This window comes from Megascapheus bottae, chromosome 6 (genome assembly GCF_031878675.1).
Source record: "Megascapheus bottae isolate mThoBot1 chromosome 6, mThoBot2.hap1, whole genome shotgun sequence".
NCBI lineage: Eukaryota > Metazoa > Chordata > Mammalia > Rodentia > Geomyidae > Megascapheus > Megascapheus bottae.
This window is the reverse complement of record NC_143514.1, coordinates 68,081,435-68,219,772: the sequence shown is the minus strand read 5'-3', so window position 1 is coordinate 68,219,772 and position 138,338 is coordinate 68,081,435. Positions and strand designations below refer to the sequence as shown.

The following is a 138,338-nucleotide window of genomic DNA, read 5'->3' as shown; positions in this document are numbered from 1 at the left end:
ACCCCTCCCACACATCAGCTGCTAATTCCCTTTTGTGTGTCATAACCTCACACTCCTTTGGTCTTCCTTCAGAGACCACATCTCCCTGCAACAAAGAAAGGTGGATGCTGGGGCCGGGAGTTTGGCCTAGTGGTAGAATGCTTGCCTAGCATGCACGAAGACCCGGGTTCAATTCCTCGGTACCACATACATAGCAAAAAGCCGGAAGTGGTGCTGAGGCTCAAGTGGTAGAGCTCTAGCCTTGAGAAAGTCCCAGGACAGTGCTCAAGCCCTGAGCTCAAGCCCAGGACTGGCAAGAAAAAAAAAAAAAAAAAGAAAGGTGGATGCTTAGGCAGAATCCAGAAGTTATTCTCATTTCCTTCCTGTTTCTTTTTTCTTTCTTGCAAAGCCTGATCACATTTGTTTTGTTTCTTTTGAGATGCTAATGATCAAATTCCTGGCCTTGTATGCTAGGCAAGTAGTCTACCACTGAGCTGTATCCCCAACCTATTACTCCATAAGTTCTTGCTTTGGGGGCTGGCACTCTACCACTTGAGCCACAGTGCCACTTCCTGTTTTCTGGTGTTAGTTGGAGATGGGAATCTCAGGGGCTTTGAATCATGATCCTCAGATTTCAGACTCCTGAGTAGCTAGGATAACAGGTGTGAGCCACCAGCATCCGGCTTTCTGTTACCTTTATGGTTTCTCTCCCGTGTGTGTGTGTGTGTGTGTGTGTGTGTGTGTGTGTGTGTGTGTGTGTGTGTGTGCCTGTATGCATGCATCTGTACACATGCCAATCCTAGGGTTTGAACTGGGTGCTGTTCTGGGTGCTAGTATTCTATCACTTGAACCACAGCTCTACCTTTGGCTTTTTGTGGTTAATTGGAGTAAAGAGTCTCATGGACTTTCCTGTCCATAGAGGATATTGTCTGTGTGTTTGTTCACTTTATTTGTGCCAGCCCTGGGGCTTGAACTCAGGGCCTGGGCACTATCCCTGAGCTTTTTGTGATCAAGGCTAACATTCTATCACTTGAGCCACAGTGCCACTTCTGGCTTTTTCTGTTTAAATGGTACTGAGGAATCAAACCCAGGGCTTCATGCAGGCGAGGCAAGGAGTCTACCACTAAGCCACATTCCCAGCCCTCCAGGCAGCCTTTCAACTGTGATCCTCACATCTCATATTCCTGAGTAGGTAGGATTACAGGCCAGGTGTGAGCAACCACCTCCAGGTATACACCATCTTCTTTAATGAAATTTAAAAATGTTGATATTTAGTTTGCTGCTTGGGTACCCAGGCAACCAAGCACAGTATTTGACAGGCCAGAAAAAAAATATATGTGCATGTGTGTGTATATGTATGTGTGATATGTGTATATATACATATATATATATGTGTGTGTGTATGTATATATACACTTTTTTGTTGTTGTTCGTGGGGCTTGAACTCTGGACCTGGGTCCTGTCCCTGAGCTCTTTAGCTCAAGGCTATCACACTACTCCTTGAGCTACAAGGCCACTTCTGCTTTTTTTTTTTTTTTCTGGTGGTTAATTGGAGTTAAGAGTCACAGACTTTCATCCTGGGCTGGCTTTGAACCCACTATCCTCAGAACTCAAGTCTCCTGAGTAGCTAGGATTACAAGCATGAGACACCACACCCAGCTGTTTTGGTTGTTTTTTTTTTTGCCAGTTCTGGGGCTTTTTTTTTTTTTTTTTTTAACCAGTCCTGGGCTTGAGCTCAGGGCCTGAGCAGTATCCTTGGACTTTCTCAAGGCTAGGGCTCTACCACTTGAGCCTCAGCATTACTTCTGGCTTTTTCTGTCTATGTGGTATCGGAAGTCAAACTCAGGAGGGCTTTGTGCATGCTAGGCAAGCACTCTGCCACTAGGCCACATTCCTGGCCCAGGAATATTCTTCCCTCCTTTTGGACAGTAAGTGAGTAGAGCTTGCCCAGATTAGTATTCACAACTAATCCCTGAACAGACTTCTACATTCTTGTCCAGACTCTCTGTCTCTCTCTCTCAAATCTGGGAGTTTGGCCTAGTGGTAGAGTGCTTGCCTAGCATGCACAAAGCCCTAGATTCGATTTCTTAATACCACATACACAGAAAAAGCTGGAAGTGTAAGGCAGGTGCGGTGGCTCACGCCTATAATCCTAGCTACTCAGGAGACTGAGATCTGAGGATTGTGGTTCAAAGCCAGCCTGGGCACTAAAGTCTGTGATACTCTTAGTTAACCACCAGAATATTGGAAGTGGCACTGTGACTGAAGGGGTGGGGTGATAGCCTTGAACTGAAGAGCTCAGGGAAAGTGCTCAGGCCCAGAGTTCAAGTCCCATGATTGGGAAAGATAAAAAGAAAGCTGGAAATGGTGCTGTGGTTCAAGTGGCAGAGCACTAGCCTTGGGCAAAAAGTGTTCAAGGACAGTACCCAGTTCCTGAGTTCAAGTCCCAGGACTGGCAAAAAAGAAAAACAAAACAAAACAAAGATCTCTCTTACTCAGTAGAAGACTGAGATGGCTTGTTCCATGAAGACTTGTGATTCCACTATTTGGGAACCTTTCCTTTTTTTATCATAGTAGGGCTGTTAGGCTTGAACTTGGGACCTCATACTTGCTAGGCTGGTAATATACCACTTGAGCAGCTGCCAGAAGCCCTTTAATTCCTCAAACAGAGCTTTAGACTCAACTTCTATGGCCATATAGTTTTCATAAAAATACTAACTTCTAGCCAGGTGCAATGGCTCACACCTGTAATCCTAGCTACTCAGGAGGCTGAGATCTGTGGATCAAGGTTCAAAGCCAGCCCAGGCACAAAAGGAACTGAGACTCTTATCTCCGATTAACCTCTAGAAAATGAGAAGTGGGGCTTGGCTCAAGAGTAGGGTGGTAGCCTTGAGCTGAAGAGCTCAGGGACAGTGCCCAGGCTGAGTTCATGCCCCACGACCCACAAAAAAAAAAAAAAGGAAAGGAAAGAAAAGGAATCCTTAGTATAGGAAGTGGTGCTATGTCTCAAGTGGTAGTGTGCTAGCCTTGAGCAAAAGAAGCTCAGGAACAGTGCCCAGGGCCTGAATTCAGGCCCCAGGACTGGGGGTGGGGGAAGAATCCTTAGTATATAAAAATCAGGGGACTCTCTCATGATCCACTTTTTCACCCTTTTCTTCCCATTCCTGGGTGGATGTGACTTTCGATTCTTTTTGCTTTTCTACTACCTTTCATCCCTGACACTGCGCTCCTAGGCTGGCTGGGACCTGCTGTCTGTACTCCATCATACCTCACTCCCAAAGATCTGTTCTTCACTCCCAGTGTGGAAGCCAGCAGGGACCACCCTTCTCCAGCTCTCTTATATCCCTGAGATTTTAGAGATGGGTACTAGGCAATAGTTCTATAATTATAACCACCTACCAATTACTGATCATCTATTATGTACTAAATACTTTTCCATATATTTCTAATTCTCAAAACTACCCAAATAACAGGTATATTTTAAATCTTCACTATGCAACTTGGGTAAAGTTCATTGGAGTTAAATAACTTAGCAAGCCACTGGTGGCTCATGACTGTAATCTTGCTCATCAAGAGGCTAAGATATGAGGATTGTGGTTCAAAGTTAGCCCCAGTAGGAAAGTCCATGAGACTTTTTACTCCAATTAACCAGCAAAAAAACTATAAGTGAAAAAGCTAAGGGAAAGCAACCAGGCCTTGAGTTCAAGTCCCAGTACTGACACATACCAAAAAATTAAATAACATGTTCAGATTTACAGAGTTCTTAGGACTTTAGAAGCAGGGATTTGTGGTCAGATTCACAGGACTTTAGAAGCAGGGATTCATGGTCAGATTCACAGAGTTCTTAGGACTTTAGAAGCAGAGATTTCAGAGATCTTCCTGGCACTGACCTCACTGTTGAGAATCTCATGGCTTTCTACTTTTTTACTCTTCTCTTGGTCAGTATCTGAGCTGTGAAGATCAAATCAGAACCTAATAGAAAAGGTATCCATCATACCATGAGCAAAACATAAAGACAGGAGATTTTGTTTTTCTTTCTGGTACTGGGGTTTGAACTTGTGCCTTTGGCTTGCTAGGTAGGTACTCTACTACTTGAGACCTACCTTGAACCCTGGACCAGAGATTTATGCAGTGAAAATTAGGATATAGTTCCATTGTTCAAAAGCTCTAGTTCTAGCTGGGCATGATAGTACATGTCTGCAATCCCAGCACTCAAGAGACTAAGTCAGGAAGACCATGAGTTCAAAGATAGCTAGTTAAGCCAGCTGGGGTGGCTCACACCTGTAATCCTAGCTATTCAAGAGGCTGAGATCTGAGGATCTCAGTTCAAAGCCAGCCCCAAAGCCAGCCCTGGGCACTAAAGACTGTGAGACTCTTATCTCCAATTAACTATTATAAAATCGGAAGTGGTGCTGTGGCTCAGGAGGTAGGGTGGTAGCCTTGAGCTGAAGAGCTCAGGGAGAAAGGCCAGGCCCAGAGTTCGAGCCTTGGGACCAACTGACAAAAAAAAAAAAAAAAAGTGAGAAGTAATCAGGAAACGACTTTGGACATCTTATAGAAAAGCCATGGGTAAAATTCCATCTACACCTTATGTAAGCACAGTAGATTACATGGGATCACATTGTGTGTGTGTGTGTGTGTGTGTGTGTGTGTGTGTGTGTGTGTGTGTGTGTGTGTGTGTGTGTGTGTGTGTGTGTAGTGGGAGGGGAATGCTAACTTCCATAGGTTCCCATCCTCCCCTGGACCAAGAATTTGATCCAGGGAGAGTTACAGTGGTCTCAGTGAGCCACTAGGTGGCACTGTGACAAGCAGTCCCTCGAAGTACTGTTAGAACATCTCAGCCCAAAGAATTAGGAGCTCACACCTGTAATCCTAGCTACTCAGGAGGCTGAAATCTGAGGATTCCTGTTTGAAGCCAACCTGACTGGGCAGAAAAATCTACCAGACTTCAATGAACACCAAAAAAGCTGCAAGTGGAGCTGTGCAAGCTGTAGAATGCTAGCCTTGAGCACAAACAGTGACAGTGCCCAGGCCCAAAGTTTAAGCCCAGGGATCAGTACCAAAAAACAGAGAAGATGGGGCCGGGAGTTTGGCCTAGAGGTTAAAGTGCTTGCCTAGCATGCATGAAAACCCGGGTTCGATTCCTCGGTACCACATACATAGAAAAAAGCCGGAAGTGGTGCTGAGGCTCAAGTGGTAGAGCTCTAGCCTTGAGAAAGTCCAAGGACAGTGCTCAGACCCTGAGCTCAAGCCCAGGACTGGCAAAAAAAAAAAAAAAAAGAGAGAAGTTAATATAGATCAGAGAGCTGTAACTTTACTTACAACAGAAACGTGAGGTCTAGAGAAGTCATACATGTTAGTTTTGTGATTAAGCTAGTCCTAGACACCAAGATCTGAGTCCTTGTATCCACTCATTAAACTTCATCTACACAGTCACAACCACTTGTGGTGTGAGCTGATTCATATTACTGATACCTTTCTGAGCTCAGTCTTCTGGGTCATAGAAGGGATGATTGATTTGTAGTCCAGATCCATGATGTCAAGATGACATGGACTATTTAACTTAAAATTTAAAATTTAAGCCCACAGTGGCTCACGCCTGTAATCCTAGCTATTCAGGAGGCTGAGATTTGAGGATCAAGGTTCAAAGCCAGCCCTGGCACAAAAGGACCTGAGACTCTTATCTCCAATAAACCTCTAGAAAATGGGAAGTGGGGCTTGGCTCAAGGGTAGGGTGGTAGTCTTAAGCTGAAGAGCTCAGAAACAAAACCCAGGCAAAAATATAAAACATTTCCAGTGCTACAAGTGGTTCTACTAATCAATACTGAATGATTTTTTTTTTTTTGCCAGTCCTGGGCTTGAGCTCAGGGCCTGAGCACTGTCCTTGGACTTTCTCAAGGCTAGAGCTCTACCACTTGAGCCTCAGCACCATTCCGGCTTTTTTTTTGTATGTATGTGGTGCTGAGGAATCGGACCTGGGTCTTTGTGCATGCTAGGCAAGTACTCTACCACTAGGCCAAACTCCCAGGCCCTGAATGATTTTTAAGAGGCTTCTACTTTTAATATACTACGAATCCTTTGTGAAACGGTATAAAATTCACTGTTAATTTTTTTAGCTATATATATATATGTGTGTGTGTGTGTGTGTGTATATATATATTTTTTTTTTTTGAGGGGGTCATGGGGCTTGAACTGGGACTGGGCGCTGTCCCTGAGCTCTTCAGCTCAAGGCTGTAGCCCTACCCTTGAGGCAAGTTCCACTTTCCATGAGCCGCTGTGCCAGCTTAGCCATAGTCTCATGGAGACTTTTCCGCCCAAGCTGGCTTCAAACCATGATACTCAGATCTCAGCCTCCTGAATAGCTAGGATTATAGGCGTGAGCCACCAGCACTTGGCTTGAGAAGCATTTTTTTTTGTCAGTTGTGGGACTTGAACTCTGGGTTTGGGTGCTGTCCCTGAGCTCTTCAGTTCAAGGCTACCATCCTACCCCTTGAATCACAGCACCACTTCTGTTTGGTTAATTGGAGTCTCACAGACTTTCATCCCGGGCTGACTTTGAACCATGATCCTTAGATCTCAGCCTCCTGAGCAGTCGTGAGCCACTTCGCCTGGCTGAGAAGTATTTTTTAATGAACCTGGGTATATTTGGTACAAATATAACAATGGATCATTTCCTTTAATAATACAAAATTACTTGGACTCTTCTGTCTGACTGATGTTAGGTTTCAAGTCTATTTTATCAAATATAAGTATGGCTACTCCTGCCTACTGTTGGGGTCCATTTGCTTGGAAGATCTTCCATCCTTCTGCCCCAAGTCTGTATTTGCCTTTGTCCGTGAGATGTGTTTCTCATAGACAACAAATGATTGGGACTTGTTTGGTGGGTGGCTACATGGGTGCATGTGCCAGTGTGCCAGTCCTGTGGCTTGAATTCAGGACCTGGGCACTGGCCCCAAGCTTTTGTGCTCAAGGCTAGCCCTTCACCACTTGAGCCACAGCTCTACTGCAAGCTTTTCTGGTAGTTAACTGGAGATCAGAGTCTCAAGGGCATTTCTGCCTAGGACTGCCTTTAAATCATCATCTTAGATTTCAGCCTCTGGTGTAGCCTAAGATTACAGGCATAAGTCATTGACACTGGCTTAGGTCTTGTTTGTTTGTTTGTGCGTTGGTCCTGGGGCTTGGACTCTGAAGCTTGGGCTGTGTCCCTGAGCTCTTCAACTCAAGGCTATCACCCTACCTCTGGGGCCTGGGTGTTGTCTGTGAGCTCTTCAGCTCAAGGCTACCACCTTACCCTTTGAGTCACAAAGCCACTTCCAGTTTTCTAGTGGTTAACTGAAGATGAGTCTCTCAGTCTGTAGTGCCCAGGCTGGCTCTTGTTTTGTTTTGTTTTGTTTTTAATTCAAGTTTCCATTCAGTGTTTTGGGTGTGTGTGCCAGGGCCAGTGTCAGTACTGAGGCTTGAACTCAGGGCCTTATACTATTAATTTAACTTGTTCTACTCAAGGCTTTGACTTGAGCCACACCTCCATTTTCATTCTATGTCTTTTGATTGGGGAGTTAAGAACATTTCCACTTAACATTAATATTGAAAGATATGTTGTATTTCCTGTCATTTTCTTGTTTTTAGAAAATACTTGCTTCTTTTCTATTTCTATTGTGCTATCGTAAAGTTTATTCTTTTCCTTCAAGTATTTTTCAGTGTTTCTTTTAGTAGTCATGAATTGCTTTAGCTTTTATTTATCATGAAAGTCTTTTATTTCTTTTTAATAATGAAGGATAGCTTTGCTGGCTCTACTAGTCTAGGTTGGTAATTACTATTTTTGTTATTGCCAGTCCTAAGGCTTGAGCTCAGGGCCTGGGCGCTGTCCCTGGGCTTCTTTTTATTTTTTTATTTTTTTGCCAATCCTGGGCTTGAGCTCAGGGCCTGAGCACTGTCCTTGGATTTTCTCAAGGCTAGAGCTCTACCACTTGAGCCTTAGCACCACTTCCAGCTTTTTTCTATGTATGTGGTACCGAGGAATTGAACCCTGGTCTTCATGCATACTAGGCAAGCACTCTACCACTAGGCCAAACTCCCGGCCTCTTTTTGTTCAAGGCAAGCATTCTACCACTGAGCCACATTCCTAGCCCAGTAATTATTTTTTCAGGGCTTAAATTTTGCCCTGCCATGTCTTCCTTGAATTAGTTGTCTCTACTTTCCATCTTGCTATGTTCCCCACAATACTTTAGCCAGGCTTTTTTTTTTTTTCTGTTACTAAGTAGAATGATGATATCCTTAAGACATAGAATTAGGTATTCAACATCAGTGTATTAATCATTGACTTTAGAAAATCCTAGTCAGGCTTGGTGGTTCATGACTGTAATCCTAGCTCCTTAGGAGACTGAGGTCTGAGAATTGAGGTTCAAAGCCAGACAGCCTAGGCACTAAAGACCAAGAGACTCTTATCTCCAATTAACAACTAGAAAATCGGAAGTGGTGCTCTGGCTCCAGGGGTAGGGCTGTAGCCTTAAGCTGAAGAGCTCTGATACAGCGCCCAGGCCCACAGTCCCAGCCCCACTACAGACAAAAAAAAATCCTTTAGACAACTCACAGAACTTTGAACAGTTTCTTTTTCCAATAAAATAAAGTACTCTTTTTTCTTTTTCTTTTCTTTTTTTTGCCAGTCTGGGCTTGAGCTCAGGGCCTGAGCACTGTCCTTGGACTTTCTCAAGGCTAGAGCTCTACCACTTGAGCCTCAGCACCACTTCTGGCTTTTTTCTATGTATGTGGTACTGAGGAATCGAACCCAGGTCTTCATGCATGCTAGGCAAGCACTCTACCACTAGGCCAACTCCTGGCCCCATAAAATACTCTTAGCACTCAGGATGAAACGCCATCTTAAACTGCATCTGTATTCAGTTAACAATTTCCTTAAAAAACATGTTTGTTAGAAAACATATATAGTAAAAGACTGTTGAGGCCAAGGTATATTTATGAGAGAGTAAAGAAGATTATGATCATTTGTCCAAAATCCAAACTACAGCTCTTTTCCCCCTTTGGTTGAGTATAAGTTGATTCCTCAAATTGCCTGCATTTTGGTTAGACACGATTGAAATATACATCTAATATTTTTATATTCATTTTTAAATAGTAGTATAGGGATATATTAAAGATGTACATGTGTGCACAAAAATTTATTTAGTATACATAAGAAGTTGGGCTCACATATAATGAGTGATTGTTGTCCTTAATGTACTATGTTATCTCTCATCTCTTTTGCTATCCCTTGATTATCTCATATTGTTACAGTATTTTACCTTGTTATCTGATATATTGGATATATTTGTATTTGGTTATTTGAAATTGGATAGGGAAGGAGGGAAAACAAGATGAGGGGTGGGGGTGGAGGGGAGGGAAATGGGGACCAAGACATGAGAAAGGGTATCAATGTATGTGAATTAATGTACCTTCTATCTAGCAAATATAAAGTAACCCTTCTATTAATTACAATAAAAAATATAAGAAAAAAAAAAAGAAGTTGGGCTCAGAAATGAAATGAAAATCTGACCAAGTGCCCATGGCTCACACCTACATTTTTGGCTACTCAGGAGGCTGAGATCTGGATGGTCTTGGTTTGTAGTTAGCTCGGGCAGAAAAGTCTACTAGTTTCTGTCTCCAAAAACAACCAGCAAAAAGCTAGGTTGGCCATATCAAGTGGTAGAGCATTAATTAGCCTGGCAGTGTGAGATCTGCAACACTGCAAGGAAAGAATAAGAACCAGTGGTGCCGGGAGTTTGGCCTAGTGGTGGAATGCTTGTCTTGCATGCATGAAGATCCGGGTTTGATTTCCTCTGGTACCACCAACATAGAAAAAGCCAGAAGTGGTGTTGTGGCTCAAGAGGTAGAGCTCTAGCCTTCAGAAAGTCCAAGGACAGTGCTCAGGCTCTAAGTTCAAGCCCCAGGACTGGCAAAAAGAAAAAGTAGATAGAAAAGAATAAAAGCTGGGTGTTGCTGGTGTGTGGCTATAATCCTTGCTACTTAAGATGCTGAGGGGCTGGGAATGTGGTTTAGTGGTAGAGTACTTGCTTAGCGTGCACGAAGCCCTGGGTTCAATTCCTAGGTACCACAGAAACAGAAAAGGCCAGAAGTGGTGCTGTGGGTCAAGTGGTAAAGTGCTAGCTAGCCATAAGCAAAAAAAAAAAAAAACTCAGGGACAGTGTTCAGGCCCTGAGTTAAAACCCCAGGACTGGGGGGGGGGGGACCACAGGGGAACAACGATGGGGAGATCTGAGGATCAGAATTCAAAGCGAGCCCATGCAGACATATCTCTAGTGAAGATGGGTACTGAGAATCTGACCACTGGAGGAGGCAGCCATAAAGTCATGCTATATATAATACATAGCACAAACCAGATACAGAGCACAAAAACAAAGGAGATTTTTTTGGGAGGGGTGGGGGGAAATCCTCAGACAAAAAAATGGTGAAGCCGTTTAAAAAACTCTCCAGACCAAAGAGAACTTTATTTTTTGCGTGCTTGTAGAGGGAGATAAGATTTTAACCAACAGCTTGAAAATACCTGAGGAGAGCTAAGGGCTTTTTCCCTTAGGGCAAAGGGTGGAACAGCCTTTGTCTCTCTGGGAGGAGACTTACAGTGTGAAGTTTCCAGAAAGAAAAAGAAAACAAGCAGAGAGATGTGATGGTCTGAGTTGAGAAAGGATCCTCTGGACCTTTGTGGAATTTTAAATGTGGATGTGAAATAGTTGAGCTGGTTGGTGGAGGAGATGAAAGGCTGGAGTTATATTGGCAACAGAGCTGTAGATGGCCCCGAGGGACTGAAAGAAGGAAAAGGGCTTAAAGGTGGATCTTGCTTTCTTAGTTCAAGCTGAGAATTTCTGTCTCTCCATTGAAGTATTTAGATAATTTTAAAGGTAAGTTTTCTGTGGTGGGATTTAAATTTGTCAACTTGCTATCCATTTTCTTTTGTTCTATCTGTTTTTGCCCCATTTGTATTTTTGTGTTCCTGCTTTTGTTTTTGTTTTGCAAAAGTGTTTTGCTTTGAGGTCTGGGCTGGCCTCAGCTCCTGCCTCACTGCCAGAGCTCGGGCTAGAATTGCAGACAGGAGCTATGGTGCTCAGCTGCTCATTTTTCCTGCTTTCTTCTGTACTGAGTTTTGTTATGGGGTCAAGAGAAGGGGATCCACTCCCTGCCAGGTGGGGATTCCACGTCCCACCAGAGTCCACCACACAGAGACAGTCTCGTATAAAAAGGTGAATTTCTTGGGGAAGTAGATGGGGAACTCACCGGCCAGGGACACAGTGCAGACTCGGGAGCTGACACTGTGACCCCGAGCAGCGCCCACGCAGGGTTTTTAAGGGCAAAACCCATGTGGTCGAACCTGGCCATACAGGTGGCCAATGGGATAGTCACATACACAGAGGGACCATTACCAGCTCCGGCCTCATGCAGGTAGCCAATAGGGTCACAGTCCAGTGTTCGAATTTACCTATCACCTTAGTTGGAATTGGCGTGCAAATTGGAAAGGTCTCCACACAAAGCCGGGCCCCTCCTCACCCAAGCGGATATCCCTCCTTATGGAGGTGGGGAGAAGGTCAAGGTTGCCCCTTCCTAGAAGGGCAAAGGAAGCTGGATTGTACCACTGTGGACCTTCCACAATGGTGCTGGGGCGGGGGAACTCTTAGGCATTCTGGATGGCGCCAGTCCCTGCTCCCCTTAATACTCCCTGCTTCCTTCAACACTTTAACACTCCCTGCTCCCCTCAACAAGTTTTATTTGTTGTTGTTGTTGTTTTTTAATTTTCCAATAACCCCACTTTATCTCTATTGGCAGCTTAGTTATATTGTTTTTATAAAATTTCAGTGGCTATCCTAGTATCTATAATACACATATTTAACTTATGACAATCTACCATCACCATGATGGAATTTCTATAGTTTTAGAACCTTAACCAGTACATGGAAGAAACAATGCTTCCAGTTCCTTCCTACTATTTTTTGCATTCTTACTCTATTTGTTTTTCAGATAAGTACTCATATTTTCCTCCAGTGTGGTTTTGGATATCCTTTGACCTCTGCCTCCTGTGTGGCTGGGATTCTAGGTATGCAATACAATACCTGGGCCTGCATTTTCTTTTTAAATTCCTTAGAAACGCCACACAATACATTGTTAACTATTTTTGCTCTAGTCAATTATATATATATATATATATATATATATGTATATATATTATTTATTTATTTTGCCAGTTCTGGGCTTGAGCTCAGGGCCTGAATGCTGTCCTTGGACTTTCTCAAGGTTAGAGCTCTACCACTTGAGCCTCAGCACCATTTCTGGCTTTTTTTCTATGTATGTGGTACTGAGGAATCGAACCCGGTCTTCATGCATGCTAGGCAAGCACTCTACTACTAGGCCAAACTCCCAGCCCTCTAGTCAATTATATTTTAATTAACAATTTAAAGAATTAAGGGCTATATCTTTGATCATTACCTTATTTCCTATCATGTCAGTACTCTCTTCATTTCCTATGTAGTTCCAACTTGCATCTGGTGTCACACTCCTGAGGAAGGTCTCTTGGCAGGGAATTTTTCCAGCTTTTTTTCTTTCCTGGTGAGCTTTCTGCAGTCTTTGCACCTGTGTCAAAGAGACTTTCCTTCTCCCTACTCTTCGAGCTCCCTTTGGTAGACTGCTGTGGCCTGGTACTCGGTGTGCTGCACCTCAGGGAGTGAGGTGGGTTTCTGTGCTGTCCTGATCTAGCCTCAGTGATGGGTTTTATGGCCACAGGGCCTTGCACATGCTAAGCACAGATATAGCCCAGCCCCAGTCTTAGGCTGTAAACATCTGGGCTTCAGGCTGCAGTTTTCTCAGTATTCCTGCCCATCCTCATGGTGTTATGCCTGCAGTCAGTAGACCTTAGCTCAGTTCTCCACCTTTCTAGGGAGGCCCTGGGTATTTTGCTTCTCCCCTTCCCCCAGCTGCAGTGAGTCTCTACTTGTATCACATGAGGAGAGGATGTTTCCTACCCACCCACCCACCATCCCAGGCAGATGGGTTTTGCTTCTGTTCCTTCCCCAGAATTAGTAAGTCTTTGCTGAGACCAAGCATGTTTACTGTTTCTCCTACCTCAGATGCCTGTGCGCTGATACTAAAGCTTGAATTCAGGGCCTTCTTTTCTCATTCACCTTTTCAGCTCATGGCTGGTGCTTTGCTACTTGAGCCACATCCTTCACTTCTGGCTTTTTGTTTTTTACCTGGAGATAAGCGTCACAAAGATTGTCTACAGCTGGTTTTGAAACTCCATTCTCAGATCTCAGATTCCTGAGTAGTTAGGATTCTAGGCCTGAGCTACCAGCCCCTGACTCTGATGTCGATTTGCTGAAAAGAAAGAATGGTCTAAGAAGGCGTGTGGAACTCCATGCTCATTCCTCTGCAGTGGCCCATTATTTTTTGGCACACTCAAAGCACCAAAGAGGCTCTCCTGTTCTCATTCCCCAGTTTCAACTTTGTGAAAGAAGCTCATCTCATGGAGCTTGGAATAAGTGCAAATTCTTGGGCCTGATTGATACAGACTTACCTCCTAGCATGCATTTGATCTTCAGAAACTTGTTAGATAAATTTTAGCTGATTTCTTCTTCCCTCTTGGATGGCAAAGGAGACATTCAATTAACTTGATTTCCTTGTACCCTTCAGTCCCCCCTCTTTTTCCCCCATTTATTTGGTGCTAGTACTGAGGCTTAAACTCGGTGCCTCCTACTCTCATTTGGCTGTTCCTTTTAAGGTGAATGTTCTACCACTCAGTCAGAGTGCAAGCTTTCTTTATTCTTTTTTTGCCAGCCGTGGTACCTGAACTCAGGGCCTGAGCACTGCTCTTGAGACTTTTCAAGGCTAGTGCTATACCATTGGAGCCACAACACCACTTCCAGCTTTTCTCTATATGTGGTACCAAAGAATCGAACCCTGGTCTTCATGCATGCTAGGCAAGCACTCTACCATTAGGCCAAATTCCTGGCCCCAGGTTTCTTACTATATTGTGTCTAGAACAGTGCCTTTGCTTTTGTGAGTCAGATATCTGCTAAATTCCATATCTGATGCAGTGTAGGTATTCTGTGAATCTCTGATGACTGAATGTATCTCCCTAATCAAAGACTGCTCCATACCTATGGGAATATAGTCTTAACCCAATTCTTTCCATTAGGCTTCACCTCTGGTACCCAAACTGACCCCTTGGGAAATTTGACTGCAACCAATATGATCTCATTAGTGCCTGTCACTCAGCCTCTGTCAGACTGCCAGGCCTTCATTTAGGCTGTTGATTATCAGCTAAAATCTAAAACTAGATTTTCTTGATGTCCTATTCTCTGGTCCTAGGAGCACAAGTGTATCTATGCAGTGTGTAAGTGCTTAATACATTGTGCAAGTTGTCTGGTTTGGAAAGCTGTGTGTAATTAGCCTGGTTGCAATATTGTTTAAAACAGTAAAAGACAGTAGTAAGGATGGTGAAACAATGTGGTGGTAACTTTACTCAGTGGTGTGCTACATAGCTGGGGCATCCATCCCTTCCTCCCAAGAGCATGTTATAAAATAGGCAGATTTGCAGCTTGAGTACTTTTTTTTTTTTGCTAGTCCTGGGGCTTGAACTCAGGACTTGGGCATTGTCCCTGAGGTTCTTTTGCTCAAGGCTAGCATTCTACCACATGAGCCACAGTGCCACTTCTGGATTTTTCTGTGTATTTGGTACAGAGGAATCAAACCCAGGGCATCATGCTTGCTAGGTGAGCACTCTACCACTAGGCTACACTCCTGGCCAAGTATTTCTTTTTGTGAAGTGTTTATTTCAGTTTTTTTTGTCTTCCTTCCTTCCTTCTCCCTCCCGGTCAGGTGTCCTGGGGCTTGAACTCAGGGCCTGAGTGCTGTCCCTGAACCTTTCTGCACAAGGCTAGCACTCTACTGCTTGAGCTGCAATGCCACTTGCAGTTTTTGAGTGGTTAATTGGAGATAAGAGTCTTGGTACCTTTTTGCTTTGTATACAGTCCTCAGATCTCAGCCTCCTGAGTAGCTAGGATCACAGGTGTGAGCCAGTGTACATGGCTCTTCTCCCTCCCCCTCTCTCTTTCTCTCTCCCTCTCTCCTTCTCCCCCACCTTTCTCCCTCTCTCCCTTTCTTTCTGTGATAGTTCTGGGGCTTGCATAGAGCCTGAGCTCTGTCCCTGAGCTTTTTTGCTCAAGGCTAGTGCTCTACCACTTGAATCACACCCCCATTTCTGGCTTTTTTTTTGCTATTACTATTTATTTATTTATTGTGTCAATATGGGGTCCTGAACTTAGGACTTCATTTCTACACAGCTTTTCGTGTGTGAGCATGCACGTGCACATGCATGTGCTTATGCATGTGCTTGTTCTGGGGCTTGAACTCGGTGCCTGGGCACTGTCTCTGAGCTTCTCTGGCTCATGGCTAACTTGAGTTTCAACTCTACTTTGGGCTGTTTAGTGTTTAATTGGAGATAAGTCTCACAGATTTCATGCCTGGGTTGGCTTTGAAGCTTGTTCCTTAGTTATCAACCTTCTAAGTAGTTAGGATTTATAGGTGTGAGCTACTGGCATCTGGATCCACACAACTTTTTTCACTCATGGCTGGGCTTCTACCACTTGAACCACATTGATAGTTCTAGTTTTTGTTGGTTTGTTTGCCTGGACTGTCTTGAAACTGAGATCCTTAGATTTCAGATCAGTAGCTAAGCTTATGGATTTGAGCTATCTATCTTGATTACATTATTTGGTTGTATGGTACTTCCCTATATGGTTAAACCAGAGTTATCCTATGGATTTCCATACAGATGGGGACAAATGAGTTTTAGTGCCTCCCCAATTTTAGGAGCAGCTTTTATTTTAGGTTGAAAAATTTTATTTTTGCACAGATGTTCTGTATAGAGTAGGAAATTGTGGTGCCAGATACTCTATCTGTGAAACCATTGATCAGTTGGGGTATTCCCTGGTGTTTTGCAGAGGGAAAAGGCAGTTGTTTTTATTGCTACAATCTTTGAATAATCTTTACTTGTTTCTAAAAACCATAACAGAATATTGCAGTTGGTCTCATAATTAAATACAAAAACGCAATCTAATCGCTTCTAGAGTGTTCTGAACATAATTATATAGCCTGTGCTTCAATAGGGTCTGAGACAGAGCTCAGTCTCCCAAAGTGGCTCAGTTCAATCAGCATGGAAAAATACGTGTATGCATGTGTGTGTGTGTGTGTGTGTGTGTGTGTGTGTGTGTGTGTGTGTATTTGCTCGGATGAAACCCAGGGCTTCATGCACACCATAATTTCAGGTCTATTAGACAGAAGATTTTTCTTTTCAATTAATCTGGCTGGAAGATGTGCCAGATTCCATGCAGTGTTAGGGATCGAACCCAGGGTCTTGCACATGTTAATCAAATGCTTACCACTGAGCTATCTCCCCATCTATTAGCTTTCTTTTGAATTATTTTCCTATGTAACATAGGAGTAAACATGACACTAACTCATAAGGTGATTATGATGATCAAGTGAATTAGTTATATGAATGCATATGTGCATACACAAGTACATACACATATGTGTGTATATATATTACATATATATATATACACAGATGTGAAAACTTATGAAAGCTGGAGTGAATATCTGATAGGAAATACCTAATAGTATGTTGGGTGTGGTAGCCCATGCCTATAATCCTGGCTATTCACAAAGTAGAGATTTAGAGGATTGTGATTGGAGGCCAGCTTGAGGGGAAAAAAAAAAGTTCTTGAACCACGTCCTTCCAGTCTCAGCTAATACAAATTGGGTGAAGTGATATGTGCCTGACATCCCAGTTACAAGAAATGTAAACGGTCCAGGCCAGCCCAGGGCATAAACAATGAAATCCTAAGAAAACAACTAAAGTTACAAGGGCAGGGGCATGGCTCAAATGGTACAGCACCTATCTAGTAAATGCAAGATTCAGAATTCAAAATCCCAGTACCACTAATAAAATGATTATTAGTTATTAGTAACTTATGGATTTTTAAGTCTTCCTGCTATCTGCTTCTCACTACTATCAAACATTCATTCTAAAAACAAATATTTCCTGAATGTCTGCTGTAAACTCCCAGGACATATAGAAACATATCTATTCTTTTGTCAGTATTTCTAAGAACCTCCATAACTTTACCACCTAGAACAAGGGTTTAAAATAATGACAGTTCTGGATTAGAATAATCTGGGTTTAATCTTTTTTGGGGGTGGCACTGGGGATCAAGCCCAGGACATTGTACTTCCTAGACAAGCAATTTGCCACTGAGCTACATCCCAGCCCCTGGGTTTTAACCTTAACTGTGCTACCTCCTAACTATGTGGCTGTGGAAGTGTTGCTCATGTTCCATAAATGTGAGCTATTATTCAGCCTAATTGACCCAATGGTCTAACCAAGAGTGCCTCCTTAAGCTATAGAACTATGAACTAGGCTTTCTTCTAGTCCCAAACGCTACGATTTCTTTATATTTAGAGGAACAGTTATGGGGGAAAGAATGACCATAATGTGTTAAGAAGGGCATAGAAGGCTTTGTGAGTTAAATTCACAGGATAGGTTCTTCTACAAATGATGAAATCAGCTTTGGGAGCTCCTGAGCGCAGACAGAGGCCCATTTTCATCAGAGGGACAGACAGTGCTTAACAGGCTGATTCTGGAGTCAGGCGGATCTGGGTTTGAGCTTCAACTTGCAGCCACATAATCCCTTTCTGCTTCAGCTTCCTCTTCTATCAAACACAGACAGCAATTGTGACTATCCAGGGGATCCTACTCAATGTGATGGAAATCAAAGCAATTAATATTATCTGACAAATGGTACCCTGTGGGTGAGTGATAGGTTCACCTTCTCGGAGTCTGATGACAGTCTTCCTTTTCTGACCTGAGACTAGGTTCCCTGCCTTGGAAAGTTCGGCATAGTGTCTACCTTGTCACCGTGGCAATTTTCTCCCAGAGCAGGGCGTCTCCATCACACTTAGGGCTGGCTTCCTCTGCAGTGTGGTCAGCAGTGACTCCAGCAGTCTCCCGTGGGAAGTTATCTCCAGCCAGTCAGCCTTAGGCTTCCTAGAGTGTGTATAGCGGAGTATACGCCAAGACACTCCTCTTCAGGCCCTGGAAACGCCGTTGATGACTCTGATGCTCTCGTAAACCTTGCAAGCCAGAAACAAGTGGGCTGAAGCTTAGCTCTGAAAGGCCCTGAGCCCTAGCCTGAGGGGAACCGTAACTCAGGAGCTCAGGCAAAGTCTGGAGACTGTGCTGTGTGTAGGGTGCTAATGGGTGAGTGTGTGTGGGCGGGTCCCACAAGCCGTATTAGGGAGCATAGGGAGCATTGTACCGGATGGTAGGGTGGGAGGTGCGTCCGAGTAACTCATGGCAACTGGGAGGGGCAAGCCTACTCTGCAGGAGCGCATCTACGGTCAAACTACAACTCCCAGAATGCCCCAGGGGGCTAGCCCTGCTTTCCCGCCTGTCCACTGGCTACCAGTCGCGTGAGCAGCGAAGTGGATTGGCTAAGGGAGAGCGGGCCTCTCCCACTAGCATGTTAGTAGGCGCCGCCGGCAGCAGACGTTGACCGTGCGCGGGGAGGGGGGTGGGGGAGCTGGGGCCCCAGCTCCCCATTCTGGAAACTACTGGGCGCTGTCTCCGTAGCGTAGCCGCGGGCTGGGAGGCACCCGGCGGGCGCGGAGACTGCGCGGCGCAGGCGCAGTGCCGGGCTTCTCCCGGGTCCCTAGACAGCTGGAGGAGATAAACAGAGGAGGAGGAGGGAGGGGAGTGCGTGTGTGAGAGCGCGCGAGGGAGTGTGAGTGTGTGTGAGCGCGGGTGTGAGGCGGTGCGCAGGGGCGGGCGGAGGCGCTGTCCGGCCCCGGCCAGGCGCCGGGCGGGGAGCATGGGAAGAGGCTAGAGCTGCCCGGGCCCTCAGCCCCCTTCCCGGGATCCGCGCCCCCCACTCCCGGGAGAGGGGCCGGGCCCCCCGGACGGACATGGGCTCCTGAAGTTGCGCTGCCGCTGCCGCGGGTCCCAGGAAGAGACCGGACAGGTAGGGGTCGCCGCCGCCGCCGCCGCCGCCCTCGGCGGCTCGGCTCAGCCCCGGCACTCGGGCCGCCTGCTCTGGGCCAGCTCCAGCCAGGCCGGCCTGGGAGCCCGAGCCCGTCCGCCTTGGGGCCCCCCGGGTGTCCCAAGAAGGGGGCACAGGCCTCGCAGGGCCGAGGGCCCCGGGGGGGACGGGGCGGGGGTGGGGCGGCTGGAGGTCTGGGGACCGGCGGAGGGCGGCCTGGGACTGGAGGTGGGGGTGGTTGTGGGAGTCCTCGGGGGGCTCTGCGGAGGGGGGAGTGCAAGTCGTCTAGCCCAGCACGGGACTTTGACGGAGTTTTTGCCATCTGATCTGGCGTCGGTTCTCAGGGAGGAAGGGGCAGGTGGAAATGACTGGAGGGCCATGACTCGACCTGTGTGTCATATTCTCTCTCTCTCTCTCTCTCTCTCTCTCTCTCTCTCTCTCTCTCTCTCTCTCTCTCTCTCTCTCTCTCTCTCTCTCTCTCTCTCTCTCTCTTCCCCCCCCCCCCCGGTCTCGTGTACTTCTGGCAGCCACCAATGGTCTATCCTGTCACCAAACTGTTTCCTCCCAGGACTGTAGCCCGGTGCAAAGGGCCTGTACTTGGGAGTGGGCTCTTCAGTACCCACTTCACACGGTAAATGGGAATTGTGGAGGTAGACTGCTGTGCAGCAGGAAAACTGCAGTGGGTCGTTCCTCTGCCAGCTGAATGGTTGGCTTTCTAGATGCCCTCTTGCTCCCCCCTAAGAAGTGTGCTATCAAGATTTTTAGAGAAGAGGTGTAGGAGCTTGCGATTATAGTATCAGTCCAATATAACTGTGTCCCCTACAGTTCTTTTCTGTTTTCCTCCAACATCCTAACTTAGTGGTAAAATGACTTGAAAGTTTTGTTTTTAAGTTTTGAGTTTAGAAGCTGTAGTTTCCCCATTCCTTCCAACAATGGATGGTTGATCAGGGTAAAGTGGTAGTTAAGTGTTCCTGTTTAGCAAAGCCTGAAAACATTTGGGGAAGAAAATTGTTATATTGTTCTGCATTGGTGGTTCACAGATCTCAGGAACCTGAGATCTGAAGATCCAGGTTCAAACCCAGCTATGGCAGTTACAAATCTGATAAGACTAATTGCTGATTAACCAGCAAAAGTCAGAAGTGGAGTTGTGGCTCAGGCAGTAAAGCACTGGCTTTGAGTGAAAAAGCTAAGCAAGAATGTGAGGGCTTAAGTTTAAGCCCCAGTAACACACACACACACAGAGAAGACACTTTCAGACCCAAACATGTTAGGAACTATCCACCCAGGGCGTGTGTTTGCCCAGAGGCCTGCATTAAGCTTTTCTACACTTCAGGGTCCTATAGTGCCAATCTCTTCTCACTAAGCTAAACAAAATACTGATAATTATTTCTCCTTTGAGTTCTGACTTAGTCTTCCTGGTAATTCTCGTATCTTTAAAAAAGAAATTCTTGTATTTTTAGAGGTATGGAATTGAGTCTTTGTTGTTGAGTGTAATGCCGAGATCCTCTAGGAAGTCTTTAACTAAAATTTCTTTATTGTTGATTGTTGAATTACACTGGTAGGCCAGAAATAACCCTTTCATTCTGTGATCAAACTGTCTTAAAAATCTGTGTCTTGGTTGGGGAGTGTAGCTTAGTGATAGAGTGCTTGGCTAGCATGCATGAAGCCCTGGGTTTGATTCCCCAGTACATACACAAAAAAGCTGGAAGTGGTGCTGTGGCTCCAGTGGTAGAGCGCTAGCCTTGAGAAAGCCCAAGGACATTGCCCAGGCCCTGAATTCAAGCCTCAGGACTGGCAAAAAAAAAAAAAAAAAAAAAAAAAAAAAAGTCTGTGTCTTTCCTTTTCTGACCCTTGAACACATATTCAAGTCTTATCTCAAGTTGAAGAGGCAAAACTTTGGGATTATCTCTTCAGGGGAATTGAGCAGCAATCTATTTCTTTCTATGAGGGAATGAGTATGTGTAATATGTGTAATGAGTATGACATGGTGTTAATGACAGTTTTCCAGTTTTGAGTTCTGGAATTGTCGCACAAGTGGCAGTTAATTTTTTTTTTTTTTTTTTTTTTTTTAGGAAGAAGGATTTTGGCTTGAGTTGTAAAGGTTCAGTTCGTGGTTGTTGGGCTCCATGTGGGTAGACCAGGCACCAGTGGCTCTGAGAATGGAGATTTTTTTTTTTCAGTTGTGGAGCTTGAGCTCGGGGCCTGGGGGGCTGTCTCTGAGGGTCTTTGTGCTCAAGGCTATTTCCAGTTTTGAGAAGTTAATTGGAAACAAGAGTCTCCTGGGGACTTTCCTGCCTGGGCTGGCTTCAAGCCACAATCCTCAGATCTCATCCTCCTGAGTACCTAAGATGATAGGTGTGAGCCATTGGTGCTGGATGAGGATAGAGTTTTTAAGCCAGTCTGGGAAGGAAAGTTCATTTAACTACCAAAAAGTTGGAAATGGAGCTGTGGCTCAACGTGGTAGAGTACCTAGCTAACTTACTTTGCCAGGTATTTTCCAGTTGGCATATATCTTAAAAAGTGACTGATATTGCTGCGTGCCAGTGACTTACTCCTGTAATCCTAGCTACATAGAAGGCTTAGATCTGAGAATCATGGTTCAAAGCCAGCCTGGGTAGGAATGTCCATGAGACTTGTAATTTCAGTTATCCACCAGAAAACCAGAAATAGTGCTATGGCACTAGCCTTGAACTGAAGAGCTTAGGGACAGTGCCCAGGCTCATGATTGACCCCCCCTCCAAAAAAAAAGACATTTATTGAGGAGATCTGGTATGTGTCATTTTTGGTACTAAGTAATATTCTCCTCTTACAAAACTTAACCCCCATGGTAATCATGGGAGGTGAGAATGGTTTTTTATATAACATAGATGAAGAAACTGGTTTAAAGAAGTTAAAAAACTTGTTTTAATTCATATTCACATAGCTTATATGAGGAAAGATTGGAATTTAGACCCAGTGCTATCTGCTTTGTGATTATCAAGTTACCTCTGGTAAGAAAGAACTGAAAAGACCTAAGTTTAGGGTATGGTGAAACAGGAGAGGTGTCTGCAAATTCTTGAATTGTCAAGGGGAGAAGGAACTAGACCTTCTTTTTGTGATTTTATTTTTTTAATTTATTTTTATTTATTTATTTATTCTTTGCCAGTCTTGGGCCTTGAACTCATGGCCTGGGCACTGTCCTTGGGCTTTCTCAAGGCTAGAGCTCTACCACTTGTGCCACAGCACCCTTTCTGGCTTTTTTTTTCTTTATATATGTGGTACTGAGGAATTGAACCTGGGTCTTTGTGCATGCTATGCAAGCACTCTACCACCAGGCCAAACTCCTGGTCTTCTTTTTGTGATTTTAGAAAGCAGCATGTGATTAAAGGATACAAATTCTGAGAAGGTAGACTGGTTTGATAGGACAAAATTTGACTTTGTTTAAAAAAAAAGGGCTACCTTGTCATGTTACCTATTGTGGAAATATTGAAACAGTGGTTTTGCCACTTTGTATCAAGGATAAGAAAAGGGTTCATGTTTATGTAGGTAATAGGACTACTCAACCTCTGTATTTTAATCTATGAAATGGAAATGTTTTGATTTCCTGTTTTACACAGGAGACTTGGCTAGATAGATACTTTTTCCCCCCTACAATATCTCTCTTAATTCTTAGAAATCTCTTATAAGGTAGAATGATTACTATCCTCAAATGAAAAGAAGTGAAAGTTCAAGAATGTGCTGGAAATTATACCAATAGTAGTAGTAGAGATGCAATTTGAATCCATATCGGCCTGCTGTTTGCTGTGTGATCTAGGCTAAATAATAAATCATGGGTCCTCTCTGAGCTACAGATGGATTTTCTCATATGTTAAAAAAATAGTTTATGGTGGTACGTCTTACCTTACAGTGGATTGATGAGAACTGAATGACCTCATATGTGCTTTCCTCTGCATCTCACTGGTATTCTCCAAAAGCCAGCATTTTGAGTTAAAGGAACATTTCTTTATTGGGACCAAAATGCTAAGAATTCTGAAACTCATTCTTTGTGCTATTAGTAATAGCTATAGACTCCTCCAAGGGTTTTGTGGCATTAGTGAGTAAGACCTAAAGCTGTGCCAACAGATCAAAATATAGGAGGCAGTGTTCTTCTTTGTTTGCCCTGTTAAAAGAAAGTTTTCAGCCACTGCTATAGATTTAAATTTAAGTATCAGCTGGGTACGGTGGCTCACACTTGTAATCCTAGCTATTCAGGAGTCTGAGATCTGTGGATCATGGTTCAAAGCCAGCCCTGGCACTAAAGACCCAGAAACTCTTCTCTCTAGTTAACCACTAGAAAACTGGAAATGGCCCTGTAGGCTCAAGAGGAAGGGCGGTAGCCTTGAGCTGAAAAAACAAATGCCCAGGCCCAGGGGTAGAGCGGTAGCCTTGAGCTGAAGAGCTTAGAGGACAGTACCTAGGCTCATAAGTTCAAGCCCTGTGGCTGACAAAAAAAAAAATATTCAAAAAATTTTGTATTTAATGCCTTTTAGGTTGATCAAGGTCATAACTGTTATAACTGTGCCAGAGATGGATGCCAAGAATAATGATCCTTAATCCTATCTGTAGCCATCTGGAGAGGCATTAACCCCATATTCTTGAGATGGGGGTGGGAAACAGAATAAAACCTTGCCCAGGTTGCTCTCTCAGGTTAGTGTGTTACATTAGAACTTTGGTTAACTTTTTCCTTATACGTAATTCCTGTTTTTGTTTTCATAATGAATAAGATTGTTTCTCCCCAAATCTTCTAGGGACCTATCTCAGAATGAGAGTAGATGGTACTGTTCAGTAAGCTTTACATTTTTTTTTTTTTGCCAGTCTTGAGCCTTGAACCCAGGGCCTGGGCACTGTCCTTGGGCTTTCTCAAGGCTAGAGCTCTACCACTTGTGCCACAGCACCCTTTCTGGCTTTTTTTTCTTTATGTATGTGGTACTGAGGAATTGAACCTGGGTCTTTGTGCATGCTAGGCAAGCACTGTACCACTAGGCCAAACTCCTGGTCTTCTTTTTGTGATTTTAGAAAGCAGCATGTGATTAAAGGAAGCTTATTTACTTAGAGCCTTCTTAGAAGCTTCTTTACTTAGAATGCTTATGGTCTACCTGATTCCCACTTGTGTCATATTTTTATGTAGTATAAGTGAGTTAGAAAAGAAGGATTCTATAGCAATTAGTTTTCATTTATCATTCTGCTAAGAGAATAGTGATAGCCGTTGAGAAGCTTCAGTGTCTTCCCTAACATGAGGACTTTAGGGCACAATTGAGAAAGATGCAAGTTAACAGTAAAAGCCCTAATTGTGGATGCTCTTAAATAGTAAAAGGACAGCATTATCAAAATATGCTCCTACTGGCAGAGTGCTTGCCCAGCATGCAGAAAGCCTTGGATTTAAGTCTTCATTACCACATGCACAGAAAAAAAAAAAGCTGGAAGGGGTACTTTGGTTAATGTGGTAGAGTGCTAACCTTGAGAAAGCCCAAGGTCAGTGCCCAGGACCTGAGTTCAAGCCCCAGGACTGGCCAAAAAAAAAACCAAAGTGCTCCTTTTTCTCTTTTGGTACCCTTCCACACTGTTACGGTGATTGCCGCCAGCCTAGGAGAAAGCAGGTAAAACAAACTATTGAAAAACAAAGTTCTAAAAACATCCAGGAAAAATGTTAATGTCCAAATTGTGTGTTAAAGCCTCTTCAAGCAGAGAAGGCAAAGGCATCAAGGTAAATTCTCACCAAAAATCTTTTGTTTATTTTAGTTGGTCATGGGGCTTGAACTTTCGGCCTGGGTGTTGAGCTCAAGGCTACTGCCCTACCCCTTGAGCCACAATGCCACTTCCAGTTTTCTTGTGGTTACAGAAAAGAGTCTCACGGTCTTTACTGCCCAGGCTAGCTTTGATCTGAGATCCTCCCATCTCAGCCTTCTGAGTAGCTAGGATTACAGGCGTGAGCCACTGTGCCCGGCTAGCCTTTTTTCTTTTTTGGCCAGTTCTGGGGCTGAACTCAGGGCCTGGGCACTGTTCTTGGGCTTTTTCAAGGCTAGCACTCTACCGCTTGACCCACAGCACCACTTCTAGCTTTTTCTGTTTATGCGGTATTGAGGAATCAAACCCAGGGTCTTACGCAATGATCCTACCACTAGGCCATGCTCCCAGCCCCCAAAAGTCTTTGATAGGTGAAACATTTCTTAGGATGGACTTAGAGAGAGAGATGCTTTTAGTTCCATATGTGATCCTATAGATGGCAGAGAATATGTCCAACGATGCTTTGCTGATTGGTGTGAATCATTGGCCATATTGTTTCCCAAATTCTGTGGTTGTGCTTATTAGTTCATGACCTTGAAGTTTTCACTTGTTTTATTGTTTTGTTTTGACATTGTGTTGCTGTATATCCCAGGCTGGCCTGGAACTTGATGTGTATCCCAGTGTGGCCTCTGGCTCTCAGTGATCCTGATTCACTTAGCTTTCTTTTCTTTTCTTTTCTTTCATGCCAATCCCAGGGCTTGAACTCAAGGCCTGGGCGTGTCCCTGAGATTCTTTTGCTTGAAGTTAGAACTCTACTGCTTGAGCCACAGTGCTACTTTTGGCCTTTTCAGTTTATGTGGTTCTGAGGAATCAAACCCAGGGTTTCTTTCATATATGCTGGGCAAGCACTCTTAACACTAAGCTACATTCTAGCCGTTGCTCAAGGCTTTCTGAGTGCTTGGATTAAAAACCACCATGTTGAGCTTGAAGTGGCATTCTGAATTTATGTTTAAAATGAGCAAGAGTCAAGGAAACTATTGGCCCCTGCACCCTTGTTGTTTTGGTGCTGAAGATTGTGCCCAGGGACTCACATATGCTAAGCAGAAGCTGTACCATTGAGCTATACTTCCAGACAAGGCAATTTTTTTCCTCTTTTTGCCTAAATCTAAGGAATAGCAAGATACACAATTAGGCGTGACTATTCGAACATTGTCTGATTTAAGATAGTAATATTAATTTTTTATGGTAGCCAATGAAGATAATGGTAGGGTATGTCTCATAGGATTGTCATTGTTTAGTCTATAGTATAACATTAATAAAATGTCTAAAATGTTCAGTAAATATTTACTAGGTTCAATGTCAGGTATTTTACACGCGTGTGTTCTTCCATTTCTAATCACCTTGTAAAGTGATAGCAGATTAGGAAACTGAGGTTTAGAAATGTTAAGTTCCACAGAAAATAGGTGCCAGAGGGGCTGGGAATGTGGCTTAGTGGTGGAGTGCTTGCCTAGCATGCATGAAGCCCTGGTTCAATTCCTCAGAATCATATAAACAGAAAAAGCCAGAAGTGGCGCTGTGGTTCAAGTGGTAGAATGTTAGCCTTAAGCAAAAGAAGCTCAAGGACAGTGCCTAGGCCCTGAGTTAAAGCCCTAGGGTTGGCAGACAGAAAGAAAATAGGTGCCAGAGTTGGAATATGAACGTTAGATTTTACAGCTCAGCTCTTCGTCTTACTTTGCTACTGTACAATGACCTCTATGCATTGAAAATGCTGCTGGCTCCTTACTTGGTTGCACTTTTCTTCTGTTCTATAGGGTTGTTTCTATAGTAGGAGGAAAGCTAGTACAGATAGAGTAAAAGGAGACTTGTGTGCATCTTTTTCCCATCTTTTGCATAATTCAGCATGTTGAAAAGGGGATCAGCCAACATCTGGGGTACCTCTCTGCTATGGGAGGCACATTTTCCAATGGAAGAATACAGATGATTGTGGTCCCATCTTTGGTGTGCTGCAGATTAGCAGTGTCACTTTGGCATCACAGGGAAGTGTCATTGAAAGGGGTTTTGTAAGCTCATCTCTGAGGTCACCTCTCATTTTACAGATGGAGAAAGCAACTTAACAGTGAAATGCCTTCTCAGTGTCACAACCAGTTTAAAGGCTGAGGCTGGCCCATAGCACAAAACTCTACTTCTACCTCAGTTCTATATCGTGTTGTACTTCAGTTCTTCCTTATTAAGTGGAAACAATAACTTCAGGGTTTCCTCACAGGATTGTTGTGAAGCAAATTAAAAACATGAGCAAAAGCACTTTAGGTATGCAAGTAGTCATGCTGTTACTTACTCAGCGATAATTATTTGCCCCTCCTAAATGCATTATCATCCCTGGAGACTTAGAAGGATTAATAGATGAATCAAAGAGCTGGCCCTGGGAATGCTAGTACTACTAATGATGTGATGCAATTTAAAAAAAAATAGTACTGGAGTTTGAACTCAGGGCCTATCAATTAGCCACCCTTCATCCAGCCTTTTTCTGGGCTGGATATTGTTTATTTATTTTGGTTTTGAATTTAGAACCTCATGCTGATCTTCTTAGATGTTGGAATAACAAGCATGTATCATCATGCTTGGTTTCTTCATTACTTTTTTTTTTTGGTCAGTCCTAGGGCTTGAACTCAGGGCATGGACACTGTCCCTGAGCTTCTTTTTGCTCAAGCCTAATCTCTACCACTTGAGCCATAGCACCACTTCCAGCTGTTCTTTTCTATGTATGGGGTACTGAGGAATGAGATCCAGGGCTTCATGCATGGTAGGCAAGCACTCTACCCATTAGCCCCTTTTTATTACTTTTTATAATAAAATATAAAATAATATTCCATATATATATGGATTTAAAAAAATCTGTCTGTGGGTATTTTCTTTGCTTCCCATCTTTTAGTAATAATGAAAAAGGCAACAATAAATATTCATGTATATCATTTTTTCTTTTTTTGTCAGTCATGGGGCTTGAACTCAGCACCTAAGCTCTGTCCCTAAGCAATGCTTTACCACTTGAACCACAGTGCCACTTCCAGTTTTTTGAGTGGTTAATTGGAGATAAGAGTCTTACAGACTTTCCTGCCCAGAATGGCTTTGAACTGCAGTCCTCAGATCTCAGCCTCCTGAGTAGCTGGGATTACAGATGTAGTCACGAGCCAGTAGCTTACAATTTTTAAAAAATTGTAATTCCTTTCTTTGGTGGCACTGTATTTGAACTCAGGGCCTTGTACTTGCTATGCCAGCACTATACCACTTGCAACATGTTTGTTTGTTTGTTTGGTCTGGTACCAAGGTTTGACCTAAGAGCCTCAGGTTTTTGCTTAAGAAAATCATAGCTGGCACTATACTACTTGAGCAAGCCTCAAGTAGTTGGCTAATTGGAAATAGTCTAGTGGATTTCTACTTAGGCTGACTTTGAAGCACAATTCTCCAGGTCTCCTATCCTTTTCATTAGCTAGGATTGTGAGACATTTGCATGCAGCTTGTTTTCTTGCTTGCTTGCTTTTGGTGCCAAACCAAACTATGTGTAGTCAGACTCACAAACTTTTCTGCCTGGGCTGGCCTTGAATCACAGACTTCTCCTTAGCTGAGATTACAGACATTATGGTCCCTGGCTATTATGTACTTTTTTTTTTTTGGTCAGTTGTAGGGCTTGAACTCTAAGCCTGGGTGCTGTCCCTGAGCAATTCAGCTCAAGACTAGCACTCCACCATTTGAACCACAGCTCCACTTCTGGTTTTCTGATATCTAACTGGAGACTAGAGTCTCACAGACTTTCCTGCCTGGGCTTGGCTCAAGGGTAGGGCATTAACCTTGAGCTGAAGAATTCAAGAACAACGCCCAGGCCAAGCTCAAGCCACATGATCCACAAAACAAAATGTATATGGAAATCAAAACTTTGCCTAGTTGCACATTGAGGAGACTGGGATTCACACTTAGGTACCCAAGTATTTCAAGTCTGTTCTCTTTGAGCTACATTATTGAGAAAAGGACTGTGACATCTGAAATGGATGATTCCTTATGGCATCCAGCACCACAGTTTTCTTTTTTCTTTTTTTTTTTTTTGCCAGTCCTGGGCTTGAGCTCAGGGCCTGAGCACTGTCCTTGGACTTTCTCAAGGCTAGAGCTCTACCACTTGAGCCTCAGCACCATTTCTGGCTTTTTTCTATGTATGTGGTACTGAGGAATCGAACCAGGGTCTTCGTGCATGTGGATGATTCCTTATGTTTGAATACTGCTGTTTGGTCCCTGGTTCCATATGAGTAGGATGTACTTTGTTCTAAGCTTTATTTACTTCAGGCTATTACTGGTATGCTTTGTATGATGAATAGACTAATTCTTCTGCATTGAGCTATTAATTAAACATCATTTTCTTAACTAGCATCCTTTATGATAGCAGAAGTAAGCTCAGAAGACAGTGTGGACAGGGTGGGGTTAAATGGTGGCCTGCAAGGCATCTTAGAACTCTAAGAATACCTTCCGAGAGTTATAACATCTGCAGCTCATATTTTTATTTTAACATTGTCATGTGTTTTCCCTGTGACTTAGGTATTTTATGTTTCATATTCCCAGCTCCTGGAAACCAGCTTTCTCTTTTTCACTTGAGTATGTGTTAGAGTTGACCTGCAATGTCCTAGATTACAAATCTTGACCTTAAACCTGTGTCTTTCAGCTGTGGAAAGTTTTTGTTGAACTTTTCATGTGCTTTAAGCAAGTTTGCCCTCAGTGTCATTAGAACTGTAAGTGTGAAAAATCAGGGTATGTTAAGTTCACCATGGTGACACTGAAATGAAGAACATGTGGAAAGTTTCTTCTGGTCTGCTACCCTCCCCATTTTCCATTAGTGATTTCTAAATTATCTTTATTATTTATTTATTTATTTTTTTGCCAGCCATGGGGCTTGAACTCAGGGCCTGAGCACTGTTCTTGGGCTTTTTTTTTTCCCTCAAGGCTAGTGGTCTGGCATTTGAGCCATAGCACCACTTCCAGCTTTTTTCTGTGTATATGGTACCAAGAAATCAAACCTGGGTCTTCGTGCTGCATGCTAGGTAAACACTCTACCACTAGGCCAAACTGCTGGCCCCTGGTTTCTAAGTTATCTTGTTCAACTTCCATTTGTTTATTTATCTTGTCCTTCTTATGCTTTCCTTTAAGATATATGAATAAATTAGTTAAAAAAAAAAGATTTAAGATGGTGGTGGTGGCTCATGCTTGTAATCCCAGCTACTCAAGAGACTGAGATCTGAGGATCAAGGTTCAGATCTGAGGATCAAATTTCAAAGCACCTAGGCACAAAAGGACCTGAGACTCTTATCTCCAATTGAGCTCTAGAAAATGGGAAGTGGGGCTTGGCTCAAGGGTAGGGTGGTAGCTTTGAGCTGAAGAGATCAGGCTGAGTTCAAGCCCCATGACCCACCCTCCCCCCCCAGTTTTTTTTTAAATTTATTATTACAGGTGTGAGCCCCCAGTTTTTGGCCCATTTGACTCCCCTCCTCCCCAGTCCTGGGCCCTCAACTCAGGGCCCTGAGCACTTTTCTTGGGCTTTCTCAAGGCTAGAGCCCTACCACTTGAGCCACAGCACCACCTCTGGCTTTTTCTATGTATGTGGTACAGAGAATTGAACCCAGGTCTGGGCAAGCACTCTACCACTAGGCCAAACTCCCAGCCCTCCATTTGACTTTTGACATGTGTTTTCCTACTTGGTCTGGTTTCTCTTTCCCTCTTGTTTCTTTTTGTTTTTTTCTTTCTTTTTTGTGGGGGTGGGTAGGGGTATTGGGGCTGGAACTCTGGCTTGGGCAATATCCCTGAGCTCTTCAGCTCAAGGCTATAATTGGATATAAGAGTCTCTCTGCTTTGTATTGCCCTGGCTGGCCTAGAACTTTGATCCTCAGATCTCAGCCTCCCAAGCAGCTAGGATTACAGGTGTGAACTGCCTAGCTAGGATTACAGGGGTGAGCCAGCACAGGCTTTCCCACTTGTTCCTTGTATTTTCAAGCCATAAATGATCAGCTAAAGCTTCTTGTCCCCTCCCCCCTTTTATTTTTGCCAGTCATGGGGCTTGAATACAGGGCATGGGCACTGTTCGTGAGCTTTTTCAAGACTAGTGCTCTACCACTTGAGCCACAGCATCACTTTCAGTTTTTTCTATGTATGTGGTACTGAGGAATCAAACCTAGAGCTTCGTGCATACTAGACAAGCACTCTACCACAAGGCCACACTCCCGGCCCAGCTTCTTGCCTTTTATTCTGCGCTCTCTGGTCTAGGCATTGTCTTTCAGTAGTCAGCTAAAGCTTCTTGTCTCCCCCCCCCCACCTTTTTTTTTTTTGATCAGTCAAGGGGCTTGAACTCTGGGCTTGAAGGTTGTCCCTAAGCTCTTCAGCTCAAGGCTATCACTCTATCACTTGAGCCACAGTGCCAATTCTGATTTTCTAGTAGTTAATGGGAGATGAGAGTCTCATGGACTTTAGTGCCCATGCTGGCTTTAAACGATATCCTCAGATCTCAGCTAGGATTACAAGAGTTAGCCACTGCACCCAGCTCATCTCAGTAGTCTTTAGTGTGGCACAGTGCTTGATACTTGATACTTGGTAAATGATGTAAGAATATTGGCAATTTAGTTGCTTTTTGGTGGATTCTCACAGTGATATTTACTTGGGAAACTACATACTATAGTATAGTATAGTATAGTATAGAGAATAGGCTTCAGAATCATACAGCCTTGTATTTGGATCTCTTTTCCAAGTCCTTGTAGTAACAAGCTGTACTCCTTGTAGTACTTACAAGCTCAGTGTGTGTCTGTGTGTGTGTGTGTGTGTATGTGTTGTGTGTGTGTGTATTGTGGCTTGATTTTAGGGCCTGGGCGTTGTCTTTTTTTTTTTTTTTTTTGCCAGTCCTGGGCTTGAGCTCAGGGCCTGAGCACTGTCCTTGGACTTTCTCAAGGCTAGAGCTCTACCACTTGAGCCTCAGCACCACTTCCGGCTTTTTTCTATGTATGTGGTACCGAGGAATCGAACCCGGGTCTTCATGCATGCTAGGCAAGCACTTTAACCACTAGGCCAAACTCCCGGTCCCTGGGCGTTGTCTTTGAGCGTTTTTTGCTCAGGGCTGGCACATTACCACTTAAGCCACACCTCTACTTTCAGCTTGTGTGTGTGTGTGTGTGTGTGTGTGTGTGTGTGTGTGTGTGTGTGTGTGTGTGTGAGAACCATGGTTCTCAGATCTTAGCCTTCTGAGTAGCTAGGATTATGGTGTGAGCCACCAGAATGTAGTTTTTTTTTTTTTTTTTGGCCCCCTTCTCTTTCTGGCCCCGCTCGCTCCGGCCCCGCTCGCTCCGGCCCGGCTAGGCCCTCTTTCTAGCTTAGGCCCTCTTTCTAGCTTAGGCCCCGCTCGCTCGCTCCGGCCCCGCTTGCTTCCGCCCGCCGTCGCAGTCTTGTCTCTGCCACTTTTCCGGTTTGGTTGTGTCTCGTCTCTGCCACTTCCGGCTTGGTTGTGTATGTGGGATACCGAGGAATCGAACCCGGGTCTTTGTGCATGCTAGGCAAGCACTTTAACCGCTAGGCCAAACTCCCGGGCCCCAGAATGTAGTTTTACAAGCCTTTTGAACTTCTCTTCCTCTATTTCCTTAGTATTTGTTCCTCAAAAGCATCTTCCTTTAGTTCTTTTGCTTTTGCTTCCCCCCCCCCCCCCTCCGTGGTGGTGATTTGAGGTTTGAATTCTGTGCTTTGAATTTCATAGGCAGGTACTCTATTACTTGTGCCATGTCCCCAACTCTCTTTGCTTTATTTTTCTAAGTGGTTCTTGTGCTTATGTCTGGGCTGACCTGGAACATAACCCTCCTATTTGTTTCCCACACAGCTGCTATGAACAGCATGTACCTCTAATCCCAGCATTTCATTGACTAGAAGGGGATTGACTTTTTGCCTGAGTACTGTGCAGTCTCCACTTCCCAAGTATCTTAAGATTACAAGTGTGAGCCACTGTACTTGGCTTCTTCTTGCCATTCATATTTTAGCTTTAATGTGTCTTCTTATTAAGCCCCTCTGTATCAGGTAGGACTTGTTATTATAAGCAATAGAAACCAAATCTGGCTGGTTATTGAAAGGAGTATTAAGGAAATTTGCAAAATGTTATGGTAGGCCACAGAACCAAACTCAAAGAAAAAAAATGGGCTAGAACCAGAGAATCTGGGCGCTCACAGAACAAGTCAGTGAGGACACTGACTGCCACTTCTCACAGAGCCTACAACACTGCTGCTAGCTGTACTGGATCTTGACTGCTACTGTAACCACCTCTTGCTACACCTGAACAGGGACTCTATGTGACCTTCAGTGCTACAATATTAGATCCCATTTCATAGTCCTGGCTAGTGTAGCCTGGGCCATATATACACACAATAGCTGCAAGGGATCCTGAATAATAAGAGAATATACCATGCTTCCATTCTTACTTCCCACTGGACTCACCAGATGAGGAATTCCCAAAATATAGAGAGGTATTTTGAGCAAGCAGAAAACTCTAAAAATGTCTATTTTCCTTGACTTCATGTCTAAGAAGAACCCTCCAGTCACAACTTATAAATGCCTGTTTTATGGTCATAGCATTTTTCTGTCCATGGATGTTTCCTTCCTTCCTTCCTTCCTGCCTTTCTTTTCTTTTCTTTTCTTTTCTTTCTTTCTTTCTTTCTTTCTTTCTTTCTTTGTTTTCTTCTCTCTCTCTCTCTCTCTCTCTCTCTCTCTCTCTCTCTCTCTCTCTCTCTCTCTCTCTCTCCCCCCTCTCTCTCCCCCCCCCCCCAATTCTGGGGATGAGACTCATCTGCTAACTGCCAGAAAACTGGAAGTGGCGTTATGGCTCAAGGGACAGGGTGGTAGCCTTGAGCTGAAGAGTTCAGGGACAGTGCCCAGATCCAGAGTTCAAGCCCCACAACAACAAGAACAACAAAAGTTTCTTGTTCTTGAAGAAAAACACTTTTTGGGGGGTAATGGGGATTCCAGGTGCTCACACATACTAAGGCAAAGGAATGAGCCTTATTTAGTGAGCACCTTCAGTATTATTTTTACTGAACCTGTGAGAAGTCCCACAATTGGTCTAAATGCCAGATACACTCTTAGCTCTTAGGCCATTTTCATTACAACCTGCATCTCAGGTTCTTGGTGACTGTGAGAAAATTTTGTTTTCACTTTGACCATTATATCACAAACCAAAGCTCTAAACACACTTGCAGCCATTGTTTAGCTTACATTAGTTAAGTTTACACATTTAAGTAGCTGGGCCAGAGACCCCTGAGAAAACTGTCTTCCACAGATACTTTCAGATATGCCTGGTATTTGCAGGATTGTGACCCTATTAATATTGCCAAAGACTTCCCACCCCTGTTCACCAAAATACGATGCTGAAAGGCTTCTGTATTGGAGCATTAGCCCAAAAGGACTTGAGCTAAATGGGAATATCTAATGAAGCAGCAAGCTTGTTTATTGTCTTACTATGTGTTCAGCATTAAAGGGGGAAAAATCTGCAATAACAAAGTTTAAATACAGAATTTCTTGTTTTCCTACTTTCTTTTGTGCATGTACTGGGGCTTGAACTTAGGGCCTGGACTCTATCCCTTAGCTGTTTTTCCTTAAAGCTAGCACTGTACCACTTAACACAGCTCCACTTCCAGTTGTGTGTGTGTGTACACATACGTACATACCAGTACTGTAGTTTAAACTCAGGGCCTCACACTCTTGCTTGGCTGTCTTTTTTGTTGTTGTTTTGTTTTTTGTTAGTTGTGGGGCTTGAACTTAGGTCCTCAGTACTGTCCCTGAACTTTTTCACTCAAGGCCAGCACTCTACCACTTCACAGAACTCCACTTCCAGCTTTATGTGTGTGTGTGTGCATGCTCGCATGTGCGCACATGTACATGAGTAACCACCTGAAAGTCTCATGGGTGCCATGTGCTGGTAGTTCACATCTGTTATCCTAGCTACTTAGAAGGCTGAGATCTGAGAATCCGGGTTCAAAGTCAGCCTGGTCAAGAAAGGCCAGGAGACTCCTATCTCCTAAAAACTAGAAGGGAAGCTGTTGCACAAAGAGATAGTGTTAGCCTTGAGGGGAAAAAAAAATCGTAGGACTTTCTTGCCTTGGGTAGCTTCAAACCATAATCCTCAGATCTCAGCCTCCTGAGTAGCTAGGATTATGGACATGAGTCGTTGATGCCAATCCTTGAGTTTTCTTTTGCTATTTTTTAAAATGTTATAGTAAAGGTGATGTAAAAAGGGGTTATAATTATATAACTCAGGTAATAAGTACATTTCTTTTTGGACAATGCCACCTTTTCCATTGCTCTCTCCCAAATTTTCCCTCTCATCCCCACTTATAATTTGAATAGCTCATTTTCAACTACTATCTGGTGAGTACCACTACTGTTTATGTTTGTTATTCCTTCCTTCCTTCCTTCCTTCCTTCCTTCCTTCCTTCCTTCCTTCCTTCCTTCCTTCCTTCCTTCCTTCCTTTCGTCATGGGGCTTGAATTCTGGGCCTGGGTGCTGTCCCTAAGCTCTTCAGCTCAATGCTAGCATTTCACCCTTTGAGCCTCAGCACTGCTTCCTGTTTTTCTGGTGGTTAATTGGAGATGAGTCTCATGGCCAGGGCCGGGAGTTTGGCCTAGTGGTAGCGTGCATGAAGACCCATGTTCAATTCCTCCATACCACATACATAGAAAAGTCAGAATTTGTGCTGTGTCTCCAGTAGTAGAGCACTACTAGCTTGAGGAAAGCCCAAGGACAGTGCTCAGGCCCTGAGTTAAAGCCCCCTCCCAAAAAGTTTCATGTCCGGGTGCAGGCTCACACCTGTAATCCTTGCTACGCAGGAGGCTGAGATCTGAGGATTATGGTTCAAAGCCAGCCTGGGCACTAAAAAGTCCGTGGTGAGACTCATTTTGTGAGTCATGGGTTTGAACTAGGCCTGGACAATGTCCCTGAGCTCTTCAGCTCAAGGCTATCACCCTACCCTTGAGCCAAGCCCCACTTTCCATTTTCTAGAGGTTAATTGGAGATGAGAGTCTCAGGTGCTTTTGTGCCCTTTTTAAGATGAGATCAAGCTTCTGAAGTCTGTCAGCTTTTGTCATTCCCCAAAATTTGATTTTCTTTCTCCTCAGGTAATTAAATGTGTATATTGTGGACCTGGGCTTGGCTGGAATGTACAAGGGTCCTGAAGATCCTTCTCTAGTTTCCTTCTGTTGAACTAATTAAGAGAAGATGGCAAAAGTCAACATAACTAGAGACCTCATTCGTAGGCAAATCAAGGTAAGTATATCCCCTATCTCTCTGAACCAGAGCATCCTTCCTTATCCATAGATTCACTATCACAGATGTAAAAAAACCCAAAACAACAGAAAACCCCCACCACTCAAATCTAGAGTCAGTAACTTGAGAAAATCACATAGCATGTTATTGTCAGAACTGACTAGATGTTTTGCCTCCCATTTTCCTTCATCCAAGAACATGTAATTTATTGAGATTCCTATCAGGAACCTATACCTGACTGCTGGATTAACATAGGCAGGTAAGGAAGGAATCATCAATGTAACGTGTTATACACATGCACATACCTGTATGTGGAGGGTACACAGAGTAAACATAGCTTCTTCACTTACTCCAGCTGCTCACTTATATAAATGGTAAAACTTGTGAGACAAATGGATGCCGCAAATGGCAAAAGTCACATAGTTCTAGGCCTTGTCAAGGAAAACTTCAGTGAAGGAGCCACAGGGTTTGGTGGAGTAGATTCAATTCTAAGAACTCCCAAGTTGGAGTTAGGACTTTAATACTACTATAGTGCCCGTCCTGGGACTTCAACACGGAGCCTGAGCACCATCCCTGACCTTTATTTTTTGCACAAGGCGAGTGCTCTACCACTTTGAGCTCTATTCCCAGATTTTAGGTGGTTAATTGGAGATATGAGTTTCATGGGTTTTCCTGCCCTGGGTGCTGTCCTTGAGCTTTCTCAAGGCTAGAATTCTATCACTTGAGCCATAGCACCATTTCTGGCTTTTGGTGTGTGGTACTGAGGAATCAAATTTGGGTCTTCGTGCATGATAGGCAAGCACTCTACCACTAAGCCATATTCCCGGCCCTCTCAGTTTTCTTTTTATCTGTCTCTCTCTTTTTCTTTCTTTTTTTTTTTTTTATTTCAGTTCTGGGGTTTGAACTTGTGCCATAATGCCTAGCCCTTGTGCTTTTTTATTTTTTTTTGTTTTGCCAGTCCTGGGCCTTGAACTCAGGACCTGAGCACTGTCCTTGGGCTTTTTCTTCAAGGCTAAAGTTCTATCACTTGAGCCACAGCACCACTTCTGGCTCTTTTCTATGTATGTGGTACTGAGGAATCGAACCCAGGTCTTCATGTATGCTAGGCAAGCACTTTACCACTGGGCCAAATTCCCAGTCCCCCTTTCCCCCCAGCCCTTGTGCTTTTAATTTTCTGTTGTTAAATGGTAACAGTTTTTGGTCAGTTCCAGGGTTTGAACTCAGGGCCTGTAGATAGCTTGATTGAGTCCATTGAAGAAATCTTAACATACATGAGAAAAGTCTTCTAAATGGCTAGGTGCTAACAAATTTTTTTTAAAAAAGTTCAGTTACATTGCATTGAGCATATGCTCTGGATCATTCACAAAGGGACTGAGGATGTGTCCTACTTGAGTAGCATGCTTAGTGCACACTAGTCTGTATGCTGTATATTTTTCTCTGCAAGCCCTTTTACCTTGTCTAGTTGTAGAGGTGTTTAGAAATCTTATTAGACTGAATGACCTTCTGGACAGGGACTGCTTCGTAAGGCATAGAGCAATGGGCAATTCTTTGAATATCCTTGTCTTCCACAGTATATATCCTTACAGTACACCTACCTTCTCCTTCACCTTAGATATGAGTGGGCTATGCATCCAGTGCTATAAAAGATCTGATCAAGCTGGGTACTGATGGCTCATGCCTATAATCCTTGCTACTTACTCAGGAAGCTGAGATCTGAAGATTACGGTTCAAAGCCAGCTCAAGCCAAAAAGTCTGTGAGACTTTTTTTTTTTTTTTTTTTTTTGAGGCTAGAACTTGGCCAGGGCACTGTCCCTGAACTCTTCAGCTCAAGGCTACTGTCCTATCCCTGGGCCTAGGTGATGTCTCTGAGCTCTTCAGCTCAAGGCTGCCTCCCTACCCAGGCTGACTCCTTACCCTTCAGCCAAGCCAAGCCCCACTTCACATTTTCTGGAAGTTAATTGGAGATAGAGCCTTGGGATCCTCAGATCTCAGCCTCCTGAGTAGCTAGGATTACAGGTATGAGCCACCTTGTCCTGAGCTACAGCACTAGGCCTGTGAAACATTTTTTTGTCCGTTGTGGGATTTGAACTCTAGACCTGGGCATTGTCCCTGAGCTCTTCAGCTCAAGACTAGTGCCCTACCCTCTGAGCCACACTTTCTTGTTTTCTGGTGATTAATTGGACATTAGTGTCACATAGACTTTTTAGTGCGGGCCTGGCTTTGAACTGGGATCCTCAAATCTCAGCCTCCTGAGTTGCTAGGATTGCAGACTTGAGCCACTATGCCCGGCTGTCTGTGAGACTCTTTAGCAAAGTATACTTGTCCTGTTCTTTCCTTCCCTTCCCTTTTTTTCTTTTTCCTTCCTTCCTTCCCTCCCTCCCTTCCTCCTTTCATCCCTCCCTCCCTTCATTTCTTTGTGAGTACAGGGGCTTGAACTCTTATCTGGGCACTTTCCCTTAGCTTTCTTTTTTTCCCCCCTTAGCTTTTTTGTTCAAAGCTGTGCTCTGTCATTCCAGCCACAGCTTCATCTCCTCCACAGTAGAACATCTTCCCCACAGTAAAATAATGCCTACAGGTTAATTTCTTATCCTGTTTTCTAGCTCCTGTAGTGCCCAGCACAGGATTGAATATAGGAAAAATACACAATAAATCATGTTGAATTGAACCAAGATGACTATGAGTTTGTTTCTGTCCTCCAGGAACGGGGTGCCCTGAGCTTTGAACGGCGCTACCATGTCACTGACCCTTTTATCCGGCGGCTGGGCCTAGAAGCAGAGCTGCAGGTAAGAATTCTAGTTTGCACTCTACTTTTTCTTCATTCAAGGCAAAGACAAGTTTTCCTTCTTCAGGTCATACCTGAAGGTTACCTGTCTTTTTTTGGGGGGGGGGCGGGGCGGTGGGCAGTCCTGAGGCTTGAATTCAGGGTCCGGACACTATCCCTGAGCTTATTTTGCTCAAGGCTAGCACTCTACTACTTGAGCCACAATGCCAATTCTAGCTTTTTCTGTTTATGTGGTATTGAGGAATTGAATCCAGGGCTTCATGCATGTTAGGCAAGCACTCTGCCACTAAGCCACATTCTTAGTCAGCCTTGTTCCTTTTTATGGATGATCGATGTTTCAGTTTCAGTGTGTGGATATGTGTGTCCATCAATCTGTCATGGATACTGGTTTTGTTCTTTATTGTTGTGAACATGAGTATACATACATTTGTTTGCATTCCATTCTTTTTTTTTTTTTTTTTTTTTTTTTTTTTTTTTTTGCCAGTCCTGGGCTTGGGCTCAGGGCCTGAGCACTGTCCCTGGGTTTTCGTAAGGCTAGAGCTCTGCCACTTGAGCCACAGCACCACTTCTGGCTTTTTTCTATGTATGTGGTACTGAGGAATTGAACCCGGGTGTTCCTGCATGCCAGGTAAGCACTATACCACTAGGACAGACTCCCAGCCCCTGAACTCCATTCTTTTGAGCACATGTCCGGTAATAGAATTTCAGAAGTCCATATTCAGCTATTAAGCAAACACTGCTTTTTTTTTTTTTTGGCCAGTCCTGGGGCTTGAATTCAGGTACTGAAGCATCGAACCTAGGTCTTTGTGCATGGTAGGCAAGCACTCTACTACTAGGCCAAACTCCCAGCCCAGCAAATTGTTACTTTTAATTACTACATTTAAGCCAGATAAAGGTTGATAGGGCTGGTATGGAGCAGGGTCCATCCCAGGGCTGGATGGAGTGCTCAATCCACGGAGAATCCTCTTCTAACATCAGGGGTGGGTAGTAGCCATACTCAACTCCAGCCAATTGTCACCATAAAAAACAAGCCAGGCATGGTGGCTCATGCCTGAAATCCTACCTACTCAAGAAGCTGAGATTGGAGGATCACAATTCAAAGCCAGCTCAGGTACTAAAGACTGTGAGACTTATCTCCAATTAATCACCAGAAAACCAGAAGTAGAAGTGGTGCTGAGGCTCAAGAGGTAGGGCAGTGGCCTTGAGCTGAAGAGCTCAAGGACAATGCCTAAGCCCAGAGTTCAAGCCTCATGACTGACAAAAAAATAAATAAATATGGCCAGGAGTTTGGCCTAGTGGTTAAAGTGCTTGCCTAGTATGCACGAAGACCTGGGTTCGATTCCTCGGTACCACATACATAGAAAAAAAGCCGGAAGTGGTGCTGAGGCTCAAGTGGTAGAGCTCTAGCCTTGAGAAAGTCCAAGGACAGTGCTCAGGCCCTGAGCTCAAGCCTAGGACGGGCAAAAAAAAATTTTAAAATAAATAAATAAATTTCTTTGCACTGGAACTGTTGATGTTGTATCTGAAAATCCATTGCTAACTCAGGCTATGAAGATTTATGCTGGTTTTCCTCCCGCTATTTTATTGTCTTAGATATTCTATGTAGATCTTTGATTCGTTTTGTATTTTTAATATATTACAGTTATGTTATATATACATATATGTGTAAATATAACATGTGTATATATATATATATATATGTTATTCCTTTGCATGTGAATATCCTATTGTCCCAGCACATTTATTGGAAACTCTTCTTTCTGTACTGAATTATTTTGGTACTTTTACCAGAAATCAAGTGACTGTAAATATATGGCTCATTTATGAACTTTCAACTCTGCTCCATTGATCTAAATGTCTGTCCTTGTATGCCAGTACCACTTTGTAGCAAGTTATGAAGTTAGGAAGTGTATCTTCCAACTTCATTCTTTTTCAAGATTGTTTGGCTATTCTTAGTTCTTTGCATTTCTATGAGCTTTGAGCTCATGCCACCTGTTTTTATAAATAAAGTTTTATTGGAATATAGCCACACTCATTCATTTATGTATTGTCTGTCTGCTTTAGTGATTTAGCAACAGAATTGAGTAATTCAGACAGAGACCATATGGCACACAAAGCCTAAAATATCTACTAGCTGGCCCTTCAAAAAGTTGTCAACTACTACTTTGGGTATTCAGTAAACTAATTCTTTAAGCACCTGAAAACCAAAGTTGGAGCCAATCATCAATTTACTTCTATATTAAGACCAAAAAAAAAAAAAAGAATGCCTAAGCTGGGCTCCGGTGGCTTATGCCTATAATACTAGCTCCCAGGAGGCTGAGATCTGAGAATTGCTGTTCAAAACCAGCCCAGGCACAAAAGTTCGTGAGGCTCTTCAATTAACCACCAGAAAACCAGAAGTAATGCTATGGCTCAAAGTGGTTGAGTGCTATCCTTGAGCTGAAGAGCTCAGGGACAGCACACAGGCCCAGAGTTCAAGCTCCATGATTGCCTCCCTAACCCAAAAAAAGGAAGTCCAGCAGTTCCTAGCCTCTTGAAGCTTTCCATATTCCATAGCACTTGGATTCAGCCTCTGCTCACTTCTCCGAGCCCACTCTGTTCATCCTCTTTTGTTCTCTTAGTGTGCTCTGCACAGATGTCTTTATTCTGTTGTGTAGCATGCATAGCTTTTTCCTACCTTTGTGTAGATGCTTCCTCATACCTGATCTGCTTTTCCTTCAGATCTTTGATTTGTTCCCTCTCAATATTCAGACCTCTCATCATGCTCAGATAATAGTTGAAAGATTGAATAAAAGGCCTTGATCTACGAGACTAAAAACTACTTATATATTAAGCTAAAATGGCCTAGTTGAAATGGTGTATGTTTTTTGATTGTTTTGAGATAGCCTGTGCTGCCCAGACCAGCCTTGAGTCCGATCCCCCTGCACAGCCTCTCAAGTCCTGACAGTGCTCCACGGGTCTCCAGCCCCCCAGCTGAGATCTTTTCATCAGCACTGAGATTTGAGTTCAGGGCCTTGTACTTGAGCTACATCTCCAGTCCTGAAATAAATTTAAATGGTTCCTTTTCATGTCTTCTAGGAGAACTAACCTAAATTTACAACACAGAGAAAGATGGGTAAACATTTAACCTTTAGAGAAATATTCTATAGTCATTTGTTGTGAACCTTATGAAGCAAGCATAGTAACACAAGAGAAAACTAAACTAATAAACATGGAGAAAACTAAACCTCACCAGCTGTGTGAGAACAAGAAGAGGTTTATCTTTCTGACCCAGTTGTGGCTCCCTGAACCCAGCAAATGGTAACACATAGCAGGTATTAAGGTTTTTTTTTTTGCATTTTTTATTGTAATTAGTAAAAGGGTTACATGATATTTGCCAGATAGAAGGTGCATTAATTCACGTACATTGATACCCTTTCACATGTCTTGGTACCCAGGTATTAAGTTTTGAGAGGGAAAGTTCATGGTGAAAAGACAACCTTGAGCCAAGTGCTAGTAGCTCATGCCTATAATCCTAGCTATTCAGGAAGTAAGATCTGGAAGATCTTGGTTTGAAGCCAGGTTGGGCAGAAAAACCCATGAGACTCCATATCCAGTTAACCAGTAGGAGGTTGGCTGGAGGTTGAATACATGAGCAATCAAGTTGAAGCATGAAGCTCTAAGATCGAATTCTGGTAGAAAAAAAAAAAAGTCAAGCTCAATTCTATTACATGTAAGTTCACATTCTGCGGCGAGCTCCTCGACCAGCGAGGAAGAACGACCACCACACAAGGATTCTTCTCAAATCATACTTTATCGGAGAGCTTTTGATTGAAGGGGGAGCAGGAAGCGAAAAAGAGCTTGGGCAGGGAAATGCAGCTGCTTACATACAATCAAGGAACCCGGGGTTTTTTGCCATTGGTCGCTCCATTGCCAGGGCGGTTTTAAGGCTCGGGATTGGTCAGGCCTCTGACGTCATACGCGCAGACTCAGAGGAAAGAGCAAACGCTCTGCACACACATACCAGATAAGGAGAACTAAGAGGTTGTTTAGTGGCGGCCGCTCCGGCTCCCCACAACATTCTAGTTATGTTGCTTACTTAATACAATACTTCTATACATTAAAGTTTATTGTCATCGGAAAAAGAATACTAGCAGTGTTTTCATTGTAAGATTCTATAAAGCACATATGAAGAACACTGCTTACTGCATGGTGAAATAGTGCTCAGTGTATATTAGCTACTACTGTTATTATTACTATACCTTTCTTGCTTTCACAATCCACGTATAATGTTCCAAAATAAAGTTACATAGGTCTTAGTTTTGAGTTCATTGAACCACCACAACAAGATAGTTTTGCCCTTACTGCTACTTCATAGAAATGAAATTATATAGTATACTTGTATCTGGCTTCTTGTGTTCAATGTTTTTTTTTTTTCTTATATCCATACCGTTGCATGTATATAGTCCATTCTCTTTTATTCTTGAAAGTTTCTGCTATACCTATATACCACAGTTTACTTCTCCATTCTGTTAGCTTTGGGGGTTTTTACTAGTTTGTTGCTTTTTGAAAAATAAAGGCATGCACTTAGTGCTTTAAAACAACATAAGTTTATTAGCTTTCAGTTTGTAGACCAGAAGTCTGACAAGTCTCCCTAGGCTAAAAGCAAGGTGTTGGCAGGACTGTGTTTCTGTAGGAGTCAGTGGTATCTCTTTCCTTGTTCCCAATTTATAGAGGAAAGGGCTGTTAGTTTTTTTCTTCTCAGCCAGGAATAGTGAGTCCAGTACCTTTCCCACTTCCATCCCTCTAGTTCTCTGCAGCTAGGAAAGGGTCTCTGACTTTTAAGGGTGCTTGTGATTAGATTGGGTCCAACTGTGGATAATCTAGGATAATCTCTCCATCTCAAAGTCTTTAGGCTTAGGCACATCTGCAAAGTCCCTTTTGCCACCTGAAATAACATATTCACAGGTTTCAAAGAATTAGGGCAGGACATCTGTAGGGGGGCCGTTATTCTGCCTACCACCAATGCTCAGTGTAGCTCCATGCCTGGCTTTCTGTAAACACCTCAGTAAGTGGCAGTCATTCAAGGTTCTCAGTGCTCTGGGAGATTCAGAGTGGAGGCTGTGACTCCCTGGGCACAAGTAATTTAGAGACTGATGGAAAAACAAGAATAACAGACAGATGATTCTGAGGCAGGTGACTGACCAGAGAAAAATAATAGGTTTCAACTAGACTTGGAAAGGCAAAAGACCAGAGGTGAGCAAGTAACATGGCAGGTTTGAGCAGAGAATGTGTCAGGTATATAAGGGGAAGAACCAGATGGGGATCTTTACAGGACAAAAGGAAAGAGAATATGAGAGGAACCAATTTTCTTGACTAGATAGTTGGAAAGTTAGACTTGTCTCTTTCAATTCTTCCCTCTGATTCTAATGGACTCCTTGCGCATGGTGTCTGGCCTTGGAGATTTAGTCATCAGAATCCATAAACCCTTTCTTAGGAAACAGGTCTCCTCAGTGCAGAGCCATAATGCACAAATCTGAAGAGGAGTTGAAACTGTTTTGGTTAGGATGCTCTCTGTCACAAGTAATAGCCTAAGTTCCCTTAAATAATAGTGAACTGATTGGCTCACTTGATTAAAGGAGTAGGTATAGCCTAGAGTCATTGTTCGTCACTGATCAGTCCAATTCCATTTCCTATAGTTCTCTTGGGTAAGCTCTCCTCTGTATGGTAACTTCACTTTCAGGCTAGCTTTCCTCATGGTGGCAAATGTGTGCAGTAATTCCAGGAGTCAGCCCATATCTCTATCAATCAGAGGAACAAAGGCATCTCTTCCATGGACATGTTCCTACGAATTAAAAAACTCCTTTTCCAGAAGTTTCCAGAACCTGTTTCACCTTGCATCTGGGATCACAGGGTCATTTCAGAGACAATTGTGCTGGCCAAGTGAACGCCATAAACTATTTGGGTTCTTCCTGAGTTTCTAAGCCCATCACTGTGGCAAGGACAATACATTTGTGCTTTTGAAACACTGTCTGCTTTAGTGCAGGAAGACTATAAATACATGTAAATCAAAATGCTGTTAGGAAGAAGGGAAGGTGACAGGCAGAACAATAGCTTTGTGTCTACTCCTGTATATCTTCTGCTTATTGATGAATTCCCAAACTTCACTCTTGCTTTCTACTTTGGCATGCTAGTAACTGTTGTAGTTTCTTTGTTGTCCAGTTCAAATCCCCAAGATCATGATTAGCTCAGTTTTCCCTTTTGCACCAAATTCTCTTTCTCTACCTTCTTGAAGTAACTTCAGAAGACCAGAGACTCTGTTTCATACACTGATGTACCCCAGCATCTGAGCTGTATCCAGCATGCAGCAAGTACTTGAAATGAATGAAAGCTAATCCTCATTATTTGGTTGCCCCATGGGTCAGATACTCCTCTGAAAACAAACTTTCTATTCCTGATGAACTTCTTCCTTGAAGGAACTGTTTACATGTCCCTTCTAGTGGTAGGAGCAAAATAGTTTTTATCTTGCTTCTACTACTTATAACTATCTAAGCTAACATTTACTTTTCTGCAAAATGGGATCAATAAAACACGCCTTTGTACCTCAGAGGTGCACAGGGTCTAGTGAGATTATAAGGCAAGGTTACTTGTTCCATGCCCCTCTCAGTGTTGGCTTACCTTGGAGAATCTCTCACCAGCTTTCTCTTCATTTACTCCCCCAGGGTCACTCGGGATGTGTCAACTGTCTGGAGTGGAATGAAAAAGGAGAGTAAGTATGAGCTAGAAGGTGTTGGAAAGGGGAGTGATAGTGAGGAGGTTGGGAGAAGGGAGTTTCTCTTCATGAGAAGAAACAGCTGTTCTCTTCTCTTATGGTCTGTCCTATAACTGTTACAATTATAATAGCATACACTGTTAACCCAGGTAGATGGAAGGCTGGATAACCATCCAAACCCAGTCATTTGGGCTTTTGTTCTGTTTACCTGTACCAGAGCTTGAACTCAGGACCTTATATTCACACAGCTTGCTGGTGCTCTACTACTTGAGCCATACCTCCAGCCTAGTCTCTAACCAGCAAAAAGTTTCTTCTGCGAATGCTGGCTTCAAACCTCAGTCCTCCAGATCTCACCCTCCTGAATAACTGGGATTACAGATGTGTGCCACTGGTGCTCAGCCCAGGTTTTATAAGATGACAATTACTTTCATCAGATACTAGTGGCTCATGCCTATAATCCCAGCTACTCAGGGGCTGAGTTCTGAGGATAAAAGTCAGACAAATCCAAGTAGACAATGGGACAGACTCTTATTTCTAATTTACCGACAAAAAGCTAAACCATGGCTCAAGTGGTAGAGTGCCATCCCACCTTGGTCAAAAAAGCCAAGTGAGAATACAAAACCCTAGGTTTTAGTTCTAGTGTGAACACACACACACACACACACACACACACACACACACACACACACACATTTTGTTCAGAGAGAGAACTTCTTAGAACAAAATACTAGAGAACCTACTAATGTTTACAAGGTTACTTTGATGTCTACTTTTCAAGTTCTCTGTAGCCTAATTATTACTTATCAGCTGGAAATATGGAAGGCAGGCAGGGGGTTGGAGAACTAAGTGGTCAAGGCCCCTGACTCTGCCCACAGCTTGCTGGCCTCTGGTTCCGATGACCAGCACACGATTGTGTGGGACCCGCTGAACCACAAGAAGCTGCTCTCCATGCACACAGGACACACTGCAAACATCTTCTCTGTCAAGGTGAGCAGGACAAGCCACAGAGCAAGTGAGAAGTGTGGCTGGGCTGTGGACATGCCTGTGTTGGAATGTGTTGTCCCATGTATTCCCTTGGAGTCACAAAAAATCTCTCTGATCTGAGTGACTGATAGTGATACTTGAAACCCCATCTCTTTTCCATGAGCACCTTCCTCTCTGCATTCATGTGGGTAAAGATGTCAAAGAATTGTTCTGAACATGAAGTTGAGAAGCAGGTTGGCACTGGGTTTAAATTCCTTTTTGTCTCTTGGAAATTATAACCTGAACTCTTAGAGCCTGCTTTCTCCTCCTCCTCCTCCTCCTCCTCCTCCTCCTCCTCCTCCTCCTCCTCCTCCTCCTCCTGCTCCTCCTCCTGCTCCTCCTCTTCCTCCTCCTCCTCCTCCTCCTCCTCTTCCTCCTCCTCCTCCTCCTCCTCCTCCTCCTCCTCCTCCTCCTCCTCCTCCTCCTCCTCCTCCTCCTCCTCCTCCTCCTCCTCTTCTTCTTCTTCTTCTTCTTCTTCTTCTTCTTCTTCTTCTTCTTCTTCTTCTTCTTCTCCAAAAATGAAGGTGGCACTGTGGCTCAAGTGGTAGAACACTAGCCTTGAGCTGAAGATCTCAGGTATAGTACCCACACCCAGAGTTTAAGCTCCATGACTGGCAAAAAAAAAAAGAAAAAAAATGGCTAAAGATAATCCCTTTTAGCTGGGTGCCAGTGGCTCACACTTGTAATCTCAGTTACTCGGGAGGCTGAGATCTGAGCATCTCAGTTCAAAGCCAGCCTGGGTAGCAAAGTCCCGTGAGACTTTTATCTCCAGAGAACTGGAAGTGACACTGTGGCTCAAAGTGGTAGAGTGATACCCTTGAGCAAAAAAGTTTATGGACAGCACCCAGGCCCTGAGTTCAAGCCTATAACTAATAAAAAGAAGATAAGAAGAGATCTTATGATCTGGCAAATATCATGTAACCCTTTTATTAATTACAATAAAAATATATATATATAAAAGAAAAGATCTTATGAACGACTAGAAATATTGCTTAGTTTATGGGGTCGGGAGTTTGGCCTAGTGGTAGAGTGCTTGCCTAACATGCACAAAGACCTGTGTTCGATTCATCGGTACTACATACATAGAAAAAAGCCGGAAGTGGTGTTGAGGCTCAAGTGGTAGAGCTCTAGCCTTGAGAAAGTTCAAGGACAGTGCTCAGGCCCTGAGCTCAAGCCCAGGACTGCAAAAAAATTAAAATATATATATGTATTGCTTAGTTTAAAAAGAAACAGTAGTAACTCACAGGTTAACTTTTAGGTAGAGAATATAATTGAGAGCAGGATTCTGGTGACTCATGCCTGTAAGTTAATAGTCCTAACTACTCAGGGGTGTGAGAACTGGAGAGTCAAGGTTCTAAGTCAGCCCAGGGAGAAATGTCCTTGAGACTATTTCCAAAATAACCAAAATACTAAAGGCTAGAAGTGTGGCTCAAGTAGTAAAGCTCTAGACAGGAAGCAATTCTGAGTAGGTCCTTAATTCAAACCCTACTACATATATGCATTTTGTATGTATGTATATGTAATTGATTTTTTTTATTGTAATTAGTAAAAGGGTTACATGATATTTGCCAGATAGACGGTGCATTAATTCACATACATTGATACCCTTTCACATGTCTTGGTACCCGTTTCCCTCCCCCCCCCACACCTCCATGTAATTGATTTTTTAAAAAGCATCTGGTACTTGTACTTCTAGGTATTATATCTTTTCATATGAAATCAATCTTTTGACTTGAGAGAAGTTGAGCTGAGAAAGAGATTTGAAAATGATTTACAGATCTTTGAAAGTACCATGAGACTTGTCCTTTTTTGATCCTAGAAAACAGAGCTAGACCAAGTGTCTGTGAATCCACACGTAAGGCCTTGAAGAAGAGAAGAATTATCTAATGCTTACAGCTATTTGAAAACCATAGCACAACAGTCTGCATGTATGCAAATGTCTTAGCACTAAAATTGTCTTCTCTTTGGTACTTTATCTACCAGATTTGAGGTTGGAGGAATATAAGGATGGGTCTTTCCAACTCTGAAATTTTAAAATGAGTACCTAGGAGAATGAGACTGGCCTTTAGAAAGCCTAACTAATCTAGGAAAAATTTCCCTTATTAATATAAAGAGGAATGACAAAGTGTCTGAACCATAAACTAGATTAAAAAGCTCAGAACCTAAACCTATAAGCTTTGATTGTTACCTCCCATTCCAGCATTCATATTCATTCTCTCTCTCTCTCTCTCCCTCCCCCCCCCCTCTCCCTCTCCCTCCCTCCCCTCTCCCTCTCCCTCCCTCTCTCTCTCTCTCTCTCTCTCTCTCTCTCTCTCTCTCTCTCTCTCTCTCTCTCTCTCTCTCTCTCTCGTTGTTGACACAACTGGAGTTTGTACTCAGGACCTTCCACTCTACCACTTGAGTAACGCTCCTGACACTTAAAAAAAAAAAATGGTCATGGTACTTGAACTCTCTGGGCCTAGGCATTGTCCCTTCTGGTATCTGGTGATTAATTGGACATAAGAGTCTCATGGATGTTTTAGTGCCCGGGCTGACTTTGAACTGCAATCCTCAGATCTCAGCCTCGTGAGCAGTTAGGATTACAGGTTCAAACCACCTCACTCAACTTTAACAGTTCTTTTTACTTTAGTTATTTTTGGGGTAGGGTTCAGCTTCACACCCTGATTTCTTGCCTATGCCTCCCTCATAGCTAGGATCACAGATATTATTCATTGCTTGAAACTTCTTTGTTTTTCTTTTTTCTTACTATAATTTTATTTTTAAAGTAGTTCCAAGTTATTTATTGAGATGGGATCTCACTTTATTTTTTTGAGGTGGCCTCAAGCAGAAATCTTCCTGAGGCCCGGGAGTTTGTTTGGCCTGGTGGTAGACTGCTTGCCTAGCATACAAAGGGCCCTGGTTTGAGTCCTTAGTACCACATACATAGGAAAAGCCAGAAATGGTGCTGTGACGCAAGTGGTAGAGCTGTAGCCTTGAGAAACCCCAAGAACAGCACTCAGGCCCTGAGTTGAAGCCCCAGGACAAGGAAAGAAGGAAGGAAGGAATGAAGAGAGAGAGAGAGAGAGAGAGAGAGAGAGAAAGAGAGAGAGAGAGAGAGAAGAAAAGAAAAGAAAAGAAAGAGGGCTGGGAGTTTGGCCTAGTGCTTGCCTAGCATGCATGAAGACCTGGGTTTGATTCCTCAGTACCATATACATAGAAAAAAAGCCGGAAGTGGCACTGAGGCTCAAGTGGTAGAGCTCTAGCCTTGAGCAAAATAAAGTCCAAGAACAACGCTCAAACTCTGATCTCAAGCCTAGGACTGGTAAGAAAGAAAGAAAGAGAGAAAGAAAGAAAGAAAGAAAGAAAGGCAGGCAGGCAGACAGAGAGAGAGAGAGAGAAAGGAAGGAAGGAAGGGAAGGAAGGAAAAGAAAGAAGGAAGGAAGGAAGGAAAGAAAGAGAAAAAGAAAGAAAGAGGGAAAGAAGGAAAGAAATCCTCCTGATCCTCACTTTCTAAGTGGCCTAGATTACAGGTGTGAGCCACCACAACTGGATAAATTTGTGTGTGTGTATGTGTGTGTGTGTGTGTGTGTTTTAGAGGCAGAACAATGACAGTTGGTTCTTATATGACCAGTAGATTATCTTCAGCTTCCTTTTTTTATAGTTTTGAGGATCAGCACAAATTTGTGTGGGATCCACTGTCCCACAAAAAGCTGAAAAGTTGGTCTAATTTGATTCCTCAGTACCATTTACATAGAAAAGGCCACAAGTGGTGCTGTGGCTCAAGTGATAGAGCTCTGTCCTTGAGAAATTCCAAGGACAGTGCCCAGGCTCTGAGTTCAAGCCCCTAAAACAAAACAAAACAAAAACCTATGTATTGGGCCGGGAGTTTGGCCTAGTGGTTGAGTGCTTGCCTAGCATGCACGAAGACCCGGGTTCGATTCCTCGGTACCACATACATAGAAAAAAGCCGGAAGTGGTGCTGAGGTTCAAGTGGTAGAGCTCTAGCCTTGAGAAAGTCCAAGGACAGTGCTCAGGCCCTGAGCTCAAGGCCCGGACTGGCAAAAAAAAACCTATGTATTTACAGTATTTCACCATATGCTCCCCCTTGTGGCAACTGCAATATATGACAAGTATCACAAAAGCCACAATCTGTAGCAGGGGCTCAGTCATCTGTTTCTCCTGTTCATGGAATGTATGCTATCTCCATACAAAAGTTAAAGACTATTAATTTTTCCTTAAGATGATTGAATTCTATCCATTTCACCAGTCCTGTTTATCCTCATGTGGCAATGGAGAAGTATATGTTGTTCTGTGAATATTTGAAGTCAAGTGAGACTACAGCTTTTTTTCCCCCCATTCCTGTGGTGTGAACTCAGAGCCTGGGCTCTATTCCTGAGCTTCTCTGTGCTTAAGGCTAGTGTTCTACCACTTGAGCCATAGTGCTACTTCAGCTTTTTCTGTTTATGTGGTACTAAGGAATCAACCTGGGGCTCAATGCACACTAGGCAAGCCCTCTAACTCTAACCCACATTCCCAGCCCAAGACTACAGCTCTTTAATGCAGAATTGTGCTGCCCCTTCAAGACCATCATTTATCTCCAGTGTGGGTTAGCCAAAACATTTCAGATAAAGAGAAGAGAAAGGCACTAAAATCTAGAATCAAAAGCAAAGATCCCAATTTACACTACCTCCATTTTCTTCCTCAAAGTTAGAGATTAGAACAGTGTTCTTTTTTTCTTATTTGATACAATAAGAGTATTTTGTTACTTCTGAAATACTGTGTTCTTGACTTCAGTTATCTCTCTCTTTCTGTGTGTGTGTGTGTGTGTGTGTGTCTGTCTGTCTGTCTGTCCAAATCTTGGAGCTTGAATTCAGGACCTGGATACTGTTCCAGATCCTTTTTGCTCAAAGCTAATGCAGTACCACTTGGGCCAAAGCTTCATTTCCAGTAAGATAAAGTAGCTACCTTAGTGTCCCAACATATGATAAATTCTTGCAAATGGTACTGTGATGATTTTCCACCTAACTCTTACTTGGAGAAGAACCAGAGGGAAAGGGCTCCTCAGTTGGTCCAACTAGACACATGATTATCCTTGCCAAGTAAAGTGTGCATCCTGATTTTATCTTATCATATTATAGGCTACTACTTGATACTCAAAGGTTTTTTGGTTATTATTAGTTTATTTTCGGTAAATTGCTTAGATGGGCCCTTGTCTGAGCTGGGAAGGAGATACTGGTTTCCAGGCCAATGGCCTTTCATGCTAAACCCCTTTCCTTTTCTTTCTTTTTTTTTTTTTTTAATTGTAATTAATAGAAGGGTTACAGTTAGATTTGCCAGATAGAAGGTGCATTTCTTCACATACATCGATACCCCTTCTCATGTTTTTGTTCCCACCCTCTCCCCTCATCTTGTTTTCCTCCCTTCCATTTCCTATTTCAAATAAACATATATACAATATACTAGATAACAGGTAAGATATTGTAACAATATGAGAACCGAGGGACAACAAAAGAAATGAGAAATAATATAGTACATTAAGAACAACGGTCATACATTGTATAGCCCTTGTTTCCGTATCCTGGAAGTCCTTTCATTTAACCTCATCCTATATGGCCTTTTGTAGCTAGGTTTTGAACTATTATAATCCTCTGCTAGGAGAGTCCAGGATTTGTACTAATTATTACAAATGAGGGGAACCATTGCCTGTGTTCCTTTGGGTCTGGCTTACTTCACTTAATATGATTTTTTTCCCAAGTCTTTCCATTTCCTTACAAATGGGGCAGTGTTGTTCTTTCTGATGGCAGAATAGAATTCCACTGTGTATAAATACCACATCTTGTTGATCCACTCATCAACTGAGGGGCATCTGGGTTGGTTCCATATCTTTGCTATGGTAAATAGTGCTGCAATGAACATCATTGTGCTAGTGGCCTTAGTATGTCCTTGTTTCTGGACGATTGGGTAATTGCCAATAGAATTGCTGGGTCATAGGGGAGCTCTATGTTTAGTCTTTTGAGGAAACCCCATACTGCTTTCCATAGTGTTAACCCCCTTTTCAATCTCTGTTGAACAGTTCCTGCCTCATGCTGGAGACCGTATCTTGATCACGGGGGCAGCTGACTCCAAGGTGCATGTGCATGACCTGACAGTAAAAGAGACTATTCACATGTTTGGAGACCACACAAACCGGGTGAAGCGCATTGCCACGGCACCCATGTGGCCAAACACGTTCTGGAGTGCTGCTGAGGACGGGCTTATCCGGTAAGGGTCTGGGCATGAACTAGCCTATGCCTCCTCTGCTCAGTGCTGGTGGCTCTGCCATCCCATCTGCCCTTGGCCTGGACCAGGCCTCCTTTGTCTGCCAATAATAGTGGTATGCACAGACTCAACTTGGAACATTTGCTCACCCTATCTAGTTCTCCTCCCGTCCCCTCCCCTCCCCTCCCCTCCGTCCCTCCCTTCCACTATACTACCTCCAGGCCTTCTCGTTTCTCATCACCCCAGATCCCAGGTATTTGCTTCTTGGGATATTCACTCTTGCTGTTTCTCTACCTGGAGCTCTCTTGGCTGGCTCATTCCATGTTTTTTTGTTTCTTTAGATACTTCTTGTCTGACCTCTTGTTTAAAGAGGATAAACATTGGTGCTTCAACCATAACCCAGTAGTTATAAGCAGACCACTGAATTCAGACAAATAGGGTCAAATCCTAACTTTATACAGTGTTTTACAAGTCTCCCTGAACCTTAGCCTCCCATCTATAAAGTAGAGCAATCATAGTATCTCCATTCTTGAGCTGAGTGTTAAGATTGAAAAAACACCTGTAAAACCTTCACATAGTACTTAGACAGAAAGCATGTGTTCAGCCAAGTACTGGGCTCATGCCTGTAATCTTAGCTACTCAGAAGGCTGGGATCCGAGGATCATTGTTCAAAGCCAGGCAAAGCAGGAAAGTCCATGAGACTAATCTCTAGTTAGCCACTAGGAAACCAGAAGTGGTGCTGTAGCTCAAAGTGGTAGAGCACTGGCCTTGAGCAAAAGAGCTCAAGGACAGTGCCCAGCCATGAGTTCAAACCCCATAATTGACAAAAAAAAAAGAAAGAAAGATGGCCTACTGGTAGAGTGCTTGCGTAGCATGCATGAAGACCCGGGTTCAATTCCTCCATATCACATACGTAGAAAAAAGCCAGAAATGGTGCTGTGGCTCAAGTGGTAGAATACTAACCTTGAGAAAGCCCAAGGACAGTGCTCGGGTCCTGAATTCAAGCCCTGGGGCTAGCAAAAAATAAAAGAGGAAGGAAGGAAGGAAAGGAAGAAAAGAAAGAAAATGGTTGGTGATATGTGTAACTCTATAATGCACTTACTGACCTTGACTGACCAGACAGGATCCAGCATTTAAGGCATTGGGTAGGATCCTAAGGGCTTAAGCATAATCAGTCAGAGAAGTATCCTAATGTTCTCATGACATTATAAACTGGGGCTTCCAGAACAGTCGGAACTTGGATAGACAAGAAAAGTCACAGTGGATTCCCCACATGAGTAGTTTGTGTTGGCAGGGATATAGGTGGCATATATAAGATGAAGAATGCTGAGTTGTAATTAACCCATATTTAGAAAACTGGAGAGTCAGAAGTATTTGAAATTGAGTCTGGAAAGCCAGACTGTGGAGTGGGGTAAAAGTAAATTTTAATTAACTAAACACGTGGTAAAAGTATTGAGGATTTTCTGAAATTTGGAGGGCAAGAGTACAGTGTAAAGCCATTTTAGGAAGTGTTTTTTGGACAACATGACTACACAGGCAAGGTAAATTGAAGAGACCGTTACTTGGTACAGAGGTCTGGGCCGAGCACACGGGTGATAGACCTCCTCAAGGTTCCCTGGTCTGGAGCAGAGGGCATTTGCTGCCACTGGCAGGTGTTTTGGCATTTCCTTTACCACATAGCTGAGACTGTGGGACTGGCCTGTAGGTTTTTGCTGTCACTGCCATACTTCCTTTGTTCTAAAAGAAACTAGAGGGCCCGGGGGTTTGGCCTAGCGGTTAAAGTGCTTGACTAGCATGCACAAAGACCCGGGTTCGATTCCTCGGTATCCCACATACACAACCAAGCCGGAAGTGGCAGAGACGAGATACAACCAAACCGGAAAAGTGGCAGAGACAAGACTGCGACGGCGACAGAGAGCGAAAGAAGCGAGCTGAGCTGAAGTGAACAGAGCCCAACCGAGTGGTGGCCGGAGCCGAGCGGGGCCAGAGCGAGAAGGGGCCTGAGCGAGCAGAGCCAGGAGCAAGCGAGAGCTGGCCGGGCCGGAGCGAGCGGGGCCAGGAGCGTGCGGGAGCGACCTGGGCCGGAGCGAGCGGGGCCAAGAGCAAGCTGGAGCGAGCCGGGTGGAAGCAAGCGGGGCCAGAGCGAGCGGGGCCAGAGCTAGAAAGGGGGCCTAGCCGGGCCGGAGCGAGCAGGGCCGGAGCGAGCGGGGCCTGAGCTAGAAAGGGGGCCTAGCCGGGCCGGAGCGAGCGGGGCCAGAAAGAGAAAGGGGCCAAAAAAAAATAAAAAATAAAAGAAACTAGATTAGGGAGAAGCAGAGCAAAGTAGTTTAAATATGGCACTTTCTAAGCAAGTTATTTAACTTCTTTGGACCTCATCTGTAAAATAACAGTAGTATCTACCATAAGGGGTTGTGTGAGCGTAAACGGAACCTTCACACAGTAGGTACTTAAAAATGGAAGTGTATTTTTTTTTCAAGTCCTGGGGCTTGAACTTAGGATCTGGGCCGTGACCTTGAGCTTTCTCAAGCACTCTACCACTAGAGTCACAGCACTACTTCTGGCTTTTCCTGTGTATGTGGTACTGAGGAATCAAACACAGAACTTTGTGCATGCTAGGTAAGCACTCTACCACCAGGCCACACTCCCCGGACCTGGATGTGCATTTTTATATATATACAAATGGACCCAAAGCCCTGCTGACCCTCCTGCAGAACTTGTTTCCTTCCCTGCCTTCCACAGAAGAACCCTGTGCCCTAACATTGTCCTTTCTCACAGCCAGTATGACCTTCGGGACAACAGCAAACATTCAGAGGTGTTGATTGACCTCACAGAGTACTGTGGCCAGCTGGTGGAGGCAAAATGCCTCACGGTCAATCCTCAGGACAACAACTGCCTGGCAGTGGGGGCTAGTGGGCCCTTCGTGAGGCTCTACGACATCCGCATGATCCACAACCACAGGTATGCCCAGTGTAGCCTATGGGACTTGCCTGCAACCCATGGCCCCTTACTTCACTGTCATGTCCTCTTCCTGAGCAGTCTGTTTAAGGAATTCGTTTACAAATTAGTAATTTCGGCTTTTCTGGGGGGTGGGGATAGGAAAAATATAATAAATTACCAAGCCATGGCCGGGAGTTTGGTCTGGTGGTAGAGTGCTTGCCTAGCATGCATGAAGACCCCGAGTTCGATTCCTTGGTACCACATACATAGAAAAAAGCTTGAAGTGGGGACATGGCAGTTTTTGTACATGATATTTATTTATTTATTTATTGCTTGCCAGTCCAGGCCTGAGCACTGTGCCTGAGCTTTTTGTGCTCAAGGTTAGCATTCTAACCACTTGTGTCACAGTGCCACTTGTGGCTCTTTTCCGTGATACTGAGGAATGGAACCAGGGTTTCATGAGTGCTAGACAAGCACTCTACCTCTAAGCAATATGTCCAGCTCAATGTAAATTTATTTTGAATCTGTTAAAAATAAGCTAGAGGGGCTGGGAGTTTGGCATAGTGGTACAATGCTTGCCTAGCATGCACGCAAACCTGGGTTTGATTCCTCGGTACCACATACATAGCAAAAAGCCAGAAGTGGTGCTGTGGCTCAAGTGGTAGAGCTCTAGCCTTGAGAAAATCCAGGGACAGTTCTCAGACCCTGAGCTCAAGCCCAGGACTGGCAAAAAAAAAAAAAAAAAAAAAAAAAAAAAGCTAGAGCCAGGTGTAGTGGCTCACACCCATAATCCTAGTTACTCAGGAGGCTGAGACCTGAGGATCAAGGTTCAAAGCCAGCCCAGGCACAAAAGGACCTGAGACTCTTATCTCCAATTAACCTCTAGAAAAGGGGAAGTAGGGCTTGGCTGTAGGGTAGGGGGGTACCCTTGAGCTGAAGAGCTCAGGAACACTGTCCAGGCCCTGGGGTAGGGTAGCCTTGAGCTGAAGAGCTCAAGGATAGCACCCATGCCCAGAGTTCAAGCCTCAAGACCAACAACAACAACAAAAAAGCTAAATAGAATATAATGAGATTCTCCACCTGAGTTCTTCCTGCAGCCTGGGCTTTCTAAGGTGCTAGTCTGTGCTGTCTCCACATTATGTATGTGGAAATGGCCTTAAGCCTTAGCTTCCTCATGGGTAAGATGGGGATATTAGGGATGTTGTGAGGACCCAGATGGTTTACAGGACCTTTTTGGTGAAGCACTGTAATGTGTATCTATAGCCATCTAGTGGCTAGCCTTTAGAATTGCTTAGGTTTAAAAAACAAAAAAAAAGGACCTCCTGCATTTGTGCAATTCAGTCTAGCTTACCAAGGTCAGTACTGAAATTTCCTTTTTTTTTTTTTTTTCCCAAGGGAGGGGAGAGTTTAGAACTTAGGGTCTTAGGGTCTTGTGCTTAATAGGCAAATATTTTATCACTTAATTCATGTCCTAGGCCTTTTTGCTTTTCATATAGTCTGGGTCTCCAGCCTTTTGCTGGGTCCATCGTCAACTAAAATCCTCCTCTCTTCTATATAGATTATTAGGGTACACAGCATGTCTGCCTTGTTTTTTTTTGTTTTGTTTTTTGTTTTTGAAGTAAGTCCTCCAGGCTTGGTCTTTAACATTGAGTCCTACTAACTTTTTGCCCTGGTTGGCTTCAAATTGAGATTTTCCTATCTTCGCCTTCCAGGTAGCACGAGCTACTGTATGTATGAGTCCTAAGGATTTTTGTTGGTAGTAGTGGTGGTGGTGGTGGTTTTGTGCCAGTCCTGAAACTTGAACTCAGGGCCTGGGTGCTGTCCCTGAGCTGCTTTTGCTGAAGACTAGTGCTCTGCCACTTGAGTAACATCTTCAGTTCTGCTTTTCTAGTGGTTAATTCCTGCCTGATCTGGATTTGAATTGCAATCCTTAGATCTCAGCCTCCTGAACAGCTATAGGATTGCAACTAGTGCCTAGCTATTGCTAAAGTTTTAACATGTCTTGATTTTCCTTCCCACTAGAAAGAGCATGAAGCAGAACCCTTCAGCAGGAGTGCACACCTTCTGTGACCGGCAGAAGCCCCTTCCAGATGGTGCAGCCCAGTATTATGTAGCAGGTAGGGCTTCACTTGTCTTCAGCTCTGCACTCCTGACACACTGACCATGAGCAAGGGCTTTAGAGTCACATGGACCTGGCCTTTACTCTGGTTTGCCACTGACTACTAAGTGACCTTCAGTGAATGACGTAACCTTAATGCGCTTCTTCTCTAGGATGGAGCTGTACTGATTGAGATAAACATAATGTTAGCCCAGTGCCAACATTAAGGGCTCAACAGTTGTAGCTGCTTCTGTGATGGACTTGATAGCTCATATTTGCAATGTAGTTATCTTCATGGTCTCCTGCCCCTTTGAGGGGACCAGAACCCTCACTCTAGGGTGACTGGATGTTCCCTACAGGTCACCTGCCAGTGAAGCTGCCTGACTATAACAACCGTCTGAGAGTGCTGGTTGCCACCTATGTGACCTTCAGTCCCAATGGCACAGAGCTGCTTGTCAACATGGGAGGGGAGCAGGTAGGTTCTAATGCCTGCTGTGAATCTGCCTTTCCCACCATCCACGGTCCTTAGACCCTCAGAAGTAAATGACATTAGAGTAAATGTGGGAGTAACAGGACATATATGAGGATTCCTAAGAAGCATCATTACCTGATCTTTTCCCCCAATCCCTCTCTCTCTCTCTCTCTCTCTCTCTCTCTCTGTCTGTCTCTGTCTCTGTCTCTCTCTCTCCTTCCTTCCTTCCTTCCTTTCTTTCTTTCTTTGTTTCTTTCTTTCTTTCTTTCTTTCTTTCTTTCTTTCTTTCTTTCTTTCTTTCTTTCTTTCTTTCTTTCTTTCTTTCTTTCTTTCTGTGGGTCATAGGGCTTGAAATCAGCCTAGGAATTGTCCCTGGGCTCTTCAGCTCAAGGCTACTACCCTACCCTTGAGCCAAGCCCCACTTCCCATCTTCTAGAGGTTAATTGGAGATAAGAGTCTCAGGTCCTGGGGCTGGGAATTTGGCCTAGTTGTAGAGTGCTTGCCTAGCATGCATGAAGACCCAGGTTTAATTCCTCAATATCACATACATAGAAAAAAACTGAAAATAGTGCTATGGCTCAAGTGGTAGAGCTCTAGCCTTGAGAAAGTCAAAGGACAGCGCTCAGGCCCTGAATTCAAGCCTCAGGACTGGCAAAAGCAAAACAACAACAGAAAAAGAGTCAAGTCCTTTTGTGTCCTGGCTGGCTTTGAACCTCAGTACTCAGATCTCAGCCTCCTGAGTAGCCATGATTACAGATGAGGACCACCACACCTGGCTTCCTTTTTTTTTTTATTAATGAACTAGAGATAGGTATGAGAATATAGTATTTTGATTAAGAACAAACATAGGATTTGAAATTGACCATCCTATCTTCAAATATTAGTCTGTTGTTTACTGTATACCATGACTCTGAACAATTCTCTTCCTCAGTTTCCTCATCTCCTATTTTCCTAGAAGGACATCCCTGAGGCTCAGAGTTCACAGCCAGGCTATGGTTTAGGGTCAGCTCTGAGAAGTATTACTTGATAATGACAGGCTGCTAAACCTTCTGATTGTGTGCTCTCAGGATATTTAATAAGCCTTGCATAAATTCATTTACTCCATAATCACTGAGTTCTCACTGTGGGACTAGCATTATCATAAACATAGGCTGCTATTGCTAGGCTGACAGGACACAGGCAAAAGAGGGATAACCTGTGCAAGGCACAGTTGTGCAAAGCACAACAGTGTGCAAAAGAATTGAGCTGGAAAATGGGTGAGTACTTGAGCTCAGAATAGGCTCCACAAAGTTAATCATCACCTAGCCTGAGGGTGGCATGGAATGAGTGGGGAGGGTTGGCAGAACAGTTTGCAGCCAGGAAGACCTGAGTTTCTGGTTGTGCCACATTGCTAGCCCTGGACTAGGTCCTTAAATTCTGATCCTATATATCTTCATCAGCAATAGGGTAATGATAATAGTGGTTCTTTCTAGAATGAAAAAAGTTAGTGTATATTACCAAAGCAGAGTTCTAGAGCAAAGTAAGCACTGAAAGTAAGTATTCCACAATGTGTCATATGGGCCAGGAGTGTGGCCTAGTGGTAGATTGCTTGCCTAGCATACACAAAGCCCTGGGTTCAATTCCTTGGTACATACTCATACACAGAAAAGGCCAGAAGTGGTGCTATGGCACAAGTGGTAGAGCACTAGCCTCGTACAAGCTCAAGGACAGTGTCCAGTCCCTGAGTTCAAGCCCCAGGACTGGTGGAAAAAAAAATAGAGCCAGGTACCAGTGGCTCATGCTTGTAATCCTAGCTACTAAGGAGGCTGAGATCTGAGGATTGTGGTTCAAAGCCAGCCTGGGCACGAAAGTCCATGAGATTCTTATCTCCTGTTTACCACCAGAAAACCAGAAGTGGTGCTGTAGCTCAAGTGGTAGATCGCTAGCCTTGAGCTAAAGAGCTCAGGGACAGCACCCAGACATAGAGTTCAAGACCCATGACCAACATTAAAAAAAAAAATACATAATATGCACTTACTTGTAAAAGTAACTGGTCATGTTACTTGATCAAACTTCCTTCCTCTCTGAGGCCTCAATTTTCCCATCTGTAGGACATTTAGCTTTGTGACCTCTAAAGACCTTTCCAATTTAAAAATAGGTATTTGAAAGCATTCCAAGCAGGGTGAGGTATTTGACAGCATTCCAAGCAGGGTTTTGGTAGACCAAACAGCCCACCTGAGGGCTGGAGATAGAAAGATTTTCCTGCCTGAGGCTTGTTTCCTGGAAACACCTCCTGGGCTAGCTCTGTGTTTCCATGCTTACTATTCACTCTATTCTAAGATCCTTGATAGCTGCCAAGTCCTTGCTAGTGACCAGTTTATTGCATCTTTGCCTCATACCCGCCATATCTTCTTGATTCTTCCACTCTAGGTCTATTTGTTTGACCTGACTTATAAGCAGCGGCCATACACCTTCCTCTTACCCAGGAAATGTCACTCCTCAGGGGGTAAGTTCTTTCTTAGGGCTTCTCTGCTGAGGCAAGGGAGGGAATGGGCTCAACACTTGCTATCTCTGTGGAAAAAGAAGCCTGGATTCTTTTTACTATAATACCCCAAAGGAGCAAATTTCTGCAGTGACCCTCTCTACAGTAAGGAGGAAGATAACAGGTCAGTGAGATCAGTCCAGGATCTTTAGTTCACAGCCCTTTTACACTTACCTCTCCATAGACAGGCTCTTCACTCCGTGGCTTGCCTCTTAGAGACCTTGTCTTTTACCTTCTCCTCTGGGGCCTACTCTCTATATAAGCACTTCATCACCCTTTATTCTCTCCCCTACCCCAGCTAAGGAAAACATCTACCTGAAGCTGTGTTCTCTTCAGCCAGCAGAGGGCGCACACAGGCTTTTCTTGATGCCATTGAATGCCCATCTGCCTGAACTTGGTTTCTAGGACTGGAAGAATAGTACCACAGTCAGACCCTCTTAAGTTGTCCATTTCTTTTCATTCCTGCTAGAAGTCCAGAATGGCAAGATGTCCACCAATGGTGTGTCCAATGGCATGTCTAATGGCCTTCATCTTCACAGCAATGGCTTCCGGCTGCCTGAGAGTAGAGGACCTGTCAGGTGAGGCCAGTTGCCTTGTCCAAGCCTTAGTTACATTTAGGAGATGGAGGGAGGACCACAACCTAGAAACCTTCTTCCTCATCTGTGTACATCCCAAAGGGAGGAGACTGGGCAAAATAGCTTCTCAAAAAGTGACTCGTGCTCCTGAGGCCACACTGAGGCCTGGAAGATCACCAGGTATGCTCAGTTGAAGGCTCCAGACCCCTGGTACCAGTCACAAAGGTCAGCTCCCATTGAGCTAAGAACTTCCTTAACCATGCCAAGGACAGCATCATTCCCTCCCCGCTTCTTTTCACCCAGAGCATCAGGACCTGTGCCAGTGAGGGTGCCAACCCAAGCTGGAGACAGGACTGCCCCCTCTTCTGAAGATTACAGAAGCTGAGAAAGCCTACACAACCCTCAGGCAGGGCACCTCTCCTTGTTTGACTTCTCTGACTTGGCTCTGCTTCCACCCACAGCCCCCAGGTAGAGCTGCCCCCATACTTGGAGCGTGTCAAGCAGCAAGCCAACGAGGCCTTTGCTTGCCAGCAGTGGACTCAGGCCATTCAGCTTTACAGCAAGGCTGTGCAGAAGGCCCCTCACAATGCTATGCTCTATGGAAACCGAGCTGCTGCCTATATGAAGCGCAAATGGTAAGTGGGCACTGCAGAGGAGACCTGGGCTGGAACAGGATGAAGCAGCTGGACCATAAGGCATTGGTTCTGATGGAACCAGGTTGCCAAGGAACCCAGTGAAGGCAGCAGTTACTCCTGCCACTTCTCAGAGCTCCCTGAGCCTGGGCCTCTCCTGTATACCTGCACTTTGAGATACTCCAAGCACCAAGGAAGCTCACAACAGAATGGAACACATTCATAAGTAATTGAGACAACAGGCTTTGTTAAGTGCTGAAGAAATAGGATTTGAGAGAGTAATACATTGGAGAACTGGGCCTTGAACTGTATTTTGAAGGTATGGTAGAATTTTGCTATGGAAATGAGTTTGTCTCTAAAATGATTCTATAGCTCAATGGCCCTGGGGCTTGTTTTCTGGTCACTTAGACTCACTGGACCAAGCATAAGCAAGAACCCAGAGATCTGAGTCTGTCTAGGAGTCTTGAGGGATGTAGTGACTGGTGGTAAAGGAGCAGCTCAATATCCTTAGGAGCCCTTCATCTTCAGAGACCATCAGGGCCCAGACCTTCTGCCTATAGCACCAGCAGGCAAGCAAGCAGGCAGACCCCCATCCCCCAGCCAGGGCCAGGCCTGGAGATGGATAGAGCTGGGCCCACAGCCATTTCTGCTCCGTCTGGCATCCGTCGGCCCTGCCCAGACAGACAGGCCAGCTGGTGTGCCATCGTCTGGCTGGAACTAGGCAGGCTTGGGAAGCTTAAGAATCCCACCCAAGTGAGCAGGCTGTGGGTGGGGGATGGGGAAGATGCCACCCCTACAGGCCTCAGCTCGGGCATCAGGAATTTGCAGTGTTCAGGTAGCACTCAGATCCAAGAGATGACTATTTGGGGACCATCCTGCGGTGTGTCACCTCTGTCCCAACAGTTAGGTAGAACATGGCAGTCCTCCTCCAGTCATTAAGCTGAAAGCCCTGCTTCTTATCTAGACTGTTAAGACAGGTCACTGATTTCCCAATCCACATCCATCCTCAGCTTATTCTTTGAGCTCCTACTACGTGCTGGGTACTGGAGAAATAAAGCTTTCTCACTCTATAATAACAGTCTCTGTGCTCCAGCACCCAGCCTCTGGACAGGACCCTGTCCCAGACAGTTCAGCATGAAAGAGGCAGGAAGTCTTGTGTGAGTGGTTAAGTAAAGTGCTACCGACATCAAGAAGAGTTGGGTCACTTAAGCTGGGGATCAGGGAGGCATCAGAAAGACATGGTGTGTGAATGGGCTTGAAGTGTGGGCAGGCTTAGACAAGGAGATGAAGGGGAGGAGGGGACCGTGGGGAAGGACATTCCAGGGAGATGAAATGGTGTGAACAAAGGCGTGGGGGCGGGGGACTGACTGAAGAGCTTGCTTCAGAACAGCAAATCTATTTGGCTAGAGCAGAGGATTGGGGAAGGACTGGCAGGAGATGAGTCTGTGAGGTAGCCTGGGGCTGGCCTGGAAAGGGCTTGGAATGCAGAACGGTGGCTTTTGGCCTTGATTCAGTGTGTGATGGGCAGCTACTGGAGGGTTTTGAGCAGGAGAGGGATGTGAGAGGGCTGTCCTTTCAGGGAGATTGATCTGGCAGTCATCTAGGATGGGTGACCTGGGAGGGGGGGCAGCCTGCTCTCTACCCTCATCCCCACATGCCTGCCAGTGACCCCTAGAATGTCACATTCTATCCTAGGCCAGTCTCCCCAGGGCTACCATCTGCTCCTAGAAGCAGCCCACCCTCTGGCTCCTGGCTGGTCTCTGGTCTGGCTCTTTCTGAGCTCTGAGGGGCACCTTGCAGGCAGTAATTGGGTTTCTAAACAGTGTCTGCTCCTCCGTCATAGCCACTCATTCTGACGCAGACCACACCATCAAAACATCTCTGTTTCCTGCCTGCCCGCCCGCCCCCACACTGCTGAGACTGCTGGTCCCTTGTGCAAGCCTGGTTGTTCTGAGTACTGTGTGCTCCCTCTGAGTGCTGTGGGGGAAAGAAGGGTCAGGAGACTTCCCATGTTGGACCTGCTTTGGTGCATAGGGGGATTGTGGGTCTAAGCAGTACCTCCTGCTTACTATGTAACCAGGTTCATGCCAGCCCAGCATGGGAAGGAAAATAGTCTTCAACTGGAGAAGTTGCCCTTGTAACCTATCTGCTGTCCAGATGAGAAGCAAGGACAGGTCTCTAGGGCCAGGCACCTCCTGGCACAGGATGGAAAAAGGAGAGGATTCTCCTTGACTTCCTCTCATTTACACTCCCTCCCAACAAAAAAGCACTCCCACTTCCCTCCCTCCATACTTCAGGTTGAAGACATGAGTGGGGACAATTTGGAGCCCTGGTGTGCACAGCCCCCTCGCCAGCAGCTTCCAGAGAGCTGACTCTGCCAAAGAGTCAGGGCCCATCCTCCAGCCCCAGGAGGTAGAGGCCACAGCTGCTGCGGATCAGTCAGCCAGGACAGAGGGGGGTCTGGCTGAGGGCTTGCTGCCTGCTGGTCAGACCCTGAGCCCTGAGCCTGGCGCTTCTGGCTTCCCCAGGCCCTAGAACTGTCCTTGAGGGCCCCCTGCTTTTGACATTGCTTTGAAGGCCAGCAGGGGGATTTGAGGAGGTTGATGAAGAAAAAGAGAAGGAGGGCTTGGGGAGCCTGAGGTGGGCAGGGTGCCAGGCCTTCTGCTGCAGAGCTGCGGGTGCCTGAGGTGAGCAGTGCACACTTGCAGCCTGAGCCCAGCAGAGGGCAGAGTGACACCATTTATTGCTGCCTCAAGCCTTCAGGGTTCTTGGTTTTAGCGTGCTCTTTCTCCTTGGGAGAGAAGCCTGGGCTGAGCCAAGCCTTCATCCCCCTGTCCCCAAACCCTGAGGTCTGTCAGAGATGGATTAGGATGATTGTAGGAAGTAGATGAGAGGTAGATACTCGTTGCTTGCCATGTGGCTGCACTTCTAAGGCATATTCTTCTGCCTTCCCAGGGATGGTGACCACTACGACGCCCTAAGGGACTGCCTCAAGGCCATCTCCCTAAACCCATGCCACCTGAAGGCGCACTTCCGTCTGGCCCGCTGCCTCTTTGAGCTCAAGTATGTGGCTGAGGCCCTGGAATGCCTGGATGACTTCAAAGGAAAGTTCCCAGAGCAAGCCCATAGCAGCGCTTGTGATGCATTGGGCCGAGACATCACAGCTGCCCTCTTCTCCAAGAATGATGGTGGTGAGTGGGCACTGAGGAGAGAGGGGTGGCTGTCACTTACCTGAGGTGCTGCAGGACCATCTAGAGAGGACTTAGTTGTAGGATTGGAGAGGCTTGGATTCAGAAGCTAATTCAGAAACCAACAACCTAAGACAATAGTCTCCAAGTCTTTGAGAAATGCTAGTTTTCCATTGAGAGTTTGGATTGGTTATAGTATGTTTTTTGTTTTTGTTGTTTGTTTTGTGTCAGTATTGGGGCTTGAAGTCATGAGCTATTAGTACTCAGCCAGGTATAGTATGTTTGAGGCACCTGGCATAGGAGTAAAATGAGCCCCGTCGGCTGGGTCTTCTCTCCTAGTCCCAATCAGGCCTTAGCAGATCACCAGACTGAGGCAAGAGCTGGGTTTTACCTTTTGGTCCAGCCTGTACAAGTACAGTAGAGATGGCAGCTCAGGGCAATAAAAATGCTTCAGCTTTCCCCTCAGCTCTGCCAGGTAAACTGTGTCACAGTTCACTGCCTCACCTGTACAGTGAGCACAAGACTGTGCAGCCCCCCTCACTAGCATTGGAGGGCAAGCTGGGTCATGGTAGTGTGGTCTATAAATGTGGAAGGAAAGCAAGCTCACTGGAGGTAGACCCCTTTTTTCCTTCCAATTTACTAGTCATGAGATTTGTTTCTTTGTTTAGTTATCAGATACTTACCATGTGCCAGACATTGTGTTGGGTCCTAGAAATACAGCTGTGATTCTGTCAGATGAGATTTGTGTTTGTGGATTTCACAGCCTAGTGACATAAGCATGCACTGCAAGACAGGCAAAGAGAATGCAATGATAAGTGCTAGGGAGTCCCAAGTGGCACAGGAGTGAAGGAAGGGCTTGATGGCTTGGTATTTTTTTCAGGAAGGGACCTATGAGATAGATACAGTTTACAAAGTGGCTGTGTGAGGGAGGGCCCTGGCTTGAGGACTTTTTTTTTTTTCATAGGGCTTGTACTCTGGGCCTGGCGCTGTCCCTACACTCTTCAGCTCAAGGCTACCGGCCTACCCCTGGAGCCATGGCACTACTTCCAGTTTCCTAATGGTTAATTGGAGATAAGAGTCTCTTAGTCTTTAGTGCCCAGGCTAGCTTTGAACCATGATCCTCAGATCTCAGCCTCCTGAGTAGCTAGGATTATAGGCATCAGCCACCAGGACCCTGCTGGGCTTGAAGACTTAAGGAACTTTAATTAAAAAAAAAAAAAAAACCAATTAGCAGCTAGTCACTGGTGGCTTATGCCTATAATCCTAGCTATTTAAGAGGCTGAGATCTAAGGATCCTGGTTCAAAGTCAGCCCAGGCAGGGAAGTCTGTCAGACCTCTTATCTCAATAAACCATCAGAAAACTGGAAGTGGCACTGTAGCACAAAGTGGTAGAGCACAAGCCTTGAGCTAGGAACAATGCCTAGGTCCTGAGTTCAAGCCCCATGACCAACAAAAAGAGAAAAGGACAATTAGCATATTTCACCTATCAACCAGTCAGTGCTACAATTAGGATCCATAAGAGCTTGGGTCTACTAAGCCTTTACCTGGAGACCTGAATCAGGGTTCTCCTGCTGTGAAAGGTTTCCTCTTAAACATTCTTAAAAGCTGGATCCAGAGATCCATCTTCCCACAACCTTATCCAATTTTCCAGAGTGGGTGGAAGCAGGTAGCCCTTCATGGCCAGAACTTAGACTGAAAAACAGGGCCAAGAATAGAGGAAAAGAGGAAAGGAGCCACAAGACTCAGATCTTTCCTTGATCTTTCCCTGCAGAGGAGAAGAAGGGAGCTGGTGGTGGTGGTGGTGGTGGTCCAGTCCGCCTCCGGAGCACAAGCCGCAAGGACTCCATCTCAGAAGATGAGATGGTGCTGCGGGAACGGAGCTACGACTATCAGTTCCGCTACTGTGGCCACTGCAACACCACGACGGATATCAAGGAGGCCAATTTCTTTGGCAGGTCCGAGGCCCTAAATAGGAGGAGGGCATACACAGCAGCAGGAGTTGGGGTGGGAGGGGTGGGGACATATGCTTTTAGAAAAAAAGAGTCTCAGCTCCCAGCACTACTTCTGTACCTTTGCAAATGGCCTCACTTTTAGCATCTATGACAGGAAGCAAACCAGATCCATTTAAGAGGCCATCCCCTGACCTCAGGAGAAACTCCCAAGTACAGCATCCCTCACTTCTGACTCTGTCTGCATGGACCAGAGTCTGGTGTTTTGTTTTTGTTGATGGGGGCAGTATTGGAGATTGAACTCCACTCTTGCTTGATAAATGCTCTTGCACTTTTAAGTGTTTTTTTTTTTATTTCTTCTTTTTTTTTTTTTTTTTTTTTTGTCACTCATGGGGCTTGAACTCAGAGCCTGGGTACTGTTCCTGAGCTTTTTTATTCAAGGCTGGTACACCACCACTTTGAATCACAGCTCCACTTTAGATTTTCTGGTGGTTATTTGGAGAGTAGAGGCTCACAGACTTTCCTGCCCAGGTGTGCTTTGAATTGCAATCTGCAGATCTCAGCCACTTGAGTAGGTAGAATTACAGGTGTAAGCCACCAGCACCCAGCCTAGTTTTTCAGATAGGACTGTGCATTTTTGCCTGAGTTAGCCTCAGATCTCAGTCTTGCTACTTCTGCTTCTTAAGTAGCTCAGATTACAGGCATATACCACCATACCTGGCCCCTAGAGTTTGCTTTCTTTATGTAAATGCATAGAGCTTCTCTAATGGGAAAGAACAAGTCGAGCCCTCAGAAACTGGGGTCTTGGCACAACTGTGGTGTGCCAAGAAACAAAACCTGATTCTCTCACACCATCACCTCAACCTTCCTTTGTAGATGCTTAGACTTTCCGTAATTGAGACACACGAACAAGAGTTCAGAATCTGTCTGTAATGACCCCCTGTGAATATCAGGAGTACACCGTGGCCTTCTGCTAGAGATCTATTGTAGGATTTAAGGGTCTGGGTGAAGAAGCCTTAGGTTGCTAAGGGAAGGCTTAGATGAGGGTGTTCTTAGAGAGCTCCAAGAAACAAGATCTGATCCTGGTACTTTGAACGGGACCATTTTGGTGGGCCGAGGGCAGTAGCAGGTCCTAGATTGAAGGGAGCAGTAACCAGGGTCTGTAGCATGGATCAAGTTCCAAGCACATGGAAAAAGTTTGCGTCAAAGGCAGGCCTCAAGTGTAGGGACCCAGTGGCTCCAGACTACTGTCCCCCATTGAGCCTTTACCTGAGGATTTAGGGCAGTTCCCACCTGACCTCTCCCTGCCCTTTGCCCCCTGCCAGCAATGCTCAGTACATCGTCAGTGGCTCTGATGATGGCTCCTTCTTCATCTGGGAAAAGGAGACCACCAACCTGGTCCGTGTGCTCCAGGGGGATGAGTCCATTGTCAACTGCCTGCAGCCACATCCCAGCTACTGCTTCCTGGCCACCAGTGGCATTGACCCTGTTGTGCGACTCTGGAACCCTCGACCAGAGGTAAGGGTAGGCAAAGTGATGAAAGCCAGATCTCACAGGGTAAGGACCCTGTGCAGAGCCTCTGGCCCAGCCTGCAGGGGTGAGCTAAGGAATGAGCTACATAGGTTTGCAGCTGCTGAGATGAGCAAGGCCAGGCCAAAGAGGGGCCCTCAGATTCTGGAAAGTTCCAAATGCAGTAGGCAGTTCCAGGAATGGTACCTGCCTTCCTAGTGATAAAGTGCCCATAACCTATAAACAGGGGTACAAGGCAGACAGAAGTAGACTAGCTGTGGCCCTTCATGAGAAGGGCATCTCAGAAGCTCCACCATGAACCCTCAGGGACAGGGAAGCATGCAGGCTTTGAGGCCTGGTGACCCTTACCTGCTGTGTCTGCTTTCGTCCTACTTGCACCTCCACTCACCCCTGTACAACCCAGCCACCCCTGTAACACAAGTGGGAATTTCACCACCACCCCAGGGGTTGCTGTGAGGACTGAGAGGCCCCTTCAGCTCAGCCCACCCGAGGACTTTCCAGCTTCTCTGCTCACCTCGTCCCACTTCCTAGTTGACAAGTCACTCATTTAGCATGACTTGGAAAGAGAGAACCCTCCAGGAGCCTTCCTTGAGAGGAAGAGAAAAAGAACACCAGGAAAAGGCTCTTGGGAGTGCTGCAGACCAGTAGAGGAGAGGGTTGTACCCCCCTATATCCTGTATGTGTGCTGTCCCCCATATAGACTTAGACTCTATGCCCTGCAGCATGCATCACAGTGTGGGCTCCATATGTCCTACCCCATGTGCCCACCACACACATATAATCTGGTGTGGCCTTGTGCCACCATTGATCCCTATCCCGTATGGCTCTGTGTGTGATTCCCCTCCACCATGCACATCTCCCTGTGTGTGTAGCTCTGCCCTCCCCTGCCCTGCTCCAGTGTGTGCCCAGGGGCCCTCCCACCCCAGTCCTGTTGAGCTGCCCTTTCCTCTACCACAGAGTGAAGACCTCACAGGCCGAGTTGTGGAGGACATGGAGGGTGCCTCTCAAGCCAACCAGCGGCGCATGAACGCGGACCCACTGGAGGTGATGCTGCTCAACATGGGCTACCGAATTACAGGCCTGAGCAGTGGGGGCGCCGGGGCCTCTGACGATGAGGACAGCTCCGAGGGCCAAGTGCAGTGCCGGCCCAGCTAGACATGCCTAGCCCCACCACTGGCTCTCCCTCCTCCCTGGGCAGGAGGTCAAGGGATTCTGTTTTGGTTTGTCTTCCCACCCCCACCCCCATTTTTTATTTCTCCTGTTTTGTTTGTTGGTTTGGCATTGGGGGTGGGGGTTGCTGCAACTTGCTGGCTTTTACACTCTTGGGATGATTGTCCCTTGATTTTTCCCAGCCCTAACAGAAAGAAGGAAGGAATGCCCCCTCCCTCGGCCCCTACCTGCTGCTTCCTTATCCCTGGATGGCTCTGGCCTGCCTCAGACGCCTTCCTGCCTTGGGTGGGGGGGTGGCAGCAAGGACTGAAGCTGTCTTCAAGGACTGCCCTGCCCTGCCCTTCAGTTGGCAGCAGGAAGGGAGCAGAGCTCCCAGCTGGTGAAGGCTAGGCTTGGCCTATTGCCACTTGCTCTCCTGCCTGCAGGGCTAGCCCTCCTCCCTCCTGTGGTCTTCAGGGAAGTCCCTCCACAGCCTCCAGTATTAGGGTGGCAGAAAGGGAGGGGAGAGCCTTGGGGTGGGCAAGGCCAGCCACATGCCCTGGTGGCAATGGAACTTCTCACTTCCCTTCCTGGGAATCAGCTCTGCTGCCCAGGCCTACTCACACTGGCCACCTCTGGGGGCCCTGCCCTTTGTGAGGGACCTGGTGGGGGTCTGAGCACTGCACCCACAGGGCCACGTGTACACTGTGGCCACTCTCCAAGGGCACTCCTTGGCCTCACTGTGACCTTTCTGCCAGAGCTCCCAGCCAGGCCGGCTCTGCCCTCTCTGCCCTCTCCCACCCCACATGCTGAGCCTCCACAAAGACCAAAGAAGTGATGGCTTTTCTAGATCCCCCGCTGCTCTGGGGAGAGGGGTGGGAAAGTCTCCAGCTCAGCCCCCTCCTTCTCAGCAGCCCCAAGCTTTACACTGGATGCAGCAGTGGTCACCCCACAAGCCCCCTCCTCTCCCTCTGCCCCCTTGGCTCCTAGCTCAGGAGCTGCTTGGGTAGTTGGTTCATCCTCCCTCCCTTCTCCCTCCCCATTCCCCTCCATGCTTCCTTGGCTCCAGCCCTCCAGCTGCAGCCTCCGGGGAGAAGCAGCCTCCCTTCCTCCCTCCCTCCCTCCCTCTCTCCCTCCCTCGCCCCTGTCTCTGCCAGGTGCCTCCTCTCAGTCAGGCTTCAGAGCAGCCCTGGAGACAGGAAGGCCATGTTAAAAGCTTTTTCACAGTTTTAAGAAGACAGGGGAGGGGGTGAAACTAGTGGTGGGGGGTCTGGCACCATCTCATTGCTTTAATCCCAGCGACACAGGTGGCAGCTTCTCCCCCTGCCTGCCCACCCCAGTCCCTCTTCCCACTCCTCTTCTCCTAGCTTGGTAATGAAGTATATTTATTGGTGAAGGGAACAGCTGCTGCTGCTTCTCCTGCTGCTGGGGCTCGCTCCCCTGTCTCTTCATGACCTTTCTCTTGCTGGGGAGTGGGCTAATGGGGCTAGGCCCTGGGACATAAGAACTGGCCAGGGCCCTTTTGCTTCCCTGTGTTCCAGCCACCCACCATTTCTTCCCTCTCTGCCTCCCACCCCTGCCTGCCCAGCCTGGGCCCTGCAGTGTGGAGAGACACATAAGCCTTACTGTCCTCTGGGGCAGGAGCCGAGCCTTTTTGTTGCTCTGCTCCCAGGAGAGTGAGGGTGACGCAATTGATTAAAACCATTTTGTTCTAGTTGTGGCTAGTGGCATTTTTGTGGGGTACAAATGGGTCTTGGGTCTCTCCCCTCCTGAGCTGTGTGGCCTTGAGGGAACATACCTCCATCAAGCAGGCCTACCTTTCAGAATCACAGTAGCCACTCAGCCCAGCAGGGCAGAGCACAAAGCCCAGCACTGATGGCTGTGATTCTGCAATAATCAGCTTTAACTCACTGGCTGTCTCTCCTATAATAAAGTAAGGGATTTGGAATCTTGGTGGGTTTTCAGAGCTTTTAAAAACTAGAACCCAAATAAGAATGGAGTTTCATAGTGTGACTCAAGACACGCATGCTAAGCAGGGTGCCAGTGGCTCACACCTGTAATCCTAGGTACTCAGGAGGCTGGAATCTGAAGATTTGTGGTTCAAAACTAGCCTGGGCGGAAAGTCAGTGAGACTGTTACCTCCAATTAACCACCAGAAAACCAGAACTGGTGCTGTGGCTCAAAATGGTAGAACACTAGCTTTGAGCTGAAGAGCTTAGGGATAGCGCCCAGCCCCTGAGTTCAAGCCTCGTGACCCACTTCCCCCCCACCCACACACAAAGATACCCATGCTAGCTTGCTAGAGGGGTGTGTGTGTGTGTGTAATACTGAGCATCATTATTACACCATTATACTTACCTTGCTACATGCAATGTGTGTACTCTTATCTACTTTCTATTTCATTAGGAGGAAAGTTCTGTTTATAGCCTGCTAAACTGATTGTATAGCCCGCAGATTTTTTTTATCTGGTTGTAGGACTTGAACTCAGTCCCAGGGCACTCTCCCTGAACTCTTTTACTTAAGGTTACCAACTATTCTCCTAGACTGGAAGATTCCAGAATTCCTCAACTCACAGCACTATTAGCATGCCAGTAAGTTTCTTGAGCTAACAGATCAATTTATTGAGTAGTGATGCCCACTCCCTTAATAAGTGCTTATGTCTTAACAAGTTGTCATGTACAAATTAATACACATAATTGGAAGGTATATTTATTTTATTGTTAAATAACTACAGTTAGTGGGATTTGTTCACCTGTGGGGCTCTACACAACTTGTCGAACTCTGATAGACATAGACACATCACCAAGACTTCTGATATGCACTGATTTTCATTTGCTTCTTGTCACCGCCAGCACTAAAAACTCAACTTCTCAAAATGATAGCAAGTGGTGATGTAAGACAGTTGTGTAATGAACCTGCAAACTCCTGGGAGTCAGTGGTTTTCTTAGAAGTACCTGTCAAATTTAAATGCTCTGCTTGGCCCCCTGGAATTGGCTGCAGTCCCCTAAAGGCCTTTGATACAGTGTAAGAGCTGGTTTGCTACTGTGGAAATAGTTGCCTGTTGAAACAGTGTGGCCAGCTGTCCAGAAGATAGACCAGAAATAAGTTCTGCCAGAAACAAAATAGGTAGTTAGGAAGTAGGTACTTGAGGCTGGTGTTATTCTTCTCTGTTCCCAAACTGAAATCTGCAGTAGTATTGAGGTATTCTCAGAGAGAGCAAGGCAGGGAGAAACATTGTACGCTAGTACAGCAGTGTAATAATGCTTCATAGAACCTGAGTGATTCTGTTTGGCTAGATAGTAGAGGATGGCCTAGAAGGATAATTAAGTTGGGGAAGAGTTGCTGTGCTGGATGAGAGATTGTAAATTTGGTCTTACAGGCAAAGAGGAGTCACTAGAAACTGCCACAGGTTAGGGCTGGGATCATAGCCTAGTGGTAAATTACTTGCCTAGCATGTATGAAGCCCTGGATTCCATTCCTCCATACCACATTCACAGAGAAAGCTGGAAGTGGTGCTGTGGCTCAAGTGATGGAGTGCTAGCCTTGAGAAAGTCCAAGGACACTGCTCAGGCCCTGAATTCAAGCCCCGGAACAATGAAAAAAACAAAAACTCAAATGTATCATAGAAAAGCTAAACATGAGGATTGAGAGTTGTAACTCATGTCTGTGATGTCACCTGGGGAAGCAGAGATTGGGAGGATTGACGTTTGAGGCCAACCCCAACAAAAAGTTACAGACCCCATCTCAATAAGCCAGTGTGGTAGTGTGTATACATGTAATTCTAGCCACTCACTGGCTGGCTGTAGGTAAAATGGTCACAGTCTTGAGCAAAAATGGGTGACCCTACTTAAAAAAGCCAAAAAAGAGCTGTGGCATGGGCTCGTAGAGTCAGCCTGAGGCGCTGAGTTCAAAACCCAGGAACACAAAGAAAAGTCATATGTGGTGGTACAAGTCTGTAATCTTCAGCATTCTGGAGGCTGAGGTAAGAACTTCATGAGTTTCAAGACCAGGGTTGGTTACGTCGCAAGATCTTAATTTAAACAAAGCAAAACAAGCTGAGCGAGGTGGCTACTCAGGAGCCTGAGATCTGAGGATCACAGTGCAAAGCCCAGGCACTAAAGTCTGAGACTGGAAGTGGCCTGTGGCTGAAGGGGGAGCCTTGAGTCAAAGAGCTCAGGGACAGGCCCAGGGTTCAAGTCCTACAACAAACAAAAGAATAACAAAAACTTAGGGAAAAACAACAGTAAAAAACCTAGATGAGATTTTCGATATAGCACCATGAAAAATGTTGAAATAAAAATATGAAGAAAAATACTTATATACTTAAAACAATGATAAGTTGGACTTATTTTTTTTCCAGTCCTGGGGCTTGAACTCAGGGCCTGGGCACTGTCCTTGGGCTTTTCTCAAGGCTACTTGAGCTACAGCACCACTTCTGGCTTTTTTTATGTATGTGGTACCAAGGAATCAAACTTGGGTCTTGGTGCATGCTAGGCAAGCAATCTACCACTAGGCCAAACCCCTCAGCTGTAGATTCAAATTTTCGATTCTGCAAAAGGCTCTGTTAAGGTGTGAGACATCTTACATCTGGCTGAGAAGCAATTTTTAAAACCTCTGGTAAAAGACTTGTATCCATAATGTATAAAGATCCAGGTGCTGGTAGCTCATGCCTTTACTCCTAGCTATAGAATACTGAGGTCTGAGGATACTTGTTTGAAGCTAGCCCAGGCAGTAAAACCTGTGAGACTCTAATCTCCAGTTCAAAAATGGGAGGAAAAAAAAGCCAGAATTTGAGCAGTGGTCCAAATAGTAGATTTGAGCAAAAAAGCTTAGTGACAGCATCCAGGTCCTGAGTTCAAGCCCCAACATTAACACCAAAATAAAAAAGGGAGGGGGACTAGAAGTGTGGCCTAGCATGTATGAAGTCCTGGATTCCATATACCACATACACAGAAAAAGCTGGAAGTGGTGGTTTGGTTCAAGTGGTAGAGAGCTAGCCTTGAGAAAGCCCAAGGACAGTGCCCAGACCCTGAGTTCAAGCCCCACGACTGGCCAAAAAAAAAGGATAGGCAAACTGGTGTGACTATACAGTGCTATATTTATGATTTAAAAAAAAAAAAGCTATCCAACTGGGGGTGTCGTGACTTAGACCTGTGATCCTAACAATCCTAGCCACTCAGGAGGCTGAAACCTGAAAATCCCATTCACAGCCATCCAGGGCGCTGAAATCCTATAAGACTTATCTCCAATTAACCACCAGAAAACCTGGCTCAAGGGGTAGCGTGGTAGCCTTGAGCTGAAGAGTTCAGGGACAATGCTCAGGTCCAGAGTGCAAGTCCCACAACCTTCAAAAAGAAAGAAAGGAAGGAAAGAAAGCTGTCCAGCCACAAAAAGAAGGGAACCAAGCACCAGTGGCTCACACCTGTAATTCTAACTACTCACGAGGCTGAGATCTGAGGATCATTTTGAAGCTTGCCCAGGCAGGAAAGTCGAAAACTCTCCTCTGCAATTAACCACCAAAAAGCCAGAAATGGAGCTGTGGCATAAATGGTAGAGGCCTAGACTTGAGCCAAAAAGCTCACTGCCCAGGCCTTGAGTTCAAGCCCCCGGACCAACACACACACACACACACAAAATGGTAGTTAAAGTTCTGTGGTACTCACCTGTGCTCCCTGCTACTCCAGGAGTGGAGATTAAAAGTGGCTTGCACTTAGGAGTTCAGGATAAGCCTGGGAAACATCATGAGAACCAATCTTAAAATATACACATATTATTTATAATGTGTATTATTTTAAGGCATCTCAGTTTCTAACATGGAGCCAGAGCTGAAGAATCTCTAATCTAGCCCTGTCCATATTATACAAGCATGGACAGTGGGCCAGGTCCTGGTGGCTCATGTCTGTAATCCTAGCAACTCAGAAGGCTGAGCTCTGAAGACCATCATAATTTGAAGCCAACCCAGGCAGGAAAATTCATGAGACATTTATCTCCAATTAACCACCAAAGAGCCAGAAGTAAAGCTGTGGATCAAATAGAGCACGAGCTTTGAGTGGAAAAAGCTCAGAGTCAGTATCCAGTTCAAGCTCCAGCATTGATTTTAAAAAAAAGTTATATGGAACAATTTCAAAGGTTGGCATGAAATAGAAAAGATAGAGTGCATTTTCTTGCTTCAAGACCTCTAGTGAGTGAGAACTTATATACATGTATTGGGAGGAAACGTAAATGCATATTGCTTAGTGATAAAACAGTCTGTAAAGGCAACGTATTCTAGGCAACTAAATGACTTTCTGGAAAAGGCAAAACAATACAGTAAAAATATCAGTAGGGTTTCATTTTTTAAATATTCTGCATGTGGAAGTGGCACTGTGGCTCAAGTGGTTGGTGGTAGCCTTGAGCTGAAGAGCTCAGGGACAGCATCCAGGCCCAGAGTTTAAGTCCCATGACGGACAAAAAACAAACAAAAAACCCCCCAAAACTGCATGTATGACTCCTCTGACACTCAGTGGGCCTGCTGACAGAGAACTTGGGACACTGATAAGCCCACATGTGAATGCACAGCAAAACAGATACGGGAAGTTGTAACTTCCATGTCTGGAGGACGACTGTGGCCCCAGTCTCCTCCTGCTAGTCTCTGTGCTTAGAAGCATGCCAAAATGTGCTGAAGGGAGATGAGCAGCTAGCTCAGTGGTTCTTAGCCTATGTATACACCAGACTCATTTAAAAACTTCCTGTGGGTGTGGTGGCTCATGCCTGTAATCTTAGCCTACTCAGGAGGCTGAGATCTGAGGATCAAGGTTCAAAGCCAGCCCACACTCAAAAGAGGCAGTAGCCTTGAGCTGAAGAGCTCAGGGACAGCACCCAAGCCTAGTTCAAGCCCCATGACCTACAAAAACAAAAAAACAAAAAACCACTTCCTGTTCAGGGCAGGGAGTGTGGCCTACTGGTAGAGTGCTTGCCTAGCATGCATGAAAACCTGGGTTGGATTACTCAGTACCACATACACAGAAAAAGCTGGAAGTGAGTCAGGTACAGTGGCTCACACCTGTAGTCCCGGCTACTCAGGAGGCTGAGATCTGAGGATCAAGTTCAAAGCCAGCCTGGGCACAAAAGAACCTGAGACTCTTATCTCCAATTAACCTCTAGAAAATGAGAAGTGGGGCTTGGCTCAAGGGTAAGGCGGTAGCCTTGAGCTGAAGAGCTCAGAGACAACACCAAGGCCTAGGGGTAGGGTGGCAGCTTGGAGTTGAAGAGCTCAAGGACAGCACCCAGGCCAACATCAAGCCCCATGACCCACCAAAAAAAAAAAAAAGACAAAGAAAAAGCTGGAAATGGTACCTGTGGCTCAAATAGTAGAGCTCTAGCCCTGGGAAAGTTCAAGGACAGTACTCAGGCCCTGAGTTCAAGCCAAGCCCCAGGACTGGCAAAAAAAAAAAAAGTAAAACTCTTCCTGTGCCTCATCCACAGACATTCTGATTTATGAGTTCAAGCAACCAAGCTGGTGCAGCGGTTCATGCCTGTAATCCTAGCTACTCAAGAGGCTGAGATCTGAGGATGGAGGTTCAAAGCCAGTCCCGGCACTAAAGAATGTCAGACTCTTTATCTCCAATTAGCCATTAGAAAACAGGAAATGGTGCTGTGTCTCCAGGGGTAGGGCGGTAGCCTTAAAGCTGAAGAGCTCAAGGACAGCACCCAGGCCCAGAGTTCAAGCCCCATGGCTGACCCCCTCTCTACCCCACCCCCCAAAAAAGTTCAAGCATCCATCGGAATTTTCAGCATCTTAGATTTATCCTAATAGAAGTAGATCCATTGATCTACTATAGATCTAACCATTGATCTATAATGTGGGCAGGCCCACATTCTACAAATATGGGCACTAAGTTCCAGTTGGGGTAGGAACTCCAGTCCAAGAAATTCAAGACCAGTTCTGAAAATCTTATGTGTGTTTGTGCGTGTGTGTGTGTGTGTGTGTGTGTGTGTGTATTCAAACCTCAATCCTAGAGTTTGAACTCAGGGCCTGAGAGCTGTCCCTAAGCCTTTTTTGCTACCACTCTACCACTTGAGCCTCAGCACCACTTCTGGCTTTTTTCTTTTTCCATGTATGTGGTACCAAGGAATCAATCCCAGGTCTTCATACATGCTAGGCAACACTCTACCACTAGGCCAAACTCCCAGCCCCACTGAGCTGGTTTTTAACTGTGATCTTCAGATCTCAGGAGTACAGATGTGAGCCACCCAGCCTTTTGAAATTCTGATCTCTTGCTTCCTAGTATGGTTCATGAAATTAGTTTCTTGTTCTGTCCAGTGCCCTGGGTTTGCCCCTCAGCATCACCACTCCCTAAAGTAATTTTCTTGTACATTACTAAGTCCTGATACTCTTTCAGCTTCTGTTCTGGCATTGGGCCGGCATTGGCTTCCTGAAAATGCACACAACAGACTCGGTTTGTGCCCTCCTAGAGTTTCTGGATTATCTGGAAACTGAGGATCAGCAAATCCAGGGTACTACAGGGTCCCTCATGGTCCCTGAACATTAGATTTCACTGTGAAGTGTAAATCCACTCTAGTGCATTTTTTTTTGTCAGTAGCCAGGGCTTGAACTCAGGCCCCACATTCACTCAGCTTGCTCACTCTCTCTCTCTTCTTTTCTTCCTTTCTTTTTTTTTGTCAGTTGTAGGGCTTGAACTCTGGGCCTAGGCGCTGTCTCTGAACTCTTCAGCTCAAAACTAGTGCTCTACCACTTGAGCCACAGAGTCACTTTTAGTTTTCTGGTGGGGAGTTTGGCCTAGTGGTAGACTGCTCACTCAGCATGGAAGAAGCCCTGGGTTTGATTCCTTGGTACCACATACACAGAAAAAGCCAGAAGTGGTGCTGTGGCTCAAGTGGCAGAGTGCTAGCCTTGAGCAAAAAGTGGCCAAGGACAGTGCCCAGGCCTTGAGCTCAAGCCCCGAGACTGGCAAAAGAAAAAAAAGGTCTCATGGACTTTTGTGCCCAAACTGGCTTTAAACCATGATCCTCAGATCTCAGCCTCCTGAGTAGCTAGGATTACAGGTGTGAGCCGACGGCGCCCAGCTCACTCAGCTTTCTTGTTTAAGGCTGGCACTCAACTGCTTGAGCCATACCTCTAGGCAGGCTTTCACTGGTTAATTGGAGTTTTAGTCTTTCAGATTCTTCTGCTTGGGCTGGCTTTGAACTGTGGTCCTCCAAGTCTCAGTCTCCTGAATTGTTTAAGGCTATAGATGTGAGCCACCAATTTTCTCTCTAGTAATTTCTGTCACTATTGAAGTGTCTGACTGTGTGCCAGATTTTAGATTTTGTCAGGCCTGGGGTATCCACATATCTGGCATGGACGTCAGACCTTCAGAAAGAATTCTGGCAGCCATGAGGGTAGGTCTGTGCCACTCAGGATTGTGCCTCATGGTCTCAGTCATGTCTTTAACTAAAACAGGGGGCTGGGAGTTTGGCCTAATGGTAGAGTGCTTGCCTAGCATGCACGAAGACCCGGTTCAATTCCTTGGTACCACATACTTAGAAAAAAAGCTGGAAGTGGTGCTGTGGCTCAGGGTAGAGCTCTAGCCTTGAGAAAGTCCAAGGACAGTGCTCAGGCCCTGGGCTCAAGCCCAGGACTGGCAAAAAAATAAATAAAACAGGCCCTGATCCTGATGAAGTCATATATAGTCATACCTACTTAATGCGGCTTTCTCAGGCTGGTCCCCATCACTCTCTACTAGCCCTCAAAGGGATTGTGAGTAGAGACAGATAGGGTCTGGATCCCAACTCTGAGAGGCGAGTTCCTCAACTCCATTGGATACCTTCTCCTCATCAGTAAAATAGATGTTGAATTGCCAGCTCCGCACATCTCACTGTGTGGTAAGAAGGCTCCAAATCACAGCGGGCGTATGTATGCACACTGAAGGGCTCTGAAGTCTTTATGGGTCCTGAAGCAGTGATGTAGGGTTTTAAATGCTACAGTTTCTGCCACTGAAGCCCTTATTTGGCCAAGCACCATTCAAGTGTATGCTATCAAGCTTCACAAAAAAGCACAAGAAAGTTGTTCTTTATATTAGAGCTAAGGAATCTGATGCTCCCAGAGGTTCAGCTACTTTCCTAACTAAGGCGTGACAACTAAGGTCCTGGACCCACTGACTGACAACTCCCAAGCCTACACAGTGAATCTTGTGCTTTACTACCTACTATAAAGTAAATTCTGGTTCTAGCTGTGCTTTCTATAACCTTGGGAAATCAGTCCATCTATAAAAGAGAAGGGGCTGGGGATGTGGTTTAGTGGAAGGGTGCTTGCCTAGCATCTATGAAGTCCTAGGTTCAATTCCTTAGTACCACATAAACAGATAAAACCAGAAGTGGCACCGTGGCTCAAGTGGTAAAATGCTAGCCTTGAGCAAAAGCTCAGGGACAGTGCCCAGACCCTGAGTTCAAGCCTCAGGTCAGGTGTGTGTGTTTGTGTGTGTGTGTGTGTGTGTGTGTGTGTGTGTGTGTGTGAGAGAGAGAGAGAGAGAGAGAGAGAGAGAGAGAGAGAGAGAGAGAGAGAAAGAGAGAGAGAGCACCTTTTCCAGTCTCCAGCAGCCTCCACAGGGAGGAGGGGGAAGGGTAATAGAGTCTCACAGAAAGGCTGCAAATTGAGGCCATTGCCCTCCCACATGCCATACCCTGAGCCATATTCAGCAGCTTCTTCAGCTTGAGGCATGGCAGCCCCTGGCTCAGCCGTTTCACCAGAGAATAGGGAGACTCAGTAGAGGCACGTCTCTGTTTCTCCTCATATGGTCAACAAATAGCTCGCTGGATATTCCCAGGGTGCTTGAGAGCTGCCAGGTGCCCTGCTGACTACAGAGAATAGTAGAGCCAGTCGATTCTTTTCCCAAGGAGTTCACAATCTCTTAAGGGAGACAGACTTGTAAACAGCTAACGCTAATGCAAGTACACATGAATATTCAATAGGTGGAAACATAGTCTTCGTGCTCCGGGAGACAAGAGGGAGTATTTGTGTGAAACCTTGACGATGGTGTAGAAGAGGAGGGGAAGGGCATTCCCAGTTAAGGAGCAGTGTGAGCAATGACACGAGGTACAAAGCATAGGGTTGATGACTTCCAAGAAGCCAGAAGGAGACAGTGAGAGGTGAACCTGGAAAGGAAAACTGGAACCAGGCAGTGGGGAGCTTAGAATACCAGAATGAATAAGAGGGCCTGAGAGAGGAACCCTAGGAACTCTTACGAGGGGCCAACTGGAGGGTTACCCTGCCTCCCCCCAATAAATAGTGCCCCAAGCAAGCTCACCCTTCAAGCAAGCAGCATCTTACCCTCAAAGGCTTGCCAGCTTGACAGTCCCACTCTGCCATCTTCCCATCCCCCAGTTAGCCCCATAAGTGGATCCAGATGGTCATTCCTATTTTTGGTCTGAGTATGTGTTGGGGGATGGGTAGCTCTGAACCCTATCAATCCTGTCCCAAAGCTCTCTATAGAAGAGGAGCTTCTTCCAGGCCCCTGTTGAGATTCTTGAGCCTGGAAGGTAGTGTTAGTCTTTGATGGCGATTGCCCATCTGTCTAGAGGGAAAATGAGAAGCAAAAGCAGAGGAGGCAGATCACAGGCCATGGGGGTTGCTATACTGGGTGAGAAGCAAGGTGATGTCTTGTGAGAAGGGGCCCTGTTATAGCGGAGGACAAGCTTGAGGGAAAGGAAGTCAGTTGGAGTTGGCTTCTTCCCTCCAGCAACCTGGTCATCGTTGTGCCTTTGCTTCTGCAGCTGCCTGGGCCAAAGGGAGGAAGATACAGGCCAGAGGGAATGGAGTTGGCTCTGGTAAGAACCTCCAAGAGCACCTTAAAAGGGCTTAGAGGTAACAGATGACAAGCTAGGGTCCTGCCTTCTATTATACCCAGTGTGTGATGCGAAGCCTGCAATTGAGTGAATATTAAATAAAATGTGCTATTCTAGACACAGTGCTTACAGATGAACAAGACAAAGTAACTGCCTTCCAGGAGTTTCTAGTCTAGTGGGAAATGCAGACAGTACATGCCCACACATGTGTTTGATGAAAAAGAATAAGGTGTTCTAAGGGAAATTAGCAGGGCCTTTCTAATTTATACTGGAAGGTCAAGAATAAGCTCTCTGAGAAAATGACATTTAATCTGAAATTAGAAGAATGAATAGAATGAATGGGGCACACATTTCAGGCAGAGAGGTACAGTATGTACCATGTCCCTAGATATGAAAGAGCATGGCACATAAAAGAACATGGGAAAAGGCCAGAGGTAGACTGCAGTATAGTGAACAAATGAGAAACAGCAGGATCCAAAAGATATTTATGCTTTTATACTAAGTGCAATGGGAAGCCACTGAAGGTTGTCAGATCAAATTTAGTACTATGTTAGTACTATCAAATTTACAGCAGACCCTGAATTACTTTGGTTGCTTTTTTCATCCATCCATGCAATAAATGTTTAAAGGGCACCTGGGTTGACAGTGATGGTAGAGGGATGTCTAAGACACAGACCTTCCTTGGAGCCTGTGGTACAGGGGAGATTAGATAACTACAGTGATTGAATCAAGAAATAATGTAATTTATTCATCTGACAACTGTACACTGAGCACCTAATCTATTCCGAGCCCTCTGCTGGATGCTAGTTGCTGCCCTCCAAGCATCACAGACCACACGGGGTCATGGGAGAGGTGCAAATGTGCTCTAAGAATTTTGTGTGGGTCAGAATCCTGTTGTGATACCTGCAAGGTCTTTAGAAGACATCAACTCATTGAATCATTTGGTAAAACAATAAACATTTAATGAATATTTAATAAGTCTGTGTACAGCTTCTATTGCATCTGGTTCTGCACCAGAAATTGTGGTAGCTACCAAAGTCCAGGACTTTGGGGGTTCTATAAGGACAGACAGACCAAAAAATGCATTTAAATATTATTGCCCCAAAACAGAACCACAGGCTTTCCATGGATCAGCATTGAGGGAGAATAATTCAACACAAGAAAGACCTTCCCAAAAGATGTGAGCGCGAACCTTACTGGGTACATTTGTCTTTTTTTTTTTTTTTTGCCTTATTTTGAACAATTGCCTCGCATCTGGCCCCACCCACAATCTATTTCATACCCTTTGTACCTCTCTATCTGGACATTCTCTAAGATCAGAGGCTGGCCTTTTGGATTACTGGATGTGATTTCAAACAACTGCTAACTCCACCGACCCTCAGGTTTCCCATTTGAACAAAGGAGGAATCAGATCACAGTCTGATGTTTCACTCCAACTAGGGTGATATTCACACTCCCCTGCACACAGGGCTCCTCACGGCCTGCCTGTCTCTGCACCACTGCCTCCATCCCCTCCCCCATGCCACCTGGCCAACTTCACAACTCAGCTCAAATATCTTATCTCCTTGCTCCACTGGCTGGCTCGCCCTCTTGCAGACACGAGATTTTCGTCTGTCGGAGGCCACCGAAGGAAAAGGAACAAAGGAGATACAAAGACCTGGGTTTTTGTCGCGGTCCCTGGAACCCTCGAGTCCTCCCCCTCTTCCCCGCCCGTTTCTCCCCGGTCACAGGGAGAAAACACCTAAATTTGCAATGTTTATGAGAATCAGAAACAATGCTTGACATCTTTAAAATGCCAAATAAGGCCGAACCCTGTGGGCTGGGGTTCGTCGCGGTTCTCATTCCAGGCAACTGCCAGCGGCCTGAGGGCGGAGTGGACAGGGCACAGCCCTGGGCGCGGAGGCGGGGCCCGAGCTGACGGGGCCCAGAGGGAAGCGGCTCCAATTCCCGGGGGGAAGACCAACGGCGTGGGCCCACCTCCCGGAAGTGACGTCAGGGGACCGAGCGGCGCCGGAACTGGGCCTGCCGGAGCGGAGCATGGCGGAAGCGGAAGGGAGTTCTCCGCTCCTGTGGCCGCCGCCGCCGCCCCCTCCCGGGATGGCGGAAGTAGAAGAGCCGACGGCGGCCGAGACGGACATGAAACAGTACCACAGCTCCAGCTGCGTTACCATGGACGTGGAGCGGAGTCGCTTCCCTTACTGCGTGGTGTGGACTCCCATCCCGGTACTCACGTAAGTCTCCTCCGGGGCCCGCGCGGGGATGAGGAGGCCCGGGCAGAGCCGGACCGCCGGCGGCGTCCTTGGCGGGACGGGATCAGTCCCCAGCCCCGGTACGCAGCAAGCCTTTCCCCGCCTCTCTCCGGGAAGGGTCCACTCGCCTCGTCCAGTCTCCAGAGCCCCGCCACCCGCACGGGGCCCGCCTGGTCTGGTCCTGGAGAGAGAGAGACGTGCAGATCGGCGGGAGTGACCCGGGACCGAGAGGCTGGAGCGCTGCCCGCGTACAGAAGAAGGACCCTAGCTTCATTCATTCACAGCTCGTTCGCTCACTGAGCAAACTCTTACCGATCGCCCGACGCCCCACCTCCTCCGTGGTCTGGAAGCAAGAGAGGCAATTTGAAGCCGCACCAGCTCCTGGGATGTCTGCATTGGAAGGGGCGCAGAGGTCTTAGATTTGTGAGCCCTTTGTCTCACACCATCCCAGTTGCAAACCAGGATCTGGTCGGAGGGTTCCTTCTGTCTCTGTATAGTTTTAGACAGGAGAGAAGCAAGGGCCCAGGTGCCGCTTGCTGCCCTTCTACTTCAGCCTTGACTGGTGACAGTAACTGCTTCTTGACGCTCAGGACAGTTTGCCAGGCTTTCTCCACTATGAATTTAACAGTTTCTTTTCCTATTTTTCTCCTCTCCCCTCTCCCGTCTCCCTTCATGTTCCTTCTGGTACTGGGGCTTGAACTCAAGGCCTCAAGCTGCCCTTGGCTGTTTTGCTCAAGGCTGCTACTTGCCCACTTGAGTCACACCTCCACTTCCAGCTTTTTGCTGGTTAATCGGAGATAAAGAGCCTCTCAGATTTATCTGCCTAAGTTGGATTTGAACGTTGATCCTACATCTTAGCCTAGGTAGATAGAATTATAGGCCTGGGGCACAACCACTTTTTAAGGCAGAAATGGTCTTTTACCATGGTGAAACTGAGCTTCTTGTAATGTCTGAGTCTGGTTATAACCCTCTCCTTGAAGTAATAGCATTCAGAACTCAAGTCTTCTGACTCAATACTTTGCCACTTTTAGCGCATGTGGGAGCACGTGTGTGTGTGTGTGTGTGTGTGTGTATTTTTTTCTTTTTTTGCCATTCCTGGGGCATGAACTCAAGGTCTAGGCACTATCCTTGAGCTTTCTCAAGGCTAGCATTCTACCACTTGAGTTACAGTGCCACTTTTGGCGTTTTTGTGTATGTGGTAGCAAGGAATGGAGCCAAGGGCTAGGCAAGCACTCTACCATTAGGCCACACAGTTAAATTACTCTTTCTTGTCCCCTCTTAACCTGCATCAAAATACAGCCAAGTGGTGGTACAGAGAAGGGATCATGTTGGTCTTTATATGTTGCTGGCTCATGTCAACTTCAAATTCTCCATCCTGGGGTGCTAGGATTGCAAAGCATGCCCTATCACACCCAGCTAAATGATCATAAATTTTTCATTATGTTGAAAATCTTGAATTGTTTAAATACCTGTACATTTCTATAAGAGAAGTCAAATCAAAGCCCTTTAAAAATAAAACTTGTAAGGATATGTGTTCATTCATTCCTTCAGTGTTCTTTTAAATAGTCAATAGTATGGTTTCTATGTACCCAGATAGTCCTAGTAGGTAGTAGGTAGTAAGATTAGGAGGGGGGGCATAAACTAATTTTCATCCTATTGCTGACAGCTAGAAGTACATGTGGCATAAGGAATTGTCATCTGTCTTTCAAAGGGAGGTCAAATAAGGAAATTAAATCCAAGGATCTATCTGCTCTCTCAGATATGGTAATAGTTCTTCATGAAAATGGAGATAATTGGTGCTTCTAATAAAAACTACTAAATATTACATATTATGAACTAATGTCATGATACCATTGAAGGCTTTCAGCCCTTACATTCATGAAAATATATGCTATCTCCTTATCTGTAGATAAGGAAGTAAAGACTTAGAAGCCAATAGGGCATTTTACACTGAGGTGTTCCTCCTCCCCAATGAAATTTTTGGGATTAGTAACTTCTTTATCAGGGACTTCATTTGTCTTGGGTCTGAGATAGCAGTTTACAAAGCACAAGGAATTTGCCTTTGTGGAGCCTACAGACAGATAACTTACAGCTTTCTTCCAGGGGGCTGCACTGAGTACAGCCTCCACCAGAATTCTGTCAGTAGCCCAACACAATTGTGGTGTGTGGAGTGGTGGTGAGACCCAGGCCTTCTCCCAGCCAGATGAAAGGAGTCTGGCCCACAGGAGGCCCTGAAATGCTAAAGGAGAAACTTTTTCATAAATCTGAGTATCCATCCTGTGACATTAATGGTCTTGAGATAACTTGTTGACAATTCAGAAAGTCACATAGCAAGTATTTATTGACTACCTTGAGATAACACCATTGAACAACTATCAAACATGAAGCAGTGTCCTAAGCATTTTACAAGAAGATCCTACTTAATGCTCCTGTTAGACAAACACACACACACACACACACACACACACACACACACACACGAACTCACTATCTACTGAGAGATGAGAATGAATAACTTGTCCAAAACAAAGATAAACCTAGATCTGATGTTAGAACCCAATTCCACTTAAAAACATTGGCACATGGTAATTATATATATTTATGAGATACAAATTAACATTATAGGCTCACACCTATAGCCTACTCAGGAAACTGAAATCTGAGGATTGAAGTTTGAAGCCAGCTCAGGCAGGAAAAGTCCACGAGACTGTTATCTCCAGTTAACTAACCTAAAGCAGGAAGTGGAGCTGTGAGTCAGGTAATAGAGCACCCATGTCGAACAAAAAGCTAAGAGCTCCTAGGCCCTGAATTCTAGCCTAGTACAAAGGGAAAAACAAAAGGAAACAAATTTCAGATGGACCCTGGGTATGTAAAACATAGAAGCCTGTTTGTTTGTTTTTTTGTCAGTCTTGAGACTTGAACTCTGGGCCTGGGTGCTGTCCCTGAGCCCATCAGCTCAAGGCTAGCACTCTACCATTTGAGCCACAGCACCAACAAACAGCCATAGTTTTCTTGTGGTTAATTGGAGATGAGTCTCACAGACTTTAGTGCCTGGGCTGGCTTTGAACTGCAATCCTCAGTACTCAGCTTCCTGAGTAGCTAGGATTATAAGCATGAGCCACCTGCAGCTGGCTACCAGTTTCTTTTATAAGCAACTTTATTAAAGATGATTCATACACAGTAAAACATATTTTAGAGTACAGCTAATTAAGAATTTGATTTTGTTTTTTGCATTGCTTGTATATGCTAGGCAAGTGCTCTACCACTGAGCCATACACCCAGCCCTGAGTTCAATGAGTTTTTACTAAGATTGCAACTGTTTACAATGAAATTCAATGTACTGGTTTGTTTTTTGCCAGTTCTGAAGCTTGAACTCGGGGCCGGAGCACTGTCCTTGGGCTTTCTCAAGGCTAGAGCGCTACCAACTTGAGCCACAGTACCACTTCCAGCTTTTTTTTTATATATGTGATTTGGAGGAATTGAACTTGAGTCTTCGTGCATCCTAGGCAAGCACTCTACCACTAGACCCAATTTCCAGGCCAAATGCAATGTATTGGTTGATACAAGCTCTGATTTCTGTTGGGTGGAACTACTGTGGTATAGAGTGTCTGGCTATTTGTGTGCGTGCGTGTGTGTGTGTGTGTGTGTGTGTGTGTGTGTATGCATGAGTATGCCAGTCCTGGGATACTGTCCCTAAGCTTCTTTTGCTCAAGCCACAGCACCACTTTTGGCTTTTTTATGTGAATGTGGTACTGAGGAGTTGCATCCAAGGCTTCAAGCACTCTATCACTAAGCCACATTCTCAGCCCCTGCCTAGCTATTTTTGTTTTGTTGTGGCGCTTGAACTTAGGGCCTGGTCTGGGTGCTGTCCTGGGTGCTCAAGGCTAGTGCTCTAACATTTTAAGACACAGAGACACTCTGGTTTTCTGGTGGTTGATTGGAGATAAGCGTCTCACAGACGGGCCGAGAGTTTGGCCTAGTGGTTAAAGTGCTTGCCTAGCATGCACGAAGACCTGGGTTCGATTCCTTGGTACCACATACTTAGAAAAAGCCAGAAGTGGTGCTGAGGCTCAAGTGGTAGAGCTCTAGCCTTGAGAAAAGTCCAAGGACAGTGCTCAGGCCCTGAGCTTAAGCCCAGGACTGGCAAAAAAAAAAAAAAAAAGAGTCTCACAGACTTTCTTGCCTGGGCTGTGAGCCTCTTGAATAGCTAGGATTACAGGCATGGGCTACCAGTGTACTGCTCTGCCTGGATATTAAAAAAAAAAATTGATATGAGCTATTTCTGATCTCCAGCAAGAATAGGAGTTCTGCTAGCCCCTTGTCCTCACCTTTGCTTGGTGTCTTCCCGATGAGGTGCAGTGGTATCTTCTAGGCCCTGTTCTCAATGGCCCTCTTGTACTTTCCTGTCCTGGAGCACTGTTTTGTAATGGACTCTCAACACAGAACACTATAGTCACAAGCTACCACAACAGACCAAATGGCCCCATCTGTCTTAAGTGACTGGGAGACCCCTAAGCTCTGTCTCTCTCCTGCCCTCTTTCCTCACAGGTGGTTTTTCCCCATCATCGGCCACATGGGCATCTGCACGTCCACCGGAGTCATTCGGGACTTTGCTGGCCCCTACTTTGTCTCGGTGAGTCCCATTTTTGCCATGACCTGGAGGGTTCCAAGACATACACGGAAAGCTGGCCCATTTCCCCAGACCCACAAAGATGCAGATAATACGCAACCCTGACCCTAGCCCTCTGCCCCTTACCAGTGTTTGACCCCTTTCCTTCTCTTGCCTCCAGGACAGGCCGGGAGGGCAGTGTGGCCAGAGGATTCTTAAGTTACTGGCCCAGCTCTTTGCCCCCATCCCTGGGGTACCAAGACATGGGTAGGGGTTAGAGGCAAGAGACCATCCAGGAACCACATCTCTGGACCTTCAGAAGGTGGGAGTCAAGGTGTGGGGGACAGGGGAGGCTGTCATGGTCCCTGGGGTGGGGCTTCCCGACAAACCAGCTGTGTTCTCAGGTCTGTTCCCCAAGGATGGCCCAAGACTAGTCTATCCAGGGGGCTTTCTGCAGATGAGCATGCACATCTGCCTGCCTCCACTTGCCGGGCTGGATTGAAGGGGTGTGATGGGAACAGCCTGTTTTGGAGTTCTAATGACCATCCTGATAGGACAACCTTTTTTTTTTTTACATTTTTATTGGACCCAGGGAAAAGTTTGAACATTCACCTAGATATTAATGTGTCTCCTCCTTGAGGTTAAACAGTAATGTGTCCCATTTAATGTAAAAAAGGTTGAATTTGTATAAGTCCCATGGTTATAAATACAACTTTTTTTTTTTAAACTTGTCTATTGGTGGTTGGTTGGGTCATTGTTGTGTTTTTGAGGCTAGGTCTCTTGTAGCCCAGAATGGTCATTTGTGATCCTCTTACTTTAGCCTCTTAGACACTAGGATTACAGGCATGTTACTGTCATACACATGTATAGTTCCTCTTCACTCAGCTCTTTGATCTTTAGGATCTCCTGAGTTCTGAACCTCGCCTTTGTCTCTGCATAACTCCCCTAACCCATGTCTTGCACGTGAATCTGGATCTTCCTCATGGGCAGACTCTGTAGATCCAGCAGCCCTGTCGTACTCTGAGAGCGGTTTCCTGTGAACTGTGTCTGCTGGACTAGGAGGTCATACTACCAGGGAAACATGACTGTGATCAGATATCAGAGGCGGACTGAGGACTTAGAGAAACGATGCCCAGCAAGGGCTAGAGGATCCCTTGGGTGCAGCCCTGCTTCCCTCCACACAGAAGCTATTATTGGCACTTCAGACAACATGCCAGCCCTAAGCTGGCTCATGCCCAACTTCTTACCCCTTCTAAATCACTGCCCTTTGGCCCCTGACCCTGCTTTGTCATGTGGCCTGGATGTTGGTTCCCACTGACCTCTGCTCTTGTCTCAACAGGAAGACAACATGGCCTTTGGAAAGCCTGCCAAGTAAGTCATGAACACCCGTGTGACTGGCCCTAGGGCCCGGTTCCTGCCCAGAGCAGCAGGAGCCAGCACCCCGAGGACAAGTTTGGGAGAGAAACATTGTCTACCAGGCGTAGCAGCCATGAGCCAAGCCGCTGGTGCACCAAGTCTCTGGTGCAAAACTGAAGACAGTTTTAAGGCCATTCTTTTCCAGGCTTCTGAGTGGCCCCAGTTCAGGCTTGGTGGTTTCTCATTGTCTCCGGGCTCTTCTACCAAGCCATTTCCCTGCCCAGCAGCCAGAGGGTGCTCTGACCTAGCAGCACTCCTGGTCTGCGACCCTTGGGCACTCCATTGCTTGTTCAGCTTGACCTTCATGGGCTTTTGTTCCATTGACCCCAGCAAGCCACATGGGAAAGCTGCAGAATGCTGCTGATGGTAGAGTAATGTGCCATTCACCCCCACTCGGTGTAGTTCTCACATGACTAGCCTGCTCTACATCTCCTGCCTTACCCGAAGTATTCCTTCACCCCGTTTCTCCCAAATCCTCCCAAGTGGCTGATCCTCCACCACTTATGTTTTGAGGCCCATAGCAATCTTTTGCTTCTCACATTCTTCAGTGCCTACCTCCTTTTTGTGTCCTGCTATCCCTCTTATTTCAGCCTAGACTCAGATGCTATCTGCAGAAAGCCTCCTCATACCTTTTCTTTGCGTATATGTGTGTGCACATACTAGAGTTTGAACCCAGGCCAGGGCACTAGACCTTACTAGCTTTTTCGCTCAAGGCCGGTGCTCTACCATTTGATCCACAGCTTTACTTTTGACATTTTGCTAGTTAATTTGAAATAAGACTCACTGACTTTCCTTCCCAGGCTGACTTCAAACCTCAATCCTCAGATCTCAGCCTCCTAAGTAGTCATGCTTATAGGTATGAGCCACCAGTGTCTGGCTCTTTATTCAGGTTTCTGTAACAAAACACTAGCCAGTGGGTAGTACTAAGACTTGAGAAATTTCTCAGCTCCAGAGGCTGGGAAGGCCAGGATCAAGGTGCTGATGGATTCAGTGTGTGGTGAGGGTCTGTGGTGCCCATTGTATCCTCACATTGTTGAAAGGCTGAGGGGTCTCTGGCCCCTCTTCACAAAGGCACAGCTCACACTCAAGGTTCCACACCGTGACTCGTTAATCACTTCTCAAAGGCTGCATGTAACACGGCTATGTTGGAGATAGCATCTCACTATCTGAAAGGAGTCTCTACCACTCAGACCTTCAGCCCCTAGTGCTGATTTAGCTTCCTGTCCTCTAGAGACTAGCATAGCACTGGGCATCTCACCAGTGTTACAGGAGTCTGCTAGGGGACATACCCTGACTTGACACCCACACATCATTAGTATCCAGCTTAGGTCCAGGCACGCAGCAGGCCACAGAGGACTTCCATAGAGCCAGGAGGCCACAGGGAGCTGAGCAGTGCCCAAACCCCCTCTCCCCTCAGGTTCTGGAAGCTGGACCCTGCCCAGGTCTACGCCAGCGGGCCCAATGCATGGGACACAGCTGTGCATGACGCCTCTGAGGAGTACAAGCACCGCATGGTAGGTGAGCAGGGACAGCAGGCACTCCTGAGCCCAGGCCCTTGTCCTCACCCAGCCTTCTCACACTTTCAGCACAATCTCTGCTGTGACAATTGCCACTCCCATGTGGCACTGGCCCTGAACCTGATGCGCTACAACAATAGCACCAACTGGAATATGGTGACGCTCTGCTTCTTGTGCCTTCTCTATGGGAAGTATGTCAGGTGAGCCCGCCTCTCACCCACCCTTCAGGCAATGAGGACAATTGGGCCGTGAAGGTTCTAGGATGACACTAGGTAACTGCCATGGCCTCCAGGCTGCAGATGTCCCTAGTAACATGGCAGCATGAGTCTGAAACAGAGTCTCCAGAACCCCTAGTGGAGGCAATGTGAGTAGATGGCGAGGTTACTTCCCCTGCAGGGTTTCTGGAAGGTGGACCCAGTGATGGTCCAAGTGGGATTCTGAAACCACAACCTCCTGAGCCGTGAATTCCTTGACAATACCAGTTTATAGGAAAGAGAACTTAAAGCCCAGCATGGTGTCACATGACTGTAATCCGTCATTCTAGAGACTTAGAGATTGAGAAGGTCAAAGCTTGATGCTAGCTCAGACCAAAAATAAACAAACAAACAAATAAATCCTATCCCAAAAATAAGTTGGGTCAGGCACCAATGGCTCATGTCTATAATCCTAGCTACTCGGGAGGCTAGGATCTGAGGATTGCAGTTCAAAGGAAAGTCTGTAAGACTCATCGCCACTGAACTACTACAAACTGGAAATAGAGTTGTGGCTAAAAAAAAAAAAAAGAGGGCCGGGAGTTTGGCGTAGTGGTTAAAGTGCTTGCCTAGCATGCATGAAGACCCGGGTTCTATCCCTTGGTACCACATACATAGAAAAAAGCCGGAAGTGGTGCTGAGGCTCAAGTGGTAGAGCTCTAGCCTTGAGAAAGTCCAAGGACAGTGCTCAGGCCCTGAGCTTAAGCCCAGGACTGGCAAAAAAAAAAAAAAAAAAAAAAAAAAGAAGCTCAGGGACAGTGCCTAGGCCCTGAGTTCAAGCCCCAAGACAAGTATGTACACACACAAAAAAAAGTCAAGTAAAAAATAAAAATAAGACTGGGCCAGTGGCTAATGCCTATAATCCTAGTTACTCAGGAGGCTAAGGTCTGAGGATCAAGGTTCAAAGCCAGCCCAGGCACCAAAGGACCTAAGACTCTTAATCTCCAATTAACCTGTAGAAAACGGGAAATGGGGCTAAGCTCCAGGGTAGGGCAGTAGCCTTGAACTAAAGAGCCTAGGAACCATGCCCATTCCCAGGGGTAGAGCAGTAGCCTTGAGCTGAAGAGCTCAGGGACAGTGCCCAGCCCAAGTTCAAGTCCTATGACCTCCCTCCCACCAAAAAAAAAAAAAAAAAAAAAAAAACAGGGTTGAATGTGATTCATGCCTGTAATCCCAGCTTCTGGGGAGCAGGGGTGGGGGGATTATGGTTCCAAGCCATCTTTAGCAAAAGTGTGAGACCCTGTCTGAAAAGCAAAAGTCAAAAGGACAGGGGCATTGCTTAAGCAGTAGAGAGCTCAGAGAGGCCAAGTAAGTTGCCTGTGGTCCCCCAGCATGGCCACAGCAGAGCTCAGGCTTGGGAGCCAGCTCCTAGACTAATGCCACTAGCCTCTATCGAAGCGTTGCTCCTAGCTACACTTGTCCTTGGGAAATTCTCAGGTCTTTCCTCCCAGGAAGGCTTTTAGAGGTCCTCTGAGAAGAACATAGTTGATCACACTGAGCCAGGGCTGAAACCAGACCAGGCCTGACTCTGAGCTCCAGTCAGCTCCACTAATACTTGTGCATTCCGAGCCTCCCCAGGGCAGAGGGTACTCCTGCTTCCACACTGAGCTGCTGGGGCCTCTCCTCAGAGAAGGGTGATGGTGGGCACACAGCCCCAAAGAGGGGAACACACTGAAACCTAGGCAGCAAGGTCCACACTGCACTGGAACCAGTAACCATTGGTCCTCCTGGCCGCATCAGATGGGGCTTTGCCCTTGGTGGACCACTGTTGGAGTGAGGGCCTGGTTCCAGGGGTCCCTGGGACTCACCTGGCCCTACCACTGTGCTTCTCATGTCAGCGTCGGGGCCTTCGTGAAGACCTGGTTGCCTTTTGTCCTCCTCCTGGGTATCATCCTCACTGTCAGCCTGGTCTTCAACCTTCGGTGATGGCTGCCAGCCAGCCCCAAAGAGACTGCGCCCCCTCTGCTCGTGGACCCCTTCTCATTCCCATGACAGGGTCGCTACAGGGGGCTGGGCTGGGCTGGGATAGAAAGCTTGTGTCTCACTGGCTGTTCACAAGTCCCCTGCTCATCCCCAGGTTTTGGCCCCTACCATGTGGCACCCTCCTTATCCCTCCAGGAGGGCGCTACTTCCCTTACAGCTCCTACCACTGCCATACCCAGGGCCAGGTGCAGACAAAGAGCAGGGGTCCCCTGCTGACTAGGAGCCTGCTCTCTGGTTCAGGTGTCCAGGTAGTGCCCTGAGGTTTGCACCCAGCTCCCCAGGGGCTTCCCAGGCCTCCTTCGGATGACTGTCCCATGTGTGGATGGCCCGTCAGTAGCAGTACCATCAGGGAGTGGAGGGAGCTGTTGCTTCATGTTGTCACAAAGGGCCCTGCGCTGCCCTCTCCCCCTGCTCCCTGGGCTCCTCTGTTAGGGGCTTCCTGGCAGGAAATAAAGGAGTTTGGAGTCTCTTGAGTGCTGCCTATCATATATTCTCTCCCTCCCCTCCCCCCTTCTCTCCCCCTAGTCATATCTTGATGGTGGCCTTGAGTGTTTGTCCCATGGGGAGAGATGTAGTTGCCTGCACCATGGTTGAGTCTGTGCCGCTATCCCTCAAGTAAATGCTATCCCATGCCCTGTGACACTTCCCCGCTGCTCCTCATCCCTGATCTGTGCTCTGGAGGCCAGCCCGCGTGAGAGCTATCCCGTGATCCCTGCTAAGACCTGGGCAGCTTCCTGTGTCACTCGTGCCACTCATCGGAGGGTACCAGAACCCTCCAGGCTCCTCACTGCCTGCACACCCAGCTGTGCTTGCCCATCTGTGGACCTGTTGACTGGGGCTGCTTGCCTGTGACCCTGGGTAAAGGCTACCTCTAAGTCATGGCAGAGCACTTAACATGTTCGAGGCCTGGAGCTCTATCCCCCACACCACAGTAGAGCCCCAAAAGTCACCGAAGGCTTACTATGTGCTAGGCCTTGTAATAATTATAGGACTTACTTTTCCTCTCAGCAGCCCTATAAGGTAGATTCCACAAGCCCTATTCCACAGATGAAGAAAGGCACACAGGATATAAAATAGGAAGAGGAACTGGTTCAAACCAGCGCCTGGCCATAGCCCCCCACTCCCAGTCACCCTAGAAAGCAGCTTTGCTGGGGCTCAAGAGATAGGCAATTCCTCCAAAAGACATGGTGCTTGAGGAACAAGGCAGAATGAATGCTGAAAGGTGAAAGCCTTCCAGCTGTCCAGTGAGATAGCCATCCCTGTGCTGTAGAGAAAGAGCTTGAAGCTGGTGGAGACTTGATCAAGGCCAGATGAGGTAGAGCCCACATCTGCTGGTTTGGGGAACCCTGCCTCCACCAAGGAGCCGGGAGGTCAGAGGCCAGCATGGAGTGAGCATGGCTGTGAACCTCCAGTAGCTGGGCAGGGATATGAGGGATAGAAAAGTAATTAGCCAGGCTCTAAGGGCACAAGTGGTGAATGAACCAGATTTACTGTGGCTTCTGAGGGTCAGGCTTGGGTTGGATATCTGTGAGTGGAAGTGGATGGATATAGGAGACTGGAGAGGTTCAGAGACTTCATGACGGGCTCTTGACACCTTCTGAACTTGAGTAATGACACATGCCATGTTCTGCCTTCCAACAGCTTGCCAGAGAGGCTAGTGTAGCAGCAGGAAGCCAGGGAGGGCTTGCAGAAGAGGCTGGAGAGATGATGGGATGAGGGGTGAGAGGGGGGACCATCCTTGAGAGCCATGATGGCGGGGCAGCTTATGAAAGTGCTAACTTGTAAATAAGGAATTTTCAGGTGCCTGCAACCCATGTGTGTCATCCTATGCTCTGTGAGAGTCTGACATTGGGTCACTGTTTGAAGCCGTCAGCACACATGTGGCCCTAAGTTCAAATCCCAGCATCAAAAAGCCAAGCCTTTGGGGTGACCTCTTCCTCCCAAGAGTAGAATAGAAGCCCAGAGGTTCAGTCCCAAAGCCAATGTCCCTAGAGGCAAAATGAGTACTCAGAGGAGTTCTCTATAGATGAGGGTTGAGGGTGTGGGGCCGTCATCCTGAAAAGTCCAATTCTCAGGAAAAGGAGACCTAGTGGTAGAGTGCTTATCTAGCACGCACAAAGACCCGAGTTCCATTCCTCAGTACCACCTACACAGAAAAAAGCAGGAGTTGGTGCTGTGGCTCAAGTAGTAGAGTGCTAGCCTTGAGAAAGCCCAAGGACAGTGCTCAGGCCCTGAGTTCAAGCTCCAGGACTGGCAACAACAACAACAAAAAAATGTGACCAAGAGCAGCAGAAAAGACAGCGGTTGTGCTATGGCCAGAGTGTTAGAGGCACCCAGGGGCAGTGGGTGTTGAAATGTCTGTGGGCACAGGACTGTTGGTTTGAGAGGGGATGCCTGGCACCTCCCATATGCCAGCTTGTACCAGGGACTTCCATTTCTCTTTTGGCAGGCTTCTTGATTCTGCTATCTAGTTTGCAGAAGAACTTGCAACTCAGAGTGGTTTAGAGACCTGCACAGTCACACAGTGGCAGAGCAGGGACTCTGCTTGGAGTTGCTTAACTGCAATGTCTTTGATCCCTCCATTACGCTAGTTCTTAGAAAGAGAAGTGTCTAGCTTTGCTTTCAAAGCAATTTCCTGAGTGGGGCTGAGTGGGGCTTCTGCCCATGTTATAGCCAGACTCTCTGGGCCCCGTGTTGCCTCTGTGGAGTCAGGTGGGCCTATTCCAGTTAGAGAGTAAGTCGGCTGTGCAGCTAGAACCAAGTCCTGACTCACCCAGCCAGCTCTAAGTTCTCTGAAAGCTGCTGTGGGCACACCCTGGAAGCCACAGTCCAGGCCCGGTTTTGCACCAGGCCCTGCAGAGGTGTTTCCTCCTCCTCCCCCTCCTCGCCCTTCTTCCCCTCCTCCTCCTGTAGGCTGGGGCAACTGCTTGGTTAGGCAAGGAGTCAACCTTACTCCCTCACTGCTCTTCTGGTGTCTGAGACTCCTGCTAGGATTTCTGGAGTCATCCACGGAGGTGTCCTTCCGTTCCCCACTGGACCCCTAACAGGTAATAATTCAGTGTTGGCTTGCTCTCCAACCAGGGCCCTGAGGCACAGGCACTACTACCTGGCACTCTTGGCCACCTTCTGGCACCTTGGGGTGGGGGAGCTGGAGCATGTCTAAGACTGCACTGGCAGGACAGATGAACAGACTCTTCTATTACCAAAAATGTCAGAAGACGGCAGGGAGGCACAGAACACTGCGTGTGCTTCTGGGAGGAGAAGGGGCTCTAGGAAGGGGGACACTGGGCTTGGATGCTGTTGGCCCGGCCCAGTACTTCTGAATGCCCCTCCACGCACACCTAGTGACCCCAGAGTGCACACAACACCCTTTCTGGTGTGGCAGACGGCCTAGGAAGAAAAGCACACACCCACGTAGCACTGTCAACCATTTGGCATCACACACACACACACACACACACACACACACACACGGCATGCAAACTCAACATAACAAATAGAAGCTCTAACATACCTACCCCTGCCACCAAAGAGCCCCACCAATGTTCAGAACAGTGAGCACTGGGAGCCCAGCGGAAGTGCAGGGATGTTGTGTGTTGCATACCTGGGCATTTACACAGCATTATGCATGTACAGACGTGCAGAAGTCCCAAGCCATGAAGCAGGGCAGCAGAGGGGAGGCTGGCTCATTTGGACATTGACGCAGCTGCGAGGGGACAGGATGGGGCACACCTAGGAGTTGTCTGAGTTGTCATCTCCATAGCTCACCCTTACATTAAGCCCTGACCTGGAGGTGGGGGGAGGGAGGAGAGACCACCCAGGGGGCGAGGACAAGGTCAACCACGGAGTGTTGGGTCCCTTGCCATGTCCACATGCCATTCTCAGCTGGCAAATGTTTTCCTTCTGGAGTCACTGCGGTGCCTGAGGAGTAGCTACTTTGTCAGTCAAGGTTTCCAGCCAGGTGTGTGTGTGTGTGTTGGAGGTGGGGGGAAGGTGCTGAGCTATTTGGCCAGTGCAGAAGGGTCTAGAAGCTCCTGGCAGGAGGGCAGGCAGGTGGGGGGGCATCCAGGGCTGGCAGGCAGCCTGATGGGAGTGGGTACTGCGGTTACCCTTGGGAGAGGAAGTTGCTTCAGACAGGAAAGCCCAAGGGCCAGGGCGGAGTGGAGGTGAAAAGGTGATGGTGGGGGCAGACTTGGGCTGGGAGGCTCCCCAGGCAAGGGGATAAGCAGAGGTATATGGTGTGTGAATGCACATGTATGTGTATGTGCATGTGCATGCACACATGCTTACACAGGTGTATTCTTGCACTTCCTTTATGAAACCCTAACTCTCCCTAGTGTGCAGAGGACTTCCTATAAGAGCAATGGTCTATTCCTAGCTCACAATCCAGTTACAAGGGCAATGGACGTAGGCAAAGGTCTGAGGGCTTTGTGTATTTGGGAATGTGTACTCCTCTCCAGATTTTTTCTTGTGTGGGTGGTCTGCTTGCTTTGTGTGCACACAGCGCGTGCAGGTTTCAGGAGCCCAGCTCCCAGGTGTGGGTCCATGTCCCTTCCTGGGGGCGGGTGTGCAGGTGTGTACCTGCCTGTCTTTACACTGATGTCAATGTATACGTGTGATCATGGGTCCTTGTGCCTCTGTGGCCAGTATGCGCATGTGCCTGAGTGTGTGCACTCAGAGAGCAGAAGTGTATTTATCAAGAGACTGACAGGGCCTTGGTCTCCTCCAGGAAGCCACGTGTGCCTGTTTGGGACACAGCCCCAGCTAATGCCCCAGAGGGGCCACTCATCGTAAGAGAGGACTTGGGCCTTGCCCTCCCTCCCCATGGCGCATGGGTCAGAACCTGAGGCCGAGGGGTTGCTGGACCTCAGCTTTCTAACAGAAGAGGAGCAGGAGGCCATTGCCGACGTGCTCAGACGAGATGCCCGCCTGCGCCAGCTGGAAGAGGGGCGGGTCAGGTGAGCCAGTAGCCAGGAGGAGGGGGGCTCAGGCTCTCGGAATCTTGGTAGTTCCCACCTTGACTGTTTCTATTCACATGCTGCCAGCCAAAGGCTGGGTAGCTCTTGATTTCAACTTTTGGTTACCTTTGGCCTTGGTCTGCTCAGAACTTATCACCTCTTGTAGTGACTTTAACCTGCTTCCTTTCCAGCCTCTCAGCTTCCAGTACTGTCCTTCTGGTCACTCACTTTGGGACAGGACACTTCTTGTCCTTAATGTCCTGTTGAAACCTCCCTTGAAGAGAGCAAGCTCCTGACTGACTCACAAGCCTCCTTGCTCAGCGCCTGACAGCTTCTTCCCATCTCATCTTTCCTGGGACCCCAGGATGTACACACCAAAGCAGAGGTGTCACAAACAGTGGCTGAGGACAGAGAGATACTTGAGCAACTTCTGTGACCCTGAGCATGGTTTTTCTCAGTTAAAATAGAGCTGAAGCCAGGTGCTGGCAGCTTATACCTATAATCCTACTCAAAAGACTGAGATATGAGGATCACAACTCAAAGCCAGCCCAGGCAAAAAAAGCTCACAGAGACGCTTATCTCCAAATAATCGCCAGAAAACTGGAAGTGGAGCTGAGGCTCAAAATAATATAGCACTATCCCTGAGTGAAAAAGTTCAGGGACAATGCCCAGACCCTGAGGTCAAGTCCTACAACTGATTTAAAAAATAACTAAGTAAATATAAAATAAAATGGGAATGAAGAGTTTTAGCTAGCACAAAATTAAAAGGGATTATGTAAGTATAGTCCACAACAATCATTTAATGATCAGTGATCATCAGAAGCAATTCACATGTCCCTCTCCTCTAGAAATTCTCCTACATTTCTACAGACAGAGTTCTTTTCTCCATCTCGTCATAGAGCACCTGCTGTCTTCTAGATTCTGTCTCTCCAGCAGTCTGAGCTCCTGCATTGCAAGGGTCAAGTCTAATTTACTGTTGAGTCCCTGGTACCAAGCTGGCACAGAATGGGTGGCAGGAATTTTCCTGAGTAGATAATGATAGCCATGCCCTTTGGTTTCCTCCAGCAAGCTCCGGACCTCACTGGCAGACCCTGGACAGCTGAAGATCCTGACAGGAGACTGGTTCCAGGAAGCAAGGTCGCAAAGGCACCATCACACCCACTTTGGCTCTGATCTTGTCCGAGCTTCTATCCGCAGGAAGAAGAGTTCCAGGGGTGAGAAGACAGAGCCCCAGGGACAGGGAACGGGCACCATGCTGTAGAACTTCCAATGGGTGCTGTTCATCCGTGGGCTAAAGGTGGCAGCTCTTGGGCATTGCCTTTCCTGGGGGGGGGGGGGTCACAGTCAGATTTCCTGAGAATGAAACTTCTCACCTGGGCCCAGGAGATCAGGTTCTGAGCAGTGATGGAGAGACTGAGGCTGAGGCTTCTGGGAGAGAGGCTGAAGAGGAGCCAGAACCCAGGTGAGGAGGCATTTAGGGAGAGTGCCGGGGTTGCTGATTACCTAGCTCTTTCCCTTGAAAATCCCTGCTCCTTCCTCCTAGGCTCCCCACAGACAACGAGGGGGAGGAGGAGAGGAGCAGTGAGACTCAGGTGAGGCTCCGCTCCCAGTGCTTCAGTCAGGATGAATGTGCTGGAGAACCAGGAGGCCTGAGATACACCCTTCTGCTCAGGGCCTCAATTTCTCCTTGGCTAACTGGTAGCATGGACCCAGAAGTCATGGAACCCCCAAATCCGGCCACTAAGAGTACATAGATGTGCGCTGGGTGAGGCTCCAGAGGCAGAGTCAGGCCAGCCCAGCCCATTAGGAAGGGCAGGCCCTGGGATGGCAGGGTGTGAAGTACAGGCCAGACTGGTCCTGCAGCTGGTTGTTGGCCCTGCCTTGAGGGTTGCCCTAAATCTGAAGCTGGAATAGCCAGGCTGGAGTCTCTGATCTCTGACATTGGCATGACCTTTGAACCTTTCCCCTGGGTACCCACTGTGATCTCTGTCCCTTGTTTTCTTCAGGAACCTGGTTTCCCTTCACCATATGCCCCGCAAAGTCATGAGGAGCCCCGGGACCAAGAAGGTGAGAGGGTGCACAGAGAGGTGTGGGGATCAGGGATAGCGGGTAGGGACCCCAGCCACCACACTCTCCCACGTCAGTCGCTCATGGGTGACCCCAGACCAACACTGGGACCTGGCTCTGCAGATCAGCGGGGTTGTAAACCGGTGCCTTCGAGTTTGCTGGGGCGCGGGGTGGGGGCGCAGGCTCCCTGGCTCAGCAGCTCGCGGTGTCCCCCGCGCCCCCACTCCAGCCCCTAGCCAAGGGGGCGCACAGGTGGACGTCCCGGAGGCGGATCCGGAGCTGGAGCCTGTGCCGGAGACGGAGCCGCGGTGGCTCCCGGCAGGCCAGGTAGGTAGGAGTGGACCGTGGCTGCTCCCAAGACCAGGAGCGGATTTGGACGGGTCGTGCCCCTTCCCGGGGCTGCCCGAAGTCGGCCGTGACCCCGCGCGGCCCGGGATGGGCGGGGAAGGAGGGGGCGTCCCCGTCACTTCCCGCTCTGCAGACCGAGCAGGCCCCTGAGATCCTGGAGAATGGGGAGGACACCCCAGGACTCGAACCCTCACTCAACCGCATGCTCAGCAGCAGCTCCTCGGTGTCAAGCCTCAACTCCTCCACGGTGAGGGGGTGAAAGAGAGAAACCCGGGTACCAGATCGACCCTGGCATGATCCGCTCTCACTCCAACCCGACGCCCCACGCCCAGGCACACTTTGCCCCTGCCCCAGCCCCGACGTGAGCCCCTCAACCCTGGGCCTAACCGCGCTCCCGCTCCCGCAGCTGAGCGGCAGCCAGATGAGCCTGGCCGGGGAGGCGGAGGCGGGCGCGGTGCAGGTGCGCGGCTCGGTGCACGTGGCGCTGCACTACGAGCCGGATGCCGCCGAGCTGCGCGTGCGCGTCATCCAGTGCCAGGGCCTGGCGGCCGCGCGCCGCCGCCGCTCCGACCCGTGAGTGCCCAGCGGGGTGGCCGGGCGGGCGGGCGGCCGGGCGGGGAGCGCCCCCCACGACCCCGCCGCCGCGCGGGCCTCCGAGGCGTTGGGCCATTCCGAGTCTACCAGCGCGAGGCCTGGCACGTCGCGAGGGCGCGGGGCTCTGGGTGGGGCCGGGAGCCCACTCCGGGAGCCCCCCCCACCCCAGGGGTAGAGAGAAGGCTCGGGAAGGCCCCCGAACCCCTGGCCCTCGCCTTCCTCGCCCCAGCTACGTCAAAATCTACCTCCTCCCGGATAAGCAGAGCAAACGCAAGACGGCAGTGAAGAAACGGAATCTGAATCCGATCTTCAACGAGACTGTGCGGGTGAGACGCGGGGGGACGGGTGGGGGGGACGTGGGGACGGTTCCCCGCGAAGACACAGGGCGCTCCCCCCCCGCGGGCCTGGCTGGCGGGAGTCGTCCCTTCCACCTTGCCAGAGCCTCCTTGCGGCCTGGGTGACGGCAGGGAGACCTCGTTAGCTCCGTTCCCAGCGCAGCATTTTTTTGCAGTTATTTTAGCAGTGGCATTCTAGGTCCCCCATGAATGCCCTTGGGGGCTCCCCAAGAATTCCTTCGTGCCTGGGGCCTGGGAGGACCAGCTCCAGTCAGCACCAATGCCAGGGCCACCAGCGTTACCCCGCTAAAGCGCAGTGCCTGTCCCCAGTACTCCGTCCCGCAGGCCAAGCTCCCGGGCCGCGTGCTCAGCCTGTCCGTGTGGCACCGCGAAAGTCTGGGCCGCAACATCTTTCTGGGCGAGGCCGAAGTGCCTCTGGACACGTGGAACTGGGCCTCTGAGGCCACCTGGCTGCCCCTGCAGCCCCGGGTAAGGCAGCCGGGCCCTCGTGGGGTCACCCTCCGGCACCGATGCCCACAGACCCCGCCTTCCACAGACAGAGCCTCCCCTCTCTACTCCGTAGGCCTATGGCTGCGGCCGCCGGCTGGCTCTTTTCACCCGCCTCTCTGTGGAAACCACGCCCCGTCGCCCCGCCCACCCCGCTAGCCACACCTCCTCGGTGTCTGGAGACCCCACCCCTCTGCGGCCCTTTCACTTAGCCCCGCCCATGCCCCTGACTTGCCCACCTCTGGCTCTCCCAGGTGCCCCTCTCCCCCGAGGAGCTTCCCATCCGCGGGCTGCTCTCCCTGTCCCTCAAGTACGTCCCTGCCGGCTCCGAGGGTGAGTGATCGCCCCTCTCGAGGCCAAGCTGGTTGGGCCCCGGGAGATGCGAGACCCTGATCCCACGAAGGAGGTGACCTAAGCTTGAGGAGGTGACTCTGCCTCGCAGGCGCGGGTCAGCCTGTGAGCGGGGAGCTGCACTTCTGGGTGAAGGAGGCTCAGGACCTGGTACCGCTGCGCTCAGGATCTCTGGACACTTACGTACAGTGGTGAGGGGCTCCAACACTTCCTGCTTCTTCCTAAGCCTAACCTCCTACCCAGTCCCTCCCCTGAATCTCCGATGACCCCCCTAGCCGGGGAGAAGAGAATGCTGCACCTGGCTCTTAAATCAGGGAAGCTGAAGACAACTTTATGGAGCTGCATTTCAGGGTGACTGGAGCATGCCTGTAGGAGTTACTGTAGGGCTTACTGGAGAGCTGAGGCTGGGACTGAGAGACCACCATGGCCCTCTGTGAAGAACCTGAAAGACCAAGCTGTGGAGCTTGGTCCTGAACTTGTAGTTCAGGGTTTTGGTTTTGGTTTTGGTTTCTGTTCTAGAGATCAAGCCTAGGGCCCCACATGTGCTAAGTATATTTTCTCTACCACCAGCTGTTCCTCCAGGTCCAGTGGCTTTTATAGTGAACTCCATCCGGGGACCTCAAAGGGTGCTTCTCCACTCTGGGGGAGTGAGATGTATGCAGGCTTCTCAGACTCTGGGCTTCTGTACTTCAGGGCAATAATGTGTTTTTGCAGCAGGGCAATGAAGCATTTGGAGCTCATTGGTGTGGGTGGGGTGACAGCAGGGAGTCACTGGTGGCCTGTCCTCCAGAGCCCTGTAAACAGCTGTAAATTTCAAGGCAGGAGGCCTGAGAGGAGGCTGATATGAAGATCCTGGGGCAGTAGGATCTGGAGCCGAGGCCTCAAGCAAGGCCACAGAGATACTTGAGGGACAAGGGGCAGGGTTCAGGGACTTGATGGAGCTAGAGGGTATGAGAGGACAGTCATCTGATTCCAGGACCCCTCCCCTCCAGCTCGGTGCTGCCTGATGACAGCCGGGCCAGCCGGCAGCGCACAAGGGTGGTGCGACGCAGCCTCAGCCCAGTGTTCAACCACACCATGGTTTATGATGGCTTCGGTCCCGCTGATCTGCGACAGGCCTGTGCTGAGCTCTCCCTCTGGGACCACGGGGCCCTGGCCAGCCGCCAGCTGGGGGGCACACGCCTCAGCCTGGGTACAGGTAGGCAGAGTAGGGCCTGGAGGGAGCCGATCCGGGGAGACAGGGAGTGGGTTCATGGCCTTGCCCTTTCCTGAGCTCTTTCCATGGAGAACAGGAGGTGGCAGCAGGTTTCTCTCAAGCTGAAGGGTCCAAGGTGACCATGCCTCCTCCCCTGCCACTCACATCCAGGTAGCAGCTACGGACTGCAAGTGCCCTGGATGGATTCCACACCTGAGGAGAAACAGCTGTGGCAGACACTCCTGGAGAGGCCGTGTGAGTGGGTGGATGGCCTTCTGCCGCTCAGAACCAATCTGGTCCCCAGGGCATAGCTAGCCCCACTGAACTCCTGTCTGGATTGCCATCTCAGAGCCAGCCCTTGGTTAAAGTCAATAAAGTCTGTCCCAAGGACAATAAGAGGCTGATGTTTGCTGGGCCAGGGAAGTGGGACTGGGAGGTAAAGTGTTATAAGGAAGGAGCTGGGGGAGGAAAGGATGCCAGATCTTTAAGGAACCTCACACAGAGACATGACACAGACCTCAGAGGCTGCTCCTCAGATACTCCTCATGCTGGAGTACAAAGACAAACACTTACATGAAAATATTCTGTTTAATAGCCTTTGGGAAGGTTGGGCATGGGGTGGGCACCTATAATCCCAGATACTTGGGAGAAATTCCGGAATTCAAGGCCTGGTAAAAGCAGGGAAAGCCAGCCATTTCCTGACTAGAAGTTTGTCTTTGGCCAGGCACTCACACTTTTTTATGATCATAGCTACTCGAGGCTGAGACCTGAGGATCATGGTTCAAAGCCAGCCTGGGAGTCCACGAGACTCTTATCTTCAATTGACCACCAAAAAGCCAGAAGCAGAGCAGTGGCTCAGGTGGTAAAGCACTAGCCTTGAGCATAAAAACTCAGGGACAGCACTCAAGCCCTGAGTTCAAGCTCCTGAACTAGCACACATGCACACACACACACACACACACACACACACACACACACACACACACAATTAGCAGTGAAACCCTATCTTAAAAAAAAAAGGGTTGGGCCGGGAGTTTGGCCTAGTGGTAGAGTACTTGCCTAGCATGCACGAAGACCCGGGTTTGATTCCTCGGTACCACATACACAGAAAAAAGCTGGAAGTGGTGCTGAGGTTCAAGTGGTAGAGCTCTAACCTTGAGAAAGTCCAAAGACAGTGGTTAGGCCCTGAGCTCAAGCCCAGGACTGGCAAAAAAAAAAAAAAAAGGGTTTGAGGCTATGACACAAGTGGTAGAATACCTAAGTTCAATTCCCAGCATTGCATGTGCACACAAAAAGAGTTTGGATTTTAGTTTGGGGATTGGAGTTTTAGCTTATTGGTGGAATGCTGGCTTAGCCAGCTCCAGGGCCTGAGTTCAGTTGCCAACAGCAAAAGAAAAAAAAGTCTTTGGTCATGTTTGGTATGACCTGTCCCCACCGCACACACTGATACCAGGGCACTGCCCTGGCTCCACCAGCCTGGCTTGTAGTTGCCCATGGACAGCAAAGCAGGTATGTCAGAGGTTGCTTGTGTTTCTCAATTCCTCTGTCTGTGGATCTTTCCTGCCTCTGTTGTCTTCATTCAGCTTCCTGGGGCCCTGTGGTAACCAGCGTGGATCCTGTTCTCTGTGCCAAGATGGCTCTCCAGATTCGGCATACCATTCCTCCCCTGGGGAGAGTGGAATCAATGTGGCTCAGTCAGAAGAAGGCCCAGGCTTTCTTTGATAGCCCAATGCGGTCCTGTCTGTACAGGCTCTGGGTGAACTTAGGTGGGCTTGCAGCTGGGGAGGGGAGGGCTCGTCCAGATCTGGCTATCATGAGGCCTGTGCATGGTGCCTTCCTGGGGGGACCCGGGATATACCTGATATGGGTGTAGAGGAGGTCATCTCGCGTGGCACAATTGAGCAGAGCATGTAGGGTGAAGCTGTGGTTCAGTAGCTGGTTGTAGACCGCGACCCACAGAAATGGAGAAATAAGTTTACAAAAAGATAGAGTCAGAGATACATGCACTTCTACTACCAAAACGCTATGGCAGATCCATTTAACCCAGCTAGACAATGGCAGGGGTGCAGAAAGGGAGCCCTTCCAGTTTCCCTCTGCAGCTGTGGGAAGAGAGGGAAGAGCTGAGCTGGGAGCTGGAGGCTCACACATATAATCCTAGCTACTTAGGAGGCTGCGATCTGAGAACTGTGGTTCAAAGCCAGCCTGAGAAGGAAAGTCCTTAAGACTCATCTTCAATTAACCATCAGAAGACCAGAAGTGGAGCAACAGGCTGAAAGTGGTAGAGTGTTAGCCTTGAGCAAAAGAGCTCAAGGACAGCACCCAGGCACTGAGTTCAAACCCCATGACTGACACGCCGCCCCCCCAAAAAAAAACGATGGACAGAGATGGGGTGTTGGGTGGTGGGGGTCAGGGGTGGCCAGTGTATATGTTCTCACTGTTTGGATGGTGCCTGAGTCCACATGTAGCTCCTGTAGCCACTGCACCAGGCCCTGATCTGGGGGGAGAGAGGCTGTCAAGAAGTCAGATGGGCCTGCGGTGTCTGAAGTGCCTCTTGCTAGCGGCGATCTCACATCCGCCCAGCGCCCCTCGGCCAGGTCTGCTCACCGGGGCGCTCCAGTGTGTAGGTGCCAGTCTCCGCATTCACCCGCTGCAGTGCCCCGTGCAGCAGGGCCTGGCATTCTCGCTCCTTTTCCTCCAGGATTTCTCGCAGTCTGTTGGAGGGCAGGAGTACAGTGGAGTCAAGTGGAGGAGCGAGCATGTTAAAGAACATGCAGACGTTCTAGATGCTTCCTGGGGACCTTACCTGCTTGTCTCGGTTCGCAAGAGACCCAGCTGCACTAGCAGAGCTGGGGGCTCCTGCTTGGCTTCAGTGGGGAGCCGGCTGGGTGGAATTGGGGAGTCCTGCTTCCTCTGCTGGGCTTCTCCCTTACTTAACTCCTCTGACCTCGAAGAGACTGCCTTCTTCTCTACCTCTGCCCATCCAGTGGGGAGAAATCAGGCGGGGCGAGATGCTGGTTTAAGACCCCCTAGGTACTAGTGGTGAGGACAGTTTAGGGGGTGGGAAAGACGCTGGGCTCTGGCAGTGACCCAACAGGGCCAGCCTGAGAGGTTAATAGAAGTCACTTTCCCACAAGCTCTAGCCAAGCCATGCTCCTCCCCTCTCCATTCCGTGTTCTCCACGGCCCGAAGCGCCACAGCCCCACCATGCGTAGGTGGATGGACTCCAGCCAGCCCAACTTACCTGAGTCCAGCATGGCCAGGGCGGCCCGCACGGCCCGGCTGAGCAGCGAGTCCAGCACGAACATCCAGTGTGGGCGGATCTGGCGCCTGCGGAGAATCTGCTTCACCTGGGCAGCGAGAGAGGGTGTGGCAGCGACTGCCCAGCCTCAGCCAGAAGTGGGCCTTGCTTCAGAAAGATCTAGAAAGCGTTCTGCCTGAAGCAAGTGAGGTGGGCGGGCTTGGGGTCAAGGGAGGGGCTGGGCTGCTAGGACTGGCCAGACATGCTTCTTCTTCACAGAGGAGACGGGGTGTCCTGGATTATCAAGTCTGTGCACATTTCTAGCACAAGGATGATAGAACCCTGCCATCACCCCGCAGCCCTATCCCCGGGCAGCTGCGTCCTCACCATGTCCGGGAAGGCAAAGAGCGGCCCGTGGAGAAGTGTAGGCCCAAGGCCCTGGGCTCGCAACTGTGCTTGCAGCACCCCAAGTTCCTGGGCCAGCTGGCGGCGGTTGGGGGTGTGGATGTGCGCCCCAAGGCAGCGCAGCAGCTGTTCCACGTGATTCCTGCTCAGATGGGAACCCTAAGAAAAAGAGGGATGATTCGTGGGTGTTCCCTCATGGGCCTAGAGAGATACTGGTGGGTGGAGAGAGGGAGCAGCCCTCTGGTCCCTGCTCCACCACCTGCTCCTGCTCCTGGCATAGATTCTCCGCCAGCGTGGGCAGCTCCTGTCCCAGGACTGCTGCCAGCATGGCCCGGCGCTTGCTCTCCTGGTGCAGCAGGCTCAGCCCTGAGCTCTCCTCGGGAGACGTGGGCTCCTCAGCTCCAGGCTCTTCAGGCACCCTGGGCGGAACGGGAAGCAGCTGATGGAGGGCAAACAACACCCTCCAGCCACATGTCACTTAGGATTTGAATCTGGCTCTTTTACTTTGATGTCTGCCTCCCAGGAGTAACAAGGTTCAACCCAGGCTGGAGGTGAGGGCAGTAAGCACACTTAAGGTGGCTGGGGGAAAGCAGGGAAGTACCAGATGCCAACCTTGTAAGTAGTCAAGGTGTCTGGGCTCCCAAGGAGGGTTCCCCCTGCCCCCCCCGCAAAACCAAGCAAAGGAAACCCACTGCAGATCTCACCGTAGCTGGCTGGTGTCTCCATAACTGAGGCAGCGCTTCGGGGGGCTGGGTGGGTGCTGAGAAGGTGCCTGAGGCCTTGGGAATGTCTGGGACTGGGTAGCCAAATCAGCTGAAGATATGAGACCAGCGGGAGGAGCATCTGAGGGAGGGAAAAGTTGTCAGCCCCTGGCCTGCACAGCAACCCTGCCCCTGTTGGAACACACTTCCCTCCACAGCACCTGACGGCCGGGGTGTGTGGCGAGGGGAGCCTGGACTGCGGCTCCTCTTCCCCGGCTGCAGGAAGGGATCCTCTAGCAGTGCTTGGGCACTGGCTCGGACACAGGGGTCTGGCTCAAAAGTTCGGAGGAGAAAGGCTTGGGCCTCAGCTGATAGAGAACTGGGCATTGGTGGATGTACCTTGTACATGCCCACCTGGGGAGAGGAGAGACGGGAAGGGAAGGGAAGAGTCAAGACTGCAGATGTCCAAGGCTAAGTCTGGACCCATCTAATCGCCATGAGGATCTCACCTGGAACATGGCAGCCTGAGGACTCCCCAGCTCATGGAAGGGAGGGTGACCCGTGGCCATCTCAATCACAGTGCAGCCCAGTGACCAGATGTCAGCTGCCTTCCCATATCCTCGTGGGCCCTGGTCAATGATTTCTGGGGCCATGTACTGTAGAGTCCCTAGGACAGGAGCAGACAGCATTGCCCATCTGGGCTTTAGCTCAGGAGTGGGGAGCCGCCATCACCCGCTGGCTGCTTGCAACCCTACAGAGCTTATTATCAATTGCCTACTTTGGTAATCAAACACCTGTGCTCCTCTAGGCTCTATCATTTCCCAAGGCTCCATCACTATGGTTACACTGCATTGCCTCCACGGATTCCATCACATCACGGGTCGCCACTTTAGCCACTTTGGCTTGAGTCAACACAAGGCGTCCATTATAGGTAATGGATTCCATTTCATCAGTTAGCCACGTTCCCACTCTAGGTTCCTGCTGTCTCAATCACCTGCATTAGAACTATAACTCCATGCCTAAGAGAAACCCCCTGTCCCGAGAGTCTCCCAGAGTTCTGTATCCCCACTACCTGTGAAGGTCTCGGTGCATGGTGTGATGCCTGCCAGCCGCTTGGAGGTGCCAAAATCAGAAATCTTGAGCAGCCCACTGAAGGTGTTGATGAGTACATTGTCACCCTGATTGGAATGGATGTGGTACTTTGTGGGCCACTAGGCTGGCCTTTGACAGAGGCCTCTATCCAGGGGCTCCATCACTTGGGGAATCCCAGCTTGGCCAGGCCTCTATCAACTCCTTTCCCTGCCATTCCACAGAGATGTCCCCCCTTCCTCTAGCTGACTAGCTGGGCCAGTCACTCAGCTGACCTTGATGTCTCTGTGCACAATGCGGTTGTCATGCAGGTAGCTGAGTCCCTGCAAGATCTGACGGGTGTAGAAGCTAATAGTACTCTCGTTGTCCTTCAGAGGGCCCCACACTGACCGCAGCAAGGAGGACAGGCTACCTGGGCAGATACAGTCCAGGCTCATTCTTGGAATCCACTGACTCCATCCACATTTTTCTGCTCCGAAGCCCTGACACACCCAGACACATCACTAACCACACTCAGTCAGCTAATTCTGGGAGACACCACCCACACACGCCAGGGCTCATTCTCCGCCCCAGGGTTCTCCACCCCCGCTTGGCGCCATTCCTCAGCCCCACACCCCAGGTTTCTCTCCCATTCCACCTCCAGGCACTTCTTCCATGAAGATCTTCAGGTATCCACCCTGGCTGGCTGAGCCCAGGTAGCGTACAATGTTCTTATGGCGCAGACGTTTGTGGAGAGCAATCTCTTCATGCAGGGGCTGAGAGAACCTGGGGAGGTAGGAGAGAGAGAGAGGATGATTCGGACTGGGTATGAGTTGCTCACCCCAGTAATCCTAGCTACTCAGAAGATTGAGATCTCAGGATCCCAGTTCAAAGTCAGCCTGGGCAGGAAAGTCTGTAAAAATTGTATCTTTAGTTAACCAACAAAAAGCCCGAAGTAAATGGAGCTGTGGCTCAAGTGGTAGAGCCTTGAGCAAAAAAAAAAAAAAAAAACTAAGGAGGGGGGGCACTGGGGATGTGGCTTAGTGGTAGAGTGCTTGCCTAGTATGCATGAAACCCTGGGTTCAATTGCTCAGTACCACATAAACAGAAAAGTCTGGAAGTGATGCTATGGCTCAAGTGATAGAGTGCTAGCTTCCATCAAAGAAGCTCAGGGTAAGTGTCCAGGCCCTGTGGTCAAGCCCCAGGACCAACACTCAGACACACACATACACACACACACACACACACACACACACACACACAGAGATTTGGGCAGAGATGCTTCCCCTAATCCTACACCCACCCTGGGACCACAAACCCCTCTCTGACCCTTCCCTATAGCCCCACCCACCACAGCCATACTGTCAGGCCCATGGGCCCAGGTCACAACCATGGGTCTAGCTGGGACGTCCCCAGCTTTCAACCTCTGACCATTAGGAATCTGTCTTAGGCCCCGCCCACTGGGTCTGCTGACGACACCCACCCTCTTGAGCCCTGAATCCACATGGCCCAACACACCAACCTGCTGTCCCGTTCTGGAATCTCCTTGATGGCGATTCGTACTTTGGTGTGCCGATCCCGTCCTGCGTACACCACCCCATATGTGCCCTTGCCCAGCACCAGCCGCTCCCCGGTCTCCGAGTATTCATAATCAAACTACAGGGTGAGGGACAGAGGGGATCAGCAGGGCCCAGAGCCCTCTTCTTCGCCCTCTTCCAGCCCCCCTGAACCCCCCTGAGCCCCTTCCCCCTCCTTACCTCCAGCACCTCCCCTGCACCCACCACCTCCTCCACGCGGGCTGTAGAATCTGGATTTGTCACCAAGGCCTGAATCAGACTGCAGAACCTGAGGGATGGAGGTCAGGCAGTGAAGAGGGGCATCTTGGATAGGCACCCACCCCAGGGGATGCTAGCCCTCCCTTTCTCTCATTTCCCCCAAGCACCCCCTTCCCCACCAGGTCTCCCAGCCCTGAAGGGCCCACATACCACTGGCAGCGCTCCACGCTGGGAAAGCACAACTGGACGTCCTGGGCAGGAGGAGGTGCATAGAGGAAGCAGCAGCGCTCGTCCCGCTTGGAGACGCTGGGGAAAGGTGGGTGGAGACCAGTGAGCCTCTGCCTTGGGGCAGTGGCGCAGCCAGCCCGAAGGTCCTGCCTCTCACCTGACACCACAAATGGAGGCCACTGGGAAGGTCCAGGTGGAGGTATCCTGTGAGAAGAAAGCAGGCTTAGCTGGGCACTGGCTCCTGCTTATAATCTTTGCCATTCAGGAGGCAGAGATCTGAGGACTGGGGTTGGAAGCTAACCAAGGCACGAAGTCTGTGAGATTCTAATCTCCCATTAACAAGCAAAATACCAGAAGAGGAGCTGTGGCTTAAGTGGTAGAGTGCTCGCCTTGAGCAAAAAACTTAAGGGACAGTACCCAGGTCCTGAGTTCAAGCTCTGGTATTGATATGCTCTCTCTTTCTCCCCCGCCCCCCCTCTATCTCTCTGTCTCTCTCTGTCTCCCTCTCTCTGTCTCTCTCTCTCTCTCTCTGTATGTCTCTCTGTATTTGTGTCTGTCTGTCTCTCTCACACACACACAGGAAGGAGGAGGAAGAAAAGGAGGAGGAGGAGAAGGAGAAAAGAAAGGGGTCTTGGGAAAGGGTGCTGGGATGGAAAGGCTTGGAGGTGGGAGGAAAGCCCAGAGGAAGATGTAGCAGCGCAGTTTACCTGGGTCTCTGGCTCCAGCAGACTCAGGGTCACTGCCGTCACGGGGTCAGTTCCCTGAACCTCAAGCCTTGCAGGCAGCAGTACTTTGTTCAGTTCCAGAACCAGCACCTGGGAGTGGTGGGGAAGGAAGATCGGTGAGAAAAGGCTGACCCCTTTCTTAGGTCTTCCCTACCACAGGCCTCACCAGGCACGGGTCCTCGTGGGGAGCGTCTCTCTGGAAAGGCTGGCTGGACTGCAGCAAGAAGTGGAGCCAGAAGTGAGCATGCAGCAGGGGTCCCCCCGAGGGCTCTGGGGCGGGTCTGAAGTGCTGGTAGAGCAGGAAGGTTTCCATCACTGACACCAGGTACCTGTAGGTACCACCTGGTCCTCAGCTCAACCCAGCTGGCACTGCCAGGCTGGATGTCACTAGGATGTGAGCATGGGGTGCAGTGGACATTCAGGTTTGGGGTTCCGGCCAAAGTGCCAGGGGCATGGGTGCAGGAGCCAACAGCCCAGACGGGGAATGTGGAAGGGCCCACTTACCATATGGGGGCATTGAGCTTATACAGCTGCTCCGCAGCTAGCACAACCTGGGTGGGGTCATTGGCAAGGATCTGGGCTCCCAGGTAGAAACCTACATCCCAGTAATACTGCATCTTCTCCACACAGCCTTTTCGGGCCAGCAGGCAGCCCAGCTTCATGCCTGAGGGACAGAGGCATGGCTCCAGTGAGCACAAGTGCCAGGGTAGGCAAGGCCCGAGGGTGGGTCACGTTATTTGTGAGGGCCTGAGTGTGGCCAGGGATACAGATATGGGTGTGGCAAGGGCACAGGTGGGTGGGAGTATGGCTCAAGGGGCAGAACACATGCTTAGGAAGCATAAAGCCTTGAGTTCAAACGCCTGTACCACTAAGTACAGACAGGAAAGGGCTGGAACACGACGGATGCAGAGTCAGTGTGGCATGAACACAAGTGGAGGTGGGGCAACGGCTGTGGCTCAAGGTCTCCTGAGGGCCCAGGACAGGCAAAAGGAGCAGTTCTTTATGAGTATGAGTGAGCCATTGCAAAACTGGATGAACTCAGCCTTAGCTCCTGCCTCTCTCCAGGTTCTTGTGGGCCTTGGCCAGGAATTAGGGGGCGCTGGCTCACCTATCAACTGCAGCTCCTCAGAATCCTCAAAGTGTTGCCCAGCTGCGATGAGGAGCACGGCTGCATTGATGCCAGAATGTAAGCTGGGCTCCAGATCGAAGGCCTTGCGATACCTGGGGGTAGAACAGAGTGGGCGGGCACCCACGTAAGCCCCACCCCTTACCCCACTGGCTCAGCTCCTCTGTCCACTCTCCTGTGCCCCTTACCAATGATAGGCCTGCTCCAGATGTCTGACATCCTGGAATCCGGAGCTGAAGAACATGTCCTTGTAGACGCGCCCGCACATGCAGTACAGATCAGGCGCCACAGGGCCCTCACACTGGACCAGCGGCAGCAGCACAGCCAGTGCTCTCTCCCGGTCCCCGGGCCTATTCCTCCTAAGGACGGGGGAAATGCACTGAAGAGCATCCTGATGGCTTTCACCTGGTCAGTCTAAGGACCCCCAAGAGCAGGGCCTTTCTAGGGTTCTGACATTGACCCCCAGATGGTATTGACCCTGGTCAACGCTGGCCTCTGGGTCAGTAGTGATGTAGGGTAGTGATGTCGTAACTGCTTCTAGGCTGCAGTGACTCACACTGTGCAGCAGTGACCATACTGAAGCTGGCACCACCCTGCTTAGCCCTGCCAGCTAGCAGTAACCCAGAGCAAAAGGGACATTGGGTCAGATCCCAGGTCAGCAAATTTCTTGAAGTGCAGTGATCCCAGACAGCAGGGCCCTGGGCCTCGGAGGTCCCTGTGGGTCTCGCTCAGCCTTGCTCCACACTCACCTGTTGAGGGCAAATGTGTAGTGGAAGCAGACATTGTGCTGCTCGGCCACATCATAGGTGGGCAAGGCCTGCAGAGTCTCCACCAGCTCAATGATGGCCGAGTAGTCCTGTGTGAGGGAACCAGCACGAGGAGGCCTCAACCTGGAGGAATCCTAGAACAGGATTCCTGCCAGACTGCACACCTCTGCCAGGCCCAGTGCACCACACCTTCCGAGGAGAATCCACTGTGCGCCCCAATGCCCCTGGTTCCCTACCTCACAACTACGCAGAGAAGTGACTGAAATGGTAGAGCATCAGCGTTGGGGGAAAAAAAAGCCAAGCAGCCAGGTGCCAATGCTTTACACCTGTAATCTCAGCCACTCAGGAGCTCAGATCCAAGATGTGCAGTTAGAAGCCAGTCTGGGCAGGAAAGTCCACAAGACTCAAATCTCCAAAAATCACACACAGACATACACACACACGTCGGAAGTAGAGCTGTGACTCAGTGGTAGACCACTAGTTTTGAGCAAAAGAACGTTAGGGACAGTGTCTATGCTCTAAATTCAAGCCCCAGGACTGCCCCCTGCCCCATACACACAAAGCCAAGCGAAATTGGTTGGAAGGCCCAGAATTCAAGTCCTAATACTGGCATCAAAAAAGGCCGGAAGTTTGGCCTAGTGGTAGAGTGCTTGCCTAGCATGCACAAAGACCCAGGTTTGATTCCTCGGTACCCCACATACATAGCAAAAAGCTGGAAGTGCTGCAAAGGCTTAGGTGGTAGAGTGCTAGCCTTGAGAAAGTCCAAGGACAGTGCTCAAGTCCTGAGCTCATGCCCAGGACTGGCAAAAAAAAAAAAAAAGGAAGGAAGGAAAGAATACAAGAAAGAAGGAAAGAGTTACCTGGTATTTGTATATACATTTATTTATTTGAAGTAGGAAAAGGAATGGGGAAAACAAGATGATTGGGAGGGGGTGGGGAAGGGAAATGGGGACAAAAACATGAGAAGGGTATCAATGTGCTAGAAGTAATGCGCCTACTACCTGACGAATGTAACTGTAACCCCTCTATATATTATCCCGACAATAAAATATATACATATATACATATACATATATATATAGTTAAAAAAAGAAAAAAAAGAAAGGAACTGCAATCTAACACCTGTGCTGGAAGGCAATGATTCCTCGTTCCCTACTGCAGATAAAGAAACCGAGGCCCAGAGAGGTTAGATAATTTGCTTAAAGCTAGCGGTGAGCAAATGGCCTAGCCTGTCACCAACAATGCTGCTCACCTGCACATCACGGTAAGACAGCAACAGGTTCATGATGATGTCAGGGGTTAGCAATTCCACGCTGTCCAGTCTCCTCTGCAGGCGAGCCAGCTCCTGCCTCAGCTGCTGCCCACTGAACCGCTCCCGGGCCTGCCGGATATTCTGCCGAATGGTCTCCCGGAAATAGCCACTGATGTCCAGGCCAGGGGAGGGAAAGAAAATGGTGGGTCTGTTCTTCAGCCCCCACCCACTCTACCCCCATCAGTCTCTTCCCAGTAGGCCCTTATTACCAAGAGTCCGTTGGTGTGGCCTCCAATAGGCGGGCAAACCGGCCTACCAGTGGTGTGAGCAGAGCCTCAGTGCCCGCCCCAGCCTGTACCAGTCCATCAGCCATGCCCCTCAGAAGGCCTGCGTCACCACACAGCACCCGTCCGGAGGCCGTCACCACATAGGGGATCAATGTGTAGCTGCCAATGCAATCCTGGTGGGAGGGAAGCAAGAGTTGGGAGAGGTCATCTCAGGGTTAGAGAGGAGCAGGACAGGGTCAGAGGTCAGTGCCAGGAAGGACTGGAATAACAGAAAAGGGCTACACTTCAGCAAAGGTGGGGTGCAGAGAACTGAGGGTTACATGAATGTCATAGAGCCTTAAGAAGTCAGAGGAAACTGAGGAGGCCAAGAATATTAGTGGAGGTCACAGTCAAAACAGAGGTCAAAGGGCACACAGGAATGAGAAATGGATTCTGCTCACCGAATTTTTCTGGAAAACATCCTCCTGCAGAAGGAAGACAGTGAGATGTTAATGTTCTAGGTAGGCCTCACCCCAACCCTTTCCTGTCCCCACCAGCCACTTGGCCACCTACTCGAAGGGCCTGCAGGTCAGGGAGGTCTGCTTGGGTGCAGAGGAGTACGTTGTTGGTCATGCTGAAGCTCTCACGCACACCGAGGTGGTAGAACAGGGACGGCTGTGCCAGGGAGCTGCTCACCTCCAGCACCACCACATCTGTGGGTACAGGGGTAACCCGCTCTGAGCCCTGAAGCCCAGGGGAAGAAGCCTGGATGTGCAGCCTGGCTCCACCTGCCTTGCTGTGCAACTCCAGCCAGGTCCAGTTCTGCTCTGGGCCTGTTTCCCCATTTTAGGGCTATCCAGCACTTCACAGCGGGAGGGAGAGATGATGGTGGTCTTGGTGGTGTGGGGTGTGCGGAAGAGGAACTGACTCAGACTCGCGGCCCTGACTCTCCTGTGCAGAGTCTGTGAGCACCATGATTTCGAGTCAGGCTGTGATCAAACACAGACCTTGTTCCATGGCTGTGTGGATAGCAGCAGTTGTGCAATCACAGAAAGCGGGCTGCACCCGTCCTCACAATGTACCTGTACATTGTACTGTGTCTAATTGCATCTTTGTGTGACAAGCTCTGCTAAGCGCCTCTGTGAGTCAGCATAGATGTGATCTGAGTCCATTCTAGGCTATGTCTCTCGGTGTCCTCGTGGTCACGTCAAACGTCATTTTTAGGCAGTAATTTCTTGTGCATCCAGGAAACACGGGTTCCCGGACTTGTGAACAAATAAGGAGCGGAGGCGGGGCGTCCGAGTTGGCGGGAGGGAGGGGTGACCCTCCCAGACCGCCCCACCCCGTTCCTCTGAAGCTGAATTTCCTGAGATGGGGGGAGGGAGATCGTCCCGGGGGGTCTCTGCGCTTCGCTCCCCGCCTCTCTAGCCCCGATCCTTGGGTGTAGTAATGCCAGGATCACTAAACCCCAGCTCTACAGGGACGGCCCCTCCAACCTCGGCTGGCGGGCTTCGCCCTAAACCAACGCGTGTTCCAGCCCCATCAGAGAACCACACGCCTTCCTTTCTTAGCCACGCCCCGAACCCCTAAGCCCCGCCCCTCCCTCGGCACCGCCCCCCAGGGGCGGGTGTTCAGATCCCCACCCTGAGCCCCAGAGCCAAGCCTAGAACCCCCGATCGTGCGCACTGCACAGCCCCCTCTCCAGTCTTTTGACTTCAACCGAGCCCCAGCCCCTCGCTCGGGGATCCGGCCCCACCCACCCGCGCCCCGCCCCGCCTCGCGCCCCGCCCCCGGCGCCAGCCCCGCCCCCGACGCCTACCCGCGTTGTAGAAGGAGTCGAGCGCGGCGGTGTCGCCCAGAGCCAGGGTTCCGAAAGGCAGGCTGTGAAGCCGAGGCGCCGGCCGGGGCCCCTGGAGCTGCGCACAGGCCTCGCGCAGGCAGCGCAGGGGCAGCGGCTCCACCTCAGCTCCTGCCCCAGGTTCCACCTCGGGCTGCGGCTCGCGGGTCAACACATAGACCACGCTGAGCGGCCGGCTCCGCGCGCAGCCCCGGCCCGGGGACGCAGCCAGCGGCCGGCCCCGGCTCAGCGCCTCGGCCAGCGGGTCCTGCCAACAACTGCCCGCGCGCTCCAAGGTCCCGGCCGGGGGGCTCGGCCCCTCCATGCGAGGACGCCTCGGCGCGAGGATCCCGGAGCAGAGCCGGAGACTGGGGCGGTGGCGGATCCAGGGATCAAGTGCAGACCTGGGAATCCCTTCTGAGGTCCGGGGATCCGGATGCCGACCGGACGTCCCGTTCCAGAAATCCAGAAAAAGCAAAACAATCTGAGCACCGATGTGCGAGGTCCTGAGGCTCGGAAGCCCGCGAGTGTGCCTCTAGGGCCTGGGGTACCGGTGATCTGAGGCTCGAGAGTCGCCGGGAAGCCAGGGACCCGGCCGGCGGAATCTGCCGCCCCAACTTGTCTGGGGAGCCGGCAGCGGCTCGGTCCTGCCCTCCTGAGTAGGCCGGGCCCAGCCCTTTCCCGAAGTGGGAAAGCTCCACCCTCGGCCCCGGGCCGCGCCGCTCCCCTGCGGCTGCGGACTCAGCCTCGCCCTCCCTCCTCTCCCGCCAGAACCTCTGACGATGGCCTCTTCCGGAACAGCTGGTGCCCCTGTGCACGCCACTGGGAACTGCCCGCTGCCGATGCTCTGTCGGATGGGTGCCCAGGCCAGGGCTGGGGAATGAGCCGGGCCCTGCCCTGCCGGCGTCTCCCGAACGAACTGGACCTCAGAACACCGTGAGCAGAGGCCCTCACCCAGAAGTGGGGCTTGCCTGGTACCCGATTATTTTGTCCAGAATCCCACCTGGGCCCTGCCGACCTATGACCTGTGTCCAGAACATAACCCTGAAATCTGAGAAACACTGTAAACACCACCTACTATTTGGAGGACAACCCCCACTCTAGCCCTGTAGGCTAAGGATGTCCCAGCCTCAGTGTCCCAAGAATCTCTTTCTAGTAGGAATTCTCTTGTAAATCTCAGCAGACCCCAAAACCAGGAACTCGGAGTACTTAGGTTAGGTTATTTGTCCATGGCCAGTCAGCTACAGTTCAGAATAGGATCCCCTCAAGTCCTGTTTATCTGCTTATTTCTGCTGTGGCTTTGGAGAACTAAAATGTTCAATACATGCTAGTCAGTGTCCTTTTGCCCCATGGTGGTAAAAAGTGTCTAATCTTGGTTTGATCCCTGGTTCAAGTCAGCATTTTTTGGGTCAGTTATGGGGCCTGAACTCAGAGCCTGGATGCTGAGATCTCTTGTTCAAGGCTAGCGCTATACTACTTTGAGCCAGAGTCATTTCTGATTTTCTATTGGTTAACTGGAGATAATAGTCTCATTGACTTTGGGGGGGGAGAAGAAGAGGGGATGGCCTTAAACTGCTATCCTCAGATCCCAGCCTCCTGAGGAGCTAGGATTGCAGGCATGAGCCACAAGCACTTGGTTCAAGTCAACTTCTCATGGGACAGAAAAGAAGCAGTAATGGGGCTGGGAGTTTGGCCTAGCATGCACAAAGACCCAGGTACAATCCCTTGGCACCATATATATATTAAAAAAAAAAAAAGCTGGAAATAGTGCTGTGGCTCAAGTGGTAGATCTCTAGCCTTGAGAAAGCCCAAGGATGGTGCTCAGGCCTGAGTTCAAGCCCCATGACTGTCAAAAAGAAAGAAAAGAAAGAAAGAAAGTAGTAGTAGTAAGGGGCAAGAACATGACCTATAACCCAGGTGAGGTAGAAAACAGCATACCAGAGTCAGCAAGGAAACAGAGAAGGTGAGAACACTACAATTCCCACTACAAAATGGTTTGCTAGTACTGCTCAATCGTCACTGGCTCCAGCTGTAATCTGAGCTATTCAGGAGCCTGAGATCTGAGTATACTGGCTCAAAGCCAGTCTGGACAGATGAATCTAAGAGACTCTTATCTTCACTTACCACCCAAAAAAGCTGGAAGTGAAGCTGTGTCTCATGTGGCAGAGCATCAGCCTTGAACAAAAATGATCAAGGATAGCATCTAGGTCCTGAGTTCAAGTCCCAGTACAGGCACAAAATAAGTGAATATGAAATTCTTTTTAATACCAGGTGCTGGTGGCTCAAGCCTGTAATCCTAGCTGCTTGGGAGGCTGAGATCTGAGGATCACAGTTCAAAGCCAGCCAAGGCACAAAAGACTCCTATCTCCACTTATTCACCAGAAAGCTGGAAGTGGTGCTGTGGCTCAAGTGGCAGTGTCCTTGAGCTGAAGAGCTCAGGGACAGCACCCAGTCCCAGAATTCAAGCCCCATGGCTGACCAAAAAAAAAAAATTCTTTCTGAGTGTCTGGAGTGTGACCTTGTGATAGAGTACTTGCCTAGCCTGCATGAAGCTCTGGGGTTCGATTCCTTGGTACCACATACAAAGAAAAAGCCATAAGGGGTGCTGTGGATCAAGTTGTAGAGTGCTAGCCTTGAAAAAGATCAAGAACAATGTCCAGGCCTTAAGTCCAAGCCTCAGGACTAGCAAAAAATTCTTTTTAAAATGGAACTTAAACATATATCCCTCTGCCTATAGGGCTTTCTCCAGTAACTCAAAGAATACTAAAAGCCACACAGGGGTTAAAATTCTTTACTTTAAAATGTGGACACGGTAGTAATGGGGAAGTGGTTAAGGTTCCAGAATCTGTACAACAAAGAGAAGGGTATTTTTTCCTAGGTTGCCTAGCGAAGCATCATCCGAACCCTACGGTAGGGGTGGCCCACGCCTCGGCCTGAGGCCCAGTCAATGCCATACTTGTGGGCGGTGGCTTCAGACATGGCGTAGCGTCCATTGAGGTTGGAGCGGTAACAGGAAGAGTACCACCAGGCACCATGGACAGTCACCGCACAGTTGCCCCCGCTTAGGTCATGGTCAGCGTCGTAGGTGGTAAAGGACTTACCATTGTGGAAGCTCAGAGAATCCCCTGCACAGAGAGGATAAAGGTATCTTAGTGTCCCATGCTATGTTGGCATCTTTGGAGATAATGCCCCAACTGTAGCCTCTTATCAACTCTGAGGTGAACAAACATTAGGTCTCATAGATAATAGTTTCAGTGAGGACTTGAACTCAGGACCAGCTTGCCCCAGGGTACCAGCTCTTTCCCCAGCCTTATCCCCTCCACAATCTCAACTTCCCTCACTTTCCTCTGTCTCTCCTCAGCCCTGATTAGTAGCCTGAGAAACTCTGCAGGGAGAGCTGTTGCATCCTCTTCAGTGCCTAGGCAGGAAAGGGAGTCTCACTGGTGTCTCTGTGTAACACTCCTCCCCTCTTACACCTCTCCATCACCAGGTTGTTTCTCTGAAAGATTTCTAGTTTTCCTCCCAAAGCAGAAACTATGGACAAGCAACAGAGCATCTGTCTGTCTCTGCACATGTTTTTTTTTTTTTTATTTTTTGTCAGTCGTGGGGCTTGAAATCTGGGCCACCGTGCCTGGCCACATTTTTGTTGTTTTTGAGAGAAGAAAACTGAAGCTGTGACAGGGAAGATGTTTACCAAGATCACATAGCATGTGAATGTCAGAGTGGTTCACATCCAGAGCCCTCATTCTTTTCCTCTGTGCCATCCTGTCTCTGGCCTGCCATTTCTCAGATGACAAAACTGAGCCCCATAGAAGGGAAGAAGTTAAGTTGGCTCATCTGTGGAGGCAGTGGAAGTTCTGGGGGGAGGGGAAGAGGAAACCAGCCTCTGTCCCCTGTTCCCTTTCTCCCGGGGGCCCCATTTTGAGCCCACTCACCTGCGGTGCCCCCTAAGAAGCCGCCTAGCACCAGCTGGTAGTGGTCTGCCTCCCCGAGGAGGCGGAAGGCCGAATAGTGGGCGAAAGTGTGGTTCCCGCTGTAGTCTTCCAGCTCCACCCGAAGCTGCCAGGTACCTGCGTAGAGGGGAGGCTGGGATGGAGGACTCCTTAGACCCCAAGGTGGGGGTTCAGGGAGGCAGATCTCACACTTCATACCCAGCCTCGTTGCCCAGAACTCACCCTGCAAGGTGACTTGGTACAGATTCTCATTCCCCAGCCAGAACTCAGATGCCTGGTTCCCGAAACCTGCTTTGTAAGAGGACCAAGAGCGAAAGAAATCCACAGAACCATCTTGTCGTCTCTGGAACACCTGGGAAATGCAGTAGGCAGGCACGGGGTGTGAGGCAGAGCAGAGGCTGGGTGGAGGAGAGGAGTGGCCAGACTTTTCCCTCCTTTTTGGGTTGGAGGCTATGATTCCAACTAGTAAGGTTGGTTTGAGAATAATTATAAACTCAATCCTCTTATTAACCTTTTGTTGTTATTATTGTTGTTATTGTACTGGGACTTGAACTCATGGTCAGGGTGCTGTCCCTTAGCTTTTTTTTGCTCCAAGAGACTAGTGTTCTACCATTTGACCAACAGTTGAAACTACCTCATCCTGGCTCAGCAAATTCTGGAAGCTTCTAAGGCCTGGGAAAGGGGTAACAGATTGAGGGATAATTGGAGATAAGAGTCCTGCAGACTTTCCTGTCTGGCCTGACTTTGAAACAAGATCCTCAGATCTCATCCCACTGAGTAACTAGGATTACAGGTGTGAGCTACCCACACAGCGCCCTTTACTAACTTTTGCTGATAATCAACCTCATGCCTAAATTTTGCAGGTCTCTGAGGAATCTGAAATGGTAGAAACATTGTCCCTACCCTAGGGAAATGGCCGGTCTTGCTGAAAGCCAGACTCAAAATAACCTGCATTAATTTACTATGATAAAAAGAAGCTGGGCTCGGTGCCCTTTTATGGTGTAGCTTAGTGCATGAATCTTTGGTTTTTTTGGTCAGTCATGGGGTCTGCATGCTGTACCTGAGCTTTTTCACTCAAGGCTAGCATTCTACCATTTTGAATCACTTTGCCACTTCCAGTTTTCGGGTGGTTAATTGGAGGTAAGAGTCTCATAGACTTTCCTGCTTGGTCTGGCTTTGAACCTCAATTCTCAGATCTCAGTCTCCTAAGTAGCTAGGATTATAGGCATGCACCAATGCCAACAGGCCTTGAATCACTCCTCCTCCCCCTCCTTCTTCGCCAGTCCCTGGGCTTGAACTCAGAGCATGAGCACTGTCCTTGGACTTTCTCAAGGCTAAGCTCTGCCACTTGAGTCACAGCACCACTTCTAGCATTTTTCTATGTATGTGGTACTAAAGAATCGAACCCTGATCTTTGTGCATACCAGGCAAGCACTCCACCACTAGGCCAAGCACCAGGCCCTTGAACCATGTTTCTGAAACACGACTGACTCCGTCCCTCTCCTGCTTAGAACTCTTCAATGGCTCTGTTGCCCTCCACACTTCTCAGCCAATCATTTAATGTCTTCTCAGCATATTCACATGGTGCTCCTTGTCCCTCTTCTAGTCCCCTCTGAGTTTATCTTTTCTTCTACCTGGAAAATGCTTCTAGAGCCAGCAGCATGGCCTAAAGGTAGAGTGCTTATCTAGCATACACGAAGCCCTGGGTTTGATTTTTCAGTACCACATATACAGGAAAAGCTGGAAGTAGTACTGTGGCTCAAATGGTAGAACGCTAGCCCTGAGTTCAAGCCCCAGGACTGGAAAAAAAAAAAAAAAAGCTTCTACAGTCTTTAAGTTCCTTTCAAATGCCACCCTCTCTGGGAAGCCTCCTCAGACTTCTTCAGACTGCAGGAGCTCCACCAACATTTGCCAGAGAATTCCTGTAACTAGTGCCTTGCACCAGTAGGCCCTGGCTCCCCCTAGGGGTCAAGGGGAGAAGTGACACCTGAGCCTGGCCTTTTCACTCACCAACCAGCCACCTCCTGCAGTGTCCATGTCGCAATAGACTGGGAGGGCTCTGCCCTCTGGTAGGCATACATGGTACCAGCCACTCAGGGTGACACCATGGCTCAGCAGCTCCTGACAGCTTTTAGGACCTGGGAAAGGGGAGATAGATTGAGGGGAACCACTAAGTTACTACCCAAACCCTTCCACCCAGTCTCTGGAACCAATGTAGGAGCCAGGCGCCCTCTTAGCCCCTTTGAACTTCTGGAGTTGGGGCCCTAGGGAGGCTGAGAGGAACATGGACTCTAGGGAGCCCACCAATACCCCAGCTCTGCCTGATTCCAAGTTGCTGGCGGTGAAGAAAGCATCTCACCTTCTTGACACCGGAGCAGGCTCACTGGATCTCCTGCAGGGTGGAGGGGGAAGAGCTCTGAGCACCCCTTAGAGAACGCCCAAGAACTGCCAGTGTGGTGAGCCAGGTCCTTCTCCACACTCGCCCCACGTGTCCCAGCCTTCCACCCCCAGGAGAGAGGGGTCATAGCTGATTGCTCACAGCAGCCATATAGGCATCCCACACTCTCCTCTGGTCTGGGGACAGAGGGAAGAAAGCAGGGGAGGTGGCAGCTCCACATACTCACAGACTCACCTTTGGGCCCCATCTTGCCTGGTGAACCAGGTGGTCCTGAAATCCCAGAGGCAGACATGCTCAGGACCCCGACTAAATGGAGGTGGAAGCTCTAAGATCCCAACTCTATCTTCCCCCTTTTCTGGTTCTATGACTGAGAGCAAACAATTTCTCCTCCTTGTGTACCTTACTCTTCTCAGGAAAATGGGAACCATGCCACTGACCTGGCAGATCTTAGGATGCTGGGCACTTCCCAATCTGGAGCCTAGTCTAAAGGAGGGCGCTGCCCTTTTCTGTGACACCCAGCCTCCCTCCCTCATTACTCTAAGGGTTCTGCCAACTCCCCAGCATCTCCTACCTTGAGGTCCTGGAGCTCCCTTCTCCCCAGGACTTCCTGGGGCTCCTGGACAGCTGGGCAGGACAACAACTTTGCTGGCTTCCAGCTGCTTGGGCTCTGCAAGGAGATGTGGGGTCTTGGGCACCATGGATCTGTGTCTCTCCGGGACACCCTCTTCGTGCTCTTTCTAGCTCCCAGATTCCAGCTGTCAGGATGCTTGCTCCTGAGTTGGCAAGGTTTTGCACTATTTCTGTGCAATTTGCATGTATTTGCATTGTAATCCTGCTCCTTGGAGTGGGAGGGGATGAAAGGGGTTGGGGAGGAGAATTCCTTAGGCCCCTACCTGGACAGCTGAGGTGGTCCTGAGTCTTTAGATAGGCAGGCCCCCCAAATAAGAGGAGCAATAAGCAGAATGGGGTCCACTGTAAGTCCATCTTGCTGGGGCCAGCAGAGGGAGGGTGCAAGCTTATATAATACCAGGCCAGTGGGAAGATGTAAGCAAAACTTCCTCCCATTGACTCCCCAGGACACCCCACCCAGGAAGAGCCATCTTGAATACAGAGAGAGCTGGCCTTGTCCCTTCCTGTCCATCCAAGATAGAATTATTTAGATTCTCTCACCTTTGAACCTTAGATCTTGTGGTCCTTCCATCCGGAGTTCTAGCCTCTTCTGGAAAGTTCCACTTGGCTATGAAGGTCGTGCCCAAAGGCTGTCTCACTATTCTGGTCCTTCTTGGACCTTGTCAATATTCTTTTTTTTTTTTTTTGCCAGTCATGGGGCTTGAACTCAGGGCCTAAGCACTGTTCTTGGGCTTTCCTCAAGGCTATTGCTCTACCACTTGAGCCACAACCCCACTTCTGGCTTTTCTATGTATGTAGTACTGAGGAATTGAACCCGGTTCTTCATGCATGTTAGATAAGCCCTCTACCACTTGGCCAAACTCCCAGCCCCACCTTGTCAATATTCTTAGTAGTGAATATCAGAAGTTAGGTACTCATGATTTACACCTGTAATCCTAGCCACTCTAGAGGTGGAAATCTGAGGCTCATGGTTCCAAGACAGCCCAGCCAGGGAAGTCTACTTCCAATAAACCACCAGAAAGCTGGGAGTGAAGCTGTAGATCAAATGGTAGAATGCCAGGCTTGAGGGGAAAAAGCTAAGGGACAGCACTGAAGCCCTGAGTTCAAGCCCACTGTACTGATACAAACAAAATAACATCGACCACTGGTGTCCTTTGTGGTGGTCCTACTTCACTAATGCCACATTGAGTGGTTTGTAGCCACCTTTGACCTTTATGTACCCTGTCCCTTTATGTCCTTATTACTGGCTGTGGGCTATAGATCTGTGCAGAGCAGGTGCCCAATAAGCATCAGTGAAGCCCTGAGTTCACTCGCCAGTACCCACCCACCCACACCCCAAACAACAACAACAAATGTGCAAAACATCTGTTAAGTGGCTGGGGAGGAGGTTCCATTGCGCAGTGGTGCTCAGCATGGGTGAGGTCCAGTGTCCTATCCAGGAGCTCCAATACATGAATAAAGGAGAAAACCTGGAGCCCAGAGACAGGACATGGGACCTGATTTTGCTGTCTCTGGCACTTATATGCCCAGAGCTTTTCCTTAAGCAGCATGCATCCTGCATCCCACTAGGGGAAGGGAGGAAGTATGTTGCAGATTGAATCTCAGGGCTTCAGAAAAACCTGCAAATTGGGCCGGGAGCATGGCCTAGTGGTAGAGTGCTTGCCTAGCATGCACCAAGACCCTGGTTGGATTCCTCAGTACCATATGCACAGAAAAAGCCAGAAGTGGCTCTCTGGCTCAAATGGTAGAGCACCAGCCTTGAAGAAAGCCCAAGGACAGTACCCGGGCCCTAAGTTCAAGCCCCAGGAATGGCAAAAAAAAAAAAAAAAACCAAAGCAAAACCCTGCTAACATAGGTCCATTGAGTGGGTGGTCCATATGGGGGGGGTCTCAGATAGCCATGGTCTGTCTGTGAGGTCAGAACTGAGCATGAGCAGAACATCAGGTGATAGAAGAAAGAAAAAGTGTGACCTCTCCCTCCCCCTCTCCCTCTTCCTCTCCCCTCTCTCTCTCTTGCCAGACCTGGGGCTTGAACTCAGGTCCTGGGCACTGTCCCTGAGCTTCTTTTGCTCAAGGCTAGCACTATATCACTTGAGCCATAACGCTACTTCTGGCTTTTTCTATTTATGTGGTACTGAGGAACTGAACCCAGGTGTTCATGTATGCTAGGCAAGCACTCTAACACTAAGCTACCTTCTCAGCCTGGGTGTAATCTCTTATTCATTCAATAAACCCTCCTATGCTAGACCTAGTGGGTGAACAGGACTGAGGTACCTGCTAAGCTGGAAGCCTAACAGATATAGAACACGTCCAGCCTATGGGTCACGTGAAGACCACAAATACGTATTATTTCTTGTATGCTTCTTGTTGGTTGCCTGCAGCCTCCTGCCTGTATGGTAATTTGGGATGATCCAAGAATGATGCTCTAATTATGGCAGGAAAAAAAAATTTCCCTACTCCTCCATGGATCTCTGAAAGAGATTCCCTTGAGGCATTCTGAAATTCCAGTCCTAGCAATCTGTCCTTCCCAAAGCCTTCACGAGTGTGCCAAAGTCTGCCAGAGAGTCCACCCAGAAATGACACCACCATTAGTAATCAGCTGGGCAGACCAATGACGACCATCTGGACAAGCCACAGGGTGCATGTAAAGCTCAAGGAGGGGAGTCCACAGAACGATGTGGATGTGGGACTGGGGTTTGAACTCTGGGCTTTGTGCTTGCTAGGCAGGCACTCTACCACCCAGCCATATTCCTGTCCCTGTTTTCATTTCCTTTCTAGACAAAGCCTTGCTATGTAGCCCTGGCTGCCTCCAACTCTCAATTGTTCTGCTTCAGGCTCTCCAATGCTGAGATTACAGGTGTAAACTGTCACCCTTGGCTTGGAAATCTCTTGCCGGGAGACAGCCACAGTGTTGGGAAGAATTTCAGTCCAGGAGAAGGCCATGGCTATGCGCTTACCCGCCCAATGCACATACAGCCTGGCACACAGGACGGGAAGCACAGAGTGCAAACAGACTGTTTATTGGGGGGCAGACTGTCCAGGCTGGGTTGGTGGGAAGAGGTAGCACTGCCCCCAGGTACCAGTCTGGATGTCCAGAAGAGACAACGGAGGAGACATGAGGTGGTTGAGGGGTGTTCTCAGCTGCAGATGCCTGGCCCAGGACTGGAGGGGATGTTCAGGCACAGCCTGCTCTGTGCCTGATGCCCGCAGGGGCTAGGAACTGGTGGCCAGAGTTTTTCCCACCCCAGTGCCCACAAGGCAGCCGAGAGGGCAGCCTTTGTGTCCTTTAGGGTGGTATCCAGACCCATGAGGGTCAGATTCTGTGGAGGCCAGACAGAAAAGACATTTAGGGAGGGGCCTCCACAGGCAGGCAAGGACACCCCACTTCCCAGAGAGCAGGTGCAGCTAGAAGAGCAAACACTTGGATGCCAGCTATGCCTCCCATCTCACAGCACACAGGACACACACCCTCCCTCCTCTGAGGAAAGCACACTGTACACACAGCCCCAGTCTGTGGCCGAGGACCCGCCCGGGCTGGCACCTACTGGTTCTCCTCCCTGCTGGCAGCATGAGGGAACAAAAGGCAGATGGGGAGCGGGCTCCCAGACAAGGGGGCCAGCCTGAACTAGAGGAGAAAGAAGGGGCGTGGCTCACACGGGGGATGCTGGGAGAAAGTCATCTTCCCTTTAGTTGGTCCAGGGAAAGATAGTTCCCCAGTGAGGAGGAGGTGGCGAAGGGAGCTGCTCGCCAGGTACTCACAACGTCTGGTAAGTGCTGTCCTTGGCCTTGAGGAAGCGTATCACGAAGAAGGCCACTGCCTGCAGGCTCAGCACCAGCACCACACCCCCGATGAAGCTGGCTCCATCAAAGCCAGGGCCATGGTCTTCAGGGACCGCTGGGCTGCCTGCAGGGTGAGGAAGGGCAGAGGTCACAGCCGGCCACATGGGTCCGGGATCCCAGCATCATCCTTAAAACTGGTATAGGAAGCCTAGAGATGCCAAGCCTCAACACAGGACCCAGACTACCAGGCTTATCCAGATCAGCTACTAAGGAGGCTGAGATCTGAGTATCATGGCTTGAATCCAGCCTAAGCAGCGACGTTCATGAGACTCTTATTTCCAATTAACTAGCAAAAAGCCAGAAGTGGAGCTGTGGCTCAAGTGGACGCCGGCCAGCTTTGAGCACAAAAGCTAAGGGAAAGTACCTGGTGGAAGGGATGGTGCTAGAGGGGCGGGCCTTGGCCAGTCCTGGCCCTGTCCCTCAGCTGTTTCATGGCATGCACACCCACTCTGGGTCTCCTGATCACATGGGCCCCCAATGGGCTGAGTGGGACTAGATAGCATCAGAGCTCTTCTCCAGCCTATCTGCCCGTCATTAGTCCAATAGGGGAAGGGTGGACCCACAAGTCAGGCATCCAGACCTTCTGTCAGCTGAGGGTCTCAGGATTCTGACCCCAAATGAGATGATGTGGTCCCTTCTCAGGCCTCTTAAGCCTGGAGTTGTTGTTCTTGTTAATGTTTAAGAGTCCTCCTCCTCCTCCTCCTCCTCCTCCTCCTCCTCCTCCTCCTCTTTCTTCCTCTTCCTCTCCTTGTCATGGGACTTGAATTCGGGGCCTGGACATTGTCCCTGAGCTCTTCAGCTCAAGGCTACTGCCCTATCCCTTGAGCCACAGCATCACTTCTGGTTTTCTGGTGATTAATTGGAGATAAGAGTCTCACAGACTTTAGTGTCTGGGCTGCCTTTGAACAGCAATCCTCAAATCTTAGCCTCCTGAGTAGCTAGGATTACAGGCATGAGTCACTGCGTCAGTTTCCTCCTCTTCTTCTTTGTTAGGCCTGGGGCTTGAACTCAGGGACTGGGCACTATCTTTGAGCTTTCTCCAGGCTAGAGCACTGCCCTACCACTTGAGCCATAGCACCACTTCTGGTACTAAGGAATCAAACCAGGGCTTCATGAATGCTAGGTGAGCACAACCAGGGTCTTGGTGCATGCTAGGCAAGCACTCTATCACTAGACCAAACTCCTGGCCCCTCAATTTGCAGGTTTTTCTGAAGCCCTGAGATTCAATCTGTGACAGGCTTCCTCCCCTTCCCCTGGTGGGATGCAGGATGCATGGTGCTTAGGGAAAAGCTCTGAGGCCACTAGGCCACAAATCCCATTCCAATCCTGGATTTCTTACTCCAAGGGAGGAAACAAGGGGAAGGTGGAGGCCCCTGAGTCACCACCCCCAGAATGGGATGGAGACTAGAAGATAGCATAGACTTGACCAGTCTCCTCCTCAGTAGGACAGAGCTGGACTCCCAGGTCCCCTTGACCCTTCCCTCTGTCCCTGCAAGTATATTACCTAGGAATCTCTAGTTGCCAGTGTAGGCCTGGATGGCTCCCAGCTGTGCTATGTTACCATTAACTCCTATCAGGGATTCAATTTCAGGTCCTGGGCCAGGTGTCCTGAGCAAGGCAGCCCTGGTAGGTGTTCGATGATTCTGGGACAGTGGACAGGGAATGGGGCTGGGAATGGGGTCCACTCCCCAGGGACTATGGGAAGCAGAAGGGGGTCTGAGCATATGGAGGGTAAAGGATGGTCCAGCTGCAGCTCAGGGTGCCCCAGAGGAGCATGCTGGGAGGAGAAGAAAGAGAAGAAATGAGCCATATACAGCAGATCTGGGGCTTGAGCCGAGGGAGCTGAGCCATCAATAATTCAGCCTCTGAGATCAGTTTCTGGCTTTAATTAACCAAGAGCCTTTTCAGCCATCCTGACCAAGTCTGGTGACCTCCAGGTCCTGAGGGGCAGTGGGAAGCAAAGGGCGGGGCTCTGGCCCTTGCTCTGCAGAGCATCTGCACTGTGGGCCCTCAGGTTGCAGCATGTAGTCATGTCCTGGAATAATGGAGTCCCCTCCTCCCGCCCAACTTTAAGGACAGGTCCTCAGTGGTCTTCTTGGCTAGAACTAGTGGTGCTGGGAAAGGGATGGGAGCTGCCATTTCTGGTTTACTTCCAAGGCATGAAGACATGGAAGTAAGCAGGCCTTACTCAGTCCCATAGGATGTTTACCACAGCTCTGTGAGGCAGAGCTTGCCTAACTCATCTTATAGGTGTGGACAGATGTGGAGAACTGGAAGGGCTGAGGCTAGGGAGCATGGCAGTGCTTGACCCCACTTTGTCCTCACCTACACCCCGTGTTTTCCACGCACCTCCCAGGCAGTACCAACCTGTGGTGCTTGTCTTCGGTTCATAGGTGGGGTGATGGTGGGCAGCTGAAAAGAGAGGACATTCATAGTAGCACAGCCCCCCCACCCACCTAAGACCCTGCCCCTGGCCAGAAGCTCAGGCTTTGAGTCAGATCAGACCCTGTCCAGATCCCAATACCCAACATACTTTTAAGCCTTAGCACCCCCCCACACACCAGTTTCACACTCCCCACCCCCCATCAGCTGAGCTCTCTCCTTCTCTGCCTCCAGGAAGCCTCTATTCCGTTCTGAGCTCCCAAGCCATGCGTTAGAGAAAGTGCCAAGACCTGCATCCCTCTGCACACACCTGGACCAAGTTTACAGATGAGGAAACTGTTCAAAAAGTAAAGGGAGATTTCTTTGGGAGCTAAAGGCAGAATTGAAATGGAACCCAAGTGTTTGTGGGTGCAGTCCACTTCCAGAGAAGCTAGTTTGTCTTGAAAACAGGCTGCGCCTGGGGAGACTTCAGGCTTTCCCCTGCAACTTTATTAGGTGGTGGGAACTTCCTTACCTGGACATGACTCTGAGTGGTTGTAGACAGAGCAACCTTCCTTGGTCACCTCAGCTTGGGCCACACAGTGTCCTGGTGGAAGAAGGGGCAGGTGAGACTTTCAGGGAGAAGAAGGTTCTACAATTGAGAACTGGGGGACCCCTGGACTTGGGGAGGACTCAGTTCTATACCTGGCTCTTCTGGCCCACAGTGCTGCCAGACGCAGCCCGAGACGTTGTGTGCTCTGTCTCCCTCCAGGCATCGCTCACAGGCCTCCAGCCGTGCACAGCCTCCTTGGTCAGCTGGCCAGATGTTGAGGCGGATCAGGGCTCCCCTCCCAAAGCCTCGAGCTCCTTTACCTGGGAGTGGGGGCGGGGGAGTGGCAGGAGAAAAGTTCCAGGAAGCCAAGCTGCAGTCCCCTGCTCCCACTACAGGCCCCCACCCTTGGAGGGATTTTACCCTTGGCATACACCTGGAACTTTCACGAACGCGGGGTTACGCTCGCCTAGCCTCCCTCACCGCCTTTGTATGCGGCCGAAGTTCCCGGGAATGTGTGGCGCCCGACCTCCCGACGCACGTGAAGCTCCCCCACGCCTCCCCCCACCTGGAGACTACACAGGGGCCCGCGGGGCTCCTCACAGCCGCTGCCCCTTTCTCCCACCCCTGGAGCCCTGCCCACCTTGGGCTCGCTCCCTCCCTCCGCCCTCCCCCTCCCCCGTAAGCCCAGACTGCGCCGGAGGCTGGGGCTGAGTGAGGGGCAAGTTCTACCTGCCCCTGCCCGGACCCCTACTCAGATCCGGCCCGGCCTTACCAGCCACCACGAGCTGGGCACACAGGAGGAGGCAGCAGCAGCCACCACACAGCGCAGCCCGCAAGGCTCGGGGTCCCGGCGTGGCCATGGGCGCGGGGACGGGGACCGGGGGGTCGGCGGACAGCTGGTGCGGCGAGTCCCTTCTGGACTCGCTCTCCGGAGCTCGTGAAAGGGAGACCTGGACAAGCCGGGCGCGCTCAGATGGGGGCGTGGCCGGCCGGGGGCGTGGCCGGCGGGGCGTGGCCGGCGAGGGGCGTGGCCGCCGGGCTATTCTGTGGGGCGGGTCCGAATGGGGGCGTGGCTGGGACAAAGGGGCGTGGCCAGAACCTGGCTCCGCCGAGGGACCGGGTGCCCCCAGGGGCAGCTTCCTTAAAAGGCCCAAGCAGAGGCTGTGGTCACTCGTGCTTCCCAGGGGAAGGAACCGAGGCTTAGGAAAGGTGAGTGAGTAGTGGACGGCTATTGGCAAGAGCCTGAATTAGAGGGGAATTCACGCTGTTACCGTCAAGGCTTGGCTCAGACCGGGCCTGGTAGAAGGAGCCCACCCCAGCAGGCCCTGTGAAGGCTGCCGCCCCCAGAGCTCCTGGTGCTTCACCCCTAGCTCCTCCTCCCTTCTCCTCAGCTCACCACCTGGCCAAGTCGTGGGGCGCACACGCCGTTACTAGGTCAATGGGGCCTGTCTATGGTCGTCTCCATGACCGCGCTGCTGCCCCACCCAGCACCTACGTCTGTAGGTTCTTTCCCTCCTTCTTCAGCCAGCTCTCAGGTACCTTAGAGGCTGCCTCTCCCTCCCCCTCCTCCTCCCCCTCCTCCTCCTTCTCCTCCTTCTCCTCTCCCTCCCCCTCCTCCTCTCCCTCCCCCCTCCTCCTCCCCCTCCTCCTCTTTCTCCTCTTCCTCTTCTTACCTTCCTCCTCCTCTTACCTTTCTCCTCTTTCCTTCTCTTCCTACTCATATCCCCATTTCAATCAGTAGTGACTCAGTGTAGTCCTGAACCCTATTCCACACCCTATTCCTGGATTATCTTGGCCAGGCCTCTGCTATCAGTTCCCATTTAAGAGCTATTAAGCAGGAAATTCAGAGATTCTTATCTCCAATTAACCACCCCCAAACCGGAAGTGGAGCTGAAGTTCAAGTGGTACAACACTAGCCTTAAGGGACAAAGCTAAGGAACAGCACCCAGGCCGAGTTCAAGCCTCACGACCAAGAAAAAAACAACTGGGCACTGGTGGTTGGCTCACACCTAGCTCCTCAGGAAGCTTGGATCTGAAAGATCATAATTAGAAGCCAGCCTGGGCAGAATCAGTGGGACTCTTTAATATATCAGCAAAAAGCCAGAGATGGAGGGATGGCTGTAAAGTGGTAGACCACCTTCCCTGAGGAAAAAAAAAAAAGCCAAGCGAGAGCTCTGAGTTCAAGCACACATAGATAAAGAAAAATAAAAACCATCAAATCTGTCATCTCCAACTCCAGCTCTGGCTCTCCAGCTGCCGTACATCTAACTAATAACAGAACTATCAGTGAGCCCTAACTGCCAGAAGAATGTATATTCTCCTAAGAGCTTCTCCTCTAAGATCTACCACTACCCTTTTGGCATAAGCGGTATTGTCCTCAATTTGCAGGCTGCTAGGGGGACCAATATAATGCAACAAGCCAAGCTGTGAAGCCAGAATGCAAGGAAGCTAGAGCTTATTCTTCCTTCTGTGCTTTCTGGGGATCCCTGCTTTTCAGATCCCTGAAGCTTCTCAAGCACTCTGCTGCCTTTCCCCAGCCAGAAGGCTCCATCGTCCCCTCAGTCAGCCTCTGTATTGGGCTTCATGGTTTCTGTTCACATCTCCCTCTTTTAGCCCGTCAAGTTAAAATCCTTCAAACTCCACGTCTCTATCTCTTGAGCCACTTCCTCATGTTCCCTTGCTGAACTTACTACCCTGATCCTCCAGTCTCCTCCCCAAGCTGTCCCCAAGGGACAGTGTGAGGCTCTCCTGAAACCATGCACTCTTCAGTTAGCAACTTTGGCTCTCGTAGTCTCTAGCTTGTCATGGGCTCTCCTTATGGTCCTTTTTACTAAGAAGATAGAACAGCAGTCCTTACTCCTAGCCTACTTTTTCTATTTCCTGGGGGTCCTGAAACCCTGATTCTATCAGGGCTGATAGATCCTTCAGGTCACCCCCAAAACAGGGATCCTTGGAAAAAATGAGGCATTATGTCTGCCTAAAACCACCATTTCCTTCCAGCTTATGGCATCCTACGAGTCCCAGGGATTGTCTTGTGCCACAGCTTTGAGTTCGAGCCCATTCCTTTGCCTTAGGCCCGCTGGGATCCTCTCTGTTTAGCTGAACTCTTCTTCTGAAACTCTCCCACTGATTGGAGACTGGGTACAACCTGCAACCTGTGTTTAAAACTCTTCTGCCTCTCCAGTGACTTGCTCCCATGATTTCTCTACCTAAGTGATTCTCTCCTGGTTCTTTATCACAATGCTTGCCATTCCTTCTGGAGCCTGTGTCAGAGATAGTAAATCACATTTAGCTTTTTTCCTTGGCTATCAACACAGAGGTCAGGAGATGATGACATTCATCAGTACCCACATTGTACCATATTAGGACCGTTTGTAAATGTGTCTGTTTGGTCCACTGATTTGTGAGACCCTAAAAGGATCCGTGAGTGTGTGTGTGTGTGTGTGTGTGTGTGTGTGTGTGTGTGTGTGTATGCGTGTGTGTGTGTGTGTGTGTGTATGCGTGCTGGTCCTGGGGCTTGAACTCAGGGTCTAGCTGCTGTCTCTAGCCCTTTTGCTCAAGTCTAGTGCTTCCACTAGCAGCTCTACTTCCTGCTCTTTAGTTATTTGGAGATACGAGTCTAATGGTCAAGACAAAAACAACAATAACAACATCAACAAAAAACACATCTCTTTGTAGCTGCTCATTTCTCCATTTTACCCATGGTAAAGTGGAAGCTCTTGAAGAAGACAAGGAGTTATGTTTGCTGATGGATGTGTTCTGCATGTTTGGCAAATATATTCAGTAAATATGTACTAACTGTTAAACAGGACTATGGCCAGATTATCTTTCTGTCCAGAGGGCCAGCAATGAATATTGACTGAGTGAATGGGCCTGTGGTTAAAACAAACAAACAAACAAAAAACACTTAGTGACAATACCCAGATTCTGGGTCTTGGACAAGAGACTCAGATGTGGAGATTGGGTGTCACACACATGAACATTCTCAGGCATACAAACCCCTGCCCTTAGATCTGTTTGTTTGTTTGTTCCTTCTCACTCCTGGGGCTGGAACTCGGGGCCTGGGCACTGTCCTTGAGCTTTCTCAAGGCTAGCGCTCTATCACTTAAGCCACAGCACCACTTCGAGCTTTCTCTATGTATGTGGTACTGAGGAATCAACCCAGGGCTTTGGGCATGCTACCCAAGCACTCTCCATTAGGTCACACTCCCAGGCCTTAGACCCTTAGACCTGTCTGTGAGGTGAGCCATCTTGTGGCCACCTGGGGAACTGCATGTATTGTTAACTGAGGAGAACCTCATCTCTAGCCCCCTCTAAGTGAAAGGTCCTGTAAGCTTGGTTACAAATAGATCTGGCTCCAGACAACAGTTCTGCTGTTTACTGTGTGGTTTGAGGTAAGCCCTTTGATTCTCTGGGCTTCCCGGAGATATGGGAGTGTGGTAGGCAGGAAGGACTGGAGGGTGTGTCATTGGAAGGAAGCAGGGAGGTAGAGGCAAAGGGGAGGGGAGACTTGATGTCCTTAGTGTTTCTCTTAACATGAGTAATTTCACTGCATGGGAAAGGGCACGCATGCAAGTCTGTGACTTCTCATCAGCCTCTCACGTGTCCCAGGTTTCTCAGGGTCAGAAACAAGGCTGTTTTCCTCTCTGGCTGCCAGAGAAGTAACTTCCATTGTGAGAGATACCATGACCATCCAGAGCGGAAGTTCATGACTAATCTCCTCCTTCAGCAGAAACAAGTGATTGCCGATGGCCTTCACCCCAGATGGCAGCAGTAACTAAGACAGAAAATAGGGAAAAATGTAGCTGACTGCGGGTATTTTATATCCGTAATCCTTGCTACTTAAGAGGCTGAGATCTGAGGGTTATGGTTCAAAGTCAACCTGTGCAGGAAAGTCCCTGAGACTCTTTTTTTTTGCCAGTCTTAGGGCTTGACCTCATGGCCTGAGCACTGTCCTTGAGCTTTCTCAAGGCTAGCACTCTCACTTGAACCACAGCACCACTTCTGCCTTTTTCTGGGTATGTGGTACCAAGGAATCGAACCCAGGGCTTCATGCATGCCACTGTTAGGCCACACTTCTGGCCCAAGTCTCTGAGACTCTTATCTCTAATTAACCACTACAAAACCAGAAATGAGGCCGGGAGTTTGGCCTACTGGTTAAAGTGCTTGCCTAGCATGCACGAAGACCCGGGTTCGATTCCTCGGTACCACATATACAGAAAAAGCTGGAAGTGGTGCTGAGACTCAAGTGGTAGAGCTCTAGCCTTGAGAAAGTCCAAGGACAGTGCTCAGGCCCTGAGCTCAAGCCCAGGACTGGCAAAAAAAAAAAAAAAAAAAAAACAGAAATGAAGCTATGGCCCAAAGTAATAGAGCATGAATCTTGAGCACTAAAACAGGAACATTGTCCAGGCCCTGAGTTCAAGCCCCATGAGTCACCCTTCAGAAAAAAAAATAGTGCGGTGTCAGAGGCTCACACTTGTAATCATAGTTACTCAGAAGTCTGAGATCTGAGCATCTTGGTTTGAAGGTAGCCTAAAGAAGTCCTCATGAGACTCTTATCTTCAGCTATCCACTGAAAAACCAGAAGTGGTGCTGTGTCTCAAAGTGGTAGAGCACTAATCTTGAGCAAAAGAGCTCAGGGTCAATGCCTAAGCCCTGAGTTCAAACCCTATGACTGACCAAAAAATAATAATTAGGAAAATTCTAGCTAGAATATGTAAGACCACAAAGATGTTATCTTGACATTTGGATTCAGATCCTGTTTGGGTGGCAACAATGCAATTAATTTGGGTATAATTTAAGGTTATTTTACCAAGAAAAATCAATCCAAACACAGACTTGAAGGATGTGGTCTGTATGAGGTGACAGCTAGAGGACAGGGGAACAGAATAAAGACAGTTAGGGGTCCCAAGGCCAACATGATGAATGACAGTGTAGTGACCAGAGTGTCCAGCAGAGGATCAATGAGCTGCAAGGCCTTACTTTCAGATCAACCTCCCCACACCTTTTGCTCTTTTCTGAGACCAGAGCTCCGTTGGGACCCAACTCAGATGGGGGAGAAGATGGACACATGGGGTGCTAGTGTACTTGTCCCTTCTCTGGGACATCTCTACCAGGCATATTGTGACTCCCTTTTCCTAGCTGCTCTGGTCATTTTCATCCTTCAGTGGTATTTCTAGGATAACTGCACACCCTCAGGGCTGCTCTGTAGCAGAAAACAGACCCTGCTCACTGCTCCCACGGAGTTTATAGTCTGGAGCCAACATGTAGCAAAGAAAGTAAGAAGGAAACATGGATAAATATGTGATTTTAGGAAAGTTACAAAAATAATAGAAGGCTCTGGAAATAATAGAAAAGAAGGCAAGGGGACAGGGTGGGTCGTCTAGGACAGTGGTTGCTGGAGTGTGGTTTAGAACACACGGGGAACAGATCTGGAGAACGTGAAGGGTCTAAGCGAGGAAACAGCCAGCACAAAGGCCAGGAACGGGAATGGCTCACCACAGCACAGCCTGGCCCTCAAAGTGTGAACGCCCTCCAACCTCTCCTCTGGCTAAGGTTTTCTTTCTCTCTCTTTCTTTCTTTCTTTCTTTCTTTCTTTTTCTTTCTTTCTTTCTTTCTCTTTCTTTCTTTCTTTCTTTCTTTCTTTCTTTCTTTATTTCTTTCTTTCTTTCTTTCTTTCCAGTCCTGGGCTTGAGCTCAGGGCCTGAGCACTGTCCTTGGACTCTCTCAAGGCTAGAGCTCTACCACTTGAGCCTCAGCACCACTTTTGGCTTTTTTGTATGTATGTGGTACCAAGGAATCAAACCCGGGTCTTTGTGCATGCTAGACAAGCACTTTAACCACTAAGCCAAACTCCAGGCCCTGGCTTTTTTTTTTTTTTTTTTTTTTATGTATATGGTACCAAGGAATCGAATCCGGGTCTTCGTGCATGCGAGGCAAGCACTCTACCACTAGGCCAAACTCCCAGCCCTCTGGCTAAGGTTTTCTACTTCTAGACCCTCAGTTACCCAGTGCTCACCTATGCCTCCCCAGTGTCATCCGCTG

At 48.3% G+C, this 138,338-nt stretch overlaps 6 protein-coding genes across 13 annotated transcripts; 3 read left to right on the top strand and 3 right to left on the bottom strand.

Annotated features, from left to right (window-relative positions):
• Positions 1-18,474: 18,474 nt before the first annotated feature.
• On the top strand, positions 18,475-71,683 carry Wdtc1 (WD and tetratricopeptide repeats 1). Of its 3 annotated transcripts, none has more exons than XM_090335477.1 (16): positions 18,475-18,556; positions 35,978-36,125; positions 38,825-38,908; positions 45,609-45,655; positions 46,534-46,645; positions 52,734-52,921; positions 55,694-55,876; positions 57,878-57,972; positions 58,313-58,428; positions 60,835-60,910; positions 61,416-61,524; positions 61,983-62,156; positions 65,109-65,344; positions 67,113-67,296; positions 68,616-68,808; positions 69,778-71,683. In XM_090335477.1, the coding sequence occupies exons 2-16, from the start codon at positions 36,078-36,080 to the stop codon at positions 69,973-69,975; spliced, it is 2,043 nt and encodes a 680-aa protein (XP_090191603.1). In that variant the 5' UTR covers positions 18,475-18,556; positions 35,978-36,077; the 3' UTR covers positions 69,976-71,683. The 3 variants fall into 3 exon arrangements, with proteins under 3 accessions (XP_090191603.1, XP_090191602.1, XP_090191604.1); XM_090335476.1 differs by lacking the exon at positions 18,475-18,556 and adding an exon at positions 18,724-19,052; XM_090335478.1 differs by lacking the exon at positions 18,475-18,556 and adding an exon at positions 19,682-19,701.
• Positions 71,684-83,802: 12,119 nt separating this feature from the next.
• Tmem222 (transmembrane protein 222) lies at positions 83,803-94,127 on the top strand. Its single transcript, XM_090335475.1, has 6 exons — positions 83,803-84,023; positions 88,590-88,674; positions 89,990-90,021; positions 91,484-91,580; positions 91,653-91,783; positions 93,673-94,127. Exons 1-6 carry the CDS (start codon positions 83,830-83,832, stop codon positions 93,758-93,760), a joined length of 627 nt encoding a protein of 208 aa, XP_090191601.1. The 5' UTR covers positions 83,803-83,829; the 3' UTR covers positions 93,761-94,127.
• Positions 94,128-98,600: 4,473 nt separating this feature from the next.
• Sytl1 (synaptotagmin like 1) lies at positions 98,601-104,549 on the top strand. Of its 2 annotated transcripts, XM_090335474.1 has the most exons (14): positions 98,601-98,775; positions 99,841-99,989; positions 100,159-100,237; positions 100,319-100,367; positions 100,782-100,842; positions 101,072-101,169; positions 101,324-101,437; positions 101,597-101,763; positions 102,014-102,110; positions 102,450-102,608; positions 102,881-102,959; positions 103,069-103,168; positions 103,970-104,175; positions 104,344-104,549. In XM_090335474.1, the coding sequence occupies exons 1-14, from the start codon at positions 98,642-98,644 to the stop codon at positions 104,481-104,483; spliced, it is 1,632 nt and encodes a 543-aa protein (XP_090191600.1). In that variant the 5' UTR covers positions 98,601-98,641; the 3' UTR covers positions 104,484-104,549. The 2 variants fall into 2 exon arrangements, with proteins under 2 accessions (XP_090191600.1, XP_090191599.1); XM_090335473.1 differs by lacking the exon at positions 98,601-98,775 and having other exon boundaries at positions 99,971-100,072.
• A 214-nt stretch (positions 104,550-104,763) lies between these two features.
• Positions 104,764-117,969, bottom strand: Map3k6 (mitogen-activated protein kinase kinase kinase 6). The gene is given in 30 exon segments (XM_090335471.1): positions 104,764-105,770; positions 105,772-105,838; positions 106,031-106,107; positions 106,608-106,681; positions 106,777-106,883; positions 106,976-107,144; positions 107,414-107,519; positions 107,798-107,974; positions 108,075-108,234; positions 108,520-108,658; positions 108,738-108,930; positions 109,026-109,183; positions 109,589-109,694; positions 109,881-110,017; positions 110,243-110,370; positions 111,107-111,240; positions 111,342-111,429; positions 111,570-111,665; positions 111,745-111,791; positions 112,295-112,402; positions 112,479-112,641; positions 112,817-112,976; positions 113,421-113,533; positions 113,627-113,797; positions 114,188-114,294; positions 115,458-115,626; positions 115,727-115,917; positions 116,185-116,208; positions 116,297-116,436; positions 117,543-117,969. Coding segments are annotated over 30 exon segments (3,936 nt in total). The 5' UTR covers positions 117,886-117,969; the 3' UTR covers positions 104,764-105,686.
• Positions 117,970-120,343: 2,374 nt separating this feature from the next.
• Fcn3 (ficolin 3) lies at positions 120,344-125,590 on the bottom strand. The gene is made up of 8 exons (XM_090333840.1): positions 124,805-125,590; positions 124,483-124,578; positions 124,146-124,181; positions 123,873-123,905; positions 123,524-123,651; positions 121,736-121,865; positions 121,496-121,630; positions 120,344-120,685 (listed from the first exon to the last, which is right to left on the bottom strand). The coding sequence occupies exons 1-8, from the start codon at positions 124,974-124,976 to the stop codon at positions 120,444-120,446; spliced, it is 972 nt and encodes a 323-aa protein (XP_090189966.1). The 5' UTR covers positions 124,977-125,590; the 3' UTR covers positions 120,344-120,443.
• Positions 125,591-127,539: 1,949 nt separating this feature from the next.
• Positions 127,540-132,754, bottom strand: Cd164l2 (CD164 molecule like 2). Of its 5 annotated transcripts, none has more exons than XM_090333836.1 (7): positions 132,691-132,754; positions 132,067-132,244; positions 131,447-131,614; positions 131,277-131,348; positions 130,706-130,792; positions 128,300-128,444; positions 127,540-127,702 (listed from the first exon to the last, which is right to left on the bottom strand). In XM_090333836.1, exons 2-7 carry the CDS (start codon positions 132,152-132,154, stop codon positions 127,678-127,680), a joined length of 585 nt encoding a protein of 194 aa, XP_090189962.1. In that variant the 5' UTR covers positions 132,155-132,244; positions 132,691-132,754; the 3' UTR covers positions 127,540-127,677. The 5 variants fall into 5 exon arrangements, with proteins under 5 accessions (XP_090189962.1, XP_090189961.1, XP_090189964.1 ...); XM_090333835.1 differs by having other exon boundaries at positions 132,566-132,694; XM_090333838.1 differs by lacking the exon at positions 132,691-132,754 and having other exon boundaries at positions 130,748-130,792; positions 132,067-132,274.
• Between the last annotated feature and the right edge of the window lie 5,584 nt (positions 132,755-138,338).

Excerpts from the sequence above, each read along its gene's own strand:
- Cd164l2 (XM_090333836.1), bottom strand. The coding sequence starts at position 132,154 with ATGGCCACGCCGGGACCCCGAGCCTTGCGGGCTGCGCTGTGTGGTGGC. Across the intron at positions 131,349-131,446 it reads CTGTGGGCCAGAAGAGCCAG|GACACTGTGTGGCCCAAGCT; the intron begins GTATAGAACTGA and ends TTCTTCCACCAG. Across the intron at positions 127,703-128,299 it reads GACAGCACTTACCAGACGTT|TCCTGGGCCAGGCATCTGCA; the intron begins GTGAGTACCTGG and ends CATCCCCTCCAG.
- Fcn3 (XM_090333840.1), bottom strand. The coding sequence starts at position 124,976 with ATGGGAGGAAGTTTTGCTTACATCTTCCCACTGGCCTGGTATTATATA. Across the intron at positions 124,182-124,482 it reads GGGAGCTCCAGGACCTCAAG|GACCACCTGGTTCACCAGGC; the intron begins GTAGGAGATGCT and ends CTGGGATTTCAG. Across the intron at positions 120,686-121,495 it reads CTTCTTAGGGGGCACCGCAG|GGGATTCTCTGAGCTTCCAC; the intron begins GTGAGTGGGCTC and ends CTCTCTGTGCAG.
- Sytl1 (XM_090335474.1), top strand. The coding sequence starts at position 98,642 with ATGGCGCATGGGTCAGAACCTGAGGCCGAGGGGTTGCTGGACCTCAGC. Across the intron at positions 100,368-100,781 it reads AGAGGAGCAGTGAGACTCAG|GAACCTGGTTTCCCTTCACC; the intron begins GTGAGGCTCCGC and ends TGTTTTCTTCAG. Across the intron at positions 102,609-102,880 it reads GGCTGCCCCTGCAGCCCCGG|GTGCCCCTCTCCCCCGAGGA; the intron begins GTAAGGCAGCCG and ends TGGCTCTCCCAG.
- Tmem222 (XM_090335475.1), top strand. The coding sequence starts at position 83,830 with ATGGCGGAAGCGGAAGGGAGTTCTCCGCTCCTGTGGCCGCCGCCGCCG. Across the intron at positions 91,581-91,652 it reads AGGAGTACAAGCACCGCATG|CACAATCTCTGCTGTGACAA; the intron begins GTAGGTGAGCAG and ends TCACACTTTCAG. Across the intron at positions 91,784-93,672 it reads CTCTATGGGAAGTATGTCAG|CGTCGGGGCCTTCGTGAAGA; the intron begins GTGAGCCCGCCT and ends TTCTCATGTCAG.
- Wdtc1 (XM_090335477.1), top strand. The coding sequence starts at position 36,078 with ATGGCAAAAGTCAACATAACTAGAGACCTCATTCGTAGGCAAATCAAG. Across the intron at positions 45,656-46,533 it reads GAGTGGAATGAAAAAGGAGA|CTTGCTGGCCTCTGGTTCCG; the intron begins GTAAGTATGAGC and ends CTCTGCCCACAG. Across the intron at positions 61,525-61,982 it reads GAGAGTAGAGGACCTGTCAG|CCCCCAGGTAGAGCTGCCCC; the intron begins GTGAGGCCAGTT and ends TTCCACCCACAG.